The sequence below is a fragment of the Urocampus carinirostris genome, chromosome 1, assembly GCF_059441175.1.
Source record: "Urocampus carinirostris isolate Australia breed hairy pipefish chromosome 1, RoL_Ucar_1.0, whole genome shotgun sequence".
In the NCBI taxonomy this organism is placed as follows: Eukaryota; Metazoa; Chordata; class Actinopteri; order Syngnathiformes; family Syngnathidae; genus Urocampus; species Urocampus carinirostris.
Window position 1 is genome coordinate 23,578,140 of NC_142349.1, and position 139,483 is coordinate 23,717,622.

Sequence of the window (139,483 nt, forward strand, 5' to 3'; positions counted from 1 at the left end):
ATCTGCAAACAACAACTAACTTACCTGCCACACCGTTCCACTGTTATCCATCATTTCTACACCCCTCCCACATACTCTTGCATTCACCTCTCTCACCACACCATCCATGTACACATTAAACAGCCATGGTGACATCACACACCCCTGTCTCACACCAGTCAACACAGGGAACCACTCACTTGTCTCAGTCCCTACTCTTACACATGCTCTGCTGTTCACATTAAAACTCTTCAATGCTTCCAACAATTTTCCACCCACTCCATACATTACCATCACCTGCCACAACGCCTCTCTATCAACTCTGTCATACGCCTTTTCCAAGTCCATGAAAGCCAAATAAACATCCTTACCTTTTGCAGAATATTTCTCACACACCTGTTGTACTGCAAACACCTAATCCACACATCTTCTTCTGCTCCTCCATCACCTCCTCATCTGCTCTTCCTCTCACTCTCTTTATCAAGACTCTTCCATACAGCTTACCCGGAACAGACAACAAACTGATACCATTCGAATTGCTACATTCATACTTATCACCTTCACCCCTATACAATGGCATCATACATGCACTACACCAGGGGTGTCAAACTCATTTTAACTCGGGGGCCACACGATAGAACCAACATTCTGTCAGGGGCCGGACTAGCCGATTAAAGAGAAAGAAAAAGAGAGATAAAGAAATAAGAGAAAGAGGGAGGGAAAAGGAGAGAGGGCGGGACAAAGAAAAAAAAGAGAGAGAGGGAGAGAGTGTGAGAAACAAAAGAGAAAAAAAGTCATGAGAGAGGGGGAATGGAAAGGGGGAAGAAGAAAGAAATCCAAAGAGAAACAGAAAGACAGAAGGAGAGAAAAGAGAAAAGAGAGCGCGAAGGGTAGGAATAGAGAAAGAGAAAAGAGAGAAAAGGAAAAAAGGAAGTTAGAGCAAAAGAAGTTAAAGAGACACAGAGAGAGAAAGAGACAGAGACAGAGAGTGGGAGAAAGGGGGTGGAAGAGAGAGAGAGAGAGAGAGAGAGAGAGAGAAATAAATACAAGTACAGTGTCTTTGTGAGAAGAACCTGGCTTTGGCAACATCAAGTTGAGCTATTTCAGCCTGCAGCTTGTTTTTCTCTTGCGCTTCTCTGAGTGTTGTCTCGCGGGCCGGATTCAATCCCTTAGCGGGCCTGATCTGGCCCGCGGACCGCCTGCTTTGACACCTGTGCACTACACCAATCAACCACACCACTTAAAAGGAATACATTCAACAAGTGTACTAACCAGTTGATCATAGCCGGGCCACCTCTCTCTCTATCTATCTATCTATCTATCTATCTATCTATCTATCTATCTATCTATCTATCTATCTATCTATCTATCTATCTATCTATCTATCTATCTATCTATCTATCTATCTATCTATCTATCTATCTATCTATCTATCTATCTATCTATCTATCTATCTATCTATCTATCTATCTATCTATCTATATAGAAAGACAATGTGTATTATTTGATGTGTCTGTATGATGCCAGGCAACCAAAAACGAGTACTGAAATGTACAAGGTATAATACAGACTACAGAAAATCACCTTTTTGGGGTTTTTGGCTACCCATAGCAGCAAGATGTCTGACAATGATGTCAGTTCTGTCCAGGTGAGCCCCGTGTCATGTCAAATAAATACACATTTCTCCACTTACGAGTATTGAATCAAAATGCATAATCAAATGATAGAGCATGTATTTTTTATGCTTATCTTTTAAATCAATATTGTTTAACCACCGTATAATAAACGCTGTCGTTCATGATTGATTAATTCATTACTCATCGATTGAATTTCATATTATATTTTAACGTTTTTTTTCTTTAGTCTTAGATTCGATTTTGAGTTGGGAATTCTAAGACACGACACTCAATAACGGCAATTTTTTTTCATGGAATACCCAATTTGTCCAAAACACACCCAGACCGTAGTTCCATTGCCCCCAACTTAATTGAGTTTGAGACCCCTGATCTCCAATGAACGATCTTTTTCTGTCAATCGGCTGGTATAAAGTGACATGATTTCCGTCTGCCTCAGCAATGCTCAATCCTCAACATTTTGTTTACAAACACGGGGAAAGGAGAGGTGAAAATTAACCTTTGACCCTTTGCTGCGCGTGCACAAGCAGTGGGGGCGTGGCCTTTCCTAGCGAGACACGTCGGGGGTCCTGCACGCGCACTTCGGCGCGCGTTTGCCCTGCCTGCCGGGCTGCCTGCGTTGCTACCTCAGTGTTTCCGAGTCTTGTCACCGGGCTCCACTTGTCACAATTCATAAGCCGCATCAGAGGAGCACCACAGCGGCTACGGCTGTCCCGGAGACGCGGGAGGTCCGCGGAAGAAGTCTACCGTATTCTTCACTGTTTGTTCGTTTGGTGGTGACGGATGTGGGTGACGACCGAGTTTTCCTCTGACCGGCATGGAGAGTCAGGGCAGCCGCTGTAAGATTGTGGTGGTGGGCGACGCGCAGTGTGGCAAGACAGCGCTTCTGCACGTTTTCGCCAAAGATTGCTACCCGGAGGTGAGCAACACAATTTCAGCCTTCCTTAAATCAAAGAATAACACATTTGGATCCGGATTAAAGCTTAGGTGCATTTTAAAAATGCGGACTTCTGTTAATGTATTTTTAAACGACTTCATATGAATGGTTTTATTATATTTTCTAAAGACACGTCATGATGAAATATTGCCATTAGAAAATTATTTTCCATAGAAGCGATAATCACTTTTAGATCAGTGGACGGCAACATGAACGTAAGCAACCAGTTTTTGAGGTTGCTAAAGTACCACCACATTCAGAACCCCCCCCCCCCCCCCAATATTATTTTTCACTATTGTTATTACTTTTAAACCTCTCTTCTCTGTAATAAAGGGTAGGCTAGGCTTTAATATGATGAAAAAAGGCCAAATAAAGGTCTTTAGTGCATTACGCTGGCTTCATTCCTGGCTTCAAAGGACCACTGGTCAAAACAGAATCCAGAACCTGGCTGTGATTCCAATTTAAGAAGACGTGCTAAACCAAGTGCAACACCAACAAGTTTTTGACAGGTTTGCAACCTTCAAGGTCAGGCGACACAGCTTAGTATAAATAATTCAAGTCATGTTTATTTGTACAGCCCTTATTCGCAAGGAGTCTCAAAGGACTGCACAGACCACAGATTATTGCAAACTACAGACTATTATTACACCATCCCCTGATCTAAAACCTACATCGAGGCAAGGAAAAACTCAAAAACCTCAACATGAGGAAAATGAAAACCTTGAGAGGGGACGGCACATGAGGTAATCCCCCTTCCAGGATGACCAGGCTCCAACAGATGTTGCAATAACCAATATACACAGATTTTGTAAACATAAACTATATGCTATTCATATGCTATAGAATAGAAGTGTTTTTTAAGATTAGATTTAAACATTTCCACTGAGGTTGCAGATCGAATCTCAGGGGGAAGAGCATTCCACAGCACCAGGGTCGAATGGAGAATGCGCTCGAACCTGTGTATCTCTTCTTTGCTCTTGGGATCACTAGTTGACCAGCTTGTTAAAGGAAGCAGAGTTCACCGAAAAATGCCAGCAGTTCTATCGAATATTTCCCCTAGATCAAAAGTAAAAAAATGTTTTGCCTTTTTATCTTTGAAATCTTTAATATATGTTAACCCTGGAGTGCCATTTCCAAACTCGTTGAATACAATTTCTCACTATGTTATTATCAATGACAATAAAGACAATCAATTCAATTAATACAGTAAGTGTAGGGATGGAATCATAAATTCTTTAAAATAATACGCCAATGTCTAATAGGTTCCATGTTTCTTGTTCCGTAGGTGTATCTGTGTATGTGATCTCTATTAGAAATAAATGAGTACAAACTTGGCATGGCATAGTAATAGCGTTTCTCCTAACCACAAAGTGTAATGTGATGTTCACAAATGGGAAGTGACACTCTTGAACTGTGTTGAATGATCCTAAATCACTTCAACACTCTTGTTGTCCCCGGGTCAAAATGACCCTCCACTGTGTTGTGAAAAATCCCTTAAAATATGTTTTTTAACTTCAAATGTTATGACTGCCCCTACATTGGGCCCGACAGGATAAAAAAACGAAATGTAGTTTACATTCACATTTCAACGTAAGCTGTTTAAAAAAAATACAAAAGCATCCCTTAAATGTAGGACAACATGAGGGTTAAGTAAAATTAAACTAACAATACTAATAATAATGATAATAATCAGCCAGACACTATGGGTGCTCATCACCCACGAAGCTCCGAACCTAAAATTGCCCTTGGTCGGCAACCTTTTCTGAACCACTGTTGTAATGTCTGACAATATTCTCATGGCCTTGCCCAAGAATACATTTATGATAATAACAACAACAACAACAATAACACAAATAATACGCCTGTTCAATCACAGGGGTTGCCACAGGTACTTGAAATCCTTAATAATGCTTGTATTTTAATGATGTGTTTTCAAAATATGAAAAGTGCTTCACTTTCGGGTAAAGTGCCTGTAAATGCTTGAAATTGTTGCCACGTTTCTCAAGAAGTCTGCTTAAAAATGACGCAAACACTACTCTGGTGGTTTTGCTACGTTGTTGAATTTCTCCTTCCCTCGTGATTAACGGCAGCTGGTATTAGTTTGTACGGCATTGTCCTATAAAGCATCATCGTGCATAATACACCTAAACAGGGCAATATGAAATGTGTATTCGCGCAAGATTATTTATTATTTATGGGCCATGCAAATAATGAAGGTAGCGGGAAACGGAACTTCCTGCAATTGAAAATGTCAGCTCCTTATCAACGTCGTTTTACACAACACCTATATGGGGAGATCTTTGTTTCAAAAATATTTACACACATATTGTTCGGATCCAAAATGTATTCACGAATATCTAAAAGTCATATGTCCCGCGAGATTGAAAATTGCATACGCAAATTTTTGGGATCAGCAAAATACATGAATCACACCAGATCCCATCTTATAATGGTACTGAAGATGTTTAAAATTTGGTTTTGAAAGTCATTAAAAAGTGCTCAGATTTGGCCATGAGAAAGGTTTTACAAATGATCACTGTTTTGAGTCCGTCTACTGTCCTGAGATGTAAATAAACCTAAAGAAGCACAACGTGGGATACAACTCTTTGGTGTATCAGATGATGCATCAGACTTTGAAAGATTAATTCACTGTACATTTTATTTTGGTACGGTGTTAATAGTTTACATTGTCAATAAATTATTTTAATTATAGGCCAGAATATTTAACAATGTGGTACTGTAACTAAAATTAGTGTGATGATGAGATCAAATCTAGAGCCCTTTCCCATGTCATCTTCATTGTTAGTGATCTACTGGTTAAAAGTCTGTCCCTGTGATCCAGGTTCGATTCCTGTGGTCAGTGATATTTTTTGACTGATTAATCATTGCTTAAATACCGTAAACCTTTTTGTATAATGTGCATCCAAACTCTCCTTTTTGGGATTAAAAAAATGTGTGTACAGTATACCAAATAACCTGCCGCCCATTACCAGTCTTTTTTTCTAGCCTTTTTCCTTTTTCACTCTTATTTCTTTCTGTTTTCTTTTTTTCTTTCTTTTTACCCCTTGTCTTGTTTTTTTCACTTCTTCTTTTTTTCTCTTATTTTCCTTATATTTTTTCTCCATTTTATTCTATTTTTCTGACCAAAAAAGTAAGAAATGGTCTGTTTTAGTCACTCCATGTCTCTAGTTTGTATTATCCTTTTGGGCTTTTGAGCACTCGTTATTGGTTGCACGAGACAATACGGCAACATCTAGTTGTCAAATAATTCACACTGTCCCTTTAGGGGACATATAGCTTCCTACTAAACATTTCTAAATAAACTTTCACTATCTTTGAATGTAATTGTAATTGACCGGATTAAACTCAATTACAGACTGAAAAAGGATGTTTATTGGAATTAAAACATTTTAGCTTAATTATTTTCCCCCCATTTTATTAACACTCCACTTATTGAAACACGAATATTTTGTTTGTTTGTTTGTTTGTACATGATTCAATTGTTTGTTTGTTTGTACATGATTCAAATTGAATCTTTTCTTCCGGCGCCGTCACGAATGGCAGCCACTCCAGTCAGCTCCCGTGTTATTTTCGATTGTTCTCGATTGTTCTCAGCTCAGGGATGCTGCTGGAAATGTGAATTTCCCTTCGGGGATGAACAAAGTATCTATCTATCTATCTATCTATCTATCTAATGCAGGAAAATTAATTGTATGTTAAATGAAAATCGTATTAATTTTAGAATACAATCTTATTAAAATATTTAATCAAAAACTCAAGTGTGACACAATACAATTGTACAGATTGACAGGTATTGTTACAGTGAAGAAAATAAGTATTTGAACTCCCTGCTATTTTGCTATTTCTCTTACTTAGAAATCACGGAGTGGTCTAAAATTTTGATCGTAGGTGCATGTCCACTGTGAGAGAGATACACTAAAAATAAAAATCCAGAAATCACAATGCATGATTTTTTAACAATTTATTTGTGTGATACAGCTGCAAACAAGTATTTGAACACCTGGGAAAATGAATGTTAATATTTGGTACGGTAGCCTTTGTTTGCTATTACGTTTCCTGTAGTCTTTCACCAGGTTTGCACACAGTGCAGAAGGGATCTTGGCCAACTCCACACAGATCTTTTTTAGATCAGTCAGGCTTCTGGGCGGTCGCTGGGAAACATGTAGTTTGTGCTCCCTCCAAAGATTTTTGATTGAGATCAGGTCTAAAGACTGGCTGGGCCATGCTAGAACCTTGGTATGCTTCTTACGGATTCACTCCTTAGTTTTCCTGGCTGTTTGCTTCGGGTCGTTGTTGTGTTGAAAGACCCAGCCACGACCCATCTTCAAAGCTCTGACTGAGGGAAGGAGGTTGTTCCCCGAAATCTCACAATACATGGGCCCGGTCAGCCTCTCTTTAATGCAGTGCACTCGTCCTGTCCCATGTGTAGAAAAAAAAAACCCCAAAGCATGATGCTTCCAGCCCCATGCTTCTGAGTAGGGATGGTGTTCTTCGGATTGTACTCTTCATTCTTCTTCCTCCTAACACGCTTAGTGGAATTATGACCAAAAAGTTCTATTTTGGTCTCATCTGACCACAATACATTCTCCCATGACTTCCTCTGTATCATCCAAATGGTCATATGCAAACTTAAGACAGGCTTTGACATGTGCTGGTTTAAGCAGGGAAATCTTTCGTGCCATGCATGATTTCATACCATGACGTCTTAGTGTATTACCTACAGTAACCTTGGAAACGGTGGTCCGAGGTCTTTTCAGGTCATTGACCAACTCCTGTCGGGTAGTTCCAGGCTTCTTCCTCACCTTTCTTAAAATCATCTAGACCCTACGAGGTGATATCTTGCATGGGGCTCCATTCCGATTGAGATTGAGCGTCATTTTTAGCTTCTTTCATTTTCTAATGATTGCTCCAACAGTGGACCTTTTTTTACCAAGCTGCTTGGAAATTGCTTTGTAGCCATTTCCACCCTTGTGGAGGTGTACAATTTTGTCTCTGGTGTCTTTGGACAGCTCTTAGGTCTTTGCCATGTTACAAATTAAAGTCTTATTGATTGTATACGGTGGACAGGTGTCTTCATGCAGCTAACGACCTCAAACAGGTGCATCTGATTCAGGATGATACATGGCGAGCAGGTGGACATCTAATGGGTGGACTAATAGGTCTTTCAGGGTTAGATGATACACAGGTGTTCAATACTTTTTTGCAGCTGTATCGCACAAATAAATTGTTAAAAAAAATCATGCATTGAGATTTCTGGATTTTTCTTTTTAGTTTATTCTCTCACAATGGACATGCACCTCTGATTAAAATTTCAGACCCCTCAATGATTTCTAAGTTGGAGGAATAGCAAAAAAGCAAGGTGTTCAAATACTTATTTTTTTCATTGTATGTGAACTGCTTCTACTATCTACATAGTTATTCATGTACAGAACTGAGCTAACTTACAAATGCACAGTGAGTATGACCAATTTATCCTTTGAAAATGTTACACTGCTGTCGTAACTATTTGAAAAAATATGATGTATCTATTTAATGTGTAAGTTCAAAATATTTATCTTGCTTCTAGCTATATTTTAAGATCAATCAAATATCACAGTTATAGTATGAGATATTCAGATTTTTTTTTAAAATTGGATCAGTGCTCTTTCCAGGCCCAAACTAAAGCCTTCACACTCAGTAGTTTTTGACATTCAGCTCACAGAACTTCCATGGTTGTTTGCTTAGAATTCCTTCTGTTATTTTTACATACGGCATTATCACCTCCTGTTATGTTGTGGTATATTTTAGAAGCTAATGAAATACATTGTGACAGCATTTTGCCACTCCCAATTATTTAGTCAGCATACCAACAGATGAGCTGGGGGTTCCCCAGACACTGAGTTTCATTACTTCAAACGGCTAACTGTTCCAAATGTAATGAAATTATATTGATTTCATCTTTATGACCGCATCGATCTGTTACGCTAATTGTGCTCTAAAAATAGATAAAATGTTAATAATTATACATTTAGCGTATGGAAAGAAATATGAAGAGTATTATCTAAAATATTAGCTGCTTTGTGTGTAGCTTTCAAGTCAGGATTTGGTTAAAAAAAGAAAAAAAAAATTCTTTTAAAATGAAGTGGCGCGTGTAACCAACAAAAGGGCTGATTTATCAAAAAATCCTGTGTGATTGAATGTTGTTGTTGTTTTATTCTCTAGACCTACGTGCCCACCGTCTTCGAGAACTACACGGCCAGCTTTGAGATTGACAAGCACCGCATTGAACTGAACATGTGGGACACTTCAGGTAAGATGGGCTCTCATCCATACCCATTAAAATCTAAGGTATAACTCCCGTTTGACGCACAGTTTTGAGCAATAAAGATTTATTGATCAGGGTCTGGGGTGGTAGCCTCCTATTTTCTGTTTGTTTTTCCCTCATGTGAAGACCGCTCTTAAGTGTTCCCATGCTCTGGCTCAAGGGTCATTTCGAGGGCTGATAGTTGGTCTGGCCCACATCAGTATGACTTTTCTCTTAAATACCTGTACTGAATATGGCTGGAAGGGACTCATTTAATTTAATTCAATTACCAAGTTGGTCAAAGTAATATGTAAACACCAAAACTCCCTGTTCAATTTCAGTTATGGAACTACACAATATTTGATGTCTGACAGTTCTACTCTGTTTTGTACTAAACTGGCAACATTTTTAAATGGGCATGTTTATCATAAGTAGGGCTGCAACTTACAACGATTAAACATTTTTCTTAAATTGAGCATGAAGATGATTTGATTGCAGTATGTGGCAAATGATAAAAAATACAAGAAAAATTGGTAGAGTGAAAAGTATGTTTTTTCTTGGCACTACTTTTTTGTGCAAATAATTTAAAATGTCCTATCCTAAACCAATTGAGGCACAGTGCTATGTCATTAAATGCATAAAACCAAGAACAGGCTCATTAGAAGCCGTAAATCAGTAAATGCAAAAAAAAAAAGATTGTGATTTTTGTACATTCGGTGGTCAACTTCAAAGTCTCTAACAAAACTACTTAACGATTCTCAACAGTTTGGAAAGAAACGGTTCTACCAACTGTTGTCTGTCATTTTTAACCTTTTAACAACTTACGGGTTTTTTCGGACTGCATGCATTTAATCTCTTGTACATTTGTCAAGCACAGTCTGGTATAACGCCTGAGCTCTCTTTTACAGCGAAATATACGAGTACCGTGCATGTCATCCATCCATGTATTGGCTTGAATGTTACTTGAATCTCAGTGATGCAAGTAAGACCCAACAGTCCAATTGGCCACTTTAAAGGTTCATGCATCATTGAGGTAGTGCCATGATACGAAGGTCTGCTTCGTAAACTTTGAATGAAGTATTTTTATTCGCTCTATCCTGGCTATAATACTCTAAAACTTTTAAAAGTTTTGGCACGCGTGCCTGTTGTTGACAGGGTCATTTCTATGTAATACTGGGAGACAGAGACGCATTTGCACATGAGCGACTCTGAGCAGAGATTATATTCAAGTAGAGATGCATCAATTTGTTGGAAAAAAGAATTCTATTGACAAATATTTTTAACATAGATTTTTGTCAACTAACTGTTACAGCCCAATTCCTTTTATTCCCTCAAGTGGAAAAGTCCTAAGATCCCCTTGTCAGAACCATAACAGATGCTAGACCGAAACGTATAACGTTTCACACAAAGTTTTATTGTAGAATCGAGGAAGTCAGGTACAGGGAAACAAATGACAGTGGTCCGGTGCTCGTTGGACAGGAGGAGCAAGGAGCTCACGGGATCGGAGCGTGGTCGGAATGCGGAAACGAGTGGAGTTGCCGTGACTGGCGATCGGAGCGTGGTCGATGTGCCAAAACGGGTCAAGTAGCCGGAGCGGGAGATAGGTGTGTAGTCAGTGTGCCAAAACGGGTCAAGTAGCCGGAGCGGGAGATCGGAGTGTGGTCGGTGTGCCAAAACGAGTCAAGTAGCCGTAGACAACCCGGAAGTCAGGGATAGACGAGCAGAATACAGGTGAGGACGGGACAGACGGGAGCAAGAGTCAAATAGTGTTTGCCTTGTGTATGCGGAGGTTTGCTGACGGACTGACAAGGAGTGAATGGAGTACTGAGTTTAAATAGGAGGGAACCAGGCAACAAGCAGCAGCTGGCACCAAACAAGCGGGCACAGGTGAGGGCAATAAGTAATCATGACACCCCTGGAGTACTGGGAGTTTTTTTTATGTTTCCATCCATATGTTCAGCTTGCTGACGGAGATGTTTTAAAAGGTTAAAGTTGTGAGTGGAGAATCCTGACTAATCCAACTAATGTGGGAGGAGCATATCCTCAGCATTAAGATTTGACAACGGCACACACCGGGGTGTTGGTTAAAACCGTGGTTCTCAACTTTCTTTTTGTGATATTGGTTTACGGATCCCTTAACCGCTTGGGTTATCAGGACACCACTGAGGATACATCTCTGGACAGCTTTCTCCTCTCCTGACGGTTTCTGGCCTACGGTTGGGTTGTGGCAAATTTGGCACCAGTCCATTACTTATTGTTGTTGACCCAGTTCTTTTTCGGTCTTCTTCTACTCCTGCCCCCTTGGACTGTGCCCTGGAGAATGATCTTGGCCACTCCTGATGATATTGTGTGGTTACCATAAAACTGCAGTTTTCTTCTGCGCACAGTTCTTTGTAGGGTCCAATGTGTCCTCTGATGGTGTTACACGTCGTTTTGTTTGTAGCTGATGACTAGAAGTTTCCCATAGCACATCTCATCATTTTTGTGATATACCTAAGCGGAAATATTTTCAGGATGGGTTTGGTATTCTAATTTTAAAATTTGTTTTCATATCACAAGTCCCTCCTTAGAGTGCCTTCATGTAATCCCAGCGGTAGATATAGTTCCATTTGAGAACCACTAGCCTAGAGCACTACTTTGTTTGAGAGGCCATTGGAGGGGGGGAAGGGTCGGAGTGGTCAGACAGGCTGTTGACATGAGAGGTTAAAACTACAATGCCATTCCTCTACTACAACAAGCCTTGCTAAATACCAAATCATATGCTATAAAATAAACTTAAAATGTATCCTAGTCAACGAAATGGGGGCAAAAAGAGGCAAACATGTAGATAGCAATAGTAGAAACTTAATAATAATTGGCTAAAATGGCCACTGATAACTTTCTCAGTTCCCTGCGGGAAAATTGGACAAGCAGGACAAGTCTGCCACTCCCCCAAGTGTTTATGTGGGTGTTTTCTTAACCTGATCAGAAGCCCTTCAGCACTTGATGACAATCAAAAACATCAGAATCCGAGACTCCGGCAAGTCTGAACAACTAGCATAAACATTCCCATCATGAAACTATCTTTGGATCTTTAGACGCTGCCTCATGGTCAGCCGGGAAAGGAATGTTGTTGTTTTTGTGTTGGCCCCATATCTCCTTGAGGCCGCCAATCAGCAACTGAACTTGTTCTACCCCCGCCCAAACCCTCGTGTCCCCCAGAGGCCGTAACTCAACTTAGGAGCTGCACCTTGTCACCGTGCCCATGGTCGCTGTGGGAATGTTGTGCTTCTTTGCGTCTTTATAACCCGGATCGACCATTCGCTGATTTTTTTCGTTTTTTTGCCACCGCAAACATGTCCCCCTTCAGCAGGCCACGAATGAGCCCCACACACCTTTGTTTCATTTTTTTGTGCATGTTGGTATGTCTGCACCAATATCCACGCAGATAGTTGAAGATTTTCAGAACAATGAAAATAAGCTTTCATTGGAAAATCCAGGCAGGTTACCCCCAATGTTGTTTATTTAGTTGAAAATGTAGACGGTTACTTTGAAAAATACCGTTTATGAACTCATTCAATGCATCCGCAGCGCCGCCGTGCCGATCGCTCTTAGGCGCATCCCGTTTCTCTCAAATTGGAAGAGCTGGTGCCAGCTAACTTTTGCCATTTGACTCATTTTTGAAGACCTACAGAATATTTTGTTCGGTTGTTTTGTATGCATAAGACATAGCAAAAGAAAGGTCAAACATGCATCTTTCATTAGAAAAAGAGAGTATGTCTCTAGCTTTTACCATTGTTTAGTAAACAACGGTTGAACATTGCTTAGTTCTTACTTCTGAGCAAAAACGTCTTCTTGTAAAAGGATGCATTTCAAGTAGAACCTTCACTATGATGCATTTTTTTTGCATTAGTGATACTTCAAATATCCATACCAGGGGTCTCCAAGGTGGAGATGCCCCCTAAGGTTCTCGTGTACCTGTTTTGAAAATATTTTTTTGATGGTGATTTTCTAGTAAAATAATATTTTTAGTGGTTAACTGAGTCTATTTAGCCCACTCCTTAATACTTAACCTGCTAATAACATAGCAACAACATGGTAATAGCATGACAAGTTATTTTAGAAATGCATATGAAACTGCGTGCCCTTTGCTCTATTTCGTAACAAAAAGGAGCACTCAACTTGAAAATGTTAAAGACTCCTGATATAAACAATGCTTTTCATAAACACAGGGGCACTTGCTTTCAAAATACTTTTTATAGCGAGAACTCTGAACCTATGCATGAACAATGTATTAACTTTGCCAGAACTTTTCAGCGTCTGATGATTCCGGTGACGTGATCACACAGCTTTGTCACAATGGCCATCGGGTCCCTCAGGATGTGCACGAATCATCATCCCTTTCTGCCCTGACAATTGTTATCTCTATTTTAGAAAGAAAAAAAGCTCTGTTGGATCGTCTGTCAAACCATATCCATATATTTACTCTTTCATATACTGCTTCACCACGCCTACTCAGGGGTCATTTAACACTCTCAATCGCTGCATACAAGCAAAACTAGGAAGTGGGGGCTTCCTCACTCCTGCCATCTAACGGTGATTTTTCACACTAAAATCATTCTTAGAGGCTTGATACTTACTGATGAGCTGCGCCAAACCCCTTTTATTTTCTTTTAAATGAAACAAACCCTCCAAAATATTTTGGTACTCAGGGACAATGCTTCTGAAAACATCTTTAGACGTTATTGCACTGAATGAGTCAAGGACGCACTGGATTTTAGGCACCACATTTTTGTATGCCAAAAATGAACAAATAAGCATTTTCAAGCTTCCGAAACGATGTTGTGATGACTTAACTAAGGCAGGGCCTCGAACTCAACTACTTTGGGGGCCACTGGAGACAGAGTCTGGGTGAGATTGGGCCAAATCGGGTTTATCACAAAAAAATATTCCACTGTTTTCCCCCCAAAATGTTTGAAATTCCCTACACAATATAAAAATACAAAAATTAAGAAATAATGTGAAAATCAAATCAATCAATTATACACCAATCCTTAATGTGCTCGGGTCACACTCAAATGGAGACTTTGTATTACTCATTACTCAGCAAAAACAAACAAACACTTGCAGGTCAAGGAACTGCTATGTCACATAAAATGAGCCTCACCTAAAGGAAGAAAACATAATCGCCCACTATCTCGCTGCTACGGGTACCCTAAAAAACAAAAACCTAGTGAAAAGCTGAGCAAAAAAGAAAAAGAAATACAATTGCCTCCTGCACCCCAAATTTCAGCCCCTCAGAGGTGATGCAAATAGTTGACCACTTTTATTTTGCAGATGTGTTCTTTTTGTGACAGTCAATCCGTTCATCCCCAAAATACATTGGTTGACGCTAAACTATGGGCTTCGAGAATCTAGTTCACGACCGTTGCTATTAGTTTTCTCTGGCGACTATGTGAATGTGACTGTTCCGTTAGCCTGCGCCGACTGACTCACCATTATCGTTAATGTTTTCATTATTTTCTTCCTTTCTACATTTTCTTGTCACTATTCACTGTCTTGTCCACTGGAAGCTAAAAAAATCCCCAAAATATGTACTGTTTTTCACCATAACCAGCCACTTTACTCAAAGAATTGAAATGGAATAAACTTGCTTGTGTTAATTGCATTTTAAATAACTCTGAGCACTTTTACTTTGAATTATTTACAGTTTTATAGGTTTTACATTTATGTTTGATTCTGTTTCTATTCTGTCTGTAGTGAGTGTTTGGTGGCGTACCGAGTCTCCGGTTTCCCCTTGTTTTTCTCAACGAGACGAACTGATTGGGTGAGCAGTGAGTGCCGCTTTGTGCCGATTGCTCTGAGGCGCATCCTGCTTCAACAATCTCAAGTGTCTCCTTGTTGCTCGGGTGACTCATCCTCACCGTGGTGTAATAGACAGTTACCAGAATATCCATCCATCTATTATCTGCACCGTTTATCCTCAGTAGGGTCGCTGGAGCCCATCCCAGTTACCTTCGGGCAGTGGGCAGGGGACACCCTGAACTGGTTGCCAGAGACAGACACACCTAGGGTAAATTTGGACCGGCCAATTAACCTGACATGCAGGTTTTTGGGAAAGTGGGAGGAAACCGGAGTGCCCAGAAGGAAATCCACGCAGGCACAGGGAGAACATGCAAACTCCCCACCGGGAGGCTGCGGTAGCTGGACTTAAACCCTGAACTTCTGCACCGTGGGGCTGCTAGCTAACCACCCATCCGCCGCGCCGCCTGTTACCAGAATATATGTCAGTTTATATACATTTTTTATTGGTTTAAAACGAATCACTAATCAAGAAAAAGATCATATTAGATCAGATTAAATATTCAAAGTGTTTATTAAGAGAGTTCTTTAGCTGTTTTAATGGAATTAGTTGTGTTGCTCCTGTTGCAGGAATTATTTTTACGTTAAACATTTTCTTAAGGGTAACATCGTATGGATCTTTGGACTGTTTTTACGTGCTGCTTTTATGAGTTCAATACTTGTTTTGTGTTCACTGATTCTATGTTTTCCATTTTTTAAGAGGTCCCACACCTTAAGTAATTGAGACATTCTTGAATGTTTTTATATTTTATTCAAGTATAAAGATAACTATTACTCAAACAAATTTCAACATTTTTCACACATCCAAAAATGACTGATAAGAACTATAGGCGCTAATCTAAACCCAACATGAGGCTACACAACCCCCCTTAAATATTTAAGTGGCGATTACATTATTTTCTACCCCTCTTCCATAATGACCAGGATGAAAATGATGCAGATTTGGCAACAATTTGAAAATTATCTGAAAGTGATCGTGTAGCTTTAGTTTGACAACTGCGCCCAAAGTGTGCATATATGTCCTGTACACCTTTCCACCATTACCCCAAACTGGACTTAACTCGTCCAAGACAGACTAGGCGCAAACATTAACTCCTTACATCAATTGAGAATACCTTTAATAACATGGGCTTCAGTCTTTAATCAATAGTGCCTTAATTAAATTGAGCTCTTTAATCACTGGGTGTCTAAATATGACTCGAAAGAAAACCTGACAAGGGATGAGTGAGACTTTGCTTTTCGGGAACCCTTTGGATCTGCAATGATGCATTTTTTCTCAGTCTTCTTGCTTTCACACAAAAGTTTGCGGATGATTGGATTCTTAATTGCAGCTTCACAAGTGAAGCCCCCGCCTGGCCTCACAAAGCCTCATTGATCCCCTCCACATACACACATTGCTCCCCTACATTATCCCAAATGCCATCAAACTACTTCCATCACCATCCATAAATGATCTCCTTCTCGTTGTTTCCTTTTCTCGAATGAGAGTAAGGCTTTGGGAGGAGTTTATGGAATAGATTTTGGAGGTTTATCGTGGCATCTTGCCATTTTCGTGTGAAGGTCTTGTCTAAGAATAGGTATTGATTAAAAAACAGTATGGTTATTTACAAGGAAGTAACCCTTACATTTTTACTCACTCACTCACTCACTCACTCACTCACTCACTCACTCACTCACTCACTCACTAAACATAGGGCATGTCAAAAGAAGGCTTGAACCCTCATCTTCAGTAGAAAAAAGTACACAGTAAACAACAGTCGAACATTGCTAAGTTTCTTAAAAAATACTTGTTTCCTCTGAGAAAATCGTCTTTTTGTGAAAGGATGCATTTCAAGCGCAAATTTCACTTCAATGAGTTTTCCCCATTTGTGATACCTCCAATATCTAAACATTGCTTTCCATGAGCACAAGGGCACTTTGCTTGCAAAATAAGGAACTTTCGGTCACCATTGCTATCGCGTTCTCTCAGGCAACTGCTTCCCTGCACACGTGTACAAAACGTCATCCATCCCTGACCAGATGTTGGGACTTTGTGATCTTTTTTGATAGGAATAAGCTCTATTGGGTAGTTATTACTGCACTTTACCATTTGTCCATAAGTCACGACAATCACCACACTGCTTTAGTATGCCTACTTGCTACGTGGGGCTGCCTACACACAATAATCTGTCGGAAATCGAAAGCAATACTAGGAAGTGGTGAAATCCCTCGATGTGTGGACAAAGATCTGATCAAAGCTGCCATCTAATTGTTCTTTATCACACTCAAATCATTCCTAGAGGCTTGATGCTTATTGATGGGCAGTGACTAAACCCTTTAAAATATTGGAAAAAAAACAAAAACAGTGAAAACTTAATTTTACTTGTTGATGAGATTAAGATCAAAATTTAGGTTTTTGGACCAGACAGAATAGTTCGTTGTCACGACTAGTAATGAACGAACAATCCCACATACATGGCGAGTAATCTAATTATAATAATAATATTAATAATAATAATTTTCTTTGTATTGTCATTCTTTGTAACAATGTACACAGAACAAAATGTCGATACACCTGACCCGTTGTAGCGAGCCGATGCAGCCGCAGCCAACAGAGGGCGCCGCCATTTTATAGTGGCCAAAGCATGAGTGATGTCATTTTGAAAATAGATGCCGTTTCTACATTTATTTTTTTCATTTCACACAAGACAATCAACAAAGTACTGGTAGTGCTTGTCTCCTCTTCACTCCAAAAGTGTGCTCCATTGCTCTGTGTTATGTCTTTTCAAGTTCTGCCTGTATGTTGCTTGTTAATGGGTGTCGCCATTTTGAAAGTGATGTGTTCCTTCAATGACGTCACACAAGTCGGATGGGTCGGATTTAAGAGAAAATGTCTTGATTTCCCCCTGCATGTGGAATATTTTGCAACATATTTGCATAATTGTGAGGAGGAAGACAGTGCCTAATTGAAAAAATATTGGCATTTCTGTTTGGGAATATCTTTGAAAATACCCTGTGACAGTTCAGTCTGTGGGTCGCATGCTGGTATTTTTGCGATACAGCAGGTGTCAGTATTCAATGTTACAGTATCGCCCAGCGCCAGCAGTGTGTTGTTTTGGCAACACTACACAAAGCCTCACCGATTCATCACAACACTACATTGTTTGAATGTTACAGTCCACTTGTATTAGAGATACGATCTTAACCCCAAGCCCGACCTGAAATTGAGAGGGTTCAGTCACACCTCCTTCTCATGATCCTCACAAATAAAAAAACATGTGGGTTTGCTTTGGGCTTGGTCCCTCAAATCAAGTTGGTTGTCCTCAGGCTAGGTTGGGTTTTACAACCCGCAGACTCTGGTCGGGTCCGGTTGGCTTTTTTCTCCCTGATCTTACCTCTGACTTGCATTGAAGCAGTTGTCTTTTAAAGCTCTTTACAATACACCTAAACGATACCTCCAGGAGTTGAATTGGAAGTGATTAGTTGCCATGGAGCACTCTAGTATTGAGACTCATTAGCTTATTTATTTAAATCTCTCTCAGAGGTGCGATCATTTCCGCAAGTCTGCAGCAACAGCGGTCCTCTGACATTCGTGTTCTCATCATACTCTCATTCCCGACGGATTGGACCGTTCCGGGCATTTTGAAGCCTAAGCAAACAGCAAACAGAGTGGACGTTCAAACGGGCTTCATCTCAGCAGAGAACCCCAAGGTGCCGTCACGTGACTTTATGTGATGTGGGGTCTGAGCAGACTCGTGTAAATTGTCACTGTGACCTCTTTGTGTACTTTGTCTTTTATTTTACTTTTTTAGAAGTTAAGATGGTAAAGTTTGGGTTCAGCTGCAGGAAAAAAATCTCTTATTTTTCAAACAGGACTTTCGGTGTGTCTGTGCCTCGAGGCTGCCCGAGGCAATGAGTGCTTGATGACACATCTTGATGACATGCGGCTGGAAAACTGGTTTTAAGCTTTTACTCGTTAAACAAAGTTCCAAAATACAGCCATCCTTAAGTTATTTTGGTTAATAGAGATTTGAACCCCCTGCGCAACATGAAATTCCACAAAGTAATTGCACCGCTTTGAAGGGCCCCCAAAGGTCAAACTTACTTTGAGATGACATCCTTACCGCCTGAGAGTATATGACAATATAACAACTCTAGACATACTATAAATAGATCTAGTGAATGGTCTTTATTCTCATAATACAAAAGTTGGAGGGCTTCTCCTTTCAGTGTTTGAAACCGATTTAGAGAGTGGCCGGCTAGCTGCATGCTAGTATTGGGGATTTCTGGTTTAGCCAGGTCTCTGTGATAATTAAAATACAAGGGTCAAGAATGTAGCTGTTTCCCACAAGTTGAAGCTCCAGGTCATCCATTTCATAGGTAATAAATCTGGCGTTGATGAGATGCAGGCTCATTAGCTAATTGTGAGAGTTGTTATGTAGCCCAGCTGCAGTATGCTGGACCTGCGGCACCGCTATTGCCTTCTCCCTCAACGCGACCTTAGTCTCTTACCCTACCCCATAACAATCCATGGAGCACCTGCTGGTGTTCACCATTTCTTTGCTTTCTCCTGACTTTCCTCAGAGTTCGATTTAATTGATGAATTTATTTTCAACGTAACGATCCGCAGTTTGTTTTGGTGGCCACGTGTGCAACTTCACCATTGTTTGACCGACAGCATACACAAGCCTACCACAGTTGCATTCACAGTCACACCCACCCAAAACACAAAGCCCTCCTTTACCTTCCTCCGTGATATAATTTGCTGTCTTCTGTAGAACACAATGCAAGATTCGCTTACAACAATAAAGACAATTAATTTCAAATGCGCGAAGCAATGAACTAACGATAACCGAAGCGTGAAATATCAAGGGAATCCTGTAATTCCTAACTTGGCAAGCTTTTCTATCAGAGTGGTGAAATTGACAAAAAATAATGTTTCTCAAAATAACAAAAACATAGTAAGCCAAGCATGTGGAAATTTCGGACGTACAAAGTCAGCAAAGCTTAGAAACATGCACAAGATTAAAGGTAACATTAGAAGGGCACAGACCCACCAATATTGGTCATATAGTAACTCCCCAGTTAGGGCCCGGTCACACAGACATTTGCGGCTGAATGACGGCTAAAATTTTGGGATTTTTTTTCGCCCGTGTTTACCCGCAATGGAAAATGCGCAAAAATGGCCAACCCGCTTTTGACCTGTGGTGTGGCCGGAAAAAAGACGCCGGCGACTGTTCCCCTTCCTCTCATCGCGTCATTTGCGGGTCCTTTCCGTGTTTAGACCAACAACAACCAACCAAACCGCCCTACACCCTCACGTGACTTTTCCTTCCATGTTAACAAACGCATTTTGTAAAATAAGATCGCAATTTTTGGTTTAAATAAACGCGTTATATAGACTAGGATCTCCCAATTATTATAATTAGCTCGCTTTATAGTTTTAATAAGTGTTTTATATAGAATATGTTCGCATTCGTTGGGAGCGCAGGAGAATGCGCGTTCACGCGAGGGGGGTGGGGATCTACCGTCAATTTACGTTCACAATAATAACAATGACGGAACGGTTTAATCTGTTCTACATTTCCAACAAATGAATAATGAAGAGGTATTGATTGTATATTCGTCATTGCATTCCTTACTTCATTGTGAGATAGGATGATGTAAACATGGTTGAAGTAGCGGGGGAACGCTAATTTTGGAACCGGGCTGTAGAAGAACATGATGGTATAAATCGCAGACTCGTGAGGAAAATGTTTACAAGTTATAGCATCATTCTTATTTTACTCTCGAGTTAACATATGTCAAGATATTAAAATGGATTAAGACCAAGTTGTTATGAGGATGGAGAGGGGGTGGGGCTGAAGGGTCTAGTGAGGTTTACCTCATTATTCAATATCTATCAGGATCCAAATGTGTATTAAGGCATAATAGCTGGGATTCTTAATCTCAGCCAAAAAGCAAAGTTAAGGTCCTAGCTTCACAGCCTTACTGCAAACATAACAGATGCACCAAATAATTTATTCGAAATGAAGAGAAACTACGCTGACGGGGATGTTCACCCCTTTGACGTCACGAGCACGCTCGGCATTTGCGCTGTTTATACGCAGAGAAAGGCGTTTGACTGTCACACGCGTAACACGCTAATTTCACGTAATAACACCGCGATACAGGCACAGAACATGCTATTACCATGCTCCACCCACGATTACCCGCTGAAATTCCCCGTCCTACCCAAGTGTAACTGCGCCCTGGCCGCGACCATAGCACGTCATTTCTGCGTCATTAACTCGTGTTGACCACGTGTGCGGCACGCGTTTTAAACACGTGCTCAAACTTTTGAGCTGCTCAAAAGTTTTGAACGCGCCCAACCACGTGAAAATTTGCGACCGCGAGTAAAGCACTGCTCTATCTCGTGTATATTGCGGGCTCTAAACGTCAAACAACGTCCTAGCGGCATCTGCTTCACGACTGGATAATTCTGGTCGCATTCGAGCCTCTCTACGCTCGTTAAAGTAATTGTACCCGCGCTCTGAAGTATTAACCAGGGCAAAAGTAAATCACGTTGCTACCCGCTCGCCAATTCCCGAACTCGAGTCAAGCACAGCTTCATAACGATTCAACGGCGAGCTCAATACGTCCAATTGCGTCCGCCTCTAGGGCAGAAATTTCTGGCCGTCATTCAGCCGCAAATGTCTGTGTGACCGGGCCCTTAACAGAAGAAACGAAAGACAAACTTTGAGCGCAGAGAGGCTGTTTTTCTTTGTTGCCCATCAATAGAAGGTAATTAACATTATTTTAAGCTTTACTCATTAACCAAACGCCAACGTTTAATTCCCAAATTGACGCGCTCAAGTGGAAATTTTCGTTCAAATAAACATAAAAACAATTGAACCTGTTATAATGTTTTGCCCCCAACAGTAATGAGATCATAACACAATCCGTAATGCTTCATATTGTGGTCCTTAATGCAACATAAGCTTTGTTATTTTTGTTTTATTGATCTATAAAAACAGAAAAAAATGCAAGATGCATTTGTCGCTAATTAATTTTTAGCTGTGTTGCTTCGGAAGTGTTTTGATGGAACAGATTAACCTTGAAAGCATTACCTCCATTAAAATGCATTCAAAAGTAAAATAAACGTACGTAGTTTTTTTATGTAGTACACCCAAGTCAATGTTGTGTCGTCTTATTCCATATCTCAAAGATTATTCAAAATTACCAATACAAATACTGTGTATATATATATATATATATATATATATATATATATATATATATGTGTGTGTATATATGTATATATATATAATGTCTATTCCATTTGTTTAAATTTCTTATTTTGTATTTTTTTTCCGTTTACCAGCATTTTCTAAATTTTAAAATGATCTGAAACACTTTTACCACTATTTAGAAAAGATGATTCAGCACGGCGTTTCTAAATTTTGCAATGGTTTTCATGGCATATTTCAATTTTTTTTCACATTTAAGATTTTTTGGGGAAAAATAGTTTCTCCTTTTTTCTTACAGAATTCTGTGTAGCATACTTTTGTGCTATTTGTAAAATTAGACACCTGTTAAATAGTTTGAATTTCATGCCAGTTTATTTTGATTATAATGCACTGTTTACATCATTGTCACTATTGGCCAACCATGTTACTGTTCTTTGATACCTTCATCCTTTAGGGCAAGGCTGTTCAGTGTTTAGCGATCAGCGTCACAACATCGTAGCTCGCCTTTGTAACACTTTCATTTGACTCGCAGGGTTTCGTGGAAAAGCGCTGTTGTGCTGTTAAATCAGCTTCCAGCTAATTCAGATTTTCACAGCGTTCGTTTGAAGTTAGTCTTTTGTGGCCGGCATGTTTTGCCTGGCAGTGACCCTTGTTATTACAGTATATTCTTTTAAAACAGCCACAAGCCTCTTGACAAATTAGGCAGACACAGTCGTTTCGAATTTTGGTGAAGACAATGCTCCAATTTCCACTTGTCCTTGGAGCGGCGGCCCTTAGAGTCGACGTTTCTTTTTTAAATTTACAGTCGCTATAATGGAAATGGGTGGGCTAAAAATCTCACAGAAAGCCAAGGGCAAGGTGGCCAAAGGGCTACTTCCATCACCTGGTGGAATTATTTACAAATTTATTTTATACTGCGGTAAACATTACTAGTGGGCCACATATTATTAATTTTATGACAGAGGTCGCGAGCCTGTAAAATGTGATCACGGGCCGTAACTGGATCCCAGGTGGGACTTAGGCCTTCTTTAGGGCTTTTGTATCCGAGGAGATTTAATTGTGAAAAGGGCTGAGGGTCGGGTTTGCAATCGCTTTATCCGAGGTTTTGACTCCTTTCCTGTTCTCCTTGCACGTTAACAATGCATTGATGTATTCTCTCCTTATACTGGGTGTCTACTAAACTTTAAACTTATTAGTACTGTATATACATAACAGTATTGCATTTAAAGATGCAGGTTACTAAAGTTAATAAAACATTTTAAGATTTCTCTGTCGTCTCACCTTTTTTGCAAAATAGATGAAGCCTCAAAACTTTTATGCCAATATGCATGTTTATTTCTGATTGTGAAATGTCTTTAACCTGGCAGGCCCAGCTCTTGTTTACTGTTGAAATACTATATTTTTTCCCCTTGAAGCTATTCCCATATAGACATTTGTTTTCCACCCATTTTCATCATGCGCTTGAAAATTGCGAAGAAAATCGTTTTTGACACATTTTTACACTGGGGCGACGCGTGCTAAGCCTCAGGTTTGCAGGGGGCATGCTGTGAGCTCCAGCTAGAGTCCAAAGCTAAACCAAAGGACAAGATGATGGTGAAGGTTTTGTCATTTTAATCAACGCATGGTTAGGCAACAGCAGCAGTGGCAGCCGTGCTGAAATGAGTGGAAATGTGAGTGCTTAACATATTTTTGTTAAACAATGCGCCGCTTTCTTGCTTTCCTTTTGAACTACTCAACCCTGCTCAAGCAACTTGTTTAAAATTGAATATCCTGTTTGGCATGGCTCTAAGTTATTAATAGAATCTGTGTTAAAATAATTGTAAATTATTGTCATTTTAGTAAACACTATAAGAATTAATTATCCCCAAACAAAATTGTTATGTTTGTTTCGATTCATAATAATAGTAATCATAATAATATCCAGGCAGCACGGCAGCGCAGTGGTTAGCACATGTGCTGCGCAGTTCTGAGGTAATGAGATCGAACCTTCATGTGTGTAGTTTGCATGTTCTCCCCGTGCTTGTGTGGGTTTCCTCCTGGCACTCAAGTTTCCTCCCACATTCCAAAAACATACATGTCAGGTTAATTGGCCGGTTTGTCTGTCTCTGTGTGCCCTGTGACTGTCCGCCAACCAGTTCAGGGTGTCCCCTCCCCACTGTCCGCAGATAGCTTGGGTGGGCTCCAGCGCGACCCTACTGAGGATAAGCGGTGTATATAATGGATGGATAATAATATCCCCATCCATTATGTGCACCCCAAGCTCTTTTTTTTTTTTTGTATCTCCAAGGATACAAAAAGCAGATCAGCCCTAAGGGGGGTGGAAATCAAAGACAAACAACATGATAGTTAAACAGTGCTAATAGTCAAAAAACGAACAACAGTGTGAAATAACGGTCAAAAGAAACAACAACGGTGAGCCAAAATAGTAACCAACTGTGCGCAACAATAGACAAAATAACGAACAACCCTGGCAACCTCAGCAAACGGCAGTAGCTCAGGAGGTAGAGCGCTCGTCTTGGGATCAAGGGATCCCAGTTCGAATCCCGGCTCGTCTGTGTTACGTGTCGAAGTGTCCTTGGGTAAGACACCGAACCCCTAATATCCCCAATAAGCAGGCCTTACATAGCTGCAAGGCCGCTATTGGGAAATGTGGAGCACATTGTAAAGCGCTTTGAGAAGTCATTGACTTGAAAAGCGCTATAAAAAAGGCAGATCATTTCATTTCATTTCATTTCTTTGCAGGTGTTCAATAGTAAAAAAAAAAAAAAAAAAAAGTACTTATCATTCCCCCTTTTTATGTCACGGAAACAAATAAACTATACACAGTTTTTTTTTATTGTGTTTTATTGTATTAAATTGTTTTATTGACCTTCCCTTCCCTCAATACAAAAGTTACATTTCCGACTGAACAATAACGGAATATAGGTCAACATTGCAATGTTGTAAAGTGCAATTTTAAAATTGCAAAGAGTGCTATTATACAGCTACAACTCCATATACAATGCATGGCATACTCATGGTATATATATTTGTATTTTCTTGTTATTTTTTCAATCATGTTGCAACAAACATCTCTTTACAAAATGAACAAATCACCTGGAAGGAAAAGGGAATACAGGTTGAAGCCAAAGGCTTATAAGAGACCCTTCCCCAAAATAACGCTTCTTCCATTATACATTTACTACATGCACAATCGCAAATATAGCACATTAAAGGTTTTGGCAATGCTTTTCTTTGACTTTCAAGTGATGGCAGATGTTAACTGTTTATTTTCCATTTGAAAGACTAATTCCTCCTATTTTTTCTTAAATCTGAACACTGGGACGTCACGATGAGTCTTATGTAAGGTTGCGACAAAAGACACATACCTGAAACGTGAAAATAATATGAATACAGCATTTAATAGGCACGCCAGTCATCACCATGGCTACAAGACATCCATTGATTCTGTGATCTCTCCATGAATTATCTCACAGGTTAATAATAGGTTGGATTTGACATTTGGAGCAATGACTTTAAACGCTTTTGGAGGCATAGCTGTGATTAGACGTGATTTATCTCACTTCACGTCTGAGTGCACTGACAGGAATTGCTTTGGTCGCTGTGGTAACCACACGCACATAGGGGTGGCCATTTGTTAGCAATTTGTTTTTCAGGTGGAAAATTCGCCTGAAGAAAATCGTTGGCCATATTTTGAGTTTGATTTTTCTTTATTCTGTTGGGTAAAAATTAAGTGACTAACATTATTGAACATGTGCGGCCATGATTAAAATGTATTGACGTATACTATGAATACCAACTTACAATTTACAATGTACTTCATGTCCTTTAAAGTCTGAATCATTAGATATATCAAAGAGTTGTTCCCCCAAACCCCCTCCCCCTTATGCTTTTGTGTGAAAGGGTGTGAAATGAGATAAACCTCAATGTATTTTTATATGTTGTTTATATCACTGGTCGTCAAGTGGTTAGGATTTGACGCGCTCACTGCTGTGACCCTGGTGCGATTTCTAATGCATCCAATAATTTGCGAATATGGTCAGCATTATTTTTTGAATGACCAATCATTGCACACATACTACTTTAAAACCTCTTGTATAAGTCACCACCAAACTATTAGTTCTTTTTATAGGTTACGGTAAAAAATAATGCATGAATAAATACTGTAGTTGTCTTTTCGCAAACTCCAGACAAGCTTCTTAAATCACTTACATGCAATTTGGTTATTTGTGACTTTTTTTATCTTACAAAATTTAAAAAAATGTCTACCTGGACCATTGTTTTATAACAGAAGAAAAAAAATTGAATTAATTCTGTTGTAGTTTCCCTTATGTCCAGAACAATTATAGTTCTGTCAAAAATCCAAACCAATATTCACACACACAAACTGTAGGGTCTGTACAAGGGCTTAAAATCCTTGAAAATGCTTGAGTTTTAATGTTGTGTATTCAAGGTTTGAAAATTCTTGAAATTGTTGCTGTGTTTCTTGGCAGCCTGAATCAATAGACCACTCATTAAATGAAGAAACATAAAACAAGTCCGCTTGAAAATGGTGCCACTACTGCTCTCTCGTGACTTTGCCATTGCCTTTCTTTCCTCTTGATAGACGGTCGCTGGGATTGGTTCTATGAAGGTTCATCGCCCCGTATGGGACAAGTGCATGTTACACCTAAACAGGGAACTATGACATGTGTAATAGTGCAAGAGTTCCACATCAATTGTGGACGTTTATCATGGGCCGTGCAAAAAATGAAGGTAGCTTTTTGCAGTGGTAAATTGTAGTGGGAAGAACTTCCTGCAACTTAAGATATAAGCATCACTGTCATTTTTACCCAACACTTATATGGGGAAAGATTTGTCTCAAAAATACTTATCATTCAGGTCCACAAATACAATTGCAATTTACTCCATCCATTATTTGGGTGCCGGAGCCCATTCCAGCTATCTTTGGGCAGTAGGCAGGGGACACCCTGAGCTGGTTGCCAACCAGTCGCAGGGCATACAGAGATAAACAACTATTTATATGCACACTCCAGCCAATTAACCTGCCACACGTGTTTTGGGAGTGTGGGAGGAAATGGGAGTGCCCAGAGGAAAGCCACGGAGGCACGTGGAGAACATGCAAACTCCGCATAGGAAGGCTGGTAGCTGGATTTAAACCCATGACCTCAGGACTGTGCCATAGACGTGATAACCAACTCGTAATTTATTCAAGATCTGAAAATTATGTTTCTTGAGAAATGCACATACGTGATAAAAATTCACATATTTTAACCACAGATACAGTTGTGGCTCTAATAAGTACATGATTCCCACTGGATTTCTTCTTTTAATGATATTGGAGAAATTAAAAAACTGCTATGAAAGTCCTTAAAAATGCTTGAATTTGGCCATTGTGAATGTTGTGAAAACCCTGAAGCTGACTGTAGCCACCTCAGGGACGCTCACCGCTAGCTCGACTGTTGTTTTAAATGACCTGGAATAACGCAACTCGGAATCCCTCAGTAATCCCGAACGGAGCTGCCTCCCGGCTTTGCTGGAGGAGATGAATGGTGGGATCCTTGCACAGCATCAATTTTCATTTCCCCTTGCCTCTGGCCTTTTTTTTTTTATTTTTTTATCAGGCTCCTCTTGCTGCTGTAACGAGAATTTTGAGCTATCTGCTCCTGCCGTCACTCAGGTTTAGTGCCCACTCGCTTCTGTTTGCGCCCGTTCAAGTGCTTTTGAAGCCGGTAATTTGAAGTAAAACTTTCACCTTTAAGCTGTTCTAATGTATCAAAGTGGTTGTCAGTCATTGCAGGGATCCACTTCACTCGAAGATGTTCGAACAGAAGCCCAATTTGTCTGACAACCTTTCAGCTGTTGAGTGTTTTAACTTTACACACCTTTATTGACACAAACTACTGGAGGCTCTGGTGGCTTTTAACAGGATTCTAAATGCCCAAATACACAGGTGACAGAGAAAACATTTTTTCATCCGTAAACCAGAAGATTGAGATTTTCAATACTGGCTTTCCATTTTTGCTTACCAAAAATACAATCCGACACAATTTGGCTAATCACTTTGTTGATTATTTTGTGACATTTTCCTAGTTCTAGACTGTAGCAGCTATTGCTTTTATAGTAATTTGTGTATTGCATAGTTAAGAACAGAGGTCTCCAACGTGGGGCAATAATATGAGTTTTAAAATGGCAGAAAGCTCCCAGGAATGTATTCACCTTAATATGCCTCCTTTAAAATAAACAATTTAATGCATTGTTGGGACATTGGGACTGCAATTACTAACTGGTTCATGGTCGAACCCTCCACCACCTCAATACTTTAAACCGCGGCGGGGAATTTGGTGTTGATGCTTTTGGCTGCAGAACGACCACCCTACACCTGAAACTGTTTTTAGCTGTACAGTTTTCTTTTCTATCCAAGTTTTCTTTTCTATCCAAGTTTTCTACGTCATGTCAAGTCAAGTCATTTTTATTTGTATAGCCCTTAATCACAAATAGTCTCTAAGGGCTTCACAAGTTATTACACATAAGAAGTTTAGGTTATTTGTATGCTATAGAGTAGAAGTGAGTTTTAAACTTAGATTTAAACATTTCCACTGAGGTTGCAGATCGGATCTCAGGGGGAAGAGCATTCCACAACACCGGTGCCCGGATGGAGAACGCTCTTGAACCAGCAGAACACTTCTTGGCTCTTGGGATCACCAGGAGACCGGCACTCTCGAAACGAAGGCTTCGGGCCGGGATATAGGGGGAAATCAGATCTGAAAGATATGAGGGGGAAAGTCCATGTATGATTTTGTATAGTAATAGGAGAACCTTAAAATCGCATCTTAGGCTAACAGGGAGCCAATGCAGGTTAGCCAAAATTGGGGTGATGTGATCGTACTTTTTTGTCCTTGTTAAAAGCCTCGCTGCAGCATTTTGTACCAGCTGAAGACTCTTGAGTCTGGTCATCGGAAGACCGGAAAGTAGTGCATTACAGTAGTCGAGACTGGAGGTAACAAACGCGTGAATTATGATTTCCGCATCCGACTGAGAAAGTATAGGACGAATTTTAGCAATGTTACGGAGATGGAAGAAAGCGGTTCTAGTAATTTTCTTCACATGTGTTTGAAAGGACAGATCGGGGTCGAAAATGACACCTAAATTTTTAAGTGAATCGCTCTGTGTGATGTGGCAATTGTCTATGTTCACAGCGGTTTTAGAGAATAAGTCACGGGACTTAGATGGACCAATAACTAACATTTCAGTCTTTTCAGAGTTAAGACGCAGGAAATTGAGTGACATCCACTCTTTTATCTCAGTGAGGCAGGCCTCCACATTTCCAGAGTTTAGTGTGGCAGATTCCTCCATCGGGAGGTAGAGTTGAGTGTCATCTGCGTAGCAATGGAAACTGATATTATACTTGCGAATAATATCACCTAGTGGAAGCATATAAATGCTGAAGAGAAGGGGGGCAAGCACTGAACCCTGCGGAACACCACAAGTAACACTAAATGGCTCAGATGTCAATTCGCCATATTTAACGCAGTGTGTCCTATCTGAGAGGTAGGATCTGAACCATAAGAGGACGTTTCCTGAGAGACCAATCCATTTTTCCAACCGTTCTAGCAAGATACTATGGTCCACTGTGTCAAATGCAGCACTAAGGTCCAGCAGCAGCAAAAGTGATGATGCGCCAGAGTCCATTGCCCGTAGGAGATCATGGGTTACCTTAATCAGAGCTGTCTCAGTAGAGTGGTTAGCCCTGAATCCTGATTGCATTGATTCAAAGAGATTGTTCTCGGACATGAAATCATTCAGCTGCTGTGCCACTACTTTTTCAAGTATTTTAGAAAGAAACGGTAGGTTTGACACAGGTCTATAATTACATAAGTTTTCTGGATCAAAGTTGGGTCGTTTCAGTGTGGGTTTAATGACGGCAGACTTAAAAGCCGCTGGAACTACACCTGAAGAGAGTGATATGTTTAAAATATTTAGACCTGAAGGTGCAAGAACGCCAAAGAGACCTTTAATAAGTGAACCTGGAAGCGGGTCGAACTGGCAAGTCGTCGGTTTGGCCGTATTCACCATCTGTTTAAGATTATCGAGTGACAGTTCACTAAAACGAGACAAAATCCCTGGACAGCCACCATGTCGTGCATCTTTAGATTTGAGTGCTTTAGTATGTTTTGAATTAATACTGTCTTTAGCAATTTCTTCCTGTATGCTTTGGATCTTCTTAGTAAAGAAGACCATTATGTCGTGGGCAGAATGAGTGGAGCTATCTGGGATAGTCTGTTGCCTTGTGAGCGATGCTACAGTGTCGAAAAGGACTTTGGAATTGTTCTTTTGTGACGCAATCACCTTCGAAAGGTAGGCTGATTTTGCAGAGGCCAGGGCCGCTTTATACTTCAACAAACTATCACACTGGATTTGATGGAAAACTTCAAGCTTGGTAGCGCGCCATTTTCTTTCAGATTTCCTGCATTCTCGTTTAAGGGATCTAGTTTCCTCATTAAACCAAGGTGTGTGTCTTTTAGGTCGTGATTTAACCCGGATTGGCACTACTGAATCCAGGGCACTAGCCAGGGTAGCATTGAATTCATTTAGGAGTGGTTCGATAGAGCCTATGTAGGAAGGAAAGGGCGCAACTGCTCCTGGAAGAATATCAGAGAGCTCAGAAACTGTGCCCGTGCTTATATTGCGTCCAGTGAATCCTTCAGTTTTTTTGGTACTACATTTAGCTAGCATCTCAAATGTAACTAAATAATGATCCGAGATAACTGTAGTACATGATGGCACCGTCATGTTTGAGGTTGAAACTGCTCGAGTCAGAACCAAGTCGAGCGTGTTTCCATCTTTATGGGTTGGCAAATCAACCAGTTGATTAAAACCAAATGCATCAATTATAGACTGAAACGCAACAGTGAGTGAACTGAGTGGGGAGTTCATATGAATGTTAAAGTCGCCCATGATTATAATTTTGTCTGCATAGGTTACTAGTTCAGACAAAAGTTCAGCAAATTCGTCTAAGAAAGTTGTGTATGGTCCTGGTGCGCTAGTTATCACATAAATTGACAATGCAGAGGACCTCATAACAAGAGCCTCGAACGACTTGTGATTATTAGAGGTACGAGGAGTAAATTTGAGCGATTTTTTTAGAAATGAGTGCAACACCGCCACCCTTTTTCAACGTGCGTGCTATATGGCTACTCTCGTAGTCTGGGGGAGAAGCATAATTTAGCCCTAAATACTCATCCGGGCGTAACCAAGTTTCACAAAGACCGATGCAGTTAAGTTTATAATCGCGAATAATATTATCTACAAGTAAAGCTTTAGGAGCAAGCGATCTAACATTCAAAAGACCAAATTTTAGCTTTGAATCATTTAACTTAGCTGTAGTCTTTGTAGGGATCGTCACGAGATGCCGTTCGTGTGCGTTGGGCTTCAGGCGTCGGTTGACTCGCAGAATCGACGAAGAAATGATGGTTGGATTAGACAGATCTTCATGTCGTTGCTCCTTCAACTTCACATGCTTCCCTGCACGACATCCCCACTTCTGTTTTCTGTCTTTGCGCCGTCTTCGTCTTCGATTTTTCTTTTTCTTCGGTGGAGCGGGAAAGCAGGGCGAACCCGAGTCCCTTTGGAGCTCATTCAGGATGTCATGGGTGGTATAGAAAGTGCCCGAAAAGTTGAAATTTAGACGCCCACCCAGCCGGATGAGCTCCTCCCGGCTATAGGTCTTATTGGCCACGCATGTATCCAAAAAGGAAAGCAGGAGGACAGTGGTAAATAGTAGGATAGCCGGATAGCAACTAGCCGCAACGTAAACACGCGCCGCCATGTTCATCCATTTGCAGGTAACTTATACCCGTTTTATACTCATTGTTTTTATTTCTATTTTCTCATATACATTAAAAAAGGATGATGTTGGTTAAAATTCAGACGAAAGAAAAATATGTTGAATCCATTGTAAACGTTAAAAATCCACTATACGATCTCTTGTTAAAAGTATCTTGTTAAAATGTAAAGATGTAAAAATGTATTGTGATATTCTAAAATGTATTTTCTGTAAAGTGAAAAGAAAGCTCTTTGATATGCTTTGTTGGCAGTCTTACCAGAGAGAACTGCAATGAGATCAAAGAGATCAAAGCCAGCAGAAAAGCTAATGTTGTGACTCATCCATTTGCAGAAACTGTAATAATAAAAACCTCATCATCCAGTCCAGCGTGAATGTGGATCTTTGGTGGGACACGTACACCGCGGTTACATTGGGCTTTTCTGCTGGCTTTGATCTCTTTGATCTCTACAAGGGGAATTCTCTACAAGGGGAATATTTTAGTAAAACAGAAACAAAACGAAAATAAACCTAAACAGCTTGACAATATCAATCACATTACTGTGCATGTTGAGAGATTTGTCAGCTGGGGTTATAATGTTTAAAATTAACTTCTTTTGTGGAGCACCAAAAGATGTGTCTTACCATTGCAGTTCTCTCTGGTAAGACTGCCAACAAACCCCGCCTCCTGGTCACATGTCAGAAGCCAAAACCAAACCCCACCCCATACCAGCAGATGGCACTGTTGGACTCATCATTGCAGGAGATTTACCAAAAACTATACACATATTGTGTTTTCTGATCATGTGAACATTCAGGGCAACCATACTGTGGAGAAAGGTGCCATATTTCATCACAAAGGAATTTTTATGTTGTTGTCATTGATTTTCCACAATAAATTGCATTCACTTGTCATTGTTCCATATGGATTAAAGGCAACTCCTGCGATTTGACCATGGCTTTGAGCATTCGGAAAATGAACTGTACAGTATTTATCGTAAATTTCTACTGCTGTTGTAATTCGGATGTAAAAATGAAGGGCTTAATTTGTAGGTGAAAAAGATTCAAACAATGTGAGTACGTAGAAATTATTGAAAAAGTACTATCAAACCACCCGTTTTGCTCCTGTTGTGTAATATATGAATTATGTTGGAAAAAACATGAACTAATTTCTCCCCTTGAAGGGCGTCAAAAATATTTCCAGACGCCATTACAGTTTTTCGTATTCAGCGCGCATGCGTTGTGGAAAAGACCAGCTTGCCATTTTCTTCAGTGACACTCACTCTAGAGGAATTTTGTGACTGAGTTGCAAAATTGTCAAACATGTCTGATATTCTACTCCAGGGGTTGGGAACCAATGGCTCACAAGCAATATATGCCTTTTTTCATGAGTACATATGGATTGTAGATTGAATTATATTCATGCAAATCTCATCTACAGGGTTTCAATTTTGATTAGCGTGGAGCAGAGTCTAGTGCACACATAGTTGACGAAGAACCAAGTAGTATAATAATTCGGTCCAGTATATAAAGAGCATACTCCCCACTACAGTTTACAGTCAAGGTGCCACAGAATTGGACTCAGTTTTGCCTGTACGTCACTAAGGAATCCTTTATATAGAAGCTCATTAAACAATTTAGGTTCACTGTTGGGACACTTTTCTGATCAAAACCCACAAAAAAGCTGTAAGAAGCCAAAAAAAAGCCAGCCATGCCCACCAGAGCAATTAAATTGACTGAGCGGTAAGAGTGGGCATAGCTAAGCACACAGCGCACCTCTCTCTGCCCAGCGCCGTCTGCACCCGAGGTAAATACATCAATATCCTCGAAGCGCCAGCCATGCACACAGAGCAATTTGATTGGGTGAGCAATAGGGGTGGGCGGAGCTATGCACACAGCGCACTTCTCTCCGCCCAGCGCCGTCTGCTAATACGTCATTATCCTTGTTTGAAGTATTTTGGGACATTTCTAGAAAAGAATTCTGCTTGCACTTTGTTTTGAAACCATTATTTATGGAAAAAATGATGGTCAAAATGAGTCTCAATGATCCTGTGAGGAAGACAAGTTTAAAGTGGCATATTCGTTGATATGAGAAACAGGCTCTTGCATTATTCTTATTTTATTAATTTTATCACACCAGCTAATGTCACCCAGGTTAATAAAATGCGCTGAAAAATTTGATTTTGTCTTCAGAGCGGGTTTTGGGTTTTTGCTGAAATTTGTTTTCAAATACTAAGGTTCCCGACCCCTAGTTTACCCCACCAGCAGTATATGTCTCTCTCTAGAAAAAAATAATAAAATAATTTGCTATTATGGGTCTTTGGGTCTAAAAGGTTCCCGACCCCTTCTGTACCCCATCAACACAGAGCTATTTTCCTCCAAAACGTGGCCCCGCACACATGTGCCAAAAGTGAAATGGCAATCGCAATTGACGTTGCACGCTATTGTGTGCGGGTCTGAAATTTCCACGCTCCCCCAACCTCGTCCCAAAGTTTTTCAATCTTTACTTTTGTTATATACTGTTCCCAGGGTCCTATTGAACAAATCCGTTGACTCTATGAATACAAACAGAATAGGAAGTAACAATTGGTACCTGTAGACAAACCCCACAATGTATTCCTTTCTGCCCACAAAATTGCATTCTTAATTAGGGTGCACTCTAGTGCTACTGAATGGCAATTTTTTAAGGTTCATAGTTTTGTAGTGAAGGTGTGTGAGTGTGTGTTTGGATGCCTGCTGTCCCTGGGATTTAATTCAATGTCCGTTGTCTGTTTTTCGGCGCTCAAGGAAACACACAAGTGAATGAAAGCATGCTCCTAGCACGCCTCAATAAGCGCAAATAAGTGCATTGGTCGCACTTTGGTTCTTTTTTGTTTTTGTCTTTTGCCAAAGTCCTGCAGAGTCTTCTAGGGGTGGCGCACTTTTAATGCGAGCACGCAGCACGCTAAAGAAAAAAGATGAGAGGCAAAAACACTCAAGATCCGTTCAGCCGTTGCAATAACAATAACATGTTCAGTTGTATTTAATTAAAAAGCTATTACTGCAAAGACATTTTTTTTTTGTCATTGTGATGTTGCTTTAGAAACATCTCTGAAAGTCTTTTGGTTGCATATTTGTTTGCAAAGTCTTCCAAACAATCTTAGCAATCTTAAATTAAAAATGAACACGCTCACAAAAAAGAATAACCTTCGCAAAACCTCACAATTGTGTGTTGGAGACGTTCCTTTAAAAACGTTATTATTTTAGTTACCCACTATTTCTTCCAAAAAGCAACTGAAAAACTACAAAGTAAAAGCACTAGTTACCATGAAGAGTAACTATTTCTGTTTCTTTAAAATGAAGTGGTTATATTTCAAATAATTTGAAATTTTTTGAGCAGTATTTGAGTCAGTTGAATAGAGAAGAACAGACAGGTAGTTATGTTATAAAAACTTTGTAATATTTATTGCACATCGCCAGCAACAGATTTAACCTACACTTGAAGTGAAAAAAAAAGACCGTAAACAACATGACAATCGGAAGTACAGTAAACACTAGAAAGTGAGTTTATAAATTAAATGGTAAAATTGAAAAAAACAAAGGAAAAAACAGATCTTAAAGAAGAAATACACTTTGCATTTTTCTTGAAACACACTAACACAGAAAAAACACAGGAAATAAAATAAAATTATTTTCGGAATCTATAAAAAAGATAGAATGCAAAAAATTTTTTATATCCTTAAAAAATTAAAAGTAAACAACATTGAATCCCACCAAAAATGTTTATTGAACAATCATAAGAGAAAAGAAAATGCGTCTGGGAGGGAACATACTGTTGAGTGGTGAGGAGACGGCTCCCTTTGTTCAATTCCAAGAGCTAGCTGATAGAGACGTTTTGTTTGCGAACGACACAGGTCAGTTACTTCAGCATCCACGGGTGTCAACAGCACTGGTGGCTCACATTTTATCGTCAATCAGCCCTCATTCGTCTTTTCTTTTGGCGCATTAGAAACTACTATTTTCATAAATGCTATCTAACTATACAGTAGCCGCTATTTTGTATGGTGATATGATCTGTAAGCAGTCAAGCACGCTCAAATAAACTCTTCTTTTTTCATCTTTTGCGTTTGGACTATATTCAAAATAGGCCTTTTCTCACTTTCACCATTTTCACGCTGCACTAACAAATAGAAAAGAAAACCCTCACTGCTGAAAATGGCGTCATGTGTGCCATTGGGGGCACACCGCATTTGGCGTTGTGCAGCCAAAATAACGCACCACTTTTGAACGTCTGTAACAGGAACAGCGTTGTAACTGTGGGAAAAAAAATACACTTACTAAAAAAACTAATGTCATTACGGCATTAATTATAACTGTGTTATTCCCAATACTGTTTACTACACAGTCTGATATTTTCTGATAATTTGGTCAAACTGTACAAACCCTTTACCAAAATAAAAAGAATTGAATTTGTAAATTCAAAATATATATGTATTTTGCTCTTCAAAATAGGTTGAGGCTAACAGTGCCAAGCGATGCTTAGTTTGCTTCAGAGGTTTCACGTGGATACGTTAACCTCTGGCTCAAATCTGGCAGCTTGCGAACCAGCGGGAGCTCGACATCCATGCTACTTAGTCATGTCCCTCTCTGCTTCTCCTTCCATCATCACTAGGAATGGGAATCGGTAGATAACTCATTATTCGATTGAAATTCAGGGTACAGTTACGATTTTGAAACGATTATTGAAATATTCTTTCAATATTTCCACCTCATAAAGCTTCAAACACGTAACTAGATAACTTCTTTTCCACTGAAGTTTATGTTAACTCCAATGTCACAAAATAGCAAACATTGAAGTTTGAACAACTATTTCAGCCCCTCAAGCTCAAAAAGAGTTGGTGAATTTTACCTTTAGATGTCATAGGATTAAGCTGAATCGTAGTGAAACTTCTGCCAAGGTTTTCTAGGTGCAAACCTTCATTTTCCAATCATTGATGATAAAAAGAGCAGTTACGAAAACAAACGATTCGGTAAGATGTTCATGCACCATGTTCCGTTGAGTGTGATCCTAGTTGCCCTTAACAGCGTGTCTATTACTTCTACTTCAGTCAAATCAAGTATCGCACACACTTTCTGACGAACCTTGCAATTCAAGAAATAAAGTTCTGCCGTCCCTCGGACGCCTCGGTGGGGTTTCAATTTTACCAAAACACAACTTGCATATACGTAATGTTGCTTTTATTCCTGCAGTGGACATTGCATATAACCAACTGCTTGGACATATTTGCGATTGAATGAGAAGCGGTTTCTTTACACTGGCTGATGCAAGAGTGTGCGCCCACCTTGAGTCTCCAAGCAGAAACAAAATCCCATTTTCTGTTTCTGCCTCACTTATAACCGTACATTTTTATGCTGTTGGCGTTATTTTATCAATCCAAATTTGGAAGTTTATGAATCTATTCCTATTAGTTTGAAAGAACCGGAAACATCTCCCACCCCAAGTCACGGTGGCTCAAGTCACTGTCTGTGATGCCTTTTGATGGGTAACTTAACAACGCCGCAGGTTAATGGGAACCTAATCCGATGTTGCTGAAAATGTGTGAACACCTGAAAATGGTGACAGCACCCTCAGCTTTATGTTGACATACATTTTTGAGTGTTACAGACAATTGAATAATTTTCAACCTAAGATTTTTATTTTAGGTTTCTACTTCATCCCTTTTTGGTCTTGACAAAATAATGACTTCAAACTTCACCCTTTATTTTATTATATTGTAGCTTTAAGCACTATTGTGATATTAAGCACAAGTTTGATTCTCAATTTTGGGCCTCAATTTTGGGTTTTACGGTGCTCCCTAAGGCAGGTCAGCTATAATCAAAGTGGATATCTTTTGGGACTCCTCTGGGGTTTTGGAGAGTACCTCAGGCTGTGAGGGCTTCTCTTACACGTAACAGTGGACTTGTTGAATCCCCGACTCCCAAAAACAGATCGGATCTCAGCAAGCGTCTGTCATGCTGAATAATTACTTGTGGCAGTGCAAGCTTTATTAAAAGGTCCTCAAAAACAACAAAAACGTACTCGACAAATCAAATGTTAATGTTGCCTTGGGCCAGTGTTCGATGAATCTTTCATGTTTGTTTTTGCATCTGCAATGAAAATCATGGTGAAGACTTAATGGAGAACAACAAGCTTTCAGTAGCCCCCCTGAGGGCAGAAAACTCATTTATATTCTGGTAAATGAATGCTTCACTGGTCAAACAACACACAATTTCCTCAAAATTTCAAGCCTTGTGCTATGGAAACAAGCTGAATATGTCAATGCCATTGGTCGCAATCAGAACTGTTACCATCCATCTGTGGATGACGTTAACCTCTGGCCATTCATTGGTCAAATAAATTAACAGTTGGCAAAATATTGTATAACACTAATGGATGAAAAGGAAAAAGAAACCACAATAGTCCTGATATTTTCATAGGCTGTTTACTCTATATTCTCATAGTCTATCACTAACAGTCACCAAAGTGCCCACATACAGTAATAGCTTCTTTTAGGGTTAGGTAATTTTGCAAGAGTTTCAAAAAAAAACAACAAAGAACACAACAGATTAAACAGGCAAGAAGAGTGCAGCAAAAAAAACAGAATAAGGAGCGGTATGTATATTGGAATCGTTTGACACTCTCCTGACTTGAAGTCATGATTGCTACCTTAGTCAGCTTATTCATGATAAGCGTGCAAATATGTGCATTTTTTAGACACGCTCAAATAAACTCTTCTTTTTTCATCTTTTGCGTTTGGACTATATTCAAAATAGGCCTTTTCTCACTTTCACCATTTTCACGCTGCACTAACAAATAGAAAAGAAACTAAACGCTTGGTCGAGCATGAAGTTACTTTAGAGAGCAGCTGGCTAGCTTCACACTAGCGTCGAGCCAGGTCTCAGAGATGGTTAAAATACAACCATCCTAATTGAGCAGTTTCCCATAATCATCTGTTTCATGAGTAATGGATCTGGCTTTGGTGAGATGCAGGTTTACCAGTGGTGGTTTAAGAGAATGTTTAGCCTAGCTTTAGCAGCAGGCCGGACCTTATCTTTTGACGCCACTTCAGTCGCTTCCCGGACCCGATTACAACCCACACAGCACCCACTGATGATCCCCATTTTTTTGTTCTCTTCTGACTTTCTTTAGAGTTGGTTTTAATTCATGAATTTCTTCTCAATGTAACGGGTCTCTGAAATACTAGCTGTAGCCGTAACCGTGCTCCGCAGTTTGTTTTGGGGGGCTGGGTATGACACATTGACTTGTGCGCCTGCCCCGCTGTTTGACTGACAGCAGACTCCAGCCTAATACACCCTCACGGTAACTCCCATCCAACACACAAAGCCCTCCTAACCTGCCCCCGTGATAGCATTTGCTGAATGCTGTCTGAACACAATGCACGATACGTTGATATTCATGACAAACATGTTGAACATGCAATTTAGAATACTTTCAAACGCTGCATTTCCACTCATACTTTTTTAAGATAGTTTCACAATGTTTTTTTTTCTGCGGTAACTTCTTCCAGCAATAAACTGTTTCCCTGCCAATCCCCATCTTTTTTTTGTGCAGTTGTGCAATGTGCAGTAATCATTTCCGCTCCACGGTCATTGGCCTCCGACAGTTTTCACCTTCCCCTCCAGGTAGATTTCCCCACCTTACCCACCCTGGGTTGCTACGATACTCAGGGCTGGCTGGCACCAAAATTGTGAGCTCAGGGAAGAGAAACAGCTGCAGGGAAGGAACGGCTGTGTTTCTCTCAGGTTACGCTTTAACGGGCTCACGCTGGCTGTTTTGCATTTATTTGCCGACATTTGAGAGCGTATTAAAACGGCTTTTGTTTGTGTGCATGGCCGGCGTCGCGCCGGCCTAATGAGGCTGTTTGCTTGCCGTTGATTCTCAGCCATATGCGCGCCGACACATCAGAGCGCCTCCGGGCGAAAAGCTTATTTTCTTTTACTTTGGCTTTTTAGCAACGTGCCAACAGTGGGACGGTGAGTTAACCGAGGATAGTGAACACACTATAAGCATCTAAAAGTTGTTCATCCAAAGAGGCTTTCTCATTTTCAGTTTAATGTACAGTAGATCGTTTGGAAAATTAGTTTAACCTCTTGATTTGGTTCAACAGTTTGAATTGAGCTGTTGTTCCACCATCGGGTGGAATGAAAAATTGAATGGTGCTTTTGTGGTTGCACAAAAAAACACACATTTAACATTGTTAATTATTGTGTAGGTTTTATCTTTGTGGCCATTGATCCCGGAGTAATTCTATTCAGGCTACAATTAAAACTTTATAATAGAAAAACGTACAGCAGGTTATCTGATATTCATATCTGAAGTGCATTTACATATTGATGGCAATTCAGGTTTTTTAGTCTTGAGTTAGAACATGCAAACTCCCCACTGTAAAGCCAGAGACCAAATGCAAAACTTTCTCTAGAGCTATGACAGCCGTGGGCTAACTTTTTGAGTTGGGGGCCCCATTGGGTTAAAACATTGTCCCTAAGTCTGAATGAGCGGGTGAGTTGTCTGTGTCTGTGTGCCCCTGCCCATTGCCTGAAGACGGCTGGGATGGGCTCCAGCACCCCAGGGACCCTACTGAGGATAAGCGGTGCAGATGATGGATGGATAGATGTTTAATCTTATACATTTTTATGAAGACAATGTCATCAAATAGTTTTAAAACGTTTAGAATAAAGCAAAATTATATGCATAATGCCCCTTTTAATTCTGTAGGACACAAATATAGAAAACCATTGAAGTTCTAAGACTTTTTTTGGTAAAGTTTTATGAGAATATTATTATGCTTATTTATATATGATATATTCAGTCAAAGGTTAAAACCTTTCTATATAATTTCCTAACCAGAATAATTGTGGGTCCAAACAATAACGTTAATGTGAAAAAAGTAAACAACAACAAAAAACATGCTTGACACTTTTGTGAGATAATTAAAAATGTTGTAATTTTAAAATGCCAAAAGTGTTTTCGTTTGCACAACATTTGATACATCTGATAAATAAAATAAAGTCATGTTTAAAAAATTGCAAATATGGAAAAGTGCTCAATGAAAAGATACAGAACGTGCACAATGTTTTATGAAAAATATTTTTTAAGATCGCGTGCCACTCTCAATCTTCCTCCACTTTGCTCAAAACAACTACATTAACATATTTAAGATAGACTTGCACACTTGAATGTAAGATTACACATTTTTTTTCATCTTCAATAGTTTAAAACAAAAATCACAGGAGAAGTTATTTTCTCGAGAGTGCAACTTCATATCAAGTTTTAATCCTATGCAAAAAATTGAAAATTAAGAATAAGTAACTATTGGGGGGTGGGGGGATCTACGCAATTTATAAAATTATGTCTTAAGAAATCCTCTTTCCATTTTTATCATTGCCAAGTTTATAGTTTAGTAGACACTCAAAATATGGAGAGAAGACATCGATGGATTTTGAACTTGCAACTCCGATACGAAGTTCCAACCTTTTCTAAAAGCACTACACTAAGGCATGGAAGTCTCTCCCCTTTAGAATAAATACACAATTTTGTAGTCAAAAAGATTGACATGTGAATTGTATAAATTCCATAAGAAAATGTTGTGAGGTGGGGGGAATAGTGAGATTTTCCAGAATGAATCGGGCATTTGAGGTTGTGCGTTTGAATTACAATTTGTCTGATTTTAATCGGATGTAACGCGCATTCAATTTTATCTCTATCACACTATTTTTATTCACATTACCAGAGACAAATGTTAGAGAACTCTTCCTGAAAGTATAAATCAACCGCAAAAAGTTCCAAGAGGGTAACAACTCTTAGGTGTATCTGATGATGAATCCGACTATGAAAGACATCAAATAAATACTTTTTATGTCATGGTTGCCCATTGCCCTCACTTGGCCCCGCTCATTTGGCGCCAGCTGCGGCTCGTTGCCTGATTGGCTTCCCTCCCTTTTAAACTCAGTTCTCACATTAACTCCTTGTTAGTCCGTCAACGAACCTCTGCAGTTGAAAAACGTGTGTTTTGACTCTGTCCGGTATCCTGCTCGTGTATCCTGTATCGATCCTGCCTGTCTCGTCCGGTCCGGTATCTTGCTCCAGTGTCTGGTATCGACTCAGTCTGTCTCGTCCTGTCCGGTATCTTGCACCAGTCTCCTGTATCCAGTATCGACCCCGTCTGTCTCATCCTGTCCGGTATCCTGTTCCAGTGTCCAGTATCCGATATCGATCCCGCCAGTCTCGTCCTGTCCAGTATCTTGCTCCAGTATCTGGTATCGATCCCGTCTGTCTCCTCCTGTCCGGTATCTTGCTCCAGTCTCCAGTATCTGGTATCGATCCCGTTGTTTTTGTCCTGTCCGGTATCTTGCTCCAGTCTTCGGTATCCGGTATCGACCCTGTTTGTCTCATCCTGTCCGGTATCTTGCCCCAGTATCCGGTATCGATCCCGTCTGTCCCATCCGGCATCTACCAGTGTGCCCTGTATCGATCCCATCTGTTCTGTCCGGCCTCGATCTCGTTTGCCTCTGACTTCATTGTCTCACTTCTTCAGCCCAGAGATCACCGCATCCATGGCATTTGTGTTCATGCGCATGACTGCCCCATTCCCGTAAAGTAAAGCTTGTGTGAAAACGTTACGCGTCTGGGTCCTCCGTCTGGGTGGGTTCTGACAATTTTATATTTAATGTTGGTGTTGTACACAGTTTTCAATAAACAATAGTCACTTTCAATGCTTAGTTCTAGCTGAAAGAAAGTCAAACAACACCAGGGGTCAGCAACCTTTTCGGTGTGGAGTGCCACTTTTAAATGTCATTGTAAATCAGTGTGCCACACTAAGATTAATGACTCGCACAACCATTTTTTTTATATCCAACAGAGCTGTCATTTTACACCAGTCCGAATACACAACATGGATATATCAGTGTTTGAAATAACGTCTGCCCAGACGCCTGGGGCGTGCATCTTTTACGTCGGGCGTACAAATTACAAAACGTCTCTGCCCGGGTGGGCGACAACTTTTTCAAGGAAAAAAAATATTTTTTTCTTTTTTTTCTTTCTTTTTTTACTATTAAAACGTGATTTTCGTTTTGCTAATTGTTGATCGCCATGTTGTATTGAATGTTTTGCTTGCTGTTGAGGAATAAATATGCTTAAAGGCTGAACCACTATGTCCTGCTCATCTTCTAACACATGAGGATACTGCACACTCTGACATATCCTTACCAGGAATCAAGCCAAAACCTCAGCCCCAGAAGAAAGAGTCAAAGCAACATTTATGACACTACAAAACGTAAACGTACATTAAAAGCATCGCGGAAAGAGGAGTTCACGTGGCTTGTAGCATACGACGCAACGCAAACATTGCATGAATAAAGATGAGTAAATACAGGTACATAGTGATGGCAGATGGAAAACAGCGATGCCATATACATGCAATGAATGTTATAAGTAGATTTATAATAAACTTAATTTTAAAGTGTTTTTCTGTTATATATTCTGATTATCAATCCTTAATACTTTGCAACAATGTTTTTTATTGCGATTAATCAAATGATTGTGTTCCAAGTTGTAAAAAACGGTGCAGGCAACTTTATGGCAGGGCAGGCAACTTTTCAGAGTTGTCTGCCCTGGTGTCACGGATTTCAGACACTGGATATACATTGAAATTGTGTAACTGACCAATTTATCTTCCCCTATTCTTGTTCATCAACAAACTAAAAAATTACTGTGAGCAAGATGTGGAAAGGCCTGTAGACATCCATGACTTCAACTATTCTTCATCAACAATAAACTGCAATCAAAATCAAGTGATGTGGACAGCTACTATACCATTCATCAATAAAATCTTATTTTAGAAACCATCAACACTTGAAACGCACACCTTTAATATATTCGCCATCCGTAAATGGTTTTCCGTGTTTTGCCATGCAATGAGCAATGTGATAGCTTGCTTCAGTGGTGGCGTTTGTAGCAGTGACAAATGTTTTCAGGGTCTGTGTTTGTTTGCCGTATGTGGACACAGTGAGTTTTAATTTCTCCGCCTTGAAATACATTTTCATATTTTGTCTCGTTATGACGCTTAACTCTTGACGTGCGAGGTAAAACGCTCTCGAGGCATAACGCACAAACAGCACGGTCATTTTTTGCACAAAGCCTCAGTCATCTGTCCACGCTGGCTGAAAAGAACGAGATTTTTTCGTTGGAGCTGTTGTGATTCGTTCATTTGTTGCGCGCCGGTTTTTCTGTGGCTGGGTCAAAACACGGATCTTTCCTCCTCTGCGAGGCGCTGCGCAGACACGCTCACACACGGAGCAGAGGAGGAGAAGGGGCGCTATCGTAAAGCCTCAAAATAAGGCGCGCAACTGGAAATGTTTGAATTTCCCCTTAAAATGCGCATGAAAAAAAAACCTCATTATTATTTTGCGTGCCGCTGGTTAACCCCTCACGTACCACATAGGTTGCCGACCCCTGCTGTACACATATCACAATTACCTCCACATGCTTCTCACCGTTTTAAGGCCTGACTCATTTTCATGCCTGGAACAATGCATAGTAGTCAAAACAAAGAACAACAGTGCAAAGAAACGGTCAAAACAACAGTGAGCCACATTGACGAACAACTGTGTGCAATAATAATAGTTAAAAAAACGCACTGGCATCCTTTGCCATCTGCTTTGCAGGTGTCCAATATTAAAAATAAACTCAACTTATTAATCATGCTCCTGATCATTGTCCTTTATTTAAGCCACAGTGCCCTTCTTTCTTCTTGCCGAGGACTGTTTGTCGACTTTTTCAGAAGTGCTGAGGCGACTCGCCTGTCCCTGTGCGGGGAAATGGCGTGCGTGATTTTCTGGCTCAGTCGAAGGCCCATCGTGACCGTGACCTGCCAATCATGTTGATTTCTAGGCCTGATGAATCCCTCCCGACGGCCTCATTACCAGCCTAGGAATTGAAACATTTCAACAGCTTTCTTATTACCGTATGCTTCATTTGCATGCTTTCTGCCTAATACCCTGCCCGCCTCTGTCATCCCTTGCTGGCCCACTTCATATATGCAAACTGATATGAACATCCTTGACAAGACTTGCTGAATGGCAACACACATGGCAAAAAAGCTGTGTTAAATACAATTATTTAAAGCAAGTTCAAGCTACACTAAATAAAACGCACACATGTATACGAAACTGCCTTTCTAAACTGTCATCAGCGAGTAAATTATATAAATAAAGTTTAAAACATACCAATGGATTTAAAGTACTTTTTAACACAATTCAAAATCTATCTTATCGGTAAGGTTTGATTAGAACCTCAGCCCAGTTCTTTTTTCTTAAGAATTAGAAGCTAGAGACAGCATATTCACGTTATGCTGTTTACTAGGCGCCAGAAAAGTTGAATATATAGCTGTGGAGAATGTTTCAGCATGATGCGGAAGAAATCTGACGAATAAGTAAACTGTCTTGGCTGCCCATCTGCGTGGGCCGACCTTGCATCAGCAACGTGACCAAATTGTTGTAACTGTTTTCAACTGGATAATGTGTGTTAGAGTGCTCACAGAAAATAAGGTGACAAGCAAAAGACAGGTCACTGTAACTTGGTTGGTAAGCTCAAGACTTCTATCTAAAAACAGAGGTTTAATCATTTGCTCTGGAGAACTTTTAAGGAATGTTGAAGCATTAACATTTTTATCTAAAGAGGATTCATATGTACATGGTTTCCACTAAGAAGAATTTCAACTTGTTAGGCATTATTTATGGAATCATGATTCGTTTTTGTTTAACAAAAAAATAAATCAATCTATTGCACAGGGTTTACCAGTTAGTTGAGACCAAGATGAAAACAGAAAACTACAGTCACAAAATACATTCAGATGACAGGCATGGATGGCAAAAGTTTATTCTACGAAAGGGATTTTCAACAATTTGAATCATGTGTACATGTTCATCGGCGGGCTGTCAGACTGTTGAGAAGCAAAGAAATCATGATGTCACCTGGCACTGAAATATGTCATATCATGGAAAGTTTAATTTCAAAATATCCTCATCACGATCTGTCTGAAACAAGATACCCGTAAACTTTAAAGCCGATATAACTCACCAATATCCTGGCTCTGATATTGAGCTGATGACAAGATGACACGATGACAGATATAAAAAATCCGCTTAAAAGCATTTCGCATCGTTTAACAATCCTTGATGTAATCTGTTAGTTTCGCCCCATAATTCCCTTTTAAAAGTAAACCAACATGTTAGAAAATTTCCAATATGGCCGCTAGCTTCTGACCTTTTGGTTGACACCACTTTCGACGGATTGTAAGCTTTTCTTTACGGTTTTTAGCCTACGATAGCTTATTAAGGCCTGTATTGAGGAAACAGACATGTTCTACTTTGGCTTCAAAAATTTTTAGCCTTTAGTGACCGATTCAAATGCTGATTGACACATTGGTTAGCTAATGAATTACCATCATAAATATATCCATATTTACCATGTGTATTCAAATCAAAGCCGAAAATAATTGTGCTTAATGCAACCATGATCCATTTTTTCCACACCATTAACATTCGCAAGTATGCAAATCAATTATTGATTTCTGGAAAAAGAGGTCTAACATTTACATTTCTTTCACAGTGTCTAAAAACTGGCCACAGAGGTTTGAGAGCTGCAAACTGGTTGTCCCTAAATGGCCACTTTTGGAAACGCTTTGACACACCTGTAGAAAAATGTGTTAAATACAATGTTCAGTTTTTCAGATTGTTATCAAATTTGTCCTGGGACCAGGTAAGGCTTCGTGCTATTCCCCCAGCTGTTTTCCAGATGAAATGCCCATGCTACAGTATTCTGCTGGCATGTTATTGCAAAAAAGGCGAGAATGAAAACCGTCTATTTCTGTGTATTCCAACTTAGATTACTCATTGTTAATCTCATCTCATCTCATTAGCTGCACCGCTTATCCTCAGTAGGGTCGCGGGGGTGCTGGAGCCCATTCCAGCAATCATCGGGCAGTGGGCAGGGGACACCCTGAACTGGTTGCCAGCCAATCGCAGGGCACACGGGGACAGACAACTCACTCGCTCAGTCACACCTAGGGACAATTTGGACCGGCCAATTCACCTGAAATGCATGTCTTTGGAATGTGGGAGGAAACCGGAGTGCCCGGAGGAAACCCACGCAAGCATGGGGAGAACATACAAACTCCGTACAGTAAGGCCGAGAGCTGGATTTGAACCCACGCAGGAGGTTCATTGTTAATTTCACTTGCAATTAGTATTTCAGTTTGGACAAAACTTTAGAGTGTAACCTTTCAAAAGAGACCAAAACCGTCCATATTCTCTAAACTGTTCCAGAACAGCATTCAATTTACTTTTGGGACGTCTTGGATTGGGATTTTGGATGATTTTTACAGGATTGTTGTGGAGTTATATGTGATAGAATACCTTCGTTTTTGGTTTTGTTTTCAATGTAATGTTCCATTATTTGACCTTTCACCTACCCATTTTGTTTATCTTCCTCCTCCTCTTACTTTTTCGGTGAGAGAAAAATGACAATGCCAGGAGTAACTGGGAACGTAATTAATCCCTTGCGGTCATGCAGTGACATTGCATGTCTAAACTTTGTTTACCCTCTCCATAATGACCAAAGGCCGGATAAATGGTAAGATACCCCATCTAACAATGCAACCAAGCATATGCCATTTGAAGGTAACAGGTTTTAATTGTGGGCACACTTTTTTACTGGTTTTATATTTGATTCTGGTCTTAATTAGCCTCATAACAAAAATAACATTTTCAGAGGTTTCTTTTCTCTCCAAAGCAACCAATCTCCATTTGGCCTGAGACTGAAAGGCTTCCATTTTACCGGGTCACCCGTGAGAACGTTCCAGGTTGTTAGCTGTATTGTTTGCCACCAGGAGTAATAGCAGGTCACCCTTGGGGCGATTCGGCAAGCCGACTCACATTGTCGCATGCTTGCTATTGTTGACATGTTAGTTGCCGGGGAGGAAACACAAAAAATGTTTAGAACGTGCTGTACTTGCATTTTTGCAACCCCCCAACTGAAGGTTGCTTTGACGAGTTGACTATTGACCATCAAATTGATTCTGATGAAGTTTTACAAAGAGTGATTTGCTTCATTTTCAATATGTCTTGTGCAAACTGAAAACCTCCTATTCCGTCAGTTGTGACTAGTTTGACAAATTCTAAAGCTTCAAACTCAAGCAATGTGTCCAAAAACGTAAGTAGATGGCCAACCGCTAAAATTAGATTTGATCAATGCCTTGAAAGGCTTCACCCTTCCACTTTGGCTTTTGTGCTGCCGTTCTTGAGATGATGATGAACAAAAGCTAGTTGGCCCTTGCAACGCTACACCCTCACTTTGCGAAACAACTTCACATTCTTACTTTGATAATAGGAGACCACCCTGATGTCTGTCCACATACTGAAAACTAGCTTTAGTGGTAAGATTAGGCCTTCCAAAAAAATGGTGCCCATCCCAAAAAACAGAAGTTTTCTAGAAAGAGCACCTTATAATCCAGTGCGCCTTTTAGTCCTGATAAAACGGTAGCTTCATAATTTTAATTTCAAACAGAATCATAAAACTGGAAACGCAAAAGGACTGCGGCCTACATCACCCCGACAAATTCCAAGAAGGCAGGGAAATCTCTTCTTCGCAGAAGTGATCAACTTTTCTCTCACATAACTCATATTGTCTCTGTTTCACATAGATCATTGGAAGATTGACGAATTAAAAGTTTAGTGGACACACGAAATAAGGTGAAAAGACATCAATGGATTTCGAATAGGGCAGCAAAGCCCAAACTTCTGTTAAGACATTCCATCCTAATCTAAAAGCCCTCCTCTGAGCCCTTTATTTTGATCAATTCTAGTTGATAAAAGTAGATCAAAAGTGCAACAAAAAGTAGTTCAATAACATTTTGCAGCAACAAAAATTCCCAAATATCTCGTAAGATATATTTTTTCTCAGCTTTTTGGGCTTCTTGCATTTACGTAAACAGTTCATAGTAATCAAAACAACAAACAATATTAGGCAATAATTTTCAAAATAACAAACTGGTATCCTATGCAGATGTCCAATATTTAAAACGGAATTAACTTTTATAATATATTTCACATATTGTCTGGATTCTGGACTGTAAGGCGCACCAAAAGAAAAAAATGGCCAGAATGTCAAATGAGCCCATTGTTATAGAGTGCGCTCTTTAGTCCTTGAAATTTGCTAGACTGGCACGGTGACACATTTTGGCAGAAATACTATTTCACAAAAGAAAATTGAACTGTTTTGGTGATTCTGAATTTGAAAATGAAAACATCTTTAAAAGGTTGTGACACCTTTCACACTATTGGACATATGTGTCTATATGGTCAGAGGACGAACACACAGCTTCGACTTCTGAACAAGGTCACGCGTTTATTTCTCGCTGCAAGTCCTGACTTTTGTCTCATCAAATATGACATTTGCGTGTGCGTTGGTGTCCCCAGGCTCCTCCTATTACGACAATGTGAGGCCGCTGGCGTACCCCGACTCTGACGCCGTCCTCATCTGCTTTGACATCAGCCGCCCTGAGACTCTGGACAGCGTCATTAAAAAGGTCACTGACTTGTTTTGATCGAATCCCTGCACGAAAAGCTCGGAAGTGTAGCCTCAGTGCTTTTTTTCATCTCATCAAAAATATCCACTTGACCTTCAATCCCCATGCAGAACATAGTCGGGTGAGGGTGGGCAGTACAATACGCAAATCAGCCTTGAAATGTGTTTTCAAGAGGAGAAGGCTGCACACATGCATCACGCTTATTGAGACAGGGGATGGGGGATGAGCGGCAAAATTGCCAGTGAAGGGAAGAGATGCTTTCGGCGACTCGGAAGATGCGATTGGTCACAGATACACACGTAGTAAATCATTTTTCTTTTGGAGGAAATAGTTCCTGCCTAAGATTATGTTTTTCACTGGAAATCAGAAAAATATTTTGTGAGGAGGGTAAAAAATCACTCATACATTCGGCTGTAGATCATAAAATAACGCAGCTGTAAAGTGAATAAAAAAGAGCCTTGAACTTTATATGGTTTGAATATATCAACAAGCACGAAAAAGCATTATCATGATCAGTGTCTTTACATATTGTCTGTTTCCCGATCAGGGGATGGTGTAATAATAGTCTGAAATAATAGTCCGTGCAATAACCTGTGCAGCCCTTTGAACTCTTTGTGATTAAGGCCTATATAAATAAAAATGACTTGACTTGACATACATAACCAATTCTTAAGGGGACAATTTATATTATTTAGTTCCTACTAGTGGTAAAAAAAAAATCACTACAAATCTATATTTACTTGCATTAAAATACATGAACAAGTTTTTTTCAAAGATATTCATGAAAGAAAGAGCAACTTCACAAAACATGAGGCTCACGTAGACATGATTGTCTACTATCTTGCAGCACCCTCAAAAAGCAAAAACCTTGTGAAAGGCTGGGCAAAAAAATGAGAGGAAAATTCTTTTGGTTTGGTCACTTTGACTCTCTGTCGTTGATATTCTTTCCTGTGCTCTCTAGCAGTCTTTTTTTAGTTGCACTACACCAGTGGTTTCCAACCCTTTTTAAGCAGAGAATACTTTGTTGATATGCATTCTAAGAATCACAACGTATCATGGTATTACTATTATGTTCCTATATTATTACCAAGTAATTATTAGAAGTAAGGTTTAATAGACATAGTCAACCACTAAAAACACAATTTTACTAGAAAGTCACTATGACCTGGTACTGGTGAGCCTACAGGTCTGCAGGCATCATGTTCCTTTAATAATACATCTAAAAACATCCTTTTAGAATTAGCCTCCCAATTATAAACTCTGTGCCAAGGTATAATTATATAATATTAGAAAACTTCATGGATGGCACTATTCACGAGGAACCACATCTAGTTTGTTTAATTTTAGATTTGTGGTCTGTACAATATAAGTTATATTAATTATAGATGGAAAAAAAATCAAGGGGGTATCGTATACTAAAACTACTGATAGTTGTACGCACATTTGTGACTTTGGCTTTACTGTTCTTCAGTAGAATCTTGGTGAGCTTTAAATGGTTTTTCCTCCTGTAGGATTTGTAAATCTAATCCAGGACAACCTCAAATATGTGGACACGCCTCAGTGAAGTCTGTCAACAAAGCCAAACAGATTCACCGGCAAGCTTTTTGGTCTTCCCATGAATCCAATTGACACAAGAGGAGGGTTAGGAGGGTTTTCCTTGACCCTTAACCTCGAGCCGTCGCCCTGTTAATCTCATCTCAGGGCCGCGTTCAAAGCTTGTAACCACAGCGGCCGTCCTAAATTAGACTTTTAACTCGCGTTGACAAGCAAAGCAGCAGCAGGAGCAAGGGTTAAACTATCAAAGCGTCTGATTTGTGCTTGTTTTTAGGGTAAGGGGTCAGGCTTGTTCGGTCAGACTTTTTTTTTTATCACAAAGGCAGAGAGGAGAGTCAATGATGGTCATATGGCGTGCAAATGATTAGAGGCCGTGTTGTGTTCTGGTACTTTTTTGTGACACACGTTAACTGTTGTTTCAGTATTCCTACATAAGCCACATCTAACACATATTCACACCCATACAAACACACAGAGTTTGGTTTCTCTGTCGTTGCTAAGACATTCCATTGACATTTTGTAGACCCCTTACCCTAACCATAACTGTTCTAACTAATTGCCTAACCCTCACCTCAACCCTAACCAAAGTCTAACTCAAATGCAAACTTTAAAACCATTCTTACCCGTAAAAATTATATAGCCGCATAAGAACCACCCAAATGTTCAAAACCAGGAATGTCAAACTCAATTTTTAAGATTAAACTTGACTTGTATTATCTGAATATAAATTTGTCCCCATCTGGGGATCATGTTTAACAAATACTTTCAGCATTGGATTGAAAATGGAATCTGGGTTTTTTTCATTTATAGATTACTTTTGCTCTACAGAATAACTAATATTAGAAGAGAATATTTGCAACATGTTACTCAACAGACTTTCTAATTGTTCTATACTTTACGAACTTAACCCAGAGGTGGGCAAACTACAGCGAGCGATCCAGATTATGTCCGCCAACAGATTTAATCAAAAACTTAGAGAAGCAAAAGAGAAGAATAAGCCGCATCAAGTAAGACAATGACCATTAGTTTTAAATATGTCCACAGCATGTTGCCAAAGCTAAATGCCACCGTCAAAATAAACCACCTACTATAGCTGTATTTGATGACTACCGTTCATCATACAGAGAATATTTGAGGAAACGATGTTATTTGACCTAAAATGGAAGACGCGCTGTTTAAGGCAATACAATTAGACTCAGCTGGATTTTTTTAGCCTGTGTCCCTTTGTGTCCCCCTTAAAAGCAGTTTTTCCTTGGGCTTATAGCCAACATTCAAATACTTTGATACATTTTTCTATACTTCCCCTTTTTAAAATCTATTTTATCTATCACGATATTAAATTTCTTGCAAAAAAAAAAAAACACAAGATATCGGATTCAAGACTCTCGATCCGCATATGCAAAATAAAAGATACATCCATTAGCCATATATTTTTCTATAGCTCCATACGCAAATGTTTTCAAACCAATGTGGCCTGTACCCTACCCCAGCTCAACCCACAAAGTATCACTATAGAGTTACAGATTGGAGATAATGTCGTAAATATTGCGGTAAATTATTATCTGCATTTATAAAACTGATGGCATGACGACGTGTTTGGATTCTATGAGGAAAATCGTCGCGAGCATTCAGAGATCAAGGTAACTGTAGAGAAACCATAATAGACCAGAGTCTTAAAAAAAAACGTACCTTTGAGATAATGTAGATGCCTTGTATTTCGTATTTAAATAGTTTTGGTGGAGCCGATTATCACCTGGAGGTAAGATGCATTATTGATGAAATCCACGCCTCTGCAAGGTAGAGAGCAAGCAGTTGTGTACCGCAATGGATCAGCGTGTTCAAAGACCAGACTCACAGTAGGAACGTTCATCTATTCAAGAAGAACCTCTGTCTGACTGTTGTTTTTTTCGGTTATCTTCCAGATTGTTGACGTCTACGTACTTCTTTGGACTGTCGTTTTTCAAATGAGTTTCTCTATTTGTATATCTATCATGAGCATAGCTGAGATGACACATTTACAGTGAAGGGTCCCAAGATGATACCCTGTACTAGTTGTTGGGAGGAACACTGGTTGTAGCATAATAATTTGTTAGAATTTTTAGAAATGGCTGATAAGAGCAAATCACTACATTCAGTTTTATTTCAAAAAGCTCCAACAACTTCAGAGCTGCAAAGCGGACATTTGCACCTAATGCCCTGAAAATATTGATTGATTACCTCTTTTTGATAGAACTGGCAACTAATTATTTGACATATGGTGTTTCCGATCAAGCTAATTTGATTTTATGGGGTACTTGGATGACACTCAAAGCTCTACCAAGGACAGATCTGCCACCAAATGGAGCAGGCTCCTTTTTTCGGTTCTTTCTCTAGCACTGTGCCTGCTTGCTTTATTCCACAGGTTGGGACATGTTTCACCTAAGTTTATTAATTTAATAACCGGGTCTTTGTTGCTCTCTGTGTCCTCAGTGGCAGGGGGAGACACAAGAGTTTTGTCCCAATGCTAAAGTGGTGCTAGTGGGTTGCAAGCTGGACATGAGGACAGACGTCAACACACTGAGAGAACTTTCAAAGCAGCGCCTCATCCCCGTCACGCACGAGCAGGTAACGGCGCTGTATCACTTAATCCAGGGATGGGCAGATTATGGCCTGTGGGCCACTTGTGGCCCGTCACGCTTTTTCATCCGGTTCGCTAAACGAAAAAGTGAGACATGTTATACATGAAATGGTATAAAAGTACTGCTAATGAAAATGTGTTGATTTGGTGCCACTCTTGTTCTCTGTGTCTCCAATATTCAAATATTTGGCAAGGTTTTTTTTCACCTGTTATTTTTCTCATGTATTTATCTTAAGATATGCATCAAATTACTAATTACTAATAACTAATTAGAATAAATGTTTTCCTTATAGACAAAAAAAGAAATATAACATGTATTTGTGAATAAATGCATATCGTCGCTGCTATCCTAAAAATAACTTGTTTTCTTTTTTTTTCTTTTAACCTTAATGGAATGTACCAAAAAAGCTCAAATAAATCAAGATGCGTCTTTTTAAAATGGCCATGACATGATTAAAATTGGATAGGCTTACATTATCTTTTCCCCTCATATATTGCCACAGTAATGGGTTTGATACTATATCTGCAGATACAAAAAAATAAAATGATCTTTTCTCCCCTAATCCTTTTGCCAACCTGCTTTAACCGAATGCGGCCCGTATCTCAAAATGTGTTCCCAAACCCTGACTAAGGCTAGGTTTACACTGCAGGAAAAATCAAATTTTGTTTCGAACAAACGCGACTTGTATCCGATCAGGTAAATGGTCCATCTGAGTGGCACAAGTCTGATTTTTTTTTTCCACCAGACTCAGGCCACTTTTATATGTGTTCCTAAATCTGATGCTTATCTGATCTTTTTGAATGCAACTGCTGTGTGAACGCTCTAGAGGAATTCATGCAACCTGCACGTTATTAATAGGCGACAAACCTCACTAATCTGCGTTCAACCAGGCAGGGGGAAGCCGAGAGAAATCAAAACCATAGTGGACACAAACATCATGAAGTCACACAATAATGGAAGATGAACACATGTTTATTTTGTAATTCACAAAACAGCAAACATTGCATACTACAGGATCCACAACATGTCGCTCGACGTCACTGCTGTAAACATGCCGTTAACATCCATGAATACTTGGGCAAAGACTGAGTGCAATTCATGTGTCCTCTTCTGCACATGCGGGACACTTGTGGTATTCACACAGATCACGATCACATACAAGACGCATTTGTTTTCCGATAGATGAAGGGAATGTCTGTCCGTGAGCAAAAATCAATCATAAAAAAATTTCAATTGAGCATCAATATCTGCAGTGTAAACCTAGCCTTGGTCACTTAAAACCCACCCAAGTATGCAACTAGAACACACTTGTGTCCTGGTGAATCTGCAAGTACATACATGGAGAAAAAAATGACTATGACTGTTAATGAAGTAAAAACGGAAATAACCAGGGTCTACCAAGAGTGTGATCACTGTCAAAGGAAACATAAATGTGAATATTTCTGAAAATAAACCTACAAAACCAGCCTGGCCTGAAATGATGGAACCTCTGGAAATCCAACACTTTCTTGGAATAAACCTTGGGAGGTTTGTGAAGATGAAAAATCAGCTTTTCTTTATTTGTGTTCAGCAGAATGTGAGATTGTTCACATATCCCTGTGCTTTGCACTTTTGTTCGTATTTTTGCTGACCTTGTGACTTTGGACGCGCAGACGTATTTTGCATGTTCGAACGCTAGAAAACAGACGTTGACAAATGAGCGAGTCCGGCCTCTACGACCTCTGTTCCGGGATGAATCAGGCCGCGTAAACCGTGAGGCTGGCTTGTGAATTTTAATGGACTGTCTATCAGGAGCCGCACAAAAGCTGTCACGTGAACAAAAAAGCTCTCTGCTGTGTTGTCCAAGTTGATGCGGCCTTTCACCAAAATAAAAATAAATTGCCAGCATCTGGGAAACTGCGCGAGTTTAAACAGAAGACGGAAGGACACATTTTGCCCTTTCATGTAGGAAGGAGGAGAACCCCAATCTTCAGGTCTATGCTGAAAATGGTGCACAGGACTGGGAACTACTCCTTCGCCCCAAGAGGAACCAGCTGAAGAAGCCCGTGCATCTGGGTCTGATGCCTACTTGACAGCTTCCTGGAGAGATGTTCTTTGCATGTCCTACTAGTAAGGTGACCAAGTGACAACCCATAACTCACTGGAGGACGTCTGTCTTTTGGATGGCCTGGGATTACCCGGGGATGTTAAGGATGTAGCGGGGGAAGAGAAAGTCTGGTCTTGACAAGTAAAGATGCTCCTCCGGCTACCTGACTCCAGATAAGAGAAAGATAATGGATTGGTGGCATCAGGAATGACCCAAAACAGTTTTTCTTTTTGGTGATTTTTGAATCAAATCCATCAAATCTTTTGCAAATTGTATGATTATACAACAATTTTTACAATATTAATGTTTTCTGCAATTGGAACTTTTACCCCTAAAAAGTAAATATTTTGTATCCTTTTTTACTTTTGTGTTATTCCCTAAAAACAGAGAATATATTTTTTTAACCCAAAAATATTTAAGCATTATAAAGGACTCTTGTCACCATGGCTACTACCTCTTTGACCTGTTGCCCTCTGGTAGGCGCTACAGGTCCCTTAAAACAAAGACTAATTGGTTGTCTTTCCAAGGGCCTTCACCACTAAACCATGAAAAATATATATTCTGCCAGTTTCATTGAAAAATGTGCATAAATATCTGATTTATTAACTCATTTGGCAATTGATGTTATTGTACTATTTTTCCAATGCTTTGTTCTTATAGCTTAAGCCAATTTCCGAGAACTATCCTGTAAATGTTATAGCCCAATTATCCTGACACGATCTTATTTTTCTCTTCATTACATGTTTATAACGGATTGCCATGTCTAATCTCGTTGCAAACAGCATTCACTAAACTGTCATCAAATGACAATAAAGACAGTTCAATTAAAAACAAAGACATGATCATCATCATGAAAAAAACTGATATGACGTCCAATTTATTGGTTGCACTGCAGTCCCCCGTTTTTTGCAGTTAATCAGACTTGAAATGGCAAATGATAGGCACCCAATCCGGGAAATGGATTCACTGAATTCTGCGGTATGCGTCTTGTCTCTTGCCTTTAGATGATGGAAATGCGTCTTTTGTTGGCGCCGGCCATCTTTCACTTGTGCGACGATTTTAAAAAAAAAACAATTCAGGAATATTTTTCAACTCCCAATGACTTGAGGCCGCAAAGTATCAAACATGAACTAGTGATGGATTATTGTATTGTAAAAAAAATAAAATTATTATCAATTTGAAAGTCCGCCCTGTAACCCATCAGTCACCGAAGGGGCGTCCTGTGACCAGTCAATTTCCCGCGAACGCTTTTTAAAATAAACTTCTCCAATTGAGTGATTGATTAAATAGGTCCATTTCCTTCGGACACAAAAAAAAAATAAATCTCCGTCATGTACCATGACGACATACATGGGGTAAATAATTGAGCTTTGGATTACAAATAAACACTTTCGGCGATGAAGGGAATGTCTGTCTGCGAGCCTTGGTGTGCCCTGCTTTTGTGTGGCGGATTGTCTTTTCGTGTGTTGGCATAGTCATTGGTTGGAAAAGGTGAGGTGTAATGTATTTGTGGCAGTGTAGTCTCCTACATGCCTTTTCATATATTATCTGTACTACTGGTGATCGAGTGTTGGTGGCCTCACCACCGCGTTCCGGGGTTGTTTTGTGATTTTAATCAGCAATACCTATTCAGTTATTAATCTTTGTACTATTGGAGGCATTATTATATGCACTATTATATGCTGTGGGGGAACAAAGAGCCAACAGTTATCACGGTAGCTCTTACTGTTGTCTCAATCACATGCGCCTCTCGTCCAATGCACCTTATGCTTGACAAATACATGACAAAAGACTATTTTTGGGTGCGCACCTTACACTTTTGTGCATCTTATGGTGCGAAAAATAGGGTACAAACATGAGTTTGATGCTTCTGATTTCCTGCTTGTTTGCAGCCTAAGTTAAGAAAGCCTTCCTTGGAGTGTTGTGCAAGTGTACCTAATAAAGTATCGTCGAAGAAATATCCTATCCAATGTTTCTTGGCCTATGTTTATTTTAAATTGAGTTCGCAGCGGTAGGGGTGCGCTGATTGAGCCAAATATCGGTATTATCGCTATTAAGTACCTGGATCGCATAGATACTGTTGTCTTGGGATGGATAATTCACTCCTCAAGGAACCGCTTCTTAATATAAGTAGCGCAGCCCCTCTCTCCCTCACCCAGTGCTTTTGGCCACTCGCTAAGTTTATGCCATGTGACTGACAGGTACAGTTTTAGCACCTTTCTCTACCTGGCCTGCTGCTGCAGTTTTGATCCTCGGCTTTTGTTCTGGAACAGCTGTAATACAAACCCATTTCTTTTTTGTACCGCTTTTTCAATGTAGTTTTTTAATAAAAAATGAAAAATATTAGTGCCTAAAATGTTTATGATGTAATTATCATAATAATAACTAACTCAAAGGGGTAGGGTTCAATGATCATGACATTTCCAAGCGAAAAGTATCGGATATGTATTGATCAATGCGACCCTTTATTTACTTAGATTGGAGTGATACCAAAATCCCATTATCACCCACCTCTGCTGAGTACATATGGTGCTTCGACCGACCGCCGCTTGAACCTGACGTGTTTCTTCCATAATCTGCTTCGAATAGCGTCGTTTTCTCACCACCTTTTTCAAAGAAGCGACTGCCCGCGTGTGACTTGCGGATGATGGGGAAAATCAAAGCATGTGGATGAGAAACTTGACCGTGTAATCGAAGGAATCACTGAAGATGTTCTCAGAAAGCGGAACAAAGGAAGAAGGGGGAGAGGCGGAGAAGGAGGTCACTCACTTTTCAATCGAACTCCAGCAAATGAGTGTTTCAACCTTGGTGGACTCACTAAATGGCTTCATCTGGACGACTTGTTTGTACTTTGCAGTTAACAGGTCATCCGGTTGAGGAACATCGTATATTCCGCTTCATGCGGCCATCATTAGGACAAGCATCTTCTGAAAGCTTTAGTCAGGGTCACCATCTCAGAAAATTGGTCACAGGAACAAAAACAGGATGATAAAAAGCGTGTTGTCAATGGAATTTCAAGCTGGCTTGCAAGGTTATTTGTCATCGGGGCCGCTTACCTGGATTTCAGACAGGCAGCCTTTTACCCTAAAATGAGGACTTTTTTTATGTTTCATGTCTGACATCAGCAAACTGCAATGTTTCTCCAAAAATGTATTTTTTAAGAGCCTTTAATTTGGTGTATTATACTTTTTAGATAAAATAAAAAGCATTTTCTCAAAACATGGTGACATTTTTTCAAGCTTCCTATTTTATGTTTGAAAATGTTAGTTTTCTAATATTGTTGCGGTATTCTACATAGTCAGTCGTGCTGGAGTATATACGTGCCCCCTTGTGTTTGTAAAGTCTATTAAGAATGAATGAATGAAAACTTTTATTTCGAACATTAAAATAAAAACCGGACAAAAACAATGAGTCAACAACAAATTATTATCGCTTAATACGGAGGAAATTGCAATCATGAATAAGGGGAGAAATTGGCAAAGGTTGACAGGTATGAAATCAAAAGATAGTTGATCATAATTAAGCATTAACTGTACATTTAAAATTCAAGTTACTGTAACTTAATGTACATATCATTTTTACGGCATAATTTTTTTTATTTTTCTGCCTGTAGTAGTTTGCATGTGCAAACTGGACAGGCTGATGCTGATAGGCAGTCACCTGTGAGCAGTCTTGAGCTGTTTCTTGTGGTATCATCTAAGTCTGTTGCGAACTGGATTTTCCTTCGAGCAAGATTTTTGTTGCAAATCAAACTCGTAAACCGAAATTCTGGTGTTTGAGGTGGTCGTATAAAGAGATACTACAGTATTTAATTCCCACTCCCAATAGAAATTTATTCTGTGCGCCTTTTATCTCCCCGGCTAAAATCTAAACCAAAAAGCAATGCACCTTCTCCCTTTTTTTGCGTTGGCAGGGTAGCAGCGTGGCACGGCAGATGGGGGCAGCGGCTTACACAGAGTGCACGTCTAAGACATCAGAGAACAGCGTGCGGGACGTGTTCCACGTCACAACGCTGGCATCGGTGCGCCAGCCAATCAAACGCAGCGCCTCCCGGCGAGGCCTGAAGCGAGCTTCACAATTGACCCTCCCACCGCTTCCCGGTCGAACTGAGCCCACGGACCAAGAGCCTGTGCTGAGGAAGGACCGGGCCAAGAGCTGCTTGCTCATGTAAAAACCCACAGTCTATACCAGAGGACACCTATTTATTGTTTTTGTTGCATTGCAGGAGCCGAAAAATGACTTTGCGCTGTGTGCTTGTATTTTGGGTTTCTTATTGTGTTGAGAATTTGGCCTTAAGGAACACACCACACACGGATGCTGGAATTGTGGCAAGTGCAGTATGATGATGATTGTAACAATAAGGATTGTAGCCATGAGGCGAGTGTGTGGTCTGTTCCTGAGCTGTGCACACGCGTCACAACCACAAGTGCTTTGCGGTGAGAACATCAACAACACGTGATTCCTTTTGCAACAACTATGTCGTGTTTCATGTTCTTTTGCGGTACTATTCTTTGACCACATTGCAAAATAAAGAGCCGGCTTGAGTGCAGATGGCCTATTCTATTGCTTGGCTTCTGTTTTCTGCACACGCCGATGATGTTGTGAACAATAATGATTCTAAGGCACATTGTGATCTTGGCAATTCAAAAATGCATTCATGTACTCTTTCCCAGTGGTCAGCAACCACTGGGCCGCGGACTGATACCAAGCCATGGGTCGTTTCGTACAGGGCCAAACAGAAAGAAAAAAGCGTTTCCTTATTTTTTTGTGGTCCCACCGTATGGATTCTGATACCTACACTCTAATTTCCAAAGGTCTTATTTCAAATGAGTGAGATTTTGGCTCGTCCGGGGCTTTGCTTTTAAGTATAATTTGAGGCAGCTTTACGGCTGTATTTCTGATGCAAATATGTTTTTCTGCTTGGATCCTCGTGCTCTCTTTCCCCCAAACGGATGGCGGATTGTGTGGTGTGAGGGCAAAGCGGCAGCAAATGTACTCGATGTTTTGAAAATGGGGCGTGAGGAATAGTCAAGCTGCAAAAGAACGAGACAGCTGTTTGCATGCTTGTCGACAGGTTCCTCCTTTCACGCGACCTTTCAAGGTGGAATTGGTGCACATGGAAGGAAAACTTAGAATGTGTGAAATGTGTGACGTCACGTCAGGTCATTTCATTGTACATCTGTAATAATATATATATATATATATATATATATATATATATATATATATATATTTTTTTTTTTTTTTTTGTTTTGTTTTGTTTTTGTTTTTTTTGTTTTTAATTATTTTATTTTATTATTATTATTCTTTAGGCCTGCGAAGCTCTGAATCCGTGAACATCGAAGCGCGAAGTAGCGAGGTCCCACTGTAGACACAAAGCGTCCCTTCATAGAGCAAATGATTTTAAGGATAATAAGCAAGCAAAAAACTAAAGGGAAACTGGGTTATATTACTAGATGTTGTGGTATTGTGTAGTGCCACCGAAAATGAGTGCTACAAAGCAAGTGGAAGAATCTCAAGATAACCAAACCGCATCATTTTTGTCCTTTTCTTTGCTTTTTGGGGGGTCCCCCGACCAGTAAGATGGTGGAAAATAATTTCAGCTCCCTCTAGATGAGCCTCAAGTTATTTAAAACAAATACAAGTATCTTGACCTACGAGTATTTTTCTAAGATGCATGTTTAATGATAGGTTATGTATTTATTTTATTCCTCAAATCATTATTGTTTTAATTTAGTAATTTTACCACCAGGGCCGTTAAATAATTCACAGTGTCTCGTTTAAAAACAAAAAATAGCATCTACAACGTATGAAAGACCCAATTAACTGGATGTTTATATATTGTCTACACTTGTCCTCAATTACAATGAGAGTAATTATTACCAGTATCCCACTTGTCCCAGATAAGAAAGGATCCAACATAACAAATTGGTCATGTCAAAGAGAAACACACTACACGGTACATTTTGAATCATTAAAGTAGAAAGGAAAGAAATGGCAATCATATATTTTTTGCAAGTCTTATTTGTTTTTTAATTGCTGAAATGTAATTGCCAGTACATTATTTACAAGCATAGAATAAGCATTATTGGCTTTAGTCATTGACTGACTCGCAAAACACAAAAGGTGCGGTACTAATTTTTTTTGGTTTTGTATTTTGATGTGCGGTTTAAGACCGGTGGATCTTTCACACCAACATTTTACATCACTGAAAAAAACAGAACAAAAAATGCATTATGTTTTTCAGCTTGGAAATGTAAAACGAGGGGCTGTACCGTTTCCATTTGAAGTTAAAATTCACTATAGCGAAGAAAAAGATGTAGCTAATGTACACTAATGTAGCATAGCAGAAAATGTTATTGCAATTTGACAGCTGGAAAGCTCTAAGAAGGTATCACAAACCAAGCGCATTACATGTGGTTGCATTAGCTTGAATCCGCTGTTCATTACATCATGAGCATGTTATCATTGACATTTGGAGCAACTTGTCCTTGTGGTAACCTCTTAATACCATGCTAATCACATAAAGATAATAAAATTGCTTTCTATCTGATGTAGAAATATTTTTTTTGACCGTTCAAAATATTTTTGTGTAGCCACACGGCTAATGTATTTTGCTGCTATCTCTCCTAAACTGTGCATTTTTTAAACCGACAGAATCTGTTGATCAGTTAAAGTAGCTAAGACTGCTTATCTATGGTAAATTAGAGTCATTAATGTCATATTCACGATGACAGACAATTTGGCTTGAAAGGCGTGTTCGAAATTTAAGTTTTTTTTACTCACTGACTTCATCTTTTGGCTTGTGTCATTGCAGCCTCCGTTAAGCTCCTCAAGTTGGGCGTGCAAGTGCATGACTTTTCTTGGACGCACTCGAATAAAGTTTACGTTTTTTCATCTTTTTTCGGGTTTGGGAAGGCTGTACTTGAAACAGGCCTTTTCCTACTTTCATCAATTTCATGCTACTCTTACATAAAACTCTAGTGACAAGCGTAATATCACTCTCCACCCACTGTCTTCCCTCCTAAATAATGTGTTCCACAGCCTGAACAGCTTCGCTTAAAGGGACAGTGTGTAATATTTAGTCCCTCTTAGAGGAACAAAAAACTTTAATTCCATCCATCCATCCATTATCTGCACCGCTTATCCTCAGTAGGGCCGCGGGGTTGCTGGAGCCCATCCCAGCCATTCTCGGGCAGTGGGCAGGGGACACCCTGAACTAGTTGCCAGCGAGTTGCAGGGCACAGAGAGACAGACAATTCGCTTGCTCTTTCACACCTAGGGACAATTTGGACCGGCCAATTAACCTTACATGCATGTTTTTGGAATGTGGAAGGAAACCGGAGTGCCCGGTGGAAACCCACGCGAGCATGGGGAGAACATGCAAACTTTACACAGGAGGTTCAATCTCATGACCTCAGAACTGTGCCGCACACGTGCTAACCAATGCGCCGCCGTGCTGCCCAAACTTCAATTCAGTAAAAAAAAATTCCTGAACTATCATACCAATGTTAATAGTCATAAAAAATGTCCAATTTTTTTTGTTCCTTTTACATAGTGAAATCCCTACCTGAGGTCTCTACCATGTTTGTCTGGCAACTTGCTGCTACGTTTTGCTCTGTGGCACTGGGTTTTCTTCGCATTAGAAAATACAGTGCCATCTAGTGGTCAAACATTGCACACTGGGGCTTTAAAGAAAGATAAAAGCAGATAAGCAGTTGAAACGAAAACAATATAATGGCTCTCTGAACTCTGTTGGGCATTGTTAGCACACACTTAATATAGAAAATGTTTTACTTTCAACTTTTTAAAAGACACAACCCACATTTAAGAACAGCAGGTCATTCATTATTTTAAAGATAATCCTATGAGACACCTTTGAACATTTGGATAGGTGAATTGCTTTATCCCATTTTTTTTTTATTATGCACATCAACCATGACTTTCTTTTATCCAAGTGAAGACTTACCATTTGACATAGCATTGGCTGTGTTAGTCCATAAAAATGATGCATCATCCCTGTAATTGGCGCTCATTAGAACGACTAAGCCAATGATGTTGCCTTGCCACCCCTGTGTATGGCAGGATGCGCTTCATGATTGTGTACTGCGCCATTTAATGATTTCGGCCTTGTTCTCCAGTCGGATGCCAGTCTCTACGAAGGAGGAGATCATAAATGCATAGTATAAGTATGCTCTGCTCTCTCTTGTACTTTGTCAGCCTGACTAATGGGGATGCAGGATTTCCCATTTGGTTTTGCTGCACTTCAAGCGAACAACGTCAGCCTGTTCTTCTGGGGGAATTGCGAGCGCATTTGCAGACTGTGCTGGATGTACAGCAGCAAGAAGGTTCCAGTCTTGGGAACTCGTTCACTGATATCATGGACACAGCGGTGGCGGCCGAGCTTCAGAATGTTAATGGCCTCTCGTCAGAAGTGGGTGGAGTAACCAAAAATGTACATAGGTAAAAGTACTGTTACTTCAGAATTATATTACTTCAGTAAAAGTAAAAAATAACTTATCCAAATAATTACTTGAGTAAAAGTAGGGTTACTTCGTAAAAAAACTACTCAATTACTGAGTAACTATAGCAACATCTTATTCATTACTATCATTTTTTTTTTTAAAACTTGTGGTTTTTGGCGGACCCAAATACAGGAAGCAGGAAAGGGCAAGGTGCTCAAAAACAGCTAGCATTAAAAAACAAACTCATCCACAAAGTAACAAACAAATGGTTAAAAACAACAATAAAACTGTTAAATCAAATCATGAAATTCTATCTAATCAACAATAAATCACAAGTCTGTGTAAATGTAAGTGCGTGTACTCTGTTTGGGCGAACCCTCTGTGGATTAAAAACACACACATATATGAGTGTGTGTGTGTGTGTAAATAAAACTCCCTCATTCTGTTATTTCTTAAAGTTCATTTAATAATGTATGAGGTTAATATAAGCTATTTTCCTAACTAATTGAAAACATTGATGCAGTGGTATGCATTAATGTACACAACGATATTATAATTTAAGGTAACATTTCTAAATAAAGTGCATGAGTACAATTCATTTCATAACTTTTCAGGTTTGTTTGAGACTCTCTCTCTGATTGGCAGATTCTGGCAACTAAACGCCACAAAAGTATTTCTGTCCTTTTTTTTCCTGATATAGGAATTGGCAGCAGCTAATTCGCTTGGTTGATGCGCACATGAAATATAATATCTAGGATTGGTGTTGTTTTGATTCTGTGACATTTTAATTTAAAATATTCTTAGCCCAAGAGTTAAGTTTAGGCTAAAAAAGCTTTCGAAAGTGTCTAATAATAGGCTAGGTCAACAATAATGTTGGCATGTGTGAAAAGACCAAAGAAAATCATATTCTTGGAATGTAGCAAGTGCAGCTGGTGTTTTCTCTGCATCCTCTGCCATTGTGTCATTCAAATAAATCTGAGCTGGCCTCAAGGCAGGCCCGTGGCGAAGCTCAGACTCTGGCACATCCAGAGAAAACCAGCTCGCTTAAGCATTGGCTCATCACAGGACTCAACATTTTGCCAAAACAATATTTGTGAAGTCGCATTGGCTTCAAATAGACGTTCAGGTGGACAATTGGGTCCATTTTTTATTCTTGGCCCGCAGAGGTGGTCAAGATTCTCCACACCATTTCAGGAGTGCACATACCTAAATATTTGTGAGTGATTTGTTAAATTAGAAAACAAAAATCAGCAGAATAATGTGTTCACAGTAAGTGAACCTTAGATTTGTGGAGACACATCAGTTAAATTCTAGTTTTGTTCGTGCCATGATTCATTTTTTTTTTTTGGTAGTCATTGACAAGATTTTTAAAAAATATATTTAATCAAAGATGAGCGTATGGCCCAGCATTGCCGGGCCAAAGGATAATTGGAATCGGCTGCTTGGAATGGTCATTGGTCGGGAGCTGCAGTACCAAATTTGGCCGCCAGAAGGCATTATAGACCCCACAAAAGCAGACCAAAAAAAAGCAGGAAACTTGTTTATCAATTTTGCTAATATTTTTGGGGGGTGACTTGATCCAAAACCTAGCTAAAGACATTCGCGGACGCCTAAAGTACAACTGTGTACATTATCATTGTCATGCTGGAATGCCCTGCGACCCGGTAAATTGCTATTTGTCTCAGGAGACCAGAGGGTATTTTTTCCAGTAAGCCATGGCCTTTGTTGACATATCCTCAGCAAACCTTTGGTGGCCTTTCTTGTGTACAGCCTTCAGAAGAGACTTATTCTCAAAAACGTCTCTGAACATTGACAAATGTTATATCACCCAGAGTGACTCAGTCAAAAATGTAGGTGTCATATTTGACCACTATCTGTCCCTTCAAACACACGTTAAGAATATTACTAGAACAGCTTTTTTTCCATCTTCGCAACATTGCTAAAATTTGCCGTATGCTGTATCAGTCGAATTATAATTCACGGGTTTGTTACCTCCTGTCTCGAATACCCTAATGCACTACTCTCTGGTCTCCCGAAGTCCAAAATCCAGAGCCTTCAGCTAGTACAAAATGCTGCAGCGAGGCATTTAACTAAGACAAGAAAGTTTGATCACATTTCCCCGATTTTAGCTAATCTGCATTGGCTCCCTGTTAGTTTAAGATGTGATTTTAAGGTTCTGTTGGTATTATACAAAATCATGCATGGACTTGCTCCCTCATATCTTTCAGATTTAATTTCCCCCTATGTTCCGGTCTGGAGCCTTTGCTCTGAAAACGCTGGTCTACTCGTGTTCCCAAGAGCCAAGAAGAGATCCGCAGGTTCAAAAGCTTTCTCCATTCGGGCCCCAGTGCTGTAGAATACTCTTCCCCCTGAGATTCGATTTGCAACCTCAGTGGAAATGTTTAAATCTAAGCTTCAAACACACTTCTACTCTATAGCATATGAATAACCTATAGTTTATGTTGATAATATGTGTATTATTTGCCCTCATGTAGGTTTTAGATGAGGGGATGGTGTCATAAGTCTGTAGTTTGCAATAGTCTTTGATATGTGCAGCCCTTTGAGACTTTTTGTGAAAAGGACCATACAAATAAACATGACTTGACTTGGCTTACATTTTCTCGAAAATTAGTTCTGCTGTTTTTGAGCCTATAAATCACACGCACACAAATTTGGGTTTATAAATGATATAGAGGATTTCATTTAGATAGACGGATAGATAGATGTCAAAATTTTGGAAAAGGTTTTTGCTAAATATTATTAACACCAAATCTATCATTATCCATTAAAGTATTACATGGTTAGACTTTTAATGAATTTTGCACAAATTAAAAATCAATAATTAAAAAAGAACTCAAGCCAAAACCGAAATGCTAAAAGAAGTCAAGTCAAGTCATTTTTATTTGTATAGCCCTTAATCACAATTAGTCTCTAAGGGCTTCACAAGTTATTACATATAAGATTAGGTTACTCGTATGCTATAGAGTAGAAGTGAGTTTTAAGCCTAGATTTAAACATTTCCACCGAGGTTGCAGATCGGATCTCAGGGGGAAGAGCATTCCACAACACCGGTGCCCGGATGGAGAACGCTCTCGAACCAGCGGAGCACTTCTTGGCTCTTGGGATCACCAGGAGACCGGCGATCTCGGAACGAAGGCTTCAGGCCGGGACATAGGGGGAGATCAGATCTGAAAGATATGAGGGGGAAAGTCCATGTATGATTTTGTATAGTAGTAGGAGAACCTTAAAATCGCATCTTAGGCTAACAGGGAGCCAATGCAGGTTAGCCAAAATTGGGGTGATGTGATCGTACTTTTTTGTCCTTGTTAAAAGCCTCGCTGCAGCATTTTGTACCAGCTGAAGACTCTTGAGTCTGGTCATCGGAAGACCGGAAAGTAGTGCATTACAGTAGTCGAGACGGGAGGTAACAAATGCATGAATTATGATTTCCGCATCCGACTGAGAAAGTATAGGACGAATTTTAGCAATGTTACGGAGATGAAAGAAAGCGGTTGTAGTAATTTTCTTCACATATGTTTGAAAGGACAGATCGGGGTCGAAAATGACACCTAAATTTTTAAGTGAGTCACTCTGTGTGATGTGGCAATTGTCCAAGTTCACTGCGGTTTTAGAGAATAAGTCACGGGACTTAGAAGGACCAATAACTAACATTTCAGTCTTTTCAGGGTTAAGACGCAGGAAATTGAGTGACATCCACTCTTTTATCTCAGTGAGGCAGGCCTCCAAAGTTCCACAGTTTAGTGTGGCAGATTCCTCCATCGGGAGATAGAGTTGAGTGTCATCTGCGTAGCAATGGAAACTGATATTATACTTACGAATAATATCACCTAGTGGAAGCATATAAATGCTGAAGAGAAGGGGGCCAAGCACTGAACCCTGCGGAACACCACAAGTAACACTAAATGGCTCAGATGTCAATTCGCCATATTTAACGCAGTGTGTCCTATCTGAGAGGTAGGATCTGAACCATAATAGGACGCTTCCTGAGGGACCAATCCATTTTTCCAACCGTTCTAGCAAGATAATATGGTCCACTGTGTCAAATGCAGCACTAAGGTCCAGCAGCAGCAAAAGTGATGATGTGCCCGAGTCCATTGCCCGTAGGAGATCATTGGTTACCTTAATCAGAGCTGTCTCAGTAGAGTGGTTAGCCCTGAATCCTGATTGCATTGATTCAAAGAGATTGTTCTCGGACATGAAATCATTCAGCTGCTGTGCCACTACTTTTTCAAGTATTTTAGAAAGAAACGGTAGGTTTGACACAGGTCTATAATTACATAAGTTTTCTGGATCTAGGTTGGGTCGTTTCAGTGTGGGTTTAATGACAGCGGACTTAAAAGCAGCTGGAACTACACCTGAGGCGAGTGATATGTTTAAAATATTTAGAACTGAAGGTGCAAGAACGCCAAAGAGACCTTTGATAAGTGAACCTGGAAGTGGGTCGAACTGGCAAGTCGTCGGTTTGGCCGTATTCACCATCTGTTTAAGATTTTCAAGTAACAGTTCACTAAAACGGGACAAAATACCTAGCCACCATGTCGTGCATCTAGAGATTTGAGTGCTTTAGTATGTGTTGAATTAATACTGTCTTTAGCAATTTCTTCCTGTATGCTTTGGATCTTCTTAGTAAAGAAGACCATTATGTCGTGGGCAGAATGGGTGGAGCTATCTGGGATAGTCTGTTGCCTTGTTAGCGATGCTACAGTGTCGAAAAGGACCTTGGGATTGTTCTTTTGTGACGCAATCACTTTCGAAAGGTAGGCTGATTTTGCAGAGGCCAGGGCCGCTTTATACTTCAACAAACTATCACACCAGATTTGATGGAAAACTTCAAGCTTGGTAGCGCGCCATTTTCTTTCAGATTTCCTGCATTCTCGTTTAAGGGATCTAGTTTCATCATTAAACCAAGGTGTGCGTCTTTTAGGTCGTGATTTATGCCGGATGGGCGCAACTGAATCCAGGGCATTGGCCAGGGTAGCGTTAAATTCATTTAGGAGTGGTTCGATGGAGCCTATGTAGGAAGGAAAGGACGCAACTGCTCCTGGAAGAATATCGGAGAGCTCAGAAACTGTGCCAGTGCTTATATTGCGTCCGCTAAATCCTTCAGCTTTTTTAACACTACTTTTAGCTAGCACCTCAAATGTAACTAAATAATGATCCGAGATAACTGTAGTACACGATAGCACCGCCATGTTTGAGGTTGAAACTCCTCGAGTCAGAACCAAGTCGAGCGTGTTTCCATCTTTATGGGTTGGCAAATCAACCAGTTGATTAAAACCAAAAGCATCAATTATAGACTGAAACGCAACAGTGAGTGAACTGAGTGGGGAGTTCATATGAATGTTAAAGTCGCCCATAATTATAATTTTGTCTGCGTAGGTTACTAGTTCAGACAAAAGTTCAGCAAATTCGTCTAAGAAAGTTGTGTATGGTCCTGGTGCGCGATAGATAGTTAAAGAAGAACAACAACATAATAACAACCCTGGAATAAAAAATATTCACATTTTTTTTCAAAGCGAGAAATCTCAATAAAATGTTATTCTGATACCCAAAAGCCACTCTGCTAAAGTACAGATGATTGATGACTGACTAATACTAGTTCTTTTGGTTAACTAAGAGAAAAATGAAATTCCCCAAAATGCATTGAAATCCTCTACTCTCAAATCATTCCTTTTGACTTCTTATTACTTAGTAGTAGCAGCACAACAAATAGAATGTTTGTATTGTTTAAAATGCTTATCTCATGCTACTCATAAATCCTATAAAAAATCCAAATCCAAATTGGGATTGACTCAAAGCTCAAAGATACTCAAAGACATGCACAGTTGCCACAAGACTTTATTGTCACATCCAATCACTGTCCGCTTAAGAGTAAAACTTTTTGTATCCACGTGCAAAAACCACAATGTTACAGTTGATTAACATTTAGGTTCCTACCCTTTTTTGAAGAACTGCCAAGTCCAACAGAAGCCAACGGAACAACATTAAGTCACGCCTCCAGGCTATGGTTGTCGTGGCAGCCAGTGTTTGGTGCCTTACTGGGAAAAAAAGTGATCGGTCAGTTACTAGTTACTTTATTTAAAAAGGAATTGCATTATCCGCCAGATTACTGACACCCAAAAGTAGCCTGTGACTCTGAAAGTAACTATCTAGTAACAAATTACTGTTTCTACTCACATTGAAGCAGACTCCCTAAAATTGCTTCAAAAGAGCCACATAATAAAATAAATAGAAGACAACGTGTAAAACAACTTGTGGGAGTGGTGAAGCATTCATAATTCTTGGCCGGTGCATTCTTGAGAGCTTGCAAACAAACACTTAGCCGAAAAACTTCCTATTCATTTTGTCTCTGGCCTTAAACCACTCAGAGATCTCCCTCTCCACATTTACGCACTGTCCAGGATGTTTTCTTTTTTTCTCTTTAGGCATTGTGTACTGCAAAAAACAATTTCACAAATAAAAAGACAGCATTAGCTCAGGAGGTAGAGCACTAGAGGTCGAGGTCGCAGGTTCGATTCCCGGCTCCTCCATGTTAATGCTGAAGTGTCCTTGGGCAAGACACTGAATCCCTAATAGTTGCTTTGCATGGCTGACGCTGCTATCGGTTAGTTAGTGTGTAAAAGGGAAAAGTGTGAAGCACATTGTTAAGCACTTTGGGAGGTCTTCATTGACTTGAAAAGCGCTATATAAATGCAGACCAAATAAATTCAAATGCAGACCATTCAAAGTTTAGCACTATTTTACCAAAAATCTGTGCTCACATACCCCTTGTTTTTAGTACTATATTTTATAGTTGTAAATATGGCTTAGATGTGAGTATACACAGTAGAGAGAACATCAGTATGGAGAAATTACGCATCATCCACACTTTGTGCGTGACTATTCATTTTGTATTCAATTTCTAGGATGACAACCAGGTGGTAACATACTGGATTCCCTTTTAACCAGCTCGGTAGCCTAGATGGTAGGGCTCCCGCTCCGAGACTGGTAGGTTGCTTGTTCAAGCCTCGGCCGAGACTTACAACATTGGTACTCATTGCCTCCCTGCTTTGCGCTCGGCATTTAGGGTTGGATTTGGGGGGTTTGGTTCACCTAATGACTCCCAACACATCAGTTGGGTCTAAAATGGCTGCAGCCCTGTTTGGCTGCGGCTGCATCGGCTCGCTACAGTTTCACTGACTCACACTTGGGGTCTCAACATGGCGGCGCATGGATGCATGCATGCGGCTATACTTACAGTAGGGACGAACTTATTTGGTTGGGTGGGCGTCTAAATTTCGACTTTTCGGGCACTTTTTATACTGCCTATGATATACCGAGCGAACTTCAAAGAGATCCGGCACCCTTGTGGACAGCTATTCATCCTAATAAACGACGACAGCGGCGCCGTAAGGACAGAAAACAGAAGCGTGGTTGCCGTGCAGGTAGATGTGTGAAGCGTGCGAAGTCCAAGGAGCAAGGACGCGAGGATGTGACTAATCCCACCATTCATTCCTCGCCGGACAACCGAAGCTTTACACTCAGCGCACACGAAAAGCCACAACAGCGGCATCCTTTGAAGATCTCTACAAAGACTACAAAGAGTTCAGCTAAGTCAAATGATTCAGCAAAGCTAAAATTTGGTCTTTTAAATATTAGATCGCTTGCTCCAAAAGCTTTACTTGTTGATAACATTATTCGTGATTATAAACTTAACTGTATGGGTCTTTGTGAAACTTGGTTACGCCCGGATGAGTATTTAGCGCTAAATTATGCTTCACCCCCTCACTACGCGAGTAGCCATGTAGCACGCACGTTGAAAAAGGGTGGCGGTGTTGCACTCATTTCTGAAAAATCGCTCAAATTTAATCCTCGTACCGCTAATAATTACAAGAAGTTTGAGGCTCTTGTGATGCGGTCCTCTCTATTGTCAATTTATGTAATAACTATCTATCGCGCACCTGGGCCATACACAGCTTTCTTAGACGAATTTGCTGAACTTTTGTCTGAACTAGTAACCTATGCAGACAAAATTATAATTATGGGGGACTTTAACATTCATATGAACTCCCCACTCAGTTCACTTATTATTGCGTTTAAGTCTCTAATTGATGCATTTGGTTTTAATCAACTGGTTGATTTGCCAACCCATAAAGATGGGAACACGCTAGACTTGATTCTGACTCGAGGAGTTTTAACCTCAAACATTATGGTGTTACCATGTACTACCGTTATCTCGGATCATTATTTAGTTACATTTGAGGTGCTAGCTAAATGTAGTGTTAAAAAAGCTGAAGGATTTAGCAGACGCAATATAAGCACTGGCACAGTTTCTGAGCTCTTTGAACTCCTTCCTGGAGCAGTTGCGTCCTTTCCTACGTACAATGGCTCGATTGACTCACTCATGAATGAGTTCAATACCACCCTGACTAGTGTCCTGGATTCAATAGCGCCCATAAAGCTAAAATCACGTCCTAAAAGATGCACGCCTTGGTTTACTGATGAAACTAGAACCCTTAAACAAGAATGCAGGAAATTGGAAAGAAAATGGCGCACTACCAAGCTTGAGGTTTTCCATCAAACATGGTGTGACAGCTTGTTAAAGTATAAAGCGGCCCTTGCCTCTGCAAAATCGGCCTACCTTTCGAAGGTGATTGCGTCTCAAAAGAACAATCCCAAAGCCCTTTTTGACACTGTAGCATCGCTTACAAGGCAACAGACTATTGCAGATAGTTCGACGCACTCTGCTCATGACTTAATGGTCTTCTTTACTAAGAAGATTCAATGCATACAGGAAGAAATTGCTAAAGAAATTATTAATACCACACATATTAAAGGGCTGAAATCTACAGATGCACGACAGGGTGGCTGTCCTGGGAAATTGTCCGGTTTTAGTGAACTGTCACTTGATGATCTCAAACAGGTGGTGAATGCGGCCAAACCGACAACTTGCCAGTTCGACCCGCTCCCAGGTTCACTTATTAAAAGTCTTGTTGGCGTCCTTGGACCTTCAGTTCTAAATATTATAAACATATCACTCTCCTCAGGTGTAGTTCCAGCAGCTTTTAAGTCCGCCGTTATTAAACCCACACTGAAACGACCCAACCTTGATCCAGAAATCTTAAGTAATTATAGACCTGTGTCAAACCTACCTTTCCTCTCTAAAGTACTTGAAAAAGTAGTGGCACAGCAGCTGAATGTTTTCATATCTGAGAATAACCTTTTTGAATCCATGCAATCAGGATTCAGGGCTAACCACTCTACTGAGACAGCTCTGATCAAGGTAACAAATGATCTCCTACTGTCAATGGATTCTGGCGCTTCATCACTTTTGCTGCTGCTGGATCTTAGTGCTGCTTTTGACACAGTGCACCACAATTTCCTACTAGAACGGTTGGAAAAATGGATTGGTCTCTCAGGAACCGTCCTCTCGTGGTTCAGATCCTACCTCTCAGATAGGACGCACTGTGTTAAATATGGTGAAATGACATCTGAGCCCTTTAATGTTACCTACGGTGTTCCGCAGGGTTCAGTGCTTGGCCCCCTTCTTTTCAGCATTTACATGCTTCCATTAGGTGATATTATTCGCAAGTACAATATCAGCTTCCACTGCTACGCAGACGACACTCAACTATATCTTCCGTTGGAGGAATCTCCCACACTAAACTGGAAATTTGGAGGCCTGCCTCATTGAGATAAAAGAGTGGATGTCACTCAATTTCTTGCGTCTTAACTCTGAAAAGACTGAAATGTTAGTCATTGGTCCATCTAAATGCCGTGACTTATTCTCAAAAACTGCTGTGAACATTGACAAATGTCACATCACACAGAGTGACTCAGTTAAAAATTTAGGTGTCATATTTGACCCTGATCTATACTTTGAAATGCATGTAAAGAAAATTACTAGAACCGCTTTCTTCCATCTTCGTAACATTGCTAAAATCCGTTCAATACTGTCTCAGTCTGATGCGGAAATTATAATTCATGCGTTTGTTACCTTCCGTCTCGATTACTGTAATGCACTACTCTCTGGTCTCCCAAAGTCTAGAATCAAGTCACTTCAGCTGGTACAAAATGCCGCAGCGAGGCTTTTAACTAGGACAAAAAAGTACGATCACATAACACCGATTTTGGCTAACCTGCATTGGCTCCCAGTTAGCCATAGATGTGATTTCAAGGTTCTCTTAGTATTGTACAAAATCATACATGGACTTGCTCCCTCTTATCTTTCAGATCTGATTTGCCCCTACGTCCCGGTCCGAAGCCTACGATCTGAGAGTGCCGGTCTTCTGGTGATCCCAAGAGCAAAGAAGTGTTCTGCTGGTTCGAGAGCGTTCTCCATCCGGGCACCGGTGCTGTGGAATGCTCTTCCCCCTGAGATCCGATCTGCAACCTCAGTGGAAATGTTTAAATCTAAACTTAAAACTCACTTCTACTCCATAGCATATGAATAACCTACTCTTCTCGTCGGCTGAAAAATAGTCTGTGTAATATAGTGTAATAATCTGTGAAGCCCTTTGAGACTCTTCGTGATTTAGGGCTATACAAATAAAAATGACTTGACTTGACTTGACTGTACGGGTCAGGTGTATCGACATTTCGTTCTGTGTGCATGGTTACAAAGAATGACAATAAAAGTAAATTCTATTCTCATGGAATAGAACCCATCGTAAATACAAACTGCCTTTTAAAAATAGTACAGTAACAACTCTGTTAAAATGGCAATTAAGGTACAAAATGTAATTATTAAAGCATTACAGCATTACCAAGTAAAGTAATTGCATTCCAGCTGTCCTTTGTAAAGTGTTACTCTTCCACTAATGGCGTCACATGCCAGAACAAAAACTCGATTTGTCTGTCCATACGTCTGTCTATTGGTTCATGGGACACCGTGCCAGGCGAGGTCACTGCCCCATCAGAGTTTTATGAGGTTGTTTAAAACCAGTGTTGTTTTAGGGTTAGTTTGACAGGAAATTTTAACTAGGCGTAGTAAAGAAAAGCTCAGAGCCTTGTTGGGCAAATGTGTAAGTTCTAAAACTCATCCAATATACCCACCTGCGTCCTGCCACAAGCCTCATATTTTCACACCACACATTCACACATACGCTTCATCCCCAGGTAGTGAGGAACACTGCATACATTGGCAGTTAGAATTGTTATTTTGAAATGATAATCAACTTGGATGGGTGTGCGCCATGAGAGCATCCGCCGTGTTCAGAGGCATAACGAGTTTGAGTGGCGTTTCCCTTTTTGGCAAGGTCATTCACTCTACAGGTACCTAACTTAGTAGAATGTATTTCTGTTAAAGCTGCTGAATCAGCAAAACCAAATATGCAGTGTCAGCTTTTTGGGGCAGTTTCTATATCTGGGGTAACGGTGTTGATATCTAATGTTGTTCTGGTCTAGGAGAGTTTAATATCTTTCTGAAAAAAAGCAGAGTCAGCAAAACTAAAAGTAATGTGTTGACTTTTTGGGGACATTTTTACTAGGGGTTGGACGATATGCTTTTGTCACTATTCCATTGTATCACGACACTATGGTGACAATTCGATTTATATCACCATTATCAGTAATTGCCAATCTATAAGTATTGCGATCGATACAATTGATGATTGAAATTTCCTAAAAATCAAGCAACTCAAATCATACACTTCTGGGACAATAAACTCTAAATTATGTTTAAACAGGGTTGGGTAGGGTTACTTTAACTTGATTACTTTTAATTACTTTTGGATTACTCCAATACCAAATATGCTAATAAAGGACAAAAGAAACAAAATATGAATAAAATTACTACTATTGTGCAGGCTTGGGGAGTAACTGAATACATGGAACGGTAAAAATGATTTTGGCAAGCCGTTTGGATTTATTTTCATTTTGTTTCTGTCGCATTTTATGTTAGTTTTGTCGGAGATCAAAGAGATCAAAGCCAGGAGAGAAAGCTTACCACATGTTGTGAGTCATAATTTTAGTCATATTTAGTTTCTTTTGTCTTTTATTAGCATATTTGGTATTGGAGTAATCCAAAAGTAATTGAAAGTAATCAAGTTAAAGTAACCCTACCCAACCCTGTGTTTAAACAATGCACATCAGTCAGTCCGGAAGCTGACATTTATTTCATCTGAGACAATGAGAACATAACATGTACACTGTACAACAGGTTTACAGCCACAAAATGTCATCAACTGAAATGTCAACCTAACACAAATGTGGTCCTTCAATTATCATATTTTCAGTATACACTCGTTTGTCGCTTTCCCCCTTAATTTTACACTTCTGTTTGCGTTCCCGCATTTATAGGACGTTACAAAAATCGATTCTGGGAGAAGCATCGATTTTAAAAATCGTCAAAAATTAAATCACGATATATACATGAATTTAATTTTTTTTTTATGTCCCACCCCTAAATTTTAAGACTCATAGATGAACCGTGAGGAGAATGTCTTTTTGGAAAGACTGCTGTATCTGGAAAGACTGCTGTATCTGGAAAGACCGCTGTATCAGCAATAGAGGTAAGATCGGGCCCAAAAAAAGCACCCGAGCCCGACGCAGGCCCGAGGGGTATTAAACCCGACCCGGACCCGGCCCGACTAATTAACTGGATTTGCTGGCCCGGCCCGAGGGGGCCCGATATTACATATTTTATTTATAAGGAGGGGTGATTTATGATAACAAATTAAACTCTGCCTTTTGTTACAACATCTAGGCCTAAGTTAAATAAAACTGTATAAACATTTACATCTTTTATATTTCTGTGTCTGCACTGCAATCTGTCATTGACGGTTTTTTTTTTGAGGTAGCGAAAACATTTAAAGGCGTCCGTCATTTTGACGACTTGATCATTGGGCCATAATCCACAGCAGCAGTAGTAGTACGCCTTTAAGATTTTAGCGCTTACGTATTGTGCCCTTTTCCGACTCCTATGCAAATTACCCCCCCCCCTGATCGTATTCTATATAAAACGCTTATTAAAACAATAAAGCGAGCTAATTATAATCATTGGGAGATCCTAGTCTATATAACGCGTTTATATAAACAATAAAGCGCGATCGTATTCTACAAATTGCGTTTTTTAACGCGGATGAAAATCTCACCAACGTCAATGTACGCTTCCGACAAAAGCGATCGTATTCTATATAATACGCTTTAAAACAAAATAAAGCGAGCTAATTATAATCATTGGGAGATCGCGTTTATTTAAACAATAAAGCGCGATCGTATTTTACAAAATGCGTTTTTTAACGCGGATGGAAAAGTCACCAACGTCACTGTACGCTATGATTTCTGCAATCACAACTAATTGTACACAAATAATATTTATTTGATTTACTGTAATATCCGTATGTAATGTCTTTTTTATTTTGAATGAAACCCTGGTTGCATTGGATCCCGCGGTGTAAACAAATTGTTGTTTTTTTCATTTAAAATCGGAGGGGGGGAGGAATTTGCATAGGAGTCGGAAAAAAAGCAATTACAGCTCCTTCTCCGTTTTATCCAAATTATTTATTTTATAACAAGTATTCCTTGGTCTAGTATCCATACATAGTTTAAGTATATATTTTTAATGAACATTTAACACATTATTAATTGATTTAAAAAAAAAAAAAAAAAAAAAAAAAAAGCAGGACCGAACCCGACCCGACCCGACCGTATGACTGACATTTCAGGGCCCGACCCGGCCCGAAATTGCCTCGGGTTCGGGTTCGGGTTCGGGCTCGGGCCATAAATCTTACCTCTAATCAGCAAAGCCAGCGAAAGTGCTAAGTCTGTATTTTACGGGGCAGTTTCACAAGACTTTACTGATTGCTTGTGAAATATCGTGATCCTGGCCCAATTTGTTCTGGCTTGGAATGTCTTTCTGGGAAAGCTGCCGAGTCAGCCAAACCAAATATACCCAGTCATCTTTTTTGGGCATTTTTTACATCTAGGGTAACCTACGTGACTGTCTTTAAAAAATTGTGCTGATATTAAATGTTGTTCTGGTCTAGGAGACTGGAATGTCTTGCTGGGAAAAATTGCTGAATCAATAAAACCAAAAGTCTTAAATCAGCTGTTTTTAGCATTTAACACATCTAGTTTAACCAACATGAATCATCGTGAAAGATGATGGTCATGTATAATGATAAAAATAAAAATAATTATAATAATACATTCAACTTCAAAGCGTCTTTCAGGACACCCAAGGTCACTGTACACGGAATACCATCCATCCATCCACTATCTGCCCCCCCTTGTCCTCAGTCGGGTCACAGGGGTACTTGAGCTTATCCCAGGATTATTCGGGCAGTGGGCGGAGGACACCCTGAACTGGTTGCAAGCCAGTTGCACAGGGACAGAACACTCACTCGCTCATTCACACCTAGGGACAATTTGGATTGGCCAATTAATATGTCATGCAAGTCTGTGTAATGTGGGAGAAAACTGGAGTGCCCAGAAGAAACCCACACATGTACGGAGAAAATATGCAAACTATGCCCAACAAGGGTGGATTTCAACTTATGACCTCAGAACTGTCTAGCGGATGCGTTAACCACTCAGCCATGCCACCCCTACACAGGATGCCAAACAACAATAAAACAAGGATTAAAACAAGCAAGTAATAAATAGCAAATTTTAAAAAAGTAGAGTTAAAAAAGGGCTGTATGTGAGGCAGATGATCATGAAAAGTCTAAAGAGGAGGGTTTTGATTCCGTATTTGAGGGTGGACAGGGGAACGGAATTCCGGAGGTCAGGCAGTAATGAGTTCCAGAGTTAGGGGGTAGAGCAGCTAAAAGCTCTGCTCCCCAATGGGAAGTGAGTATAGTGAGATGGAGGAAGGAGGGTAATATGAAAATGCGGGATGGCGTTGCAATATGAAGGAAGTTGCGGAGGTAGAAAGGGGTAAGGTTATGAATGGTTATGTAGGTGTAGAGAAGGATTTTGTTGTTGATTCTATGGTTGATAGGGAGCCAGTGGAGTTGCTGAAGGACAGGGGTGATGTGATGGCCAGAGTGGCTTTTGGTGATGATGCGTGCAGCAGAGTTGTGAAACAGCTGAAGTTTGGGGAGGGACTTTTGAGGTAAACCGTGGAGGAGGGAATTGCAGTCATCAAGGCTTAAGGTGAAAAGGCTATTGACGAGGATGGCGGTGGTTTAGGGGGTGAGGGAGGAAAGGTGAAAGTAAGCTGAGTGAGTCATGTTATTTACAGTACAGTGGAACCTTGGTTCTCGACCATAATCCGCTCCAGAACTCTGTTCGAAAACCGATTTGTTCGATCAACGAAATCATTTTTCCCATTAAAAATAATGTAAATTGTTTTGATCCGTTCCAACACCCTGAATGTTTACCTTTGATGTTCAACGTAAACATAAAGCTAACCCAGGCTAATCATACGTCCGCGTTATTGTAATCTTCCATACGAAAGATTACGCTAACATGAACGTGTAAAAATAAAAAAAATCAGGTCGTTTACAAGTCATTTAGCACCCGGGTCTCCATAACAAGTGGTGAGCGGTTCATTGGAAAAGGGGCTCCGTTCCAACACCCTGAAAGTTGGGCTCCGTTCCAACACCCTGAATGTTTACCTGAATGTTCAACGTAAACATAATGCTAACCCAGGCTAATCGTACGTTCGCGTTATCTTAATCTTCCGTACGAAAGATTACGCTAACATGAACGTGTAAAAATAAAAAAAGGATAAAGAAAATAATTATGAATAGGATTTCTTACCTTTGTGGTGGTCAGCAGAATGCGCAGGTGGACGGTGGGGTATTCCCTAGCAAGACCAGATACTCGCACACCTCCTTCATATTTTGCTATTATTTATTTCTCAAATGCAATAGTTGTACGCACTACTTTTCTTTTTTCACCTGTAGCAACTTTGCTGCTTGCACTGACTTTCTTCGGAGGCATAATTAGGGGCTAAAACACTTGGTACACCTATATTAAAAGCGGAAGCAAAACGAAGCATGTCCGCACGCGATAACAGTTGGTCAATAAAAGAGCGATCTACACCCGTACACCGCTCAGCATCGCACCCTAGCGTACCCACTCACGCATTACTGGCGTTCGAACTCCGATTTTTTGACCGAACAGCGAAGCAAGAATTTCTCGAAATGTTTGGTCGGACTCCGATTTGTTCGAACTGAGAAGCGTTCGAAAACCGAGGTTCCACTGTATTTGAGAGTTAAAGGAGAATGTTCTGTCGAGGATGTCACCTAGACTGTTGACCATTTCCTGGGTTGACAAGCAAACAAACAGACCAACAGATATTCATACTTAGATTCCCCAAAAAACATTATCGCCACACTTTTTCACCTGGCGTTATAAGAGGTACTTCACATTTTGGCATTCTTGCTGGTTGGGAGTGTGAAGCAGGTTGCCATTTAAGTCTGGCAAACAGCGTCTTTTTATTGACTGGGATTGCTAACCCTGTTTGCGCTTTATCTTTGGCACACACACCACACACTCAAACATTCAAGCTCATTTGTGGGATGTCTGACATTGCCAATTTCCAGTGGCTGCCTCCATCATCCATTTTCCCTGGAGACCAGTGTAAGGATGACAGGAGAAATATTGGTTGGTAGAAATGCAATAGAAGTGTGTTATTTATTTTCTATTGTTGTATTTTCATTCCGTGTAAATAAAACACACATTTATATTATAAAACACATCTCTTTAAAACACACATTCACATTATAAACCACCTCTCTTTTTTTAACACCAAAACACCATCTCCATTTCTGAATTTCCTAGCTTTATATTAGTTTCAAGCTGACTAGCATTTGATTGTCACTTCTCGGACAATTTATCCCGGATCAACCTGCACAGTCTGCTTTCTTTGGTGGCAAAGCGCAAACGTCTGCTCCGGTGGTCCCAAATTACTGCCGTTTCTGATGCCACCGCATGTCCATTTCTATAGAAATGATTCTTTCCTGCACAGCCAAAAATGTGTTTGCCCTTCTGAATATAAATCATGGCATGGCAACCATTCTTTTTTAAAATGTTAACTGTTTTTATGTTTCATAATAAATGTTATTATTATGGGGATGTAAAACTAATTTTTTGGTTCTGGGTCAGCAAATAATTGGGTTGTTTGCTCAAACAAAACATAGTCACCAGGACTTGCTTACTTATCAAATATATTGAATTGTAGTTACATTTATTCTTTTAGATACATGAGTGACCCAAGCATGAGCTTGATGCTAATGCTACCACTCAAAGACATTTTTGTATTTGCTCTCAAGGAGGAGATTATGACCCATATAAGGATAGCTGGAACAAATAGACAATGGTTGCATGCAGAAAAAGTCTAACTAGGATCATAATTAAGATTTTTTTTTGACCAATATAAACAAATTGTTTACATGCCTTGTGACAAACCTTGCATATGTGCTGTTTGGGAGCATTCTGATCGCCAGGGATACAAGCACAAGCATAGTCATAACACAAATAGATGTATTTTCTGCAATTGAATTTTACTCCGAATAAAAGATTCAATTCATGTCACTCAGGAAAATTAACGAAGTTTGCTTGTTTGGCGCTCTCTCCAAAAGTGCCTTCCATTGCTGGGTCCAGTTTGTTTACAATCTGTGCTCATGTGTTGCTAGCGATAACCTTTGCCTTCCAGTACATATGGAGAGATACAACTGTATTCACTATACATGGATACAACTGATGTAATGTTAGCCATGGAGACACAAAATACAATGAAAATCAACAATACTGTCATGAACCAGAACGGACTCTCGGATCCAACAGCGTTTGTTTCAAAGGAGTTTTTATTGGAAAGAGTTGTTGGAGCTGGCTTGTGACGCCGGCGCTTGTCGGTCATCAACCTCTTTGGCCAGAATGCCAGCTCCGTGATGGGTAAGTGGAAAGTACAGCTTAGCGGGTAAGCCGATGGCCAGGGTGGGAGAGCAGGTCGAAAAACGTGGGACGGAAACAGGTCAAAAAACGGAAGGCAGGAATGAATCAGGCAAGAGGAGTCGTAGGTACTTTGTCGTCTGGAGAAACACACAGGGATACAAAAAGTACAATCCGACGTTCATCTCTGGAGGCAGACCGCTTAAGAGGAGAACGTCAGCCAATCAGGAAGTGCGCTCCAGCGCGCCAAACGATTGCCCCAGGTGACTTCACTTAGGCAATCACGACAAATACTCCTTCATCACTGTACTACAAGTCCACAGTTCTTTGCAGCACACAAGTAAATTGATTATTCAAATCTGTATTCTTGCATGAAAAATGAAACGACACACCAACCATTTCCAGTGGACTACTGACAGTATGACTAAGACCTTAATCAGATTTTTGTGCGCGTTTACTTAACCGGAATACCGTCAGTAGTCCGAGTTGATTGTAACTTCTTTTTTCATCTTTTGGGGGGGTTGTTCTTATGAGTCTCATGAAAGTAAAATAAAAAAACACAAACAAGAGGCGCCATGTTACAATCAACTGAAAATTACAATAACCTGACAAAAACAGATTACAAAGTGAGTAGCTAAATTGACACTGATGAGATAATCAAAACTGGACAAGAGACAAGAAGCTGTAGGAGCTGATTGACACAAAGCAAAGAAACAACAGGACAAAGGTGAACACGATTATTATTCACACAAGTAAGCACAGAATATGACAGAAAATTGAAGAATGAACAGTTTTCATTTTTTGTCCTATGTAAAGATTGACTGATAGTGACTGTTGAGTGGGTAAAACACTAAGACGTGATGGTTTGAAATCATGCATGGCACGAAAGGTTCCCCTGCTTAAACCAGCACATGTCAAGGGCCGTCTTAGGTTTGCATATGACCATTTGGATAATACAGAGGAGTCATGGGAGAATGTTTTGTGGTCAGACTCGACCAAGATGGAACCTTTTTGGTCATAATTCCACTAGCGTGTTTGGAGGAAGAAGAATGAGGAGTACAATCCGAAGAACACCATCCCTACTCTGAAGCATGGGGTGGTAGCATCATGCTTTGGGGGTGTTTCTCTGCACATGGGACTGGACAAGTGCACTGCATTAAAGAGAGGATGACTGTGTATTGTGAGATTTCGGGGAACAACCTCCTTCCCTCAGTCAGAGCATTTAAGATCGGTCGTGGCTGGGTGTTCCAACACGACAACAACCCCAAGCACACAGCCAGGAAAACCAAAGAGTGGCTCTGTAAGAAGCATATCAAAGTTCTAGCATGGCCCAGCCAGTCTCCAGACCTGAACCCAGTCAAAAATTATCTCGAAGGAACTCAAGCTTGACTGATCTAGAGAAGATCTGTGCGGTGGAGTGGGCCAAGATCCCTCCTGCAGTGTGTGCAAACCTGGTGAAAGACTACTGGAAACCTTTGGCCTCTGTAATAGTAAACTAAAGCTACTGTACCAAATAGTAAAATTCATTTTCTCAGGTGATTAAATACTTATTTGCAGCTATATCACACCAATAAATCGTTAAAAAAATCATGCATTGTAATATCTGGATTTTTCTTTGTAGTTTATCTCTCTCACAGTGGACATGCACCTACGATGAAAATTTCAGACCCCTCCATGATTTCTAAGTGGAGGAAATAGCAAAATAGCAAGGTGTTCAAATACTTATTTTCTTCATTTTATCTATCCACAAAACATATCTTAAGAATTTTACAGACGATGGTGTCAAAAGTACATCAATGGAAGCAGATGGCTGTTGATGGTGAAGATGCCATGGGTCAATGACAATGTCTAACAGACGAGACTGAAGCAACATGGCTCCTGGTGAGAATCTCCTATAAAAGGTATTACGTAAAATTCAAATGACCTTATCCTGGGGGGCAGAAAAAAATCATTGTTAATGGAAATAATACATTTGAATACATGTATGATAAAATCTGAATGGACATTTCTTTCGTTGTCAGTGAGGAATCAGAGCTTGTGCTAAACTGTATAAGCCTGAACACTGAGTGAAGGTTGGAATCTGATGGAATAAATGAGGGGTTCCACAAGGCCAAGGCCTGGCACCTTTAGTTCAGTGAAACTTAATAGGAATTTAGAACTAGTCTCTTATACATAATAAACCAATGAATTATTTCAATGTTATGATTTATTCCTTTAATTACTTTATCATGCATCTTTAGGTTAGTATAAATTTCAAACCCAGTGTTAAATCCATGACAAGTTGACATCTTGCAATTCAACACAACCAACACATCATCGCCTCAGTCTACCATTTGTTTCGGTCATCATTTTCGGGAAATTGGAAAATCGAGCACCGGCATTGCCGAATGACCCTTGCTGCAAAAAAAGCCCTCTCAAAAAAAAAATAGTTCAAACCCGCTGCCGCTGGACCCCCAGTTGTTCCCAAACCGAGAGAAACTCATTACAAGCCAGGATTACATTGATCGCTGAGAGGCTGAGATGCCCGCTGGAGAGGCTGCATGCCTGCCTGGTCCAGGCAATTTGTGCCAACAATAGAGCTCATCTGTGTGTGCATGTGTGTTTGTGAAGCTCTTGTGTACCACACACTTAAAATTGTTACGACTCATAATGAGTAGAGGCGTGACCATAATGTGTCCGTAAGGGGGATGTTTCTTTTTTTTTGAAAAATAAATGCACACACGCCACACACACTCACAAAGTGGGCTTTGCCTCCTGCCGTCTCCATGGAAACGGTAGAGTAAACACACGGAGATTGGCTTCTTTCTGAGCCACACACACATCAAGCCTATCTTTATTTCCCAGCAGGTTTGATGTTGTTAAAGAGTGATGATTGTCAGCTCTTCAAGGTTCATCTGCAAGTTTGGGCTTGATGCTCCAAGAGGTGATGGTTGAAGGGGGGAAGGGGGTGAGTTGCCTTCGGAAGATGGGCTCTCAATAAAGGATTAAGCATTAAAGCACTGGGTGCAGCAGCAGTTGAGCTTTCCATAAATTATGCTTCATTTTTGCTTTGCGTTTTGTGTTACAAGGGGTCAGTGAACGCGTTTGGAGTGGAGCTCCTGGTTAGGTGCGATAATGGCGCCTTTGAGCAGTGATAATGAGATTAGTCTTTGCAACACTTGACACTTGTCTAAGGATGTATTACTGGTTCCGATTAGTATATTGGCCCCGCGATGTTTTTTTTGACACATTGCCATATTTTAGGATTCAATTTTATAGATTAAAAACAACTCTAAATATGTTCCCAGAATCAGCAATCACACAATTGACACAATCGTGAAAAGAAACCAAATGTATTTAGCGTTTTATAATGGGCTGGCAAATAAAACATGTGCACAGCATGTCATGGTCGCCTTGGTGACCAGTCTGCCCCGCCCTCTGGGCAACAGCTGAAGCAGTTCAACTAATTGTGTCTGCTATTTAAGGCTGGATTCTGGGCTTTGCGAGGGCTGGCTCATTATACATATCTACACAATCCCAGGTCTGTTATGCCTTGTCCTGTTTTAGGTTTAAACATTTTCCGTCTGTTAAGCCCTGTCCTGTTGAGTTCGTGCCGGAGGAACTCTGTACCGTTCTGTTCTGATTGTAAGAATGTTTTTGTTTGTCTTGTCCCTGAGTTTTGGACAACTTTTATTTTGTTAAATAAAACTTTTGGATCGTTACGCAATTGAGTTCTCCCTTCCTGCCTCCTGCCTCCGTTCTGGTCCGATCACCCCTTCGATCCCACCGCGCCTCGTGACAGAATGAGCCAGCCACGACAAGAACTCAGCGAACGATCCCAGCGCGATTTGGGGAGACCTGGAGAACGCAGCTTGGCAAGCGCTCACTGAGTCCGACTTTGACTCCCTGCCCGTTCCAACCACGGCCCCGCCCGTCGTGGCCATTGCTGTGCCTCGAATGGGGTCCCGGGAGGAATTGACGCCTGCCTGTTCGACTCTCATGCCTGCCTGCCCGACTCCCGTGCCGACTGCCTGCTATTCAGTCTCCCCTGCGTGCCAGTCCGACTCCGCTGCCTGCCAGTCCGACTCCGCTGCCTGCCAGTCCGACTCCGCTGCCTGGCAGTCCGACTCCGCTGCCTGGCAGTCCGACTCCGCTGCCTGCCAGTCCGACTCCGCTGCCTGCCAGTCCGACTCAGCTGCCTGCCAGTCCGACTCAGCTGCCTGCCAGTCCGACTCAGCTGCCTGCCAGTCCGACTCCGCTGCCTGCCAGTCCGACTCCGCTGCCTGCCAGTCTGACTCCGCTGCTCCTGTTTTGCCGGTTCTGATTTTGACTCTCTCATGTCTTGTCTGTTCTGATTCCGCCTGTCCTGTCTGAATCGCCACTTCTGAATCTGCCTGTCCTGAGTGTGACACTTCTGAATCGGTCTGTCCTGAGTGCGACTCTTCTGAATCGGTCTGTCCTGAGTGCGACTCTTCTGAATCGGTCTGTCCTGAGTGCGACTCTTCTGAATCGGTCTGTCCTGAGTGCGACTCTTCTGAATCGGCCTGTCCTGAGTGCGACTTTATCTGTCCTGTTCTCGTCGGTTCTGCCTGTCTGTTATCCCCTGTCCAGTTTGCCCGCCGGACCCCCCCCCCCCCCCTGCCGAGCGCCGATTCCGATCCGCCTGACGCAGATGGCGCCTGCCTCTCCCCGTTCCTGCGTGTTCGGAGGAGGGAGCGGGGTTGCCCCAATCGTGAGCGTCGAACCATTCGGGGGCGCGAGGTACTAATTCTTTCTTTTTGGGACCTCGGGAGCTGTCCCTTAAAGGGGGGGCTCTGTCACGGTCGCCTTGGTGACCAGTCTGCCCCGCCCTCTGGGCAACAGCTGAAGCAGTTCAACTAATTGTGTCTGCTATTTAAGGCTGGATTCTGGGCTTTGCGAGGGCTGGCTCATAATACATATCTAACACAATCCCAGGTCTGTTATGCCTTGTCCTGTTTTAGGTTTAAACATTTTCCGTCTGTTAAGCCCTGTCCTGTTGAGTTCGTGCCGGAGTAACTCTGTACCGTTCTGTTCTGATTGTAAGAATGTTTTTGTTTGTCTTGTCCCTGAGTTTTGGACAACTTTTATTTTGTTAAATAAAACTTTTGGATCGTTACGCAATTGAGTTCTCCCTTCCTGCCTCCTGCCTCCGTTCTGGTCCGATCACCCCTTCGACCCCACCGCGCCTCGTGACACAGCAGTTTTCAGATCTTTCCACAAATGCTCTATAGGATTTAGGTCAGGACTTTGGCTTGGCCATTCTAACACCTTCATATTGTTGGATTCAAACCTTCCATTTTATATTTTGTTTTATGTTTCATGTTGTTGTTCCGTTGGAAGGTGATCCTTTGCCCCCTTCCCTGGTCTCTTGCAGACCCCCACAAATTTTCTTCCAGAATTGCTCTGTATTTGGCCCCATTCATCTTCCCATCAACTCTAACAATCTTCCCAGTCCCTGCTAAAGAAAAGAAATCCCAGAGCATGATGCGTTTTTCCTTTGGATTATTTATCCTGGCATTTTCTATTACCTGGGGGTATTACACACAGGTTATATAATAGAAATTGAGGTTACCTAAATAAACACTCGTTGAACTAGTCGGACTGGCGATTTTTGGATTTACCATTGTACGTTTGCCGTGACAGGATAAAGAGGCGTGGCTATGTCAAGCTAGCTGTAGTTATTTTAAATAAATGCATCCTCAAATATACCCCCAGGATCCATCTCAGAATCATGGATCGTAAAAGGGAAAAGCGTTGCTCATTGTATTTTACGGCCACTGAACAACAGCCCTTTATGAGGTTTTATGAAGATGTGAAAGAACTTGTATATAAAAAAAAAAGGTTACAATAGTACTATTGTTACGGAAACTGATTACACCAAAATAACAACTCAATGCCTCCCAAAAGAGCGTATTTCTGGCATCCCCAATAACACGATCAACATGAGTCCTGATGTGGGCAATTTTTTTTACAAATGCCAAGTCAGCAGGAGATATCTGTGATTTTATTTTCACGTGTAAAGATAGTTGAGCGTTTCCTGCTACAATCACCTTCTTTATCATAGCCCGGATTTTTATAACTTTTGAAAACTGATAATATTCCAAGTTTTTGCAGTCTCTCCTCATAGATCACCGCTGTCCTTACTGTACTCCATTTTTGCTGCTGTTGTATCTCCATGATGACTTGTTAATTTCGCCTCATACAACACGGTCTATTTTGGGTAAGTAACCAGTAAAATATATTTTTATGCCAGCAAGTTAAATGCACGAAACTGTGGCTCAGACGACTAATTCATTTTTACAGTAGCTTCGTTCAGACCTAAGTTAAACTTTAGAAGAGTTAGTGTTGGTGGATTCAATAATAATAACAACAACAATGAATCAATGATTATTAATACTATCAAAATAAAAATGTATTATTATTCAATAAATAATATATAACATATACATTAATAATAATGACGAAAATGTTATAATTATTGTTATCATTATAATGATTATAATTATAAATGATCTGGTCAAACAGTGTGCATAAGGAGCATGCAAATCTGATGCGAAGTGTGCTGATAGGCTGGGTTATAGGGTCTACTTGTTTTATCCTTTCCCAAGCCACATTTAAATTGAGTCGATCACAGCACCAACTCAACGTGCATAACGTTAATAAGGATGTCTACATCTGTTCTAACGCAAGTCAACATAGTATTTGAGGCATCATATTGTCACTTTGCTGAACAGAAATACAGTTATTTATAACGTTAACATCTCTAACATTAGGCAGACGTTAGCTAAAGTTATCTCTTAGCTAAGTTGTACATCATGTCACTTTGTTTACTAGGAGTTCAAAAACCTGTTTTGTGCTAGCTTTTCTACGTTGGTAATCATACGTTTCAACGATTGTTAGCTGTTGTCCAAAGGGCTCTTGTCATAGTATCGTTAATTTTTGGAGCTTAGATATGCTTCCCCCGCAGCAGGTCCACATAATGGAACTGAGCAGTAACCCGATTCCCTTTGGATTTAATCATAATGATGTGTCAGAAATTGAACTTGTTATAGTATATGAACAGATATTTACCAAAGCCCAATATACTATTAAATTCTGCTTTAGCAGAAAAAAATGTAGCTTTAAGAGCTTTAGGCTAGGTTTGGATTAATAAAAGCAAATACAAAGCCTATTTCTCAAGACACATCAAGTTAGGTTAATTGTTAATGGTAAACAATGCTGATCCTCTATCGTGTTGTTCAAGATGGTGACGACAACGAGATGAGGTGGATTACGTTTACTATGTGACCTGTATATCACACCAATGAAATCATTAATATTAACATCCAATGTATACATAGTTCAGTCCCTTTTGGTGACTTTGAGATGATATGTGAACTCTCTTGGTCCATAAAGCATCAAATGCCTCCTGTGAAATGTCTCATGCGGTGACTCCATTGTGCTCTTCACAGAATGTTTGTCTGAGTGAGTAAAGAGGGCTCCAGTCAACTATTTGGCCACATTAAACGCAATAAAAGAAGGACTGTTATCATTTATTTCACTCATCTTGCACTTTTCGCCTGTCATCTGTATGTCCCCGGTGGTGTGTTGTGCTAATTTAGCAGTTAACTGCCTTTACCGAGTAGCTCCTCTCACTCAAATAAGCTCGTGGTGATGGGAATTCTGTCTGCTATTCGAGAAGGGGCTATTTCGGCTCGGCTCACCCCCAAAAAGCCTTTTCAGATAGTTTTTGTTGGTTTTATCCATTTCATAAATTATTGCGTAATTGTATGCCCAAAATTAATGTTGGTGGCACAATAAGAAAAGACAACAATATAAAAAGAAGAGAACAGAAGACATAAATAAAAAAAAAGATAAAAAAAGAAGGAACAATAAGGAAGAAAAAAGAATTGAAAGACTAAAAGAGTCAAATGAATACAAGGAAAATAGAAAATATCTTAGAAAAAGAGGAAAAATACTAGAAATAAATGAGAATAAGTTTGTGAAAATGAAACAAAATAACCAAAAAAGGAATGGAAAAAAGAAATGAAAAGGGAGAATAAAAGCAGGTCCTTTCACAATATAACCTCCTCACGGATGCCTACCATGTCATTGGGCTGGTATGCTGACACTTTTCAGGTTTCATTTGAGTGGAGCTTCTCTGCTTTAAAATGTGTGAAAACTAGGCTTCATGCAGAAATACACTGAAAAGAAAATTATCATGTCTACAGACTATAACATAGTCATCAACAAAATTGCAAAGACCAGTGCTTAGCTTAGGAGGAGTTTGGGAAGGCAAATGCAATTTAGATTTCAAACCACTGATACTGTACATAGGTAAATATGTTTTCATTTAAATCAGAATCATTATTTAGATCTACTTTTAGTTAAAATGGTAAAAATTGTATGTTAACTTATCAGCATGTATCTGAATTGCTTGCTAATATTCAAATTCCTCCTCCATAGCTAAGTGGATCGACTTTGGGTATAAACCCCAGAAGTTTTTAAACGAACTGTACAGGGAAGGTATGCCTCCTACTGGTATACTACTAACATTACAGTATCACTTATAACGGTGATTAAAGTTCGAGTACCGGTACTTTTTGTGTAATGTAGGTACAGTAATTGGAATTGGGAGCTGTCCAGTTCTGAATACAAGTCAATAATCCAAACAAATGATCACCGAACACACATCTTTTTAATATTTTTTCTTATGAATACAAATTTCCACTTATATTTAAAAGGATAACCCCTGATTGAAACACGCTATTTTTGGAGGAGGATTTTCGCACGCTCACGCCACGACCATATTCGTAATGTGTAACACTTTGTCGGCTCATGACAAAACGGCAGTACATCATGTGGCCACCAGAGAGAAGACGACGTCTTCCTAGTTTTTTTTCCTGTTCCGTCCGTCCTCTTCCACCTCGCTTGATCCCTTTCTCACCTCCACAGCCTTGACACCAGCCCCCTCCCTCTTTAGCAACCCCACCCCCACCGCCCTTCTCTTCTCCTATTGGTTCCAGACGTGCCACTGGGTTCTTCTTGCCGACTCAACATTCCACAGCTGGAGACTGCTATCGCGTAAAAACGCGCACATGCACGCACAGTCCGCTTTCCATCTCTACTTTAAAACCATGTAGCAGCCCATTAAAAAGGAGGAGGGATTCTTTAAAAGGGGTATTATTCAGAATCGGCTTTTTGGGGGGTAAAAAATACACTCTGGTATTTACATTTGTGTCAGTGGGGGTTCCAGATGTTGGCAGATGTCCCAAAACATGCAAATGCAAGACAAAGAAGTTTAAAGCTACGAAACAAAGAAGGGAAAAATAAACAAAGGACGACAGCAACAAAGACAATACAAACAAATGAACCAATACAACAGGAAAATTATGCAATGGTTGTATTAGTCATTTAATTTCAGAGTTGAATTGCAAATAAAAGGTTTAAGTCCGTCACGACCGGTACAAGCAGGGGGCTTAAATGTGTAACGTTTCACACAAAGCTTTATTAGGGATCGGGGAAGTTAGGGCGAGAGGAAAAAGATAGCCATCAGGTGCTCACTGGGCAGATGGAGCGGGCAGATGGAGCGGGAAGCCCTCGCGAACGAATTGTGGTCGGAAATCGGAACAACTCGGGCAGCCGGGATGAGGAACAGAGCGTGGTTGGAGATCGGAAGCAAGTCAGGCAGCTGTGACGGGAGACGGAGTGTGGTCAGGTAGCCGGGACAAGCGGGGAACCAGGGATCGGGGATCGATACAGGAAACTGGATCAGGCAGGATATAGGTAGCCGGGACAGGAGAATGGCGCTTGGATCGGGGATCGATACAGAAACGGAATCAGGCAGGATACGGGTAGCCAAGACAAGAGAACGGAGCTTGGATTGGGGATCGATACAGAAAACGGAATCAGGCAGGATACGTGTAGCTGGGACAGGAGAACGAAGCTTGGATCGGAGATCGATTCAGGAAACAGGTCGGGATCAAAACGGGAGCCAGTCAAAAGTGCTTGCCTTGCATGCGCTGAGGTTTGCTGACAGACTGATAAGTAGTGAACAACAATGATGTGCTTAAATAGGGAGGAACGAGTGGCAGTGGGGCTGAAAAAGTGAGTGCAGGTGAGGGCAATAAGCGGGATAGTGACAGAATTGTGACTAAGTCTGCCTTATGGTCCCAACGAACAGTCTTTCAGAGTATCACGATTTAAAATGTGGTCCCTAAAATCTTGGTTAGACCTCAGGCTAAGGTTTGATGTAGGGTTTACCATTCAAGGTTGAGGTTCAACAGTTTAGTTTTAAATATCAAATTTAACCGACACATTTGGGTTTAAGGTATTTCACTCTAGGGTTAACACAAAGCCCCTAACCACCCGAAAAAAAATTGTGTGATTTGGTCACTCTTAATTACCATAGTTTGTATTTTTCCTAGTGCTTTGTAGCATACATTTTCAGTTGCGCTACACACAGGGTTCATACACCCTTTTTGTGGCCAAATTCAAGCACTTTTAAGGACATTCAAAGCCATCTTTCCAATTTCTCTTGTACCATTAAAAGAAGAAATTTAGTGTGAATACCTTATTTTGCAGAGCCACAAATATATCTGCAATTTAAATATGCGATTTTTAATCTTGCTTGTGCATTTATCAACACATTCGATTTTTAGATCTTGATTGAATCTCAAAAAAGGTGGGCGAAAATATTTAGCTTGGATTTTTAATTGAAGGAAGTTCTTCCCATTGCAATTTAACAGTGGGAAACACTACTTTAATTTGTTGCATGGCCCATAAGAAATATCCATAGTTGCTATGTGCTCCTTGCTCTAATACACATTTCATAGAGCCTTGTTTAGGTTTATCATGCGCCCACCCTCTTTGGCACCTCCTGTAGGGGGCGATGACACTTCTGAGGACAATGACATACAAACTAAGGTCAGCTGCCGTTATTTACAAGGAAAGAAGAAATGCAATGGCAAGGTGAATCCAACAGAGCGGTGTCTGAGTTGTTTCTAAGCAGACTTGTTGAGAAACATAGCAACAATTTTAAGCATTTACAAGCCCTTCATCCAAAATTCAAGCACTTTTCAATCCATGAAAACATAAAATTCAAGCATTTTCAAGGAATTTTAACTCCCGTAGGAATCCTGTACACAATACAGCATCATCAAGTGATGAGATATCACACACCGTTCCTTTAAAAATGCAGCTAATTGAGCTGCAGATGGAATATTATTGCTTGAAGTCATTTTGGTTTTCCTCTTCATTTTGTTTTGTTTTTTAAAAATATGTGAATCTATTGTACTCTCTGGTTTGAACTGCAAAATCATTTTCAGTCAATAAATTTGGTAATTTAAAATTTTCTTGGTTTGGGTCAGGGCTTGCAATTAAGGTAGGACAATGGGATCAAAAGTCAGACACACTGCTCAAATGGGTGTGTCCATGTTTGTGGTAAGTAAATGTCATTGAAGAAACTCTCCAAAATGTGTGCCACGCTTCATGAAAAAAACAACAGAAATTCTCTGAAGAAGTGTGGACCCGGGGCAATGCATGTCCAAAAGGCGAAAACATTTCGGATTCAGCTTCAGGTGGGGGCACTAAAGGGGCCCTACGGGAAGGCTGAGGCAAAGCACTTGGATAGCAAAACAAAAGTGTAAGAACTGAGCTGGAGGTTACTCCTGTGGAAATTTGGAGCCCTCTTCCACATCCCCTTTAACATGTTGACGTGTCAGAACGGGAAGGAGGCGGGATCAGGATGATGACATCATGCTTGTGGTTAACTTGGCTTGCTTCGAAGAGAATGGGAATTTGGCAGCAGAAGCGCCAATGGCTCCTCAGCTCTAAAATCGTCTGAGTCATTTTTTTTTGCTTCAAATATTTTACAACAGCTACGACAGTCAAAGAATAACTCTTTCATGGCCTTTTTTTGGCCATTTTTCTGTGAGCAAAGCAATTTCCATGATAATATATAAAATTATAATTCCTCCTGTACAAAGCCTGTCCAATCAGCTACAATCCAGACAGGGTGAATATCTGAAATTGGTTTTAAAGGTATTATAAAGCTAATATATATATATATATATATATATATATATATATATATATATATATATATATATATATATATATATATATACTGTATATATATATATATAAAATTGGCCTGTCCAAGTTGTCCCTAGATGCGACTGAGCGAGTGAGTCGTCTGTCTCTGTGTGCTCTGAGACTGTCCGGCAACCAATTCAGGATGTCCCCTGCCCACTGCCTGATGATTGCTGGGATGGGCTCCAGCACCCCCGCGACCCTACTGAGGATAAGCGGTGCAGCTAATGAGATGAGATGATATATATATATATATATATATATATATATATATATATATATATATATATATATACTCAAAATATTTTGTGTCAAAATGAGGAGGCCCATTAACATGTCATGTGAGGCCAGCTCCAAAACAGACAGCGATTGTATACTGCTGATTTTCTGCTTGTAAAATTGGAGCTTTTCTTACCCTGGTATTGGGGGCTTTGTGACTGTTTTGTTTAAGTTGCATGCCTCAACATCCAAAATCTGGGGTGGTGTAAACCTACCTGCTGCCATTACAGAGTGCGTTCCTTGTTGTCTTCGCCTTGTAGAAGTAGGTGATTGAGGATTTTCGTTTGTGTTTTTGTGTGGGGGTTGGTATCATTTTGTCTGGCTAGTTCCCTGTAAGCGTCTGGGCTGCCAAGGGCTTTCCTGTTTTGTTTGGTCCCGGTTGATGCTCGTTGGCTGCCCACCGTATGCTGTTTGGCTAGCTAGCCTGGCGTTAGTACCGGTTTTTGTCCTGTTCTTTGGTTTGCTCATGACCGGCCGGCTTTGCATACATCGTCGTAGCCCTTGGTGCCTTTTGTTGATCAGTACCCGTGAGCCCCGTTGTTGGTGGCTCCCCGAGTGTATTTTTGGCCAGTTAGCTCCCTTTTGGCCGCTTTCCCTTTGTACCATTACAAACTTCACTTAAAACACTTATAACCTCTTCAACAACGTAAAACAATATGGCTTTCTGGGGTTCTGGGGTTCTTCCGACGATGTCACAGCTCAGGATGACTAAGACAAGATATGCTGTCTTCAAAATGCATTATCTCTGAAAATAATGTGAATGTAACAATGAAATACATATATATAAATTTTATGCAAAAAAAACTACTATTTCCTCACATTTTGCATGTTAAAGAATTTTGGAATACCTTTAACAGAGATCTAGCATTGGTGGCTGTTAGCAAGGTAATGATTAGCACGTAGCATTGATAAAGTGTTGCTTCCATGAAAGAAAATAAATCTGAATTACAATTTCGTCTTCAGTTTTCTGTTCCTTCTCGCTGCACACCTCATCGCAGTCCCCTAGTTTTGGCTTTGGCCCAAAAGTTGATGTCCAGAAAAGGGGTTGGGTTAGTAGTGGCTCATCTACATGACATGTTCCGTGAAAAGCGCGCTGTGATTGGTTATCCTTGATTTATTGCCAGGTAAGCATGTCACAGACACACTTGCAAACGGTTCAAAATTGTAGGGAGGAAAAAATGAAAAATCTGAAAATATTTCGCCTTCATATTGACATGCTGCTGCGCTCTGCACAGACTTTCACTTTTTAGGGGATTCTTATTTTTCCAGATGATTTTTGGCTTTTACAAAATTGTCAGTTCCGGTGCAGTCAGGCCCAGTAACAATTGTGGCCGGATTACTCGGGCTGCTCATTGAGCTCCATGTCCGACACCAGGATGTTTTTCTCCACCTGCTCGCCCTGGCCCGAGTGTGAGCGGCTGTAGCGGGCGCCGTCGTAAGACCCTCGGGCGCCTACCCCGCCTCGCCGCCGGTACAGGTAGATGACGCCCACGATCAGAACCACCAACACCCCGCCAGTCACTAGGACCACGATCAGTGTCGGCAGATGGTCACCGTTCAGCAACTCGTTGGAGGACTCCACGACTGCAAAAAAAGAGACTTTTTTTCCCCTGGAGACAACCCTTCTACCCAGCAAATAAGTACTTACTCCTTGGCCGCTTGCAGATGACGCCGTGCGTTCGGTTCCGGCATGATCCGGGCTTCCAAAGGCCACTGTTGCTCTGGATCCAAAAGCAGGAGTTGGGCGACAGCACAGAGAAGGCCACTTCATGAGACTCCCAGTTCGTGTACGACATCTCCGTTTCTCCGCCCCACACCAGACCTCGACCTAAGGGGCCGGTCACACAGACATTTACGGCTGAATCACGGCCAGAAATTTCTGCCTTTGAGGCGGACGCTTTTGGACGCATTGAGCTCGCCATTCAGACGAGATACAGCGGTGCTTAACACGAGGTCGGAAATTCGCGCGCGGGTGGCAGCGCGAAAAAGTTTAGCGCTGCCCAATTCCTCAGAGCGCGGGTACAAAGCCTTTCACGAGCGTATTGAGGCTGAACCACGGCCAGAAATTTCTGGCCATGAAGCAGATGCTGTTGGGCGCTGTTGGACGTTTTGAGACCGCCATATAGACGAGATAGAGCAGTGCTTTACTCGCGGTCGAAAATTTTCACGTGGTTGGCCGCGTTCAAAACTTTTGAGCTGCTCAAAAGTTTGAGCACGTGTTAAACCGCGTGCCGCACACTTGGTCAACACGAAGTAATGACGCGGAAATGACGCGGAACGACGTGCTCTGGCCGCGGCCAGGGCGTGGTTACACATGGGTAGGACGGGAAATTTCAGCGGGTAATCGTGGGTGGAGCATGGTAATAGCATGTTCTGCGCCTGTATCGCGGTGTTATTACGTGAAATTAGCGTGTTACGCGTGTGACAGTCAAACGCCTTTCTCCGCGTATATACAGCGCGATTTGCCGAGCACACGTCATTTGTGCTCGTGACGTCAAGGGGGTGAACATGGATCCCTGTCAGCGTAGTTTCTCTTCATTTCGAATAAATCTTTCGGTGCATTCGCAGCAAGGCTTTAATTCTGGGACCTTAGCTTGGCCTTAATAAGAGCTTGCTCTGTCCACTCCACGCATCGGCCCGGTATTGCAGTACCTCCGGGAACGGTGCATTCGCAATGATCGCAGCAAGGCTTTAGGGCTAGGACCTTAGCTTGGCCTTTTGGCTGAGAGTAAGTGTCCCGGCTCCTAGGCTTTGTAGCGTATTATGAACTGACCGATAACGGATAATGGATAATGAATAACGAAGATAGAATAATAACCCTTAAAAACCCCAAACCCCCGGCTCCTAGGCTTTGTAGCGTATTATGAACTGACCGATAACGGATAATGGATAATGAATAACGAAGATAGAACAATAACCCTTAAAAACCCCAAAACCCCTAAGAGTCCCGGCTCCTAAGCTTTGTAGCGTATTATGAACTGATCGATAATGGATAATGAATAAAGAAGATAGAACAATCACTCTTTAACCCCCCCCCCGTCAGCGTAGTGATCTCGTCTTAATCCATTTTTATTTCTAGGCATTTCTTTTCAAGATAATAAAATAAAAATGATGCCATATCTTGAAATCTTGATCTTCACGGGACTGTGTCTTGTGCGGTTATGATTTCTACAGCCCGGTGCCGAGATTTGCATCCCCTCGCTAATACAACCACCTTTACCTCGTTTTATCTCACTTTTAGGGAATGTAATGGGGAACATATAACTAAAACCACATCGTCTTGCATTTGTTGGAAATGTAATACAACTTAATCCACTCCGTCTTTGTTTTTGTTGTGAACGTAATCGAACAGTAATGCACACCGTATATAAAATCCTCCCCCCCTCGCGTGAACGCGCATTCTGCTGCGCTTCCAACGAAAGCGATCGTATTCTATATAAAACGCTTATTAAAACTATAAAGCGAGCTAATTATAACAATTGGGAGATCCTAGTCTATATAACGCGTTTATTTAAACAATAAAGTGCGATCGTATTCTACAAAATGCGTTTGTTAACGTGGATGAAAAAGTCACGCGATGGGGTGGGGCGGTGTGGGTGTTGAGGAAGCGGAACAGTCGCCGGCGTCTGTTTTGCGGGCATACCACCGATGAACAGGGGGTTAGCCAATTTTGCGCATTTTCCATCCCGGGCAACCACGGGCAAAAAAAACCCGCAAAATTTTAGCCGTGATTCAGCCGCAAACGGCTGTGTGACCGGCCCTTAAAGTGCATTTACATTCATTTTTACTTTTGCATTGCAAAAACTGACATTATAACTATAGTTTTCCTATTGCAGGGCAGAGATCTCCAACCTTTTTTTTAAGACGAGAGCTACTTTTTGTTACTATTTAGAGCAAAAGGCACCCAGTCTGATATGCTTTTCCAAAATAAAAGATGTAAATAAATACCAGAGGTGATTTGCTGCAAGGAGAGATTGCAGGAGCAACTACAAATGTGGATGTTAGGGTTCTAGCTGGTGAAATGTTGTAGTGTTCCTACGGACCCCTTCTGCATTTTCAGCAGGTATCTTCGCATCACAAGTGTTTCGCCCCTTAACCTGTACACTTCTCCTGAGTGGGGCAGCAAAGGCTGAGTTAGCCTTCACCTGCAGAAGGGGTCCAACTACGACCTCTTGACAGCCACAGCCAACTCGAAATGCTTTCGCCTATTCTAGCTGTTTCCCTTATAGCCTTCTGTACTTGTTTGTAATTCAGTCCAAGATTCTGCAGGAAACTGCGCATAGATGTGGCGGGAAAACCTTGATGGCAATTGGATGGAGGGTGGCGTGCCACCCAGGGCCTCATCCACAATGTCCTTGTACTAGGCCCTCTTTGCCCGATGAGATATGGCTAGCCTGTCTTTCCAGGGAACAAATAGTTTGGCTAAAATGATGGATTTTCAGCTCCTAGTAAGAAGGATCGTATTTGGTCGGAAGGTAGTTGCCACTACCACCTGAGGAAAGACCTTTATTTATACACAATAGTTTGTGTAGTTTTTCTTATTACTCTAATTAGTATTGTAATTTTTAAATGAATGAATGGTGCTTTTAACCAACTGAGTTTTTTTTAAATCACTAAGGGGCGCTAAATAATACGCAATGTCCCTTTAAAATATGTAAAACGATCTGCCAGCTCCAAGATTAGGAAATTGTACTTTTTAAACACACGTTTCTAGGTAGGACCTACTTGTGCTGTTCTAAAGTAACATTTTCTGTCAACATTATACATTATACTTTAAAAGAACAAAACAATCAACTATCTACCAACATGTTTGCTTTTTGCAGGTGAACATTTTTCTTGTTGAAAGAAAAAGATTTCAAATGAGCAAAATCTTTTGCCAATGTGGTGAAAATGCAGTCAATTACCAATAAAAGATCAATTGGTTATAAAAACAGTATTGATTTAAATAATACAAAAATATATAAATGAACTATCATATGAATGTGCATTTTCTTTAAATCGGTCGAGAAATTTGAATTTTTTTACTTAGTGGAAGCTGACAAGATTGTTGGACATCTTGTTGCCACGGGTACCCCAAACCAAAAGCTTTGAAAAAGGCTGCACAGAAAAATGAGAAGAAAATGGTGCTGTTTGGTCTCCTTGGCTGTCCATAGTTTGTATTCTTCCTTGTGCATTTCAGTACTTGTTTTCTGTTGCACTTCACAACACAGTAACTTCGAGAGGTCAAATAATACACAAATGATCTGCCATTTGCCAGAAAGGATAGTTTTCCTTATTTTAGGAATGACTTTTCTCATTATGCTGAAGAAACAATCTGGATTATATAGTCTATAATGCTTCAAATCTTATCCTCTGGTCCAAATTGATTTAGCTGCTAAAGTCTTATATGAACTCGGCAGATATGTAATGCATCGTCAAGTGAAGCTTCGTGAAATTGCTCCGCTGTGAGAAAAAAAAGAAGGGAAAAGTGATTTTGGACCTTTGACGCTGACACCAAGCCAAGCTCCGTGGGCCTGCTCAGTCGAGCTCTGGATGTGCTCCCAAACAAATGCATTCTCCGTCTCGTCCAAAATGGAGAGAAGCTCAGCTCCAACTAGGAAAACAGAAGACAACAATGCTTTACAGCGAAGAGACTTCGATGGCGTACGGTTCGAGAACGAAAGGAGCGAAACCTTTCTGGCAGGACAGACGAGCTTCTTGCTGCAGTCTGAGGCGTTGCAAGTTGAAAGCATAGCAGTGGTTCCTAAAGGAGACCCAGGCCCAGTCGCCCACGGAGCGAGGGCAACTTCCTGGGTACAGCCACTGGTGAGTCTCCGGAGATTCTGTTTCAAATAAACCAGAATTTCAGGGAATTACTAGTACTGTTTTTGAAAAAGGAGGTGTCCCTAGAGAACAGGATCATTTTCAAATATATGGTCCTTGGCCAGATGATTTAATCAAGCTCGCCATAAATTATGTCAAAAAGGGAAGCAAGTCTGTAGGTCATTTCTATCAAAAGTGCTGATTTTACAAATAAATGCAAACATAAATACTCTCTCTGGCAGCTAAATGGAAGTGTTAAGTTTGTATAGTGTGGTTCAGGTGTAAAATTGCATTCACTCATCTGTTAAAATAAACCAGAAAACAAATTCTACAGCAAACATGAAAATCTTTTTTTCTCCATTGTTTGTGAATAAATGTGTTACGTTTAGAAAACATCCCTCATAGGCTGTGACTATAATATGTAGAGTAGGTTACTAATGGAGGCTAAATGATAGCATAAGACATAAGCATAATACTAAAAAGCAAAGCTAAAAAATAGAAGTTGACATTTCTTAACTGATCGCCAGCCTTAGAACAGAAATCTTAGATCCAGCCCCAAAGCCAAACTTGAGTTTGACATCCCTGATTTACATCATTATTTAATATCATGATATCAAGATTCTTGATATCATATTGAGGGGTCAGCAAAGTACAGCCATGGGCCTGATATAGCCCCTCAACAGATTTAATCCGGCCCACGGATCTAATCGGGCCTGCGAGTAAAGCTAAAAGACACAAAAAAGAAAAATAGGCCCCTATCACGTCAATTACCTGCAGTTTTAGAATATGTCCATTGGATGTCGTCAAAGCTAAGTGCCACTCTCAAAGCTGAATTTGCTGACAACTACTAATCAACCAGAGAACAATGATGGAACCAATTCTTGTGTTGTTTAACTTAAAAGTCATGGATGCGCTTTTTAAGGCAAATGACGGCACTCACCTGGTTTTAAAACATAGAAATTAAAAATCAGGACCTGGGAGTCTTTGCAGAAGTTTAAAGAAGCTTTAGCTCCTTTCAATAATAGGTATGAAATCTATGAGAAAAAGTTCCCAGATTCAGGTATACATTTTAATTTAAGAATATATATATATATATATATATATATATATTAGACCAGGAAAGAATTAAATCAGATGTTATAAACTGACATGCTAAATGAAAAATGGTAAAGCTATAATGCTCGCATGTAACTGTAAAAGTATTGTTAATGAAAATGTGTTGTTGTTTTGGTGTCTCTCTTATCCTTAGTCCCTTTGTGCGCCCCAATAAAACCTATATTTTCTATTCCTCTCATGGCCAATATTCAAATAGCTGGTTAATATTTTCTGTACTTGTTTTTGAAGCAATTACTGTATATTTATCAATACATTAAATTTCAAGCTATAAAACACTCCTGAAGTAGCCCTAGTTTCAATGCAAAATGATCAAATTTAGAGCTTAAAAAATGTAGATAATCATTTGCTATTAATTTTAATTAAAGTTTTTATATAAAAATAAATAAATGCATTTGAATATTTTGAGTGTTTCAAAACCAATTGGATGAAACTGTCCCTTTATAAACAAATATACAAAGAAACCTGACTTGAACTTGAAAAAATTGGATTGGCTTATGTTATCCTTTTCTTCTCTAAAGGTAAGCTGGTTGGTTGGTTGAATCATTTAACCACTAGGGTCTTAGGGGCAACATTTCCTGTGGTGTGTCTTGGGTAAGTTACAGCCTAGTGGCGCCCATCATCAATCAGCAATTTTTTCCCCAAATGCGGCCCACGAGTCAAAAAGTTTGCCCACACTGATCAAGAATTTACTTACCATTGATTTGACAGATGGCAGCATCTAGCTTGGAGTCGCAAGCATTCATGGTCCACAGACCGCTAGTGGTCATGTGACCACAACCTGACAGCTGATTGGGCTGACCGTCGACCCAATTTGAGTATGGCAAGTCTTCTTCACCCAGCCAGGTGAAACTCCGGCCCTGGAAAGCAACAGAGAACACTCTCCTCTCACTGAAAATGTTTGAATGCGTATGTTTTTTCCTCCGCAAAGAACTCACAAATATCCAAAGACACTGCAACTATTTCATTATTTTCTTTGTTTTAATAACTTCTGAAGTAACTTCTTACCTCTTTGGCTAAGTTTTAAATAAATCTTGATTAAAAAAAACAACTTTAATAAGAATTATTTTTTTTTTAAAGACGTAAATATACTGTATTTTCCACACTGTAAGGCGCACCAGATACCCCCACATAGCTTTCAGATTTTCCCCTTTGTTCCTGCTCAGAGCCATCCATCCATCCATTATCTGCACCACTTATCCTCATTAGGGTCGCAGGGTGCTGGAGCCCATCCCAGCTATCTTCAGGCAGTGGGCAGGGGACATCCTGAATTGGTTGCCGGACAGTCTTAGAGCACACAGAGACGGACGACTCACTCGCTCAGTCGCATCTATGGACAACTTGGACAGGCCAATTAACGTGACATGCATGTCTTTAGAATATGGGAGGAAATCGGAGTGCCCAGTTTAAACCCACGCAAGCACGGGGAGAACATGCAAACTCCGCACAGGAAGGCTGGTAGCTGGATTTAATCCCATGACCTCAGAACTGTGCCGGGGACACGCTAACAATTCAGCCGCAGTGCCGTCCTGCTCAGAGCCAACACTCAGAAAATGCTGGTCTGCTAGTGAAGAGCCAAGAACAAATCCGCAGGTTCAAAAGCATTCTCCATTTGGGCCATTTGCCTGGAAGGGGGATTATCTCATGTGAGGTCCCATCTAAAGGTTTATTTATTTTCCTCAAATTGAGGTTTTTGAGTTTTTCCTTGCCCACATGTAGGTTTTAGATCAGGGGATGGTGTAGTTTGCAATAGTCTGTTGTCTGCGCATCCATTTAAGACTCCTTAAGGGGCTATACAAATAAACATGGCTTGGCTTGACTTGATTGAATACCTTAACCACCAGGGTCTTAGGGGCACCATTTCCAATGGTGTTTCTTGGGCAAGTACAGCCCGGTGGCACGCATCTCGAGACCAACTACATGAGTACTACTACTCAAATACAGCAGAAATATTAAAAAAAATATATTAGAGACATACTACAAAGATCTATGTTAATACAGCACAAATACAACAGAAATACTACAAAAATCCTACAAAGGAAATATTACAGTAAAATTAAAAAACTGAATATCAGTGCTTAAAACAGGGACTTAATACTGTGTATTATTTTGCTTTTGTTCTGAGGGTTCAATAAAACTAATCTATTTAAAATAAAATACAAACACATATGACATCTAGATGTCTGCATGTATATTTGTTCATAAACAAGAACAATTGAATAGGTCTCCAGGACCGGCCTGTTGGCCAAAAATTGTGGCCTGCGACTGCAAAAATGTTCCCACCCCTGATAAACGAACTCACCCCGTAATTGTAGAGCGCGATCCAGGCCGGCTGTCGTAAACTGTTCATGAGCAAGGTAAGGTACGCCTGCTGGACGGCACCTTTGGGTGCCGCCAGGGTTCCGTTTAAGGAGTTGCAGAGGTGCAAGGCGCCGGTCCAGTCCAGACGTTTCTGTACCACCTGGTACGTGATGCCACCCAGCTCCAAGCGCTTGGACAGCGAGGCAGGAATTAAATCGGGTGCCGTGGAGATGCTTGGATCTACACAGAAAGCAGTGCCACAAACATTGTTACATGGTAATTGTGCCCGGTTTGCAATTACTTTTCTCGGTAGCAAGTACTGTGACGCTTTATTAATAATAATTTGTACCATGAATTTTTTTACCCCCCATTGTTTGTGAATAAGATCCCTAATATTTTGTGATTAGAATGTGTAGCGTATGTTACTAAACCAGCTCGGTGGCCCTGGGGGTAGGGCGCCCGCCCCGAGACTGGGAGGTTGCTGGTTCAGGCCTCGACCGAGTCATACCTAAGACTTACAACATTGGTACTCGTTGCCTCCCTGCTTGGGACTCGGCATTAGGGGTTGGAATTGGGGGGTATGGTCACTTAATGACTCCCAACACATCTGTTGGGTTGAGCGAGGGGGCTGGGAATCCCCTCCTCTGAATCAACCTCCCAGAAAGAGTCAGAAATATGAATGTGCTCTTGACTCTAGCCACCTCCGGTATATATATATATATATATATGTTACTAATGTGGGCTAAATGATACAAACATAATACTCTAAAAATTGGGAGTTTACATTTTTTTACTGAGCTGGCATCAGAACAGAAAGTCTGAATCCCGCCCCAGACCCAAAATGAGTTTGACATCCCTCGATAAATGGATTTTCCAATTTGTTGATTATAATGTCAGTGTCTCTCTGACTGCTATGCTGACCGTATGGACCTCAACGTTTGCAAGAATTTGTTTGAAGTTAGCAAAAAATGAAACATGCTGCTGAATTAAATTCAAAGTTTACGCCACCGGGCAACGAAAAATAATCTAATATTTTAAAATCTTAAATATTTGTAAGTGGGGGCTTTTAATTGAGCACCTTGTTGCCTTTGACAGAGGTAGCCGATGCTCTCCGTCTCGCAAGCCCGTGAGGCCCACATGCCCTTGTTCTTCTGCGGGTTGCCGTGAATGATAGCCACGCAGTTACCCTTGTAAAACACAGCCAATCAATCAAAACAGTGGTGATTAATTAAATGTGCCCAGTGTGGCAAGTACCGGGTTCTTATCATGATGTGGCCCGTTGTTATCCACTGGCTGTCCTGGTGCCCAGTTTGTGTAGCCGAGCAGGCCCGGGTGGACCCATTGGAAGTGACCTTTGGCGTCGGAGCTCAGGCCCAGCCAGAGATCGACGGTGGTGTTAGACAGGAGGGTGGTGATGAAGGCTGCAAGGAGCGAGTCACGAAATATTGACCAATCATAGTCAAAACACAGTAAAACTGCTTTACCTTGCTCCAAATAGTTGGACACAACAGCCAGGATGCCTCCCTGCAGCTCACATTTGATTTTGGCCGCAGACCACGTGGCCCTCTGGGTCGGCAGCTCAAACAATCGCAAACACTTGTGAAGACAGGAAAGAAATATGTAAATCAGGGATGTCAAACTCAAATTGGCTCTGGGCCCAGATCCAGACCTTTTGTTCTAAGGTGGGCCAGAACTGTAAAACAATGTCAACTTAAAATTGTTAGCTTTCCGAAGTATTTCAGTATTATGCTCTATCATTCAGCCTACTTTAGTAGCGTATTCTAAATTTTTAAGCATGGATAACAAGGGATCTTTTTAAGCATAATATATTTAGTCAAAACAATGAATTAAAATGATTTTCACGTTTAGCATTGCAGTGTTAACTGGTTTATCTTAACAGTTGAGTAAATTCAGTTTTACTCCTGAACAAACTCACCATGCTGTACAAACTCAAGTAGGAGCTAGAGCTAATATCTTAAACCTGAGCCTAAGATGTCAATCAATACGATCCGGTCTGGCCGTGATTTTATCCCACTGACTTTTCATTTTAATTATCCACACGCCACTGTTCTTCTTTGTCTCTCTGCCTCTCTCTAAGTCCCACACGTCCTAAGATCATACTACTGTTGTCGTTAATGGTTCAATTTTTTTATCCGTTATAATGACGGATGACGTTAGAATTTTCCCGTCTAATCCGTCAATAATGGAAAATTGTCAGTTAATGTAACCTTTGTAGACACAGAAATATAAAATATATAGATGTTTATGCGGTCTTGTTTTAGATTTCATTACAAAAGACAGGCACCCACGCAGCGTGGGGTCTTCTGCTCGCACCATGTTTTAAAACCATTATTTGGGACAAAAATGACCAAATGAGCCTGAACACTTTTACGTAACTACTGGAGGGAGACAAGTTTGAAGTTGTATATTTACGTTGGTATGTGACACAGGCTATAGCATTATTATTTCATAAATCTTATCAAATCCTCAAACGTCACATGGTGAAAAAAAAATGCGCCGGAAAATCTTTTTTTCTGGAGAGGGGGTCAGGTGGTTTTGTTGAATTTTGTATTGAAATACATCGCGTGGCTCTCGCTCCTTGGGTCAAAAAGGTTCCCGGCTCCTTCTCTAGTGCAAGCAATGTAAAGAATGTAAGTTTTGTTTTAATTGTTGTACTAGTTTGAATTGATTAAAAAAGAAATCCAAAGTAAGAGTTTCAACATTACAAGGGTAGAAAGATTAGACTAGATCAGATTGAAGATTGAACTACTAGGTTGGGCCTACTAAAGCTGAGTGTATTTTTACTTCGCTGTAGCGGCCAAAGGGAGCATTTAGTTTGGATTATTTAAAAAAACATGACTTTTGATAAAAATAACCTTGGGACTCGCTTCTTTTTTGACATACTCATAAATGAATGACGAGCTGGATTAAATCATCCAACGTCCCCGGTTTGTATGTTTGACATGCTTGATATAAATGATATATTAGTTAAACCCTGCAGTTACATCCATCCATCCATTGTTAGTTCAATGAGGTACCTTGCGCTGATACGAGGCCCAACCTTCGTGGCAGCCTGATGGCTGGTGTGGGGACGACGGCGTCGGAGGGGCAGTGCCGGTGACGTTTATTCTCTTGCAGATGTACGGGAGGTCAGAGTGGCACTTTTGCTCGGCCCACTCCACTTTTCAAAAGCAGCGAGATAAAGCTTTCAGTGTATTCAAGTCATGTTATTCGAACCCCCCACCCCACTCCACCTACCTCTGAGCTGTCAAAAATATCACAAAACCTCAACAGTGAAATTCATCTTACCTTTGCTAGCAGTCAAATGCACACATCTTCGGTCACGACTGAGGGGGCGAGGCCTGCCGGTAGCCCAGGACACATAGTTAAGCACGGAGTGGTCGGACCAGCGGAATCGTCCATCGTTGTCAAAAGTGTGAAGGCCCATCCACCAATTATCGCCCTCTGCTTTTACCATCTACGACAGATGAAGAGAAAATGGAAATCTTAATTTTTGTGTTGTTAATAACTCTTTCTTTAAACTTTTGGGTTTTGATTTCTTGCCTGGTTGAGTGTTCCAGCCAGGAATTTCTCCTCCTGCGCAGAGTGAACAGAGGCCAGAGAAGAATCGAACCATGAGCATATTCTCTGGGCCTGGTCCCACGTGGTGCGATGGTCAAAGAACTTGTACTCGGCCTCCTGGAAGCCGATCCATTCCGGTGAAGCGGTACCTAACAAGCCAAACGCCATCGCCTCACATTAGCAGAATGAAGACTTTCACATGCTGAGAGGTCGCAATGACACCAACCTTCAGCTGCTTCTGGTTCCTTCTCAACAAGACCTAAAACGTGGAAAACACAAAAAGAGGGAATTTGCTTTTCCACCAAACAATGTCACAATTTTGGATTGCCTTAATCATTTTGCATATTCAGGAGTAGGGCTAACCAGCTCTAAAAGTATGCAAAATAATCATGTAATGCCATATTCTTACATCTAGGTGGCATTGAATGGTTTGAAAAAGGAAGCAACTTGTCCGACTTGGCCCTAATAATGAATGAGAAATAAATATGCACCAAAATATTTTAAAATGCACTAAAAATAATGATGTTGTGTAAACCTGCCATTCCCACTGAGTCCTGCAGGTGACAGCCTTGCATGTTAAGAAAGTAAATGCTTTTGGCAAGAGTATCCAGCGGGCTGCCAGCACTAAAAAAAAATGCATTTAGACTTTTTCGATGCATATTATCAAAATTGTGCTTAAAAACAATTTTGTTGAAAAGGTCTATCAATAAAGAAGCAGGTTTGTTTTTCTCTCTCTCCCTCTCTCCTACCAAATAAAATATAACATTTTTGTGAAGATCTGGATGAATATTTATTCATTAATGCATGTGATATATATCTCATATTGCAACTGTACCTGATTGTTTTCCCAACGTGGCCTTCCACTCAAAATGTTTGCCCACCCCAATAATTCAGTAATTCAACTTGTCAAGCTACCAATTTATAAAGATATGCAACCTCGAGGAATTTTGCAGATCCAGTCCAGCTGAGAGTCACAGTGCATAGCCAGCCACGTCATGGAGCCCAAATCTGCCGCAGCACACTGACGGACGTTGTAATGGTAGCGGCCAAAGTTCTGGTACGTGACCTAGTGAGCAAATTTGCATACGATTAAGAAAGGCTTTTTAGAGAATAAAAAAGGTTTTATAAAGGCCAAAACTCACTGGCAGACCATCACTCCACTTCCAGCTGCCATTGTCCATCGGGTTCCTGCGATTTAGACCGATCCAAAACCAGTGCTGCTCGTGGTCCTCCGACTCTCTGTGAGCCACATCGTCATTTTTACTTGAGTCAATTTTGTCATTGTCGAGATTACGGTTCACCAACCCGAATGCCTCATGCAGGACTTGGAGAACAAAGTGCTCCTCATCAGGGTTTCCGATGCTCAGCAGGTCGGCGCCGTGTTTACGGCAGAACAAGTGAGCTTGGAGCCAGCTCAGCTTCTGATCCAGTTGCGGCCAATGAAACACCTGCGCAGACGATGGCATCACTTAGGAAAGTGGGGGAGGACGACGGATGTATAGAGGTAGAGTATTTCATCCTATGCGGTCGTCTCAAAGACTGTCTCAGAAAATTGGAATTTTGCTATATCTATTAATATTGTGTAATACGATAAAATTAAAAAAATACCATACATTGTGGGTTCACTACAAATAGACTTAAATATTGCAAGCCTTTTAATATTGCTGATCATTGCTTGCAGCCTACTAAAATACTTTTTCACAAAATTGTAATATTTTGAGATAAGATATTTGAATTTTCGCCATAATCAGCAATATTAAAAGGATAATAGGCTTGCGATATTTTAATTGACTTGTAAATTATTCAGAATGTATGTTTTTTAATTGCAAGTCACAAAGTGAAGAACTTTATCACCATATTATAATTTCTAGGACAGGCCTGTATATTGTAGGTGAAATGCAAAGCTTGTGAGTGGTATCCATATCTATTACAATTAGTGCATTAAATCCCATACCCCAAAATGACAAAAGTACTATAAATCAGAGAATATTAGTTACCGTTCGTTTTAATCGAATTATTTGACACTTTCTATTCCTATACTTTTGAATTCTTAGTTTCCGAATATAAATTGGAGCAAGAGGGTGGTAACTGCTGTAAGGATAAAAATCGTCAAAATACCTAGTATAAATATCAACTCATTCATTATATGAATGGTACCACTTCTCCCTTGATTTGAGCTATGAGAAAACCTGAAATCAACGATGTAGTCAGGGGGTTAGCACCTTGTAACAATAGCGTAGGTTGCTGTTGCTCTTCCAGCCATTTGGGCAGGAACCGCTGAGGCTTGGCGTGGGCGGCACAGCAGGAAGAGCTGGCTCTGGGCTCAAGGCGGCATCCTGCTTCTGGCGGCAGATGTATTTGGCCTTCGTAGACGCGCACTCTCTCACCTCCCACAAGCCGGTTGCCGAACCGGTTGCCATGGAGACGCAGCCTCCTCGGACGCTGACTGCAATGGAGTAGGTTTAATGTGAGAGCAGAATCCTTGAAAAACAATACACCAAGGGTTGGGAACCATTTTGAATTTTTTTTGAGAGCTACGCCATATATCTTAAATTCGACAAATGCGCCAAACCCACTATATAGACAAAAGCTAATTTCATTTCACTGTGTGCCGTTTGATGATTTGATAAATCAATTAATTTTTGTAGCAAATAATGCCTCAAAACAAGATGCAAGCATAGTTAGTTTGTGAATATGTCATAAAATATTGCAAAGGAGCAGGATATGGATGCATTCATTCACCTTGGGTGCAGAGCGTGCTGGGCTGAAGAGAGATGAATAAAGAGAGAGAAAGCTGCGCTATGTGTGCAGAGCTCACCCAAACAAATTGCTTTGGTGCGCTGCCATTATTTTGGGGGAGATGTTTACTGTTTGTTCTGTGGGTTTTTATCATAAAGCGTCTCAACAGTGAACGTACATTGTTTAATGAGCTTCCTTACAGGATTCCAAAATGGGGTCTGATGGTGTGCACCGTAACATTAAACTGTAGGTAGGAATTGAATCCCATATATTCTGGACCGAACCAGACACCAAATGCAGCGCTTCTGTTTTGCATTTGATGTAACTAGAACGACACAGAAAATATTGCCAAGGCCCTTATATTATCTCAAAGCCAGATGTGATCATAAAATATATGTGGCTCACGAGGAACATGTTCCCGAACCCTTGCGCTGACAACATTGACCCACCTGGCTGGTCTCGGTTCCAGTTGGTATAGGACACTTGGTCGCCGCTCTGCCAGTTGAAGGAGCCGGAGGTTCCTTGGTCACTCAACCCGATCCAGAAAGAATCGTCGGAACGGCCGAACACCAGACTGTTGGCGAAGGCCTGCTCGAACCTTGGGGGGGTGCGGTCAATGCGTGTCAGACTAGCAGGGATGTGCCCTAATGATTCAGTCTCTTCTACCTGTTGGTGATGGTGAGGAGCGACGCCTTGTTTTCCTCACAAGACTTCCTTGCTTCGTCAAATGTCAACAAATTCTCTGACACCCAATAGCAGGACGGACTGTGCCACTTCCAGCCCTATGGGGAGAAAAGACAAACAGGTATACAGGAATGAAAATGGGTCAGGCTTAAAAAGCTACTTGCCACTCGAGCTGTGATGTGTCCAGTGAAAAACCTTCTTTTACCGCAAACTAATGCTCTATTGTTTGATAAAAAACAAAATACTCACCAAAATAATTCTTTGTATTTCCTTAGTTTATGTTGTTTGCTGCAAGTGTCCCTTCAAATAAAATGTTTATCAGCTAATATCATAAGAAGAATTGTCTGGATTTTGCGATGTATTTAAAAAAAACAGCTGTTGCACAATTTAGTTGGCTGTGAATTAAAAGAAAAATCACAATTTCTTGTTTCAATTTCTTGGATATTGGGCTGTTTTGCACACCTTAGCCCAGGTGTTTCAAACATAATTTACTGAGGGGCCGCCAGAGTTACGGTTCAGTTAAAGTGAGGCCGCATCAGGTTTTCCACAAGATAAAACACATCTAATATTCTCCCAAATCTTTTGTGCTCGACACAAAATTAACAAGAAAGTAAAAAAACAGTTTGATAATGAGATCAAATCAAATGCCTGGTGGTGTCCTAGGATGTCAGCAACCTGCGTTCGATTCCCATTGCATTCAGTGATTTGCAATTCCGGCTATGTTTTTCGATTGATTAATGATTGTCACAGGTGCACAATTTCTGGCCAATTTGGGTGTGCCTTATAGTCCCTAAAAAACGGTAATTTAAAGTAGACACATTCGCAACAATAAAAAATGGGCGATAAAATCCATGGAGGATGAAAACAAGCCTGAAACCTGATAGTGTCGTAAAATAAAAACATATTTGTATTAGGTCATGTATAGAATCCAACAGGACGACTATAAACTTGTTTTAAGTTACAAATGATTCTTCCAGACAACATAGATCAAGTTCACTCGGCCTGAGGTATGCATCTTAAAAAATAATCAGCCCTTTTACGTCTCTTTAGATGCCTCAAGGCCTTCCATGTCACACTTTTTCATCCTTATTTACAACAGGAATTCTGTAAAGAAAATACTTCTACTCTATACTGAAAGCACCCTCTGCCCTTCTCTAAGTTTATGCCTCTTTGTGTGACTTACAGGCACACTTATAGCAATTCTCCCTACCTGGCTGCATCTTGCCTGCCAGGCAGAAGAGAGGGATAGAAATATGTGGTAACCTCTTATTGGAAACCAAATATGACAGAGGCAAACGGGAAGCGCAGCGGCGTGTGGACATTTTTTTCAACAAAAGAAAAAGACAATGAAAGGTGTCATTCGTATGGTAAAGTGGTCCTCTACTGTAGCATCTTTCATAAACACATGCAAAAAGTTCACCCTACAGAGAGCAATGAGCTGCAACCAAAAATGTAAACGTGTTACTGTTCCTGAACAAAAACCTGTAAATCTGCTGTCACTATGGCATCAGGGCCAAAAGGGTTTTTCCATTGCATCGCTGATTTTTTGTTGTCTGACTCTCTTGACTTTTGCTCTGTAACGGTTGTTGTAGTAGAAGTGTTTTATTTTTTATACTGTTTAATGTTTTTATATTGGATCGTTTACAAATGTAGCACTTTCTGGCTTTAATGTCAAAATATTGTGCAATGGAAGGTATAGTTGACTTGTTGACTAGTTATATTTGCATTTTCGTTACTGCTGCTTTTTTATTTGACTCTCTTGGCTTTTGTTGTGAAACAATTGTAACTGTATTTGCTTTTATTTTCCATAAAGTTTGAATTGTAGCTACCGTATTGAATAAAATGATTCGAAGATCATTATGTTTCCAGGCAAAAAGTATGGGTATCGCATCAGTATCGAACAGTTGAAGCGAACATGTGACGTTAACATTGATGCTAACATCGATACTAAAGTATCGTCCACCCCTACCGTTCACTTAACACCAACAAACAGAGAAAACAACTGTTCGCTTAAGCAACACGTGGCACTTTTACTTGTTGTTTCACATGTCGAGCTCAGTTGAAAATAAACTAGGCCGTGGGTTGAACCTCTGTCACATGACCACCCAGGACTCGCACCCTTTCAAAACAAACGCTCCTCATCCTTTGAACCTATGAGAAACCTCAAACTAAGATAAATATTTTGAATCTCTGTAATTTGAGAATTTGAGGGGGAAAACGTTGGGAAACTCATTGAAGATTGCACCATACCTATGAATGGATTTTCCGAGGAAAACGTTAACACTGGATGAAAACGTATATTATTTTGTATAAAAAATACATAACATTTTGTTTACAACACCGCGGATCCATTAACCGCATGGGTCAACGGGGCACCAACGAGGTCGCAACATCATTTGACCTTAGTGGTGGGGAGCGTCGTTTGAGGTGTCCTTAAAAAGTTGAAAGTAGAATGTTTTCTCAATAAAGTACAACGTCCACCTGAGTTTAAAGAGCCATTGTCATTCATTTGTCAATTTTTTTAATTTAAATTTCAGGGGAAAAAACTCAGTTTTTCAATGAAGATTTTACTGATTTTTGCTGAAATTTAGAGCTTAAAAACAGGGATTTAAGAAATGATTTTGCTCTCATTCTGTGTGTTTCAAAACCAATTTTCTTACATTAAAGGAACTGTAAGGAGTTTGGAACTTTTTTACCCGTGGGCGCCATCACCTAGCTTGTGTCATCGTTGCAATTTGTAAGGAAATAACTGATTCTGTACTCATATAAAATAGTAAGTTAAGAATAAGCTCTTCATTAAATGTTTCAAAATGATATAAAGTTTGTCCATTCTTTTTTTCTTTACCTTGAATCTAACAACTAAACTTTAAATGAAATAGCCCAATGAATAATAGAACATTTGTGAATACACAAACTCAACCCCAAAAATCTGCAAAAATCACTGTAAATCTGAACATACTTTGGTCGTTTATTTTAAAGGGACATTGCGTATTATTTAAAAAACCCTGAATTAAAAACTATTTTTGAACAATAAGAAAATACATCAGTCATTGTGTTTTTTTTGTTTGTTTTTTACATGAGGCTCACCTCAAGGGAGCTGATATGATTTTACGCCATCTTGCTGTTTAAGACAACCTCCCCCCCAAAAAACCCGTGAATGGCTAGACAAAAAATAAAAATGGTGCAGTTTGGTCACTTTGAGTTGCTGTAGTTATTGTGTATACTTCTTTGTGTCAAGTCAAGTCAAGTTACATTTATTTGTGTAGTTTTCTCAAAGGACTGCACAGGTTACAAATACACCATGCCCTGATTTAAAACCAACAACTAGCTTTTAAGCACTCATTTTGGGTTGCATTACACAATACAGTGACACCAACGGTCAAATACTACACAATGTCCCTTTAAATGTGGACTGTCTACACTTAGCATATCACATTCTAAGGAATGTGCCCAAGTAGGACTATTTCAGGCCCGTCAAGTCAACTAAGTTTCGCCTGGGTCGCACATGTGGACGTGATTTCAGGGATGCTCAATCAAAGACAGATGTCGGAGCGAATTACGCCTACGTGCGACGTGATTCATGCGCGGCGCTTGCCTCATCTTCACTCGTGTAAAAGGCTCACTTTCAGAAAATATACTGTAAATATTGGATGAGACTGGTGGGGCGGAGGAGGGGTTTGCAGGGAAAAGGAGGTTGAAGGTGAATGAACAGCTAGAATACGTAAAACAATAATCGTGCTCCCGATGGGCTTGCAGTCGGTCAGTAGCTGCGGGCCCCAGTAAAAGGTTTAATTCAGACATTAGAGACGTGGACGCAGGTTTGGTGTGTACGGTATATAGACTCAACCTACAGTTTGAGGTGGCTTAAGAGGGATTCTTTTTTAAAGTGTCCACAACTAATTCAATTTGATCAACACAACTTTGCCTTCAGTTAAATTAAAAGAATCACACAAGACAAAACACTGTTAGCAAAGAACGAGTAGCAACGATAGTCATAGTGTTTCTAACATAGGCTTTGCAAATGTGGTCCTCAGGGGCCTGTATTTTTATATATTGTAAGCCACTGTTTCTCAACCGGTGAGTCTGGACCCAAAAAGTGGGTTACAGACCCATTTTCAGCGGGTTGCAAGCCTTTGCCCTGGTAAAATAATGCTTAGATTCAATGACATTCCTTATCGGTAGATGGCGATAATGCCCTGCTCGATTTCTTTTTCCTGTTCAGCTGATCAGCGCTGCCCCAAAAGTGTTTGAGGGACTACGTCTCATTGTATTGGGACTTTGTTGGTTTTATTTCCTTTTCTGCTGATTAATAACGGGTCCCAAGGAAGTTAGTGATAAGGGGAAGGGAAATAAAGTTTTTCTCTTGCTCCTTGTAGCGGTTCGACACCCAGCAAGAGTAAAATTTTTTGTCTTTAGTAATATTTTGATCATATTCATTATCTGGATACTGTATGTATTACTTGTATCCCTCAGATTTCGCTCAATTCCCAATATAGGTGCAGATATTACAAATACTTCTCTCGATCAGTGTTTCTCAACCTTTTTTGAGCCAGGGCACGGTTTTTACATTGGAACAATTTTGCGGCACACCAATAACCAAAAGTGTTATAAAGTGAGACTTAACAGTATGTTTAATTACAATATAATTTATAATACCCCCAGTTTTTACAGCACAGACACTTGACAATGACATAATATTTGCAGAAAATGATTCATAAATGTATTGTAAAATTTTAAATTTTAAAAAGTGACATTGGATAATTTCTCCTGACAATCTCTCACGGCACGCTAGTGTGCCGCGGCACAGTGGTTGAAAATCACTTGCTCTAGAATAACAAAAAATGGTAAATGATAATGCTTTTAACACAAAGAAATGCCAAATATACTTATATCACTTTCAATGTAATCCTGCAAGATACTTCAGGTGCTGAACATTGTTTGTTCCTTTGTTGTAAGTTTATAAAACGTATTCCGCCAGCGCAGTAGATAGCAAACAGCGAGTTGTTGTAAGGTTGAGGTGTCAAACTTCTTATAGCTCAGGGGTCCACGTGGTAGAAAAAAAAACTTTAATTTTATACATTAATGTCATAAAATGTGCCTTAGCTGTAGGGCTGAGGATCTTTTGGCGTCTCATGATTAAATTAAAAAGAAGATTCAGGGCTGTAAAATTTGATTATAAACTATTTTTTTCTCTCTCGTTATATATTCTGTTGTAGCTTTTATCAACTGTGCATTTGTAAAAAAAATAATAACACTAATTGATTTAATTTCCAGTACAGTTTATTTGACTCAGGGAAACTCACGTACACTAGAGAGGAACAATGCCCTGATCTTTCGTCCCGGCCATCGACCTGTTTTGCCCTGTTTCCTGCCTGGTACTTGTTGCCGACCTTTTTTCTGGACTCGATTATCATCCTTGCTCCCCTGTCCGGCTATTGACCAGCTTTCCTGCCACCCGTGACTATCCCCCCTCGACACGGAAGTGCCATTTCTGCGTTCCTGCCATCCGCTACCCGTGTCTGACGATCATCGGATCGTGGAAGCAAGCACTGCTCTCTTTTTCAATAAAACTGAGTTGAACGAACGCTATTGGGTCCTGTCTCCGTCTCTGGCTTGTTACAAACTTGAGTTTTGCCTTGTCTGGGAATTCTATTTTAAGTAAATAACATTGGGATGGTTTGTTTCCTCAAATATTCTCTGGTTGATAAATAGTATTCAGCGCACACGGCTACAGTGGGTGGTTTAGCCTGGGAATGATGTATAACTTTGGCGACACCCAGTGGACACATATGAAACTGCAGATTATTGTTTGATATGACGTGGCTCCTTTTTTTTGTGCTTCTCACAGCATTGTCTCAAGGGCTAAACTAAATCCATTGGTAGACCCGATCTAGCCTGCGGGCTGTATGTTTGATGCAGTAACGTTTTTCTCACTTACTTGTTTGCAGTTTTTATGCTGAGGTTTGCCTCCACTCTTGGTGCCGGCCTTTTTGCAGATGGCGGGCAGCGATATATTACACGGGCTGTCGTCCCAGCCTCCATTCTGCGTTTGGAAGCGACACAAACACAATTACTACTGAGTGTATACAAATTGACAAAAACACAATGTATCACAGCTACAAAGAGAGGACTAAAATAGACTGGGGATGGAGGGGAAGGTGGCACTCACTGAGCCCCAAATGGACACGCAATCTTCCTGAGTGTTGCGGAAGTTGTTGGGCTCAAACGGGTGCCAGTACGTGAAGATGACCGGCGTGTGGTCGCTCCAGTGGAAGTCCATCTGCATGGCGATGTCGTGGAGTCCGATCCACAGCTGGTCCGTGTCTAAAAACGCACACCCACACACACACACAACATCGATGGGAATGTTAATAAAACACAGAAAGTTTGGAGGGGGGACTTCGTTCTGAGTTCAAGAGAAATTAAACAGGATTAGAGTGAAATGAATATCGTGTGTTTACTGTGGCAACCAAAACAGAATGAGCAACATTTCTCATTTTTAAATTTCTCCAGTATCGATGAGAGAAGAAATCTGGTGCGAATCATGTATTTTGCAAATCCACAAATATATCTGTGAATTACATAGGTGATATTATTTTTCTAATGCACGGGCATTTATAAAAAATATGCTTTTTAGACCTTGAATAAATCGCAAACACATAAGTGGATCTGAACAAGATATGTGTGACAAAATCCCTCCCCATATAGGTGTTTGGTAACATAATGGTAATATGTAACTTACATTTTCAGTTGCAGGAAGTTTTTCCATTTGCAATTTAGCATTCTTTTGCATGGCCCATAATTAATGTACATAATTGATACATAATCCTTGCACTAATACACATTTTATTGTGCCCTGTTTAGGTGTAGCGTGCATGGCACTTAATATGAAAATGCTATACAAATGAATGCCAGCTGCTGTTAATCACAAAGGATGAAAATTGCAATGCCAAATTGAAGCCATCAGAGAACAGTGTCAGCATCATTTTTAAGCTGACTTGTTGTGAAACATGGCAATAATTTCAAGTAATTACAAGTACTTTACCCAAAATTCAACCACCCTCCAATCCTTGAAAACACAATACTAAAATTCAAACATTTTCAAGCAACTGTACAAACCTTGTATATATGCATGGACCATGAACCCTGATAAAATACAGCAGGAGCGGAACACAAATTATGGAATCTTCTTTATTATGTTTGCTATTTGGTGTTGAACAAAACATAAGCTCGCCGTCCTGCTGGATCTCAGCAGTTACCTTTCAGGAAATAGATTGAGAGAACAGCTTCCTATTGAGGGAATTTACTGTATAATCCAGTCAGATTTGTATGGAACAATCAATAATCAGAAAGCCAAATAAATATGGCATTAAAAATGAATTGTCTTAACTTGTTTTTGCTACATAACTCTTATTAGAGGTAAGATCTTAGGCCAGAGCCGGCAGGAAATTCGGTTCAGTCCAAATCACTGTACCTTCGCTCTCCCGAGTCCCCACATATAAAATATGAAAATTTAGGTTTTGTATTGGACTCGGCCCCTCATGTCCAGTTAAGTTACCTCTAGCTCTTATCCACAGGTGATTAGAAATTTCAACTGTCGAATGTTATTAATAAATATGTAAATAAGAACATTTGGTTGACTTGTAACCTTTTACTGTAACGTCCTTTTTTATTCTACATTTTTGTATTTTTGTTGTGTAGTTTTTGTTGTTGTTTTAGTTTCAATTATCAGTGAGGATAGGCCTTTCCCAGGTCCCTTTCCTCACATGGTTAGTCTTTGCCTTGACACAATTATATTTTAGGTCTATTTCTATTATTAATTAGATTTTTTTAATCCTAATTGTACAATCGTGTGTGTCTGTGTATAAGGTGTTTAGGGTTGTTGGGTGGGGATAAAGGAGGGGCTTTTATTGTATATATTGTCTTATTGTACACCGAATGTTTAATTGTAATTTATTGCCAAAAAATTGCTTAACAAATCGAATTGATTTGATTACAAACAAAGCATTTGTACTAGCATAAATATTTGTATCATATAATTGTGTGTGTATAACAGAAATAAACTGAGTAGCTGCATGCCCCCCTATAAAAAGAAGATGAAAGGATTCTGGAGTGCAGCTGACCTTTCTTGATGTTGCGCAGTATGAACTCCATTTCGGGCAGCGTGTGAATGCTGGCCAGGTTGGCCCCCATCTTCTGGCAAGCCCTCAGCCCTGCATCCCAGTCCCCTTTTTCTGGCACCATCTTGTAGCAGCCCGCCTGGAAGGCCTGCCAGCCCACTTCACACTCGTACTTCTCGTCATCCGCCCACGAGTCTGCCGGGACAGGGGACGTGATTTCGTTTGGGTTCCGCTGCTAGTTAGAGACAAATTAGTCCGACCGGTAGTAAAAGGATCCAAGGTGGCGTTGGGCCTCTTCTTGCAGACGTAGGGAAGAGCGTTGGAACAATCGCGATTTTGCCAACGGCCCGATGACTCGGTTCTGATCACAGCGCAGTTGTCCTCATCTTCGTGGTTCGGTTGGTCTGCAGAAAGAAAAGATAATTCGAATACATATTGGACCACTGTCAGACTGTAAGAATGATAATTCAGATTCAGATTCAGATTCAGATCTACTTTATTGTCATTCTAGTACACGTGTATACAGAACGAAATGTCGATAATTGAAAGACTGCCTAAATCAAAATATTTCCCAGACTATACGGCGCATCTAAAAACCCAAATTTGGCAAAACATGCTGAAAGTGAGCCTTATACATGCCGGATATGATTGGAAATGTATACAGTAATTATAGGTATACATTACCATACAAAGCAATGATTGTGCAATGATTGATCAAATCGATAAACATTGCTGAGCTAAATTGCAAAACATTGTATGTAACGGGAATTGACCCAAGTAACTGCGGTAAGGGTACTGACACTTTACCACTAGACCACCAGTGATACAAAAAATAACATATTTAACATATTTTTAACAACTATTTTAATGGTGCCAGGAACACTGATTTGCATAGGTTAAACAGTCTCTCCACTTCTTAACCAGCAAATTCTAGAGAGTGGAGAAAATAAAAAGTCTTTCAGCAAAATACTATACAAGCTCTTATACGTATGCATACATGTGTGTCAATAATGATCCATCCATCCATTATCTGCACCGCTTATCCTCAGTAGGGTCGCTGAGGCGATGGCACCCATCCCAGCTATCTTCGGTCAGTGGGCAGGGGACACCCTGAACTGGTTGTCAGCCAGTCGCAGGGCACACAGAGACAGACTCGCTCATTCATACCAAGGGACAATTTGTACCGGCCAATAAACCTGAAATGCATGTTTTTAGAATGTGGGAGGAAACGGGAGTGCCCGGAGGAAACCCACGCAAGCATGGGGAGAACATACAAACTCCGCACCGGAAGGTTCAATCTCATGACCTCAGAACTGTGCCGCACACACGCTTAACACTGCTCCACCGTGCTGCTCCGTGTCAATAACCACTCGCTTCAATATTTATTCATAGGTATAAGCGTTTGTATAATATTTTGTCGAAACATTGTCTGTTTCTTGTTTGTGAAGAAGTAGAGAGAATATACAATGCAAATCAGTGTTGTACCACAGAAGAAATCACATAGGATGAGGTCTAATGCCTTTTAATATGTCATCCATCTAGTGGAAATATGTCGGCGCTCTCACCCACTCGGGTTCTATTCCCAATGCATACAGTGTTTTGGGTTTTTGGTCAGCAGCACATATTAATGCTTTGCATTTATGTGTACCCGAACACACGGAAGCTCTTACGGTAGTCTTAAGTTCACGTGCTTTCTGTATGAAAAGTATCTTACAAAAGACTATTTTGGGGGGATGCGCTTTACAATCTGGTGCGCCTTATAGAGCATGAAATACGGTAATCAGCAGTCATGAAACCTTGCTCCCAGTTGAGATACTTCAGAGGGGACAAGTCAGTCCACTGCCAGCCTCCGTTGATGTCCAGATCATTGAGGCCGATCCACAAGGCGGCGCTGTAGCCGGTCAACAGGCCTTCCAAAACAATTATAAGAACATCATTGCTCAACAGCTATAAGGATATTGTGTGTTCTAAATAGAATAAATGAAGCTCAATTTAATATTTGATCTTGTGATAAGTCTATTCTGTTTGTAAAAATAAACACGTGCAAAGGCGATAGCAAAGGATGTCTGTTCATTATTTTGAGTATAAAGTGCGCTCTGTTGTTAAATGTTTTGACAATTTGAATTGTTAACATAATTGTCCCTTTCGGCAAAATCAAGTTGCTGTTCTTCGAAATTCCACACCCTTTCGGGCGGATCTGCTTCTGTAACCAAAAAGATTTAATCAAAAAAAAGGGCTCGGAGTGTGGGGGGTTAGAACAGGTTGGAATCTCATATCTGAGGTTTGGCTTTTCTCGGTTTTCATCACTAGTTCAAAAACCATTGACGTCTTCTCTCCTTATTTTAAGTGTCTACTAAAAATCAAACTTATCATCTTGAAATCAGCCAAATGCGTGTAGAGTGATTGATGCTGGTATACTCACTACTGGTCATAAATGGATGAAGAGTTTTCAAATACTTCATGTTAATTTTCCATAAAGCGTCCAAAATCGAGAACTAACCATTAATGTATGTCTGCTCGTGCAGCTTGGTAACGCTGAGCAGGTCGGCTCCCTGCTGCTGGCAACTTATGCGGGCCTCGCTCCACGACAGGGAGGCCTGGAAATTGAACTGGTAGCAGCTGTCCGTCAGAGGGTCCGTGTCCCAGAAGGTCTCGCAGTTGCCCTCTAACCACACAAAACACTTTATGAAGTGAATGGAAGATGAAAATGAAAAAAGAGAAAACAAACAAACAGGGTTGGTCAGACGCAAAAAAAAAACCTGTCAAACCTATACCCTGTCAATATTTGTGTCACCCCAAAAATAACAAAAATAAACTAAGAATAGTTATAATGAAGATGGACAACTCAGATTTTAAATAGTGATAATAGTATTTTACAAGTCAGGTTCAAAGTTAACAGAAAGCCAATATCCAGAAAAGATTTTAATAAAGAGACATATGTGAATAAATGTGATATATATTAACTTATTATATATATTTACTAAGCCATTAATTGTTATTGGTTGGATAAAGTATCTCCAACTAAGTGATGAAACATTCAGAAAGAAAAAAAAAACACATGACAGAACAACCTGTTGAAAGATACAAAAAAAGTTTTTCTTAGTTTCTTTCTTTTTAAAAGAAATGTGTTGTTTATTATGTTAAAGATGTGTTGCATTTTGTTATTTCGTTATTATAGGATTAAGAAAAAGGAATCATAAAGAGTAAGCATTTTTTAAAATTCTGCTGTTCTTTATAGTCTTACCGATGAAATGTTGTGTTGCTTGTTGATTTTCAAAGTGACAGTGTGTATTATTTAGCGTCTCCTAGTGATAAAAGTGTAATCTTTAAAAAAACTGTATTGATTTAAATAAAGAGCATAAATACAAGAACTATCATGTAAACGTGCATTTTTGAATACTGGTAAATTTGTATTTATTTTACATAGCATGAGCCTCACTAAGATAAAGGTGACATAAATGTCCGCCATCTTACTGCTAAGGGTACCCAAACAAAAAATAACCTTGTTAAAGCCTGGGCAAAAATATACAATAAAAACAGCGCAGTTAGGTTACATTGAATCTTTGTAGTTGTATTCTTCCTTGTGCTTTTAAGCACTCATTTTCGGTTGCACCACACAATATAGCTGCATCTAGTGGTCAAGTAATACACACTGTCCCTTAAACATTAAAAAAAACATGTGGAATAAACCATTCAAACCTAATCAAAATACCTTTAAACAAATGACCAACTTGAGTTTAAAACAAACCTATGTCGAATTATATATTTAATAGTCATCCCCAGTGCAGCCTGAAAGACCGTTCCCTTCTGAAGACTTCTCCAAATGTTTTCAGAAAAAACGTTTGCTCCATTGTCAACTCACTATTGACAGGACAGAAGCCCCATCGCTCATCTTGGGCGTAGTCGTATGTTGTGGCACACCACAAGTGGCCATCCTCGCGCCCGACACTTGTGCAGTTGTGGAACCATTGGCCGTCGTACAGGAAAGGAAGGTGGCATGGGAGCCCGTTGGAGTTGCCCTGGATAGTGTAGATCTCTGAGGAGCACACCAACAAGAAAACGAGACGTCTACTTGAGCTGAAGAGTGCAGATGACTTAGCTGCAGATGTTACTCACACTGCAAATTGTCTCATTTACAATACTATGGAGGTAGATTTAGGCCAAAAGTTTTAAACCGATCTAATAAAAATGAATAAGTAAAAGTGAGGCAAAATATATTCTACCAGAAAAAAATGCAATTAAAGTGCATTTATATGAGCACCTGAAAACACCTGAGTTTCATTTGGAACATATTCATACCTGTCAACCTCCACGGCTCCATGCCCATACTAACTGTCGTATTTTCCCATACAAAATACAAATAATCGTACACCATATTTTTTTTTTTCAGAATGATACATGATGGGAAATCCCCAGGTGGCAGACAAATGCGCACAGTAGCATCAAACCGCTCGTTTCGTTTGCAACAAAAAAAACGATATCGAGATAGAGGCTTCCGCGGCAAACTCCTTTGACTTGATTGATTTGCCGATTCGTGATAGTCTCTCTCTGTCTCTCTCTCACACCCTTTCTCTCTCTCTCTCTCTCTTTCTCTCTCTCTCTGTCTCTCTCTCTCTCTCTCTCTCTCTCTCTCTCTCACTCACTATCACTTTTTTCTCTCTGTCTTTTGCTCTTGTTTTTCTTTATCCCTCTCTTGCTTTTTGCTCCTTTTTGCTTTTCAATATTTGCTCTCTCTCACTTTTCGCTCTCTCTTGCTTTTTGCTCTCTCTCTCTCGCTCTCTTTATTCTCTCTTTCTCTCTCTCTCTTGCTTTTGCTCTCTCTTACTCTCGCTGTTCTCTGTCTTTCTCTCACTTTCCCCTCTCGCTTACCCTCTCTCTCACTCGCGCTTTCACCTTGTCTCTCTCTCTCTCTCTCTCTCTCTCACCCTTCTCTCTTTCTCTCTGGTCTACTAGTCCTGCCCCTGAGAGAATGTTTGTTCTATCGTGGGGCCCCAGAGTTAAAAAAAGTTTTACACCCCTGATCTAGAGCATCGTGACAATCTTTGATGCCTTTGTCATCTGCTACCAGTGACCAAAGAGATCTGGATTAGGTATTTTCATTACTGTTTCCTCATATGAAAATTGTCATGCGTTGTACATAATTAGGAGTGAGCAAAAAAACATAAAATACGGGGAAATGTACATGTTTACAGGAATGCAATGTCTTTCACGCTTCCTTGCAATGTTAGTGGGCATTATGTTTTAAGTTATCAGGAAGATGTGATTTATAGCTAATTGGGGTTCACGTAGATGCTTTTAGGAGGATGGGAACAGACCATTTCGTTTTTGATTATTTCATACCGGGAAAATTCGCTTGTTACAAAAGCAATTCAAACTACAAATATGATCCGGGAACAAATTAAGCTAAAGTTAAGATGAGGTACCACTGAAGTTGTATTTGTAGTACATTACCATTCAAGATGATCATTTTTTTACAATTTCAAAATGTAATTTAAAACATTTCAAAACGTTTGCTTCCAATTTAACTCCAAACTTTATTGTCGTAACAAAAGAGAAATGCATTTGCGTAGGGGCAGGTTAAACTCATTAAATACAGTGGGACTTCGTTACTTCGCGGTTCGACGTTCGCGGATTCAGAGCTTCGCGGTCTGTAATGGTAAAAAAAAAAAAAATGTTTATTTGGTTTTTTTAAGGGGCGTCGCTACTTTTTGCGGGTATCCCCCTCAGCCGACGACCCTAGCACGGCGCGCCGTCCTCATTTCCCGGTGTTGTGCCCAAATTCGACTCCCATACAGAATCCTCCCCCCCTTGCGTGAACGCGCATTCTGCTGCGCTTCCGACAAAAGCGTTCGTATTCTATATAATGCGCTTATTGAAACCATGAAGCGAGCTAATTAAAATAATTGGGCGATCGTAGTCTATATATATAAAAAGTCACCAACGTCACGTCTCCCGCTCGGGCCGCGATGGCTCTACATGGCGCTACACGGCCCTCGATGGGGGGGAAAGGGGTAGGGGGGACCTGTGGGGACCCAGAAGTGGCAGCCGTGGGCTACCAGTACACTTAGTACGGCCAGAGTAAGTCGAAAGCCTTCCCGGCTTAGCATGGTGCTCGTGGCGCACGTTAAAGCTCGTGTTTGCTGACGGGATCTCAAAGACTATTATGCATTACGGCGGTGAAGCAGAAGCCGCACCAAAAACCGCGCGCCGGTGTTGTGCTCAAATCCGACTCCCGTACAAAATCCTCCCCCCCTCGCGTGAAAGCGCATTCTGCTGCGCTTCCGACAGGCTGTCGCAGTGTCGTGCGTATGCCCGAAAGTACCCGCGCCTCGGGTTAGGGGCTCGCTCGCGAATAAGAAGGATAAGCGGTGCAGATAATGAGATGAGATGAGATTTTTATTTTTATTTTTGAAGGGGCGCCGCTACTCCGCGGATTTTCACTTATCGCGGGTGGTTTTGGTCCCAATTAACCGCGATAACCGAGGTCTTTCTGTACAGCCAGCTGATCTGTAAGTGGAAGACTTTTAATTATGAATGCTCAAAAACATTAAAGGTATATCAGCAATTAAGCAAATACAGTACTTCTGAAGTTTAGCATTTCCTCCGAGACCTCTGTGTACACACATTTTTCTACACAAAGTGATAGGGAACACACTCGGTGGACTGAAAACTAGGGCAGACGCATTTGGTGAGAGCAAAGCTTTCCTTTGGGCTCTGACGTCGAATGGCATTCTTCCTGGTCTGAATAACATCCCGCTTGACCTCGTTCAAGTCTGACGCTGCAAAGTGTTTATGTTAACATGGGAGAAAGAAGAACACACGTTTGGTTTCAACTGAAAGATGTAATATGTGTTTACAAGTTCTATAAGCAGTAAGCTCTCCACTGAACTCCCCAGCTGTTGGAAATGCCCACAATTTGGATTCCTACAATATATATTATGTATATTTCATCAGGAATTTGTTTTGTCAATCCAGGCTACAAATCGCATTGAGTAAAAAATGCATGCATAAAATAATTCTAGACAAGACTGTAAAATATATAATATATATATAATTACCTTTGTATGGAAAAATTGTTATTCGAATTTTGTTTATTGACTTATTTGGGAATTTTGTTGCTGCTACTATTATTTCACTATTTCTTATTGCAGTATTGTCCTGATGCGCTTACAACATTAGCCAGTCTTCAAACATTATTAGTATATTAGTCTTTATTATGTTTTTATCCTGGAGTGCCTTGTGTAATTTAATCTTAAACAATGTTCCTTACATTGTTATGTCAGGACCAGAACGGAAACAGGACCCAATTGTGTGACCTTTACCACAAGTTTTATTGAAGGAAAGAGGAAGGACTGCGGCCACGATCCGGTGTTCGCTGGAAGCGGGAAGCAAGTCGCTCTCGTACTTGGATTGTGATCCGGACACGGAAGTAGATCTTCCGTAGCAAGTGATGGCTATGTAAGGGATGGGAAAACTGGTCGGTAGCCGGGACTGGGAGAGCAAGGCGTGGTCGAAAAGAGTCGTAAGCCACGACAGGAGAGTAGACGTAGTCGGGAATAAAAATGAGTCATAAGGTGGGACAGGAGAGCAGACGTGTTCAGGATCAAAACAGGTCGTGGCCGGAGACAAACGGGGGCAAAAACGGGACAGGCTGGAGTCAGGGTCGAAAAAGTCTTGCCTTGTACACATAGAGGTTTGCAGACGGACTGACAACAGGGAATTGACAGGACTGAGTTTAAATAGGGACAGGGAGCCAATCAAAGCCGGTGTCGGTTGGCACCAAATGAGCGGGCACAGGTGTTTCTCATCGGTAAACATGACATTATCAATGACAACAGAGACTATTTTAATCCTAATTGTATACAATGTGTAAAATAATGTAAATGTTATATCAACATTCCATATATATTTTATAAGTCACACTCAAGTCTAAGTGGAATATTTTTTTGAATGCTCTTGTGTTGTTCTGATGCGTAAGGCCTATGGAAACAAAGTAACGCATTATTGATAAAAATTTGAAACTCAAATGTTGTACAACGTGGTGCCTTACTTCGCAACTTACATATTTCAATGCTATTTTATCGGTACGGGTTACCCTCACGCTCAGGAAGGTTTAATGAAGCCTTAGTCTGCCAGCATCCGCTGATCACGTCTTCATAGTCCAGTAGGCATGTTTATATGGCCCTACAAAGTACAACTCAATACAGGTACGGTGGCACGAAGTCCGAGATTTTCTCACTTGCATATATACTCACATCTAAATTGTATTTACAACTATAAAATAATATAATGAAATCACAAGGTCATCCTGAATGCACACATTTGATTGTGTGTCACCAGTAGGTAGTGCGTGGGGAGGGCGCGTAGCTCATACAATAGCAACAAATCAACGGGAAATAAATGTGGCAAACTTAAGGACAAAATTTATAGTAAACATGTTCCGAATTTCTGGCTGTTTATTTGTAAAAAAAAATTGAAATAGAACCTGCATGAAAAAAGGTTTTCAGAAATGGAGGAGGAAAACTTTTAACGTTTTGAAGCCCAAGGATAATATGGATGAAGAGTGACTTGGCTAGGTGTTTGTTTGCAAGCTCTCAAGATTACATAAGATATATAAAGGGCTTATTGCTTCCACAGGTTGGTGAACATGTTTTCTTTTAAGCTGTTTTAGCTGGTCGACTTCAATGCGAGCATACAGTATACAGTAATTTGTACCTACTTAATGTATTTACTATCAGAGTTACACACTACTTTTACGTGTAACTCTGGTTTACGTCAGGAAACCAGGGGGTGAATAACGTAATTACTTTTCAATTGAGGAAACGAGTAACAGGTACTAATTATTTTTTTTGGTAATGCTCCCAACTCTGTCAATGACATTTAAAGGTGGGAGGCGGGATTTGAAAACTTAAGGCTAATTGTCACAGAGTAACACATTATTTGAGTGCATTTCTTAGACGCGCTCGAATAAACTCTTCTTTTGGAGGTTTGTTCCGTCCCGAAAAGCCTAAAATGAGTAAGATAAAAGCAGATAGGCGCAATGGAGAGTAAAGCGTAAGGGCTCTTTGAACTCAGTTGGACATTGTTAGCACATATTTGATGGAGAAAATATTTAGCTTTCAACTTTTTAAGAACACCTCAAACTAAGCACCCCACCTTTCTCTAATTGTAACAGTCTACTTACCGCGATAGGTTTTGGCACACAGGTCCTGTTTTTTGCCATGCACTCTCCATTTGGAACTGGACGTGGAGGGCGTGGTCGCGTTGGAGAATGACGGCCAGGGCAGGTAGTTGCTGAGGTCCTCCAGTACTCGGCTGCAGCTCCACGACCAGCGTACCTTAGGGGGCTGTCGGTCACACGTGTACACGCTCAGTGGGGTGCGCCCCGACCCGGAGGCGGCCGAGGCCGTGTCGTTGGCGGTTACGCCCAAGCACAGCGAGGAGCCCAGGTTGAAAAGGCGGCCCCGGGTCACCCACTTCCAGCGCTGGCTTTCCTCCCCGCAGGAGGTGGACAGAACAAGGGAGTGAGCACGCACCCCCAGGCACCCTCCTGTGCCCTCGTGGAAGAAGGCAAAGTCATCGGAGTCCAGCGGCTCTGCAAAGAGAAATCAATACGATGGATGTAAACATTCGTTGCGAACGGGTGGAAGGATCATTTGGCTAATTATCCAATGTGACACACATGGATGCAAACGCATCACTGCACAGACTTTCTGCAAAGTGTATACATCAGGGGTTGTTAATGTGGTGCATGGACGGGTGCACCATATATCCTCCAAAGAATATCAGACTAGGTCAGAAAATATCTCACCAGCAATAGGTCATCGTGATTTTCTAGTCTAGGAATTCATGTATTTGTATAGTCCTTAATCACAAGGAGTCTCAAAGGGATGCACAGACCACAGACTATTGCGAACCACAGATTATTATTACAACATTATCTGATCTAAAACCTACATGACGGCACAGAAAAGTAAAAAAAAAACTCAGCATGAGGAAAATTAAGATACCTTGAGATTGGACCGCAAATGAGTTAATCCCGCCTTCCGGGATGACCAGGCTGCAATAGATGTTGCATTAACAAACCCCCCAAAATTTAAAATGGAGTATAATATGCAATAAAAATAAAAAATGAAATAAAAGGGATGACCATGTTGAAATGGATGTAGTATTAACAAACAATACACTGACATGTCAACATTAAATATAGCTCATTCATAAGATATAGAATATGAGTGTGTTTTAAGCCTAGATTAAAACAGTACCACTGAGGTTGCAGATCAAAATCTCAGAGGGGAGTAGTATTTGTTTTTTTAATTGGCATGACAAATCATTAACATTATATTACATTATCTATAGGCATGATATATGGACTATAAGGCACACCTAAAACCCCAGAAATTTGAAAGTGCACCTTACAAGCTGGTGCGCCTTATATACCACATGATACAAACAGTAAGCTCGGCGGTACATATGGTCTTTAATGGTATGCGACGATGCGGATAATAATTGTCCAATAATAGATCAATTCGATGAGTATTGCTGACTGAAATGCAAAACATTCTATGCAGATGGGACCAAGCCCGTGTTATGGACTTTATACATTATCACTAGACTACCAATGGTTATCTCATTGTTACACTATTTTTAGAGTGCCAGGAACACTGATCTTCATAGTGCTTTCTGACCGGTTAACCAATGAATGTTAGAGAATGGACAGGACAAAGTCTTTCAACTAAATACTATACAAGCTCTTCAATGTACACATGCATATTAAACAGAGAAGTTTTTACGCACAGGTTGAGAAGTGGAGGGACTGGTTAATCAGAACGCAAGAAGCACCATAGAAAATAGTTTAGTAGTTGGATAAGCTAAAATAGTGTAGTGGTAATGTGTCAGCACTCTTACTGCCACTATTCAGGTTCGATTCCCATCAGGCTATAATCAATGTTATGCATTTAAAGTTAGCAAAACGTGTTTAGCATTGAATTAATCTGGGCCTGAACACGTGGAAACACTTATTAGTTTAGTTCTAATCGCATGCCTTATGTATGAAAAATATATAACATAAGATTATATTTTGGTGGTCTTAAAGTGCTGTAAATATGCTATATTAAATGATAAAAGCGGTTAACCTTTCATGGTCTCGCTACTTTACAAATTTTCATCATAACACTAAATAACTTTTCCCGTGCGTGTTTCTTATCAAAACTTTGAAAACTCTTTCTGTGTACCGTGTCCCGTGTCTTTTTCTAACAAAAGAGGATTGTGTGCTCCTTACATACAGTTTTTCACCAATTACAGGTTCTTTAAGGAATGTAACCCCTGCGATAAGGGTTCATTGTATATGTAACTGTCAAGTGTCCTTTAATGCGGACAATATTTTAATGTTGAATGAGCCTATTTTAGTGCTTCTCCGACTAGTCACAACTAACACAATTAAGAAAGAGCAGCAACATAGAAATCACATCATATTAGTAATTTCGGAAAGGCATATAAACAACCAGGGACCCTTAACACTTATTTATCGATTGACGTTTTGTATTTTTCCTTCCGTCCATCCAAATAAAAGGCTAAAATAATTATAAAATCAACAACTTTATGAATAAATTAATAAAACAGAAGGAAAATAACAGGGCTAACAGGAAAAATCTGCAGCTTATTTTGGTCCCCTGCCCTTGACAATCTAAAAACTTTTCACAATAATTCATTCAGGAAACAAAATTCTTATACGATACATGTAAAAAAATAATCACATCTTGTAAACGAATCAGCATATTCCTTAATATGAAATCAAATAAAAGATGTAAAGATTATAATTTCTTATCACGCCATCTGATTCAACACAGTCAAACCCAAAGTTAGACAAAAACAATTTTTGATATATGGATATAACGTTTTTCCCTTCAGTCATTCTTTCGTCTTACTTTGCCATTTCTTGATTTCAAAACATGTCTCATTTTTGTCTCAATTTTAATCTCATCAGTAAGTATCAGGCCCTGGGAATGATTTCAGTAAGATAAATCACCATTAGATGAAGGGAGAGGCTTTGATCAGATTTTTGTCCACACATAGAGGAAGGCCAACCCTCATACTGTTTCTTCCTTTTTGCGGCAAATGTATGTGTGTGTCGGCGGCCTCATATCGTGAGTAGACATAGGGAAGCAGTGTCCTGAGAGTGGTGAGATATGGACAAATATCACTAGACAGTTAACTCCTCAACAGAGCTTCTTCCTTTCAAAAAAATGACAAAGTCCAATTGTCATAGTCTGCTCAGAGGAGGATGATGTTTCTTGCACGTCCACAGGAACGTGATTGACATGGTGATCGAAATCATGCGATCACGTCCCCGGAAACATCGGGCGCCGAAGAGTTCCTACAAAGTCCATGCATGGGTCATGCATAGTTAATGTATCAGTTCAGTGTCCTTGCAAAAAAATGATATTTTGCAAGCAAAGTGTCTTTTTGTTTACGGAAAGAATTGTTTACATATTAGGGGTATCACAAATGAAAAGAAGCACCAAAGTGAAAGTTCTGCTTCAAAGGCATCCTTTCACAAAAAGCTGTTTTTCTTCGATTCTTTCTTGGAAACAAGTATTTGTAAGAAAACAATGTTCAACTGTTGTTTGCAAAAGAAAGGTAAAAGCTAGAAACATACTTTTTTCTCATGAAAGATGAGGGATGAAGCTTTCTTTTGATATGTTCTTTTCTTATACAGTGTAGCTAACAAACCAAATGTTTTGTAGGCCTTCAAAAAGAGACAAAACAACAAAATTGGCTGGCGCAGGTTATTCCAATTTGAAAAAAACGCCTTGCACTGACTGTGTTCGTAATAAAGCTTCTAAAAGGTTGGGGGACCCCTGGTATGCATCCTAATGTCTCCTCCAATAGGCCATTTGATAGAACGTCACTTTTGAACTTAATGCCCTTTGTTTCACAATATGCTGTCTCTAAGCAAAGCTCAAATCCATCTCTACTCTCTTTTTTTCTATTTACGATTCTGGTTTTGGCAGAGTTGAGGCCATCGTGTCAACTTGGCTGTGTCCAAGTGTTGGCAGAAAAGACAGAAAAAATAAGGGTCTTAAAATGCAAAAAATATCATACTCGTAAGACGAAAAATGCAGAAAAGCAGCACGCAGCATCTGAGGGTGAAAAAAGACAACCAAAGTATGACCCTCAGCATTCCGAGCCAGCAGGCTCCTGCGAGAGGCCAGGAAGTGAGGATGCATGGGAACCATCAGCACTGAACCACTTACTCGGTTGTAACACATTCCGCACTGAACTTCCCCAAATTAGCTCCCTCTCAAGACAATAAAGTGGCACCGTGAAAACAGCCTGCAATCTTTAGGGGAACCCTGCAACATGCTCCTTCAAATGGGCTCACTTTTCTTTCATCTTTGGTCATTTAAATTTAATGTCACATGGAACCATTTCAGGATGACTTAAAAAGAGGTAAGTTGGGGCATTAAAAAATTCAGCCCGACGCAGCCCTCGGGTACAGGAGCCCGAACCTGCCTGAACACGACTGATAAACTTGATTTGAGGGACTGAGCCTGAAGTAAACCCGAAGCTTTACTTCGGTGCCAAAATGTGCGTTTTGGCTAAAGTATGCAGCTTTGGGTTTACTTTATGTCCAAAGACTGTTAGTAATGTTTTTCTACAGATCATTTTACTACGCTTTCTTATTTTTAATCGCTACCTCAGTGGACAAGAACGTCTGAAATCACTTATGTTCTTCTTTAAACAATGAAGCTTTTTTTTTCTATTTAAGGGACACTGTGTAATATTTGACATTAGAGGTAGCTGTATTGTGTAGTGCAACCAAAAACGGATACTACAAAGCTCAAAGAAGATAACAAATTAAGGAGAATGAAAGTGACCGATCCTCACCGATTTTCTTTGTTTGCCCAGGCTTTCACAAGGTTTTTGGGGATTACCTGTAGCAGCAAGATGGCGGGCACAAGTGAGCCTCGTGCTATGTAATTTCTTCACTTCAATTCTACAGTTTTTCAAGTAAACAACGTAAACGTATTGGTCTAATGAAACAGATCGGTTCATGTAACATTTTCCAAATGTTTTTGTTAAAAAACTCCAAATGATAAGGCAAAATAAAACAATGCAACTTCTCAACTTGATCATTTCTGTCTCTCTCTGCAAAAGCTCACTGTGATTTCGAAATAATGTCAGTGCGCCCAGCACAACACTGACCGCATAGTTCTTTTTTTGTATTTTAAACTTGCATTGTGTTTTGAGTTGGACAACTATTCCTTATTGACAGGATTTGGGGAATAGAGGTCACAATTTTAGAAATACATAAATAGACCGGCTTTGTTAATTAATTGCTATGAGTCACTGCATTTGTACGGCAGCCTCGCTTGACCGGGGCCTACTAAAGGAATGACTGAGGAGCTTAAGATCGGCCTCTCCCCACCGCCTCAGCTTCCGACCTCCGACATCACTCCCGCGTCTCGTCACACTTTTCTGTTTTAGACGGTCATTCCCGTCGTTCTAGAGACACCCCGCGTCGACCGCAGCAGGAAAGCGTTACCGCAGGGGCCCAGCAGGGGTCCGGCAGGGGCCCAGCAGGGGCCCCATTTGTATTGTGAGGATGGCATGTGGCTGAGTGCAGCGCCAGGCCGCAGTTGGTTTAGCTCTCAGTTACAATTAAAATTCAGATCCAAAACCTCCTTTAACCACAAAAACACGGTGCTACACTTTAGGACGCCAATACATTTTTTCCCTGCTGATTGTGAAAATTCAGGTCCCAAATACTGTAGATTATGTTAGATACCAACTACAGACCTGGCTATCTAAGTTAAGACATAGCAATGTTTTTTTCACAAGTTTCAAAAGACACTTTTTAATATTTGACCACTATATGTTGCTGTATTGTGTATTGCAACTGATCGAGAGTGCTACAAAGCACGAGGAAGTATACTAACTATAAATACTCAAACCCTTTTTTTGCCCAGCCTTTGGCAAGTTTCTTTTTTGGGGGGCTATCTGTAGCAGCAAGATGGCCAGTAAACATGTCAGCTTCACTAGATGAGGCTTATGTTATGTAAATGAACATTTCTAGACCTAAGAGTAATTAAAGAAAACCACAATTGTATGACATTTCAAGTATTTTTGCTCATTATTTAAATCAATATAATTTTTTTAAAATATTTAAGGATTTTTTAACAATAGTAAGTGTTAACAATTGTGTTAAAAAATACACAATATCCCTTTAAAGAAACTGTATGGAATTTGAAAATGTTTTACGCTCTGCTGCCATCTCCTGGCTTGTGTCATCATTGCAACCTTTGTTAAGGTCCTTGTGATGCATGTGCAAGTACGTGCATTTATTAGATGCGCTGGATGAGCAGGAAGTCATTTCACCCTTCCTTATACCTAATGTGTCCCAAAGAACAGCTTTGCTGAAAGTAAGATGAAATGTAGTTAGGTGAGAGAGAAAAAAGATAAGGGCTCTTTGAACTCAGTTGGGCATTGTTAAAGATACTTAATAAAGAAGAAGTTAAATTCAAGGCTTTTTAAGACTTTTTAATGCCTTTTGAAATCAAATTTTAAGACAAGAAACCCACATTTGAAACCAACAAACCAAATATCACCACATGAATTACAGGCAATTTTAAACAAATGTTTATTTTTCATTTGTTGTTTAAATCACATTTTGGACTATTTTAGACTAAGTTAGGACTATTTTTTGACTAAGTTTTAGACATGGAAAACAATAAATAAAAAGGATGTTTTACAGTACATCATGGATCCTCAGTCAAAACTGTCAGACAACTACTAATTCCATAGAACTCTTCTGCTACATTGATGAGCATATTTATCATCTCATCTCATCTCATCAGCCGTACCGCTTATCCTCATTAGGGTCGCGGGGATCCCAGCCATCTCCGGGCAGTGGGTAGGGGACACCCTGAACTGGTTGCCAGCCAATCGCAGGGCACACGGGGACAGACAACTCAATCGCTCATTCACACCTAGGGACAATTTGGACTGGCCATATTTATCATGAATCATTTTTATTAAAGGTTTTCAGTTCTGACAAATATAATATTATGTTTTCCCATGTTTAAGACTTCTGAAAATTGGAGTTAAGACATTTTATCGCCAACTGAGGCCTTATTTTTTTTAATTATGATTCTGATGCTTATCAAGACTTTTCAAGGATCCGCGGGAACCCTGTCTTGGGAGATGTGGAACCAAATGGGAAGGAAGAAGTCTAAAGCTGAGCCCCTATAAACTAACTGGATGGACTAATGGATGGATGGATAATGAAATGAAATGAAACGAAATGAAATGAAATGAAATGATCTGCATTTATATAGCGCTTTTCAAGTCAATGACTTCCCAAAGCGCTTTACAATGTGCTCCACATTTCCCAATAGCGGCCTTGCAGCCATGTAAGGCGCTAACCTGCTTATTGGGGGTATTAGGGGTTCAGTGTCTTACCCAAGGACACTTCGACATCCCTTGATCCCAAGACGAGCGCTCTAACTCCAACGCTACTGCCGCCCCCAATGGATGGATGGATGGATGGATGGATGGATGGATGGATGGATGGATGGATGGATGGATGGATGGATGGATGGATGGATGAATTAACGGGAGGACAGACTAATGCCCGAATGGATCGTCCATTCATTCTTTTTCGAAACCTTTGTTCGAGAGCATTCTCCATTGGGGCCCCTATACTGTGGAATGCTCTGAGATTCGGTCTGCAACCTCAGTGGAACTGTTTAAATCTAGGCTCAAAACACACTTCTATTCTATAGCTTATGAATGACCTATATTACATGTTGACAATATCGGTGTATTATTTGTTATTGCAACATCTATCGAAGCCTGGTCATCCTGGAAGGGGGATTACCTCATGTGCGGTTCCTTCTCAAGGTTTCTTCATTTTCCTCATGCAGAAGATTTTTGCGTTTTTCCTTGCCCTCGTGTAGGTTTTAGATCAGAGGATGGTGTAAGAATAATGGTTTGCAATAATCTGTAGTCTGTGCAGCCCTTTGAGACTCTTTGTGATTGAGGGCTATACAAATAAACATCATTTGACTTGACTTGACAAGGGTCACAGTAGTGCTGAAGCCCATCGCAGCCGACATCAGGCAGTGTGCAGGGGACACTGTGAACTGGTTGCCAGCCAATCACAGGGCACACAGAGACAGACATTCTAAACGCGCTCTCATTCAAAGCTAGGGACAAGTTGGACTCATCATTCAATCTCCATGCATATTTTGGTTATGTGGGAGTAAAATCCAGGCAGACACAAGGAGAACATGCAAACTCCATTAAGGGAGGCCCGTAGTTGGAATTGAATCCGGGACGTCTAAACTGTGAGGAATTTTGAAACATTTTATTTTTTGGTTGCAAAAAAAAACTATCAGAGAAATTGTGTATTATTGAGCGCCTCCTAGAGGTAAAGGTGCTTGGATTGATTCCCTAGGCCTGCGAAACAGCCTACAACGTCACTGCCGCTGTGAAATTTGCTCATCGTTTGGAGTTGAGTATGGATCAGATTGTAATGTGAAAACTTACGGATCGATTTGGTGCCCCAATAAAGTCATCGATCACTCACGAGCAGCTTGTTCACGGAACCAGAAGTTGAGGTCACATCTGTCCGCAGGGTATTTGGGCGCAAAAGGGGAGGGGCCTCAAAATGACAAGTCACTATACCTTGTCACGCTACAGTCTGACTCAGAACCCCACAAAAAATGTCGATGTTTTTTCTTGTGTTTCTACAGGGAAGAAGCCCAGACAAAGTGCTTTTTTTTTCTCAAAGGCACCAAAGATTAAATTAGATCAACTGACCAAGACATCCGTGAGTGGAAAAATATAGAAAAATAAAGTGACTTAATATTTCAACAAAATAATTATTCAACTTCCTGTCCTGTTGAAACTGTTATTAGAGGGGCATTGTGTAATATACTATATTCGACCAGTAGATGTTGCTGTATTGTGTCATGTAAACAAAAAAGACAGAATATTAGTAATACAGTACCTACTGTTCTTCTTTGTGTATGTCAGAACGACTGTTTTGTACCGCCACCAAGTGGCAGTAGATGGCATTTTATAAAAGGCCCTTATTCAATTAACCAATGTTCTTTTTTGTCATCTCATCAGCTGCACCGCTTATCCTCAGTAGGGTCGCGGGGATGCTGGAGTCCATCCCATCAATCATCGGGCAATGGGCAGGGGACACCCTGGACTGGTTGCCAGCCAATCGCATTGTTCTTTTTTGTATTATAATGAATTGTTTTTGACCAAACTGACAAGAAAATAAACATGGAATAAAATGCCTTTAAATAATAACTTTTATAGGAGGCAGAAACATGACTAGAAGATAACTGGTAAGCTCATGTACAATGATGATCAAGACTCTAGTTAGTGGACAAAATGTTTAATATACCTAGTTTATACTTATATGTTTTCCTTTATAGATCATTTTAAATTGCGTATGTCCTTTAAATTGTTTTATAAGAGGAAAACAAAAAAAAAACGATCTTGTCTTGCTCATTTCGGCTTTAATCCTGATCGTCTAGGTCACTGGTCGCAGACGACAACGTCATTGAATATTGCTAATTTTCTCGAGGTATTCTACTTAGTCTGTATAGTTGTGAGTAAATAGCAGTGGTGGGTCGTCAAGGCTTGCAAGGCCTTCTCTGCTGGTCTAAAAAATTATCCAAAACATGTGATGGTAATTATAGTTTGGCCATGAATAATTTAAAATAATTCCAAATTTACAGTTTCCTTCCATTGCTTCTCCCCTAATTGCCTGCTTTCATATTCAAGCATTTACTGTATCCAATCACATTCCAGCCATTTCTTGTTGCCAGAGTCAGCAATCTGCCTGGAGGCCTTCACAAAGACTTCTGAAGGCCTTAAAACATAACATCAACTGTTAGCTTATCTAATCAGATTTCACTTTGGGGGGACCAGCGCCCGCTAGCAAAAAGAAGGTCTACGGTTGGCTGGAGGGATGGAACGGAAATATCACAACGGAAACATGAAGGAAAAATGCTTCTGTTGGATGGACTTTTCAGCCCTAAATCAAATAAAAACTTATGCTAAGAATACGACAGGACATGCTCGACTCTTAGCATCAGCTTCGGCGATAGAAATTTACTTCTTGACGGAACCTAAATGCGCAACTAGTGTGTACGACAGAATAACTGAAATCTTCTTGAAGAAAGAGAGGTGGATGGATTTTGTGCACAAATAAAACTATTTTTGGTGAGTAGAATGTGGCTGTATTCCTAGATAATATTGCAATTTGATTGAGGTATGATGAATGCTCTTTTCATATGCGTTTATATTCTGTAGCTGCAGTAAATGTCAAATTAAAATGTAATTGAGGGTTAAATTGATTAAGCCTACTAAAGGTCTAGGTGTGAAATACATGGCTCACCACTTTTTAATTCAAACAGACAAATATATAAACCATTTCATATTTCAGTGTTGTTTCACTGCATCAGGCGTCAATTCTAGACTGTTTTTCGTGATTGCTTCACTGAAACATTCTTAGTAAAACAATGACAATACAACGAATACAGTACATCCAATTGGACATCATTTCGAAATACTCATTTTGCGCGTTTAGACCGATTTAAAAACCCATCACCATCGTAGGAAATGCTCACCGGATTAACAGCTATACGGTTTCACATCCAAGGAGCAAAAACGCTCCAACGCATTCACACCACCTCCCCCTTTTTCCTCCACCCCCACTCCTTTCTTGAAGCACATCTGGTTCCACTCACTCTTGGACTTTTTTGGTTCGTGGCAAAGCAAAAGCAGCAAATCTACTTAAATTGTTTTCCTCTCCAAAACATATTCTCGTGCAAGAAAAGGGAACCCACTCCATCAGCGTGCATTCATCCCGAGACGTGAGAATGACACGTGGAACAAATAAAAAGTAAAAAAAAAATCTCACCGGGTGCACTCCACGTCACGTCCACGTTGAGCAGCAACAGCAACAACAGTGAATACAAATTGCCCCATCGTACTAAGTGATGGCGACCAGTCCATTTTGTTGCTTTCGTTGTTGAAACTCGCCGCTGCTCGCCGTTGCCGTGCATGCTCTCAGCTGCAAGCCCCACGCGCGCGCACGGACGCACGCTCACCCACGCGCGTAAGAAAAGGTGCAGGAACGCGGAGGCTCGCACGAGTTCCAAAAATGTCACACGAAGGTTCCACTCAATCTTTTGAAGCGTCTGCTGCTCTTACACCAGCAAATGAATGGAGCGTCAACAGTAGATGCGTGTGTGCGTGAGTTCCTGCGTGCACGCGTGTGTTTGGCTGTCCGTCTCCCAAATAACGCCCGGGGACCTCTAGTGGCCGCATTGAAAAACCGCAACTCCCAAACCATTCATATGGTACATTGTCTTTTAGATCAGTTTTTACTCAACTGATGGGTCAGGTCCCAAAAGTGGGTCACGGACCCGTTTTCAGTAGGTCGCAGGCCTTTTTAAAAAGTGAGTTAGAAACGAATAAATCAAGGGATAATTCGAAAATTATTAAGGAAACGCATTGCAGTAAATATCTAAACATAGAACTAATCATCAAATTTGGAAAAAAAATGCTTTGTTATTCCCTGTTTCATTAAAGTTTTGTATTAAAAGACGTCTGAGACGTCACGGCGAGTGCTGATAGCCAGTCTTTCGTCGTTGCTCACAGTGAGCAGAACATGCAAGAACCAGAAAACGGCTCGAGATGTCGTTAGTCTCACGCACTTTCTGGACTAATTTTTACATATTGCCTATGTGTTTTTTAAGTGATGTTCACAATGTTTTGTGTACTGTTTCCTAATGCTAAATTTATTGAAACCTGGTTATCCTGGAATGTGAATTACCACTTTGT

At 40.4% G+C, this 139,483-nt stretch overlaps 2 protein-coding genes across 2 annotated transcripts; one reads left to right on the plus strand and one right to left on the minus strand.

Moving 5' to 3' along the window:
- The first annotated feature begins 2,183 nt into the window (after positions 1-2,183).
- Positions 2,184-62,161, plus strand: LOC148373995 (rho-related GTP-binding protein RhoN-like). Its single transcript, XM_088330953.1, has 5 exons — positions 2,184-2,532; positions 8,773-8,860; positions 49,241-49,350; positions 53,374-53,508; positions 59,522-62,161. The coding sequence occupies exons 1-5, from the start codon at positions 2,431-2,433 to the stop codon at positions 59,777-59,779; spliced, it is 693 nt and encodes a 230-aa protein (XP_088187079.1). The 5' UTR covers positions 2,184-2,430; the 3' UTR covers positions 59,780-62,161.
- Positions 62,162-95,042: 32,881 nt separating this feature from the next.
- Positions 95,043-138,864, minus strand: mrc2 (mannose receptor, C-type 2). The gene is made up of 28 exons (XM_088330964.1): positions 138,558-138,864; positions 127,794-128,204; positions 122,472-122,645; positions 121,110-121,274; positions 120,406-120,519; positions 118,870-119,013; positions 118,613-118,804; positions 116,659-116,813; positions 116,428-116,532; positions 110,472-110,587; positions 110,255-110,403; positions 109,289-109,512; positions 108,372-108,514; positions 108,209-108,305; positions 108,003-108,132; positions 107,293-107,325; positions 107,049-107,215; positions 106,794-106,962; positions 106,523-106,665; positions 104,969-105,080; positions 104,739-104,905; positions 104,563-104,671; positions 103,486-103,724; positions 101,881-102,043; positions 99,941-100,090; positions 99,748-99,861; positions 95,917-96,096; positions 95,043-95,852 (listed from the first exon to the last, which is right to left on the minus strand). Exons 1-28 carry the CDS (start codon positions 138,700-138,702, stop codon positions 95,605-95,607), a joined length of 4,458 nt encoding a protein of 1,485 aa, XP_088187090.1. The 5' UTR covers positions 138,703-138,864; the 3' UTR covers positions 95,043-95,604.
- Between the last annotated feature and the right edge of the window lie 619 nt (positions 138,865-139,483).

Coding starts and splice junctions, on each gene's coding strand:
- LOC148373995 (XM_088330953.1), top strand. CDS start 2,431: ATGGAGAGTCAGGGCAGCCGCTGTAAGATTGTGGTGGTGGGCGACGCG. Junction 8,861..49,240: donor GAACATGTGGGACACTTCAG/GTAAGATGGGCT, acceptor TGGTGTCCCCAG/GCTCCTCCTATTACGACAAT. Junction 49,351..53,373: donor TGGACAGCGTCATTAAAAAG/GTCACTGACTTG, acceptor CTGTGTCCTCAG/TGGCAGGGGGAGACACAAGA.
- mrc2 (XM_088330964.1), bottom strand. CDS start 138,702: ATGCACGGCAACGGCGAGCAGCGGCGAGTTTCAACAACGAAAGCAACA. Junction 120,520..121,109: donor CGAGCAGACATACATTAATG/GTTAGTTCTCGA, acceptor TTGTTTTGGAAG/GCCTGTTGACCGGCTACAGC. Junction 108,306..108,371: donor GTCCTGCATGAGGCATTCGG/GTTGGTGAACCG, acceptor TGTGGCTCACAG/AGAGTCGGAGGACCACGAGC.